This window comes from Amborella trichopoda, chromosome 8 (assembly GCF_054954075.1).
Source record: "Amborella trichopoda isolate Santa Cruz 75 chromosome 8, AtrichopodaSantaCruz75HAP2 v2.0, whole genome shotgun sequence".
Taxonomy (NCBI): Eukaryota; Viridiplantae; Streptophyta; class Magnoliopsida; order Amborellales; family Amborellaceae; genus Amborella; species Amborella trichopoda.
In genome coordinates, this window is record NC_142343.1 from 36,885,282 (window position 1) to 37,029,460 (window position 144,179).

At 36.1% G+C, this 144,179-nt stretch overlaps 7 protein-coding genes and 1 long non-coding RNA gene across 32 annotated transcripts in view; 5 read left to right on the plus strand and 3 right to left on the minus strand.

The window, feature by feature from the left end:
- The first annotated feature begins 3,927 nt into the window (after window positions 1-3,927).
- On the plus strand, window positions 3,928-23,105 carry LOC18437112 (protein MALE DISCOVERER 1). Of its 14 annotated transcripts, none has more exons than XM_088874314.1 (12): window positions 3,936-4,332; window positions 4,432-4,506; window positions 4,864-5,045; window positions 6,255-6,387; window positions 16,644-16,715; window positions 17,580-17,723; window positions 17,812-17,955; window positions 18,488-19,023; window positions 19,113-19,300; window positions 19,618-19,750; window positions 22,306-22,512; window positions 22,595-23,105. In XM_088874314.1, the coding sequence occupies exons 3-12, from the start codon at window positions 4,943-4,945 to the stop codon at window positions 22,663-22,665; spliced, it is 1,731 nt and encodes a 576-aa protein (XP_088730440.1). In that variant the 5' UTR covers window positions 3,936-4,332; window positions 4,432-4,506; window positions 4,864-4,942; the 3' UTR covers window positions 22,666-23,105. The 14 variants fall into 14 exon arrangements, 12 of the variants coding, with proteins under 12 accessions (XP_088730441.1, XP_011624460.2, XP_088730440.1 ...); XM_020669015.2 differs by having other exon boundaries at window positions 3,939-4,332; window positions 4,432-4,582; XM_088874316.1 differs by having other exon boundaries at window positions 4,058-4,332; window positions 4,432-4,450.
- A 1,297-nt stretch (window positions 23,106-24,402) lies between these two features.
- Window positions 24,403-29,790, minus strand: LOC110007535 (uncharacterized). 7 transcript variants are annotated; one of them, XR_016061145.1, is made up of 5 exons: window positions 29,507-29,766; window positions 26,031-26,104; window positions 25,796-25,936; window positions 25,099-25,220; window positions 24,403-25,006 (listed from the first exon to the last, which is right to left on the minus strand). It is a non-coding gene; the product is annotated as an uncharacterized LOC110007535 (long non-coding RNA). The 7 variants fall into 7 exon arrangements; XR_016061139.1 differs by having other exon boundaries at window positions 25,129-25,220; window positions 29,507-29,636; XR_016061142.1 differs by lacking the exon at window positions 25,796-25,936 and having other exon boundaries at window positions 25,129-25,220; window positions 29,507-29,745.
- A 1,567-nt stretch (window positions 29,791-31,357) lies between these two features.
- On the plus strand, window positions 31,358-46,475 carry MOP10 (Pollen Ole e 1 allergen and extensin family protein). The gene is made up of 2 exons (XM_006847328.4): window positions 31,358-31,922; window positions 46,190-46,475. The coding sequence occupies exons 1-2, from the start codon at window positions 31,484-31,486 to the stop codon at window positions 46,225-46,227; spliced, it is 477 nt and encodes a 158-aa protein (XP_006847391.2). The 5' UTR covers window positions 31,358-31,483; the 3' UTR covers window positions 46,228-46,475.
- Window positions 32,789-54,953, minus strand: LOC18437150 (Mad3/BUB1 homology region 1). The gene is made up of 7 exons (XM_020669010.2): window positions 54,562-54,953; window positions 54,215-54,359; window positions 53,700-53,857; window positions 35,211-35,295; window positions 35,026-35,122; window positions 34,012-34,688; window positions 32,789-33,439 (listed from the first exon to the last, which is right to left on the minus strand). The coding sequence occupies exons 1-7, from the start codon at window positions 54,651-54,653 to the stop codon at window positions 32,960-32,962; spliced, it is 1,734 nt and encodes a 577-aa protein (XP_020524669.1). The 5' UTR covers window positions 54,654-54,953; the 3' UTR covers window positions 32,789-32,959.
- Window positions 54,954-58,735: 3,782 nt separating this feature from the next.
- On the minus strand, window positions 58,736-74,725 carry LOC18437168 (Outer membrane OMP85 family protein). Its single transcript, XM_006847325.4, has 4 exons — window positions 74,024-74,725; window positions 72,152-72,643; window positions 60,195-60,710; window positions 58,736-59,137 (listed from the first exon to the last, which is right to left on the minus strand). The coding sequence occupies exons 1-4, from the start codon at window positions 74,549-74,551 to the stop codon at window positions 59,054-59,056; spliced, it is 1,620 nt and encodes a 539-aa protein (XP_006847388.1). The 5' UTR covers window positions 74,552-74,725; the 3' UTR covers window positions 58,736-59,053.
- Window positions 74,726-89,981: 15,256 nt separating this feature from the next.
- Window positions 89,982-94,343, plus strand: LOC18425382 (importin subunit beta-1). The gene is made up of 4 exons (XM_006829934.4): window positions 89,982-90,303; window positions 90,498-90,574; window positions 90,784-93,244; window positions 93,872-94,343. The coding sequence occupies exons 3-4, from the start codon at window positions 90,831-90,833 to the stop codon at window positions 94,068-94,070; spliced, it is 2,613 nt and encodes an 870-aa protein (XP_006829997.1). The 5' UTR covers window positions 89,982-90,303; window positions 90,498-90,574; window positions 90,784-90,830; the 3' UTR covers window positions 94,071-94,343.
- A 21,023-nt stretch (window positions 94,344-115,366) lies between these two features.
- On the plus strand, window positions 115,367-122,317 carry LOC18425380 (glycerophosphodiester phosphodiesterase GDPDL6). 4 transcript variants are annotated; one of them, XM_020662003.2, is made up of 10 exons: window positions 115,367-115,543; window positions 115,866-115,973; window positions 116,363-116,659; window positions 116,828-116,940; window positions 117,470-117,971; window positions 118,451-118,495; window positions 118,756-119,037; window positions 119,815-119,954; window positions 120,339-120,825; window positions 121,824-122,317. In XM_020662003.2, exons 2-10 carry the CDS (start codon window positions 115,874-115,876, stop codon window positions 122,126-122,128), a joined length of 2,271 nt encoding a protein of 756 aa, XP_020517662.1. In that variant the 5' UTR covers window positions 115,367-115,543; window positions 115,866-115,873; the 3' UTR covers window positions 122,129-122,317. The 4 variants fall into 4 exon arrangements, with proteins under 4 accessions (XP_020517662.1, XP_088730446.1, XP_020517661.1 ...); XM_088874320.1 differs by lacking the exon at window positions 115,367-115,543 and adding an exon at window positions 115,565-115,754; XM_020662002.2 differs by lacking the exon at window positions 115,367-115,543 and adding an exon at window positions 115,565-115,676.
- Window positions 122,318-140,049: 17,732 nt separating this feature from the next.
- Window positions 140,050-144,179, plus strand: part of LOC18425381 (ethylene-overproduction protein 1) — a 16,533-nt gene continuing 12,403 nt past the window's right edge. Inside the window, exons 1-3 of one of the 3 annotated variants that reach the window (XM_011631023.3) lie at window positions 140,050-140,892; window positions 141,857-142,084; window positions 142,811-144,179. The exon at window positions 142,811-144,179 is cut by the window's right edge and continues 380 nt beyond it. In XM_011631023.3, coding sequence (XP_011629325.1) covers window positions 141,906-142,084; window positions 142,811-144,179 — 1,548 coding nt within the window. In that variant the 5' untranslated portion in view covers window positions 140,050-140,892; window positions 141,857-141,905. Of the gene's footprint in view, window positions 140,893-141,738; window positions 142,085-142,810 lie in introns of those variants that run through there. The other 2 variants (XM_020662004.2, XM_006829936.4) reach the window with 2 other exon arrangements.

Sequence of the window (144,179 nt, forward strand, 5' to 3'; positions counted from 1 at the left end):
TAATGACAAAGGAGAATAAAATAAGGCGAATTTTCAAAATCTACTTAAATTTTTAAATGATATGAATCAACATAAAAATTCACTATTTTGTATGTAAAAAAAAGTTTCACATGCCTTTATATTTTACGCTCGTCATCTTTTTCATCAAAAACTTTTTACTTTCTGCACTTGGAGCGTCGACCAATTTTTTTTTTTCTTTTTTTGATAAATATTTAAGGATTTATTGATAGGAAAAATTACAAGGGAGCAATTACATCATCCGACCATAAGAAGAGAAGGCAAGGATACGCCAATTTCTTTTTTTCAAGTTCTGACATTTTAAGGAAACCCAAAATGGGTTCAGTAAATGAAGAGCAAGATCCATATTTCATTAAAAAAATTAAATATTATCCGCGTGTAATTTAGCTATTTTTTTACATATGAAATGATTTTGTGCTCCTCAGGGGGTGAACTGTGTATTTACTCCTTCACGCAAAACCAAAAGCTAGGGATATTTTTATGACCTTGCGTATGTATCCTCTTCAGCACATGACCAACTCAAAAAGGAAAAACGTCTGAAGGTACTTCCTAAAATCATAAACAAATAATGACCTAAAATTGACAGTAGACCTTCCAATATTTCGACAATTAGATCTAAGTGTCAATAAACTCAACATATTTTTTCCTTCAACATAATCATTTGATGATTATCACAAATTTTCAAGAAATCTCTATAAGTAGGTTTTCCACCAGAAACAAGTGGACGCTATGCTTCCCATACACATTAATGCTTTAGGGTCATGTATTAAACCTAAATCTTTTTAGTGAAAGACAGGTCGGACACTTTTTGATCTTCCAACGAATATGATCGATTTGGGCACTCAACCCCATCTTAACTTGGAAAAAAATAGAAGAAGATGAGTACTTAACTTTGTTTTGGATAAATGTTTTTGACACAAAAAAGGGAATTAGACATAAAATATAAATCATATCATCATCATCTGATCATTTTTCTAACTATTTGGGATCGGTTACACGAAAAAGCACTTACTCTAACCATATCCTTTTGACCAAATCCCTTAACTTTTTTTAGCTTTCTATTTGAACCAACTCGCACTTCTTGATAAGTGTTGTAATAGGTTTGTGCTGCTACTGTCTCTCATCTTATTACCTATTGGAACCAAACCTAAATTTTCTTTAATGTAATCATTTCGACTTCTATCATTTTTTATCTTACCACTCACCCATCTCAGCATACTTTGGGTATGTTGTTTCTTGACCACCAACATTTCGCCTCATAAAAGCAAAGCCAGTCTCACATCTGTCCTATAGAACTTCCCCTTCAGCTTCATTGGTATGCGACGATCACCTAAATTATGGTTGTACATCTCCACTTTGCCCACCCAGCTCTAATTCTATGAGCGATTATTCCTCAATCTCTCTATTTTTCTAGATTATTGACTCAAGATATCGAAAAAGCGATCTTTTCGGCATTTTTTGACCATCAATCTTAACTACTTCATTGTCTCTACTCTTATAATTACTAAAGTTGCATTTCATGTATTATGTTCTAGTCTAGCTATTTTTAAAACCTTTAAATTCTAGAGCATCCTTCCAAAGTTCTAACTTTTTGTTGACACCACTGCAAGTCTCATTAATCGAAACTATGTGTCTATGAACAACATACATGACAGTACCTCATATTGTAGGTGTCTAATTAAGTCATCCATAAAGACAAAGAGGTATAAACTCAACGTTGACTCGTGATGTAGACGTATTGTCACCAGAAACTTACTTGTCTCTCCACTAGTTGTTCACACGCTAGTTTGTGCTCCCTCATCATATCTCTCACCAAGTTGATAATAAGTATATGGAGACTTCTTCTTCTTTTTTTTTTCCAGCACCTTCATATAAAACTATTTTTTAATTCCCAATAATGGAATGGATCGTTTACATTAAATTTTAAAAAGATTTTTTTTTAAAATACATATAAAGTCAATAATTTAATACTTTATATTTTTCAACTATTTCAACTCACATTCGCGTATATTTGGATATTTTGATGGGTATTTTGGAAAACTTTCCCTTTGGTGAATAACAAGTGCACAATCCGAAAAACTTTCCAAATGAATCAAAATATATCTTAAGAATTCACATTTTAAACATAGTTTTTTGTTTTTAACATAAGCAAATGCTCAATATGATTGTATTCATGCCTAAGAGAGAGACTGGCAGAGAAGATACAAGCAGAGCATTTGTATCAGTTTAGAGAGAGAGAGGTGCGGGAGATAGGTAGGTGGCATTTGTATTATTATTAGTTTGGTGCGATTTACATAGAGCCAAGGCTCTAAACAATCAAAATAAATTGCACCTTCAAATAGTATCGAGGAATGTAATTTCGGTACTAGAAATCTTTGTAATAGTCTTAACTCTTAAGATATATTTTCATCTTTAATTATAAAATTTAAAGCTTAAAAAATAGTATAGATCGGGCAGATCTATGAACTTGAAAAGCCCAAAAATTAACGGTTCAAAAAATGTGTTACAAGATGCACTATTTTCAAAAATTGAAATCCATTTTTTCCTCATGTCTATGCATCTTGATGTCAAGATGATCAATTTGAAGGCATTTGGGCATCAAAACAACCTATTCTAGTGGAATTTTTGATGTGGGCTCTAATTTGATTGTTTAGAGCCTCAGCTCTATATCTAACTTTTTCCTTATTAGTTTACGTCTAAAAAAATGTGGAGTAATTGATTAGAGTTGTTGGTGGCTATTGGAAAAGACGTGCTCAAGTCACGCCCACGCTCAATATGTGGGTAAGAAGCAGTCGCCTTTTGAAAATATCAAAACCCTAAGACGTGATCAAAGACATTAAGTTATCCATTTTTGTATATTTAGTCAAGAGAGAGAGAGAGTTTGAGAGAGAGAGAGAAAGAGTTAGAGAGAGAGAGATTTGTTTGACTGTTTATTGGGATGACATTTTACATATCATGTGACAGATAGTAGCAAAATTAAACCGTTGACGAGCTCTCTTTGTTACTGAGGGAGCACACTACGTTTACTCCCTATAATATAAGGTTTATTTGAATTTTTTTTTTGATATAAAATTTTAAGAACCACCTAAGAATAGTTAGATGATTATTTTTTAAAAGAAAAATTTGGATGCTGAGTTGTCTAATACTTAGATCTCATCTTCCAAAAACTAGAGTCACTTTTCAATCTTGAGACTTTTTTTTTCCAAGCACAGGGAGAGTACAATATGAAGATTCTATTTTATTATTCTATAGGTTAAAATGGTTAAATCCAAAAAAATTAGCATCTTTGGAGAGAGTCATTGGGTTTTTATCCGAAGCAGTAAATAGACAGTATGCTTAAGCGCGAGCACAAAGTTTATTGGGTTGGTTAAAAGGGGCGGGAAACACTCATAAAATTAAGAAAAAAGAAGAAGTTTATATAGAGCCGAGGCCCTAAACAATCAAATTATATTCCACCTCAAAAACTTCACTAGAACAGGTTGTTTGATTCCCAAATATCCTAAAATTGATCATCTCGACATCAGGATGCATGGACATGAGAAAAAGATAGATTTCAAGTTTTCGAAATAGTACATCTTATAACTTATTTTTGGACCGTCAATTTTTAAAATTTTCACTTTTCTATAAATCTACTTGATCTACTCTTTAAATATAATAATTAAAGATGAAAATATATTTTAAAGTTATTACGAAGATTTTAAGTATTGAAACTATATTTCTCGACACTATTTGAAGGGGGCTCTACCTTGATTGTTTAGAGCCTCGGCTCTATACAACCTAAAAAATGATATTGGACGCGGTAATAAGGCGAAATTTCATCGCAGTTACATTCTTGGACGTGATGACGTGGTATCTTTGGGTCAATGTCAGGCTTTGAAGTTTGAAAAGAAGATAAAGTATTTCAAATTTGAAAAAACTACAACACGCAGGCGCAATGGAGGGAAAAACAGAGTAAAAAATTAAAAATAAAAAGGCGGTTCTGAAACTTTCTCCTCTCTCTCTCTCAAACCTTCTCTCCTGTCTCTCTCTATCTCTTTCTCTCTCTAAAGCACTTCTCTTAACCTCGTACCTGAATTCTCTCCTTGTTTGCTCTCTCTCTCTCTCTCTCTCTCTCCATAGGCTTAAGAGCTGTAATTGAGTAGTTTTTTTCGTATTCTCCCCCTTTCTCCTTGATTATTCTTATTCGTCTTCTACTCAATCTGTAACTTGAATTCCAATTTTTGAATTACTATTGACAAGCCCTTTCTTTGGTTTGGCATCAAATCTAGCTGGAATTACCAATTGGTTGTAGGCTTGAAGCAAGAGATTGAACAGGTGAGCCAGATTCTCTGCTAAAGGTGAAACCCTCTCTAAATTGTTTTAGTGAAACGAAGGGTTGCATATGTATTAATTTGGTTGTGATCTTGTTGCCAGAAAATCCTTCAGTGTTTCAGTACGCGGACTCGCAACTCAGCCCCTGCTGGAAATGATTAAAAGCACCTAATCTTTGTTAGAAAAAATATCTTAGCTAGATGATTTTAGAAATACATATTTGTTTCATTTATATGGTTTTTATGGTGATTTTGTAAGTTTTCCCTCAACATGATCCTATTTTTTATTTACTGTTCTGAATATTTCAGGGTATAAATCGCAATTTTCAATAATCCATCTTTTATGTACATTTTTAATTATTTTTAACAATTTTTTTACTTTTTTTTTTAAAAAAAAAGAAACTTTTTTTATCTTGTACACTACTCGGTCAAATCCAAGAGCCAGCCTCTTTTGAATTCAATCTGAACAGAGACCCTCATCTTCTGCAAAATTGAACAGGAAAAAATTGAGTTTGTGTTCATATTATTGTTGCAGAACTGAAACATTGGGCAAAATTGGTTCGATCTATTGCATAAATTTGAAGAAGGTCATTCTTAGTACAGTCGAGTTGGAAATGGAAAACCATTGGAAACTATTTCAATTCTGGTCCTATGGTGTCTTCTTTGTTGCACTATTTCAAATGAAGTTGGAGGTTTGCTGGTCCCTGAATCCTGAAGGTATGGTTGCCAAATGATTGTTTGAATCATTGTGAATTCTGTATGTTTGTTTCTTTCTTTAATTGTTTCTGTTTTCCTGGCCATACAATATGCATTTGGATTGCTTAATAAATGTCTAAATGTTGTAAGATGTATAAGGCTTTTTACCCACTTGAATACTACAAAATACAAATGAAAGTGTGATGCCATTTATAGCGATTTTGATCCATTCATTAAGATCCATGAAGCATTAATGCCTTTTATTTTTGCATGTTCATGAGACATTTTGTTCATGGGGATACAGTTAGGAAACTTTAGTTTTGTATGCAATTGTGTAATTTGTTTGGATTGGAGCGATGCAAGATAAGCCTTTGGGTTTTCACAGTCTCCATGCAAGAAATCATGTCCCATTATGGGATGGTACTAGTCAAGTCCCAAACAAAATTCACATAATGAACATTCTTTTTAACTAAAGATTTAACAATAGTATGTTGTGATACATGCGCTTAGAAGCATTCTCCCCAATGTTTATGGGCTTTCTTTTTTCTTGTAATATATATTTGTCAGTTACATATGCAATCCGATTGTTGCTTTCATAGTTGGAGTATAAATATCCTTTGCCTCCTTGATGGGTTGTACTTTATGCTTCGGTTTATTCAAATTCAGCCATTATTAGTGAAAAGCAGTCCTGGGAGTTCTTGAGTTTTTCAAGGTGATGGAAATATATTGAATCACGACTAAGATGAATAGGAGCATGGCAATCATATGGTTCACAGATGAGTCATATGTCACTGTCCTTTCTTTTGGTACACAATATATCGGTATTTTATATAGAGTATTCAATTACTACTGTAACATTTATATGCATCTCTTAAATAGATTATTTAATTATTAGTGCAACATAGCTTATTCAGTTATTAGTGCAACATATATTTTCATGCTACAATTTGTATATTGCAGTCAAGTTCAATGATGTCAGTTTTTCATTTAAAGTATTATGTTCCCACAACGTAATGCATTTCGTACTGGCACATTACCCTATGATTGAACTCTAGGCAATCAGTTTGTTTTTCTAACTCATTTCTGTGTAATTTAGCTAAGATTGTTTTGTTTACTTTTAAATATGGATACTTTTGTCATCAGTAAGCAATTGATTTGTTCTTCCTAAGTTCCTCTTAGTTATTATGAAGTCATGGAGTACTAGATAGTTATCTATTGATCCAAATACAGGATTCGCTTTGCTGAAATTTCATGAGAGAGTGGAGACAGATCCGTATAATATGTTACTTAGTTGGAACGGCAATGCTGATGATCCATGCACGTGGTTTGGAGTTCTGTGCTTGGATGGCAATATAGTCATGCTGTAAGTAATGCGTGCCCTCTAATTCCTTTAGCTTGCACTTTGAACATTTATATTTAGTTGTTCCATCAACTCAAAGTGAAAATTTCAAAGTACCTAGGTTAGATTTTCTAACGGTACAAATTCTTCCATCTGATCCCTTTCATAGAAGCATTTAAGCACTTACTTATGATGATTTGTTTTGATTAAAGCAAATGTGAACTAGCTAGTAAATTAGGAAATTAGTACTACCTCAGTGAAGAAGGGTCTACTTTTTATCAAAAACAAAAATTTTCATAAAATGTTATTGCTTTTCTTCTTCATTGAGAGATAGCATGATTTGACATTTTGATCAGTGAGGTTAGGTTTGATGTGGATACTTTGGATATTGTAAGTGTAGTACATGCGTCTGACAATTGTATGATATTGTTCTAGCTCTATATGTTATTGTTCAATTTTTGACATGCCATTGTATGCATGACCATTATAAATTCTTTGCCATGAAGTATTGTACTACAAAACAGTACACATTTAGTTCCAATATAATAATCTCTAATTTAGATTATTTCAACCAAGACTGAAGGCTAATCATCTCCTCAGTTCACTTCTTAACTTGTTAGGAAAAGATTCTCCAAACCATTCCAATTAGGATATTTTTCATTTTCCCATGCTCTGAACTTTTATTCTTTGCCTCCTCTCAAAACCATCGTTCTTTAGTCTGTTTATCAATAATTGTTTCTTTCCCCAAACTCTTAAACCAAATCCTGTTTATCCCAAATTCTGGCCCTCTCCTGAAATTGTCATACTAGTATCTTGACTAGGTTGAAACATTTTATTGGGAAGTTCGAATTGTGGAGAAATTGAAAAGTGGTTTTATTAATTTTCGTTTTCTTCTATATTTGTTATTTCATTATTTGAAACCACTTCACAATTGCAACCTTGCAAGTTATACATATGTGAATGGCATACCTGCTTCCAAAACTAATTTCCCCTTGGTGATTCCTAATGGAAAATCATGTTTTTTGTTTACTCTGGCTTCTGATCTCATGAGCATTTTTCAATCATTATGTTAACTATGTGATGTAGGAAAACTCTAAGAAACATAGAAAAATCAGCAAGAAGCACCTTGACACAAGCAATTTTGGAGAAATCCTAAGGCTTTCTCCCACCTAGGGCTCAAGCCTTAGGCTTCTTTTACAAGACAAAATTTTTCTTTTCTTAAAGAGGAGTACATGAATGACTTTCAGCCCATTCATGCTCTTATTTATATTGACAAATTATTGTTTTGAGCAATATTTATCCATACAATTAACCTTTGACTAAAATGTCTTAACTTAAATGTAATTTTCGTAGTGACGGTTTTACCCCTGTGAATAGTACCCATGAACAATACTTGTGAATAGTACTCATGAAACAAATAAAAAAAATCTATAAAAGCCTCATAATTTCTAAAAACTAAAAACTCTATAAATAAACCCTAAAACTAAAGTTATAACACACGACCTTTAAAGTTGAATAAAAATAAAGAATAGGAACAATTTTTTCCTCCATCATTCTCCTCTGGTTGGAGAAAACTCGTCCTCGAGTTTTGAAGTGTGTTAAGATAAAATTGGTGTTAACCCATCAACATTTTTCAACTCGAATATTGTAAACATGATCATAAGATTTGTGGGTTACAATTTTGATCAAAACACGAAGATTGTGCATTGGAACTGAGAAACCTTCGGGAAAAGGGTCATTGTATGTCGGTAGAATATTTTTAATCACATAAACTTATTGAAATTGCATCATGTTAGCCATGCAACGTTGCTGAATTTGCTCAGGCTTAGCTCTAGGACACACCACAAGTGTATCTTTGAGATCAGCGATTAAACCAACAACTTCATCCTCTTTCGAAATATCTTCACCATAATCATGATCCTTATCATCAGTGTTTCAAAAAGCGCTAGGCAGGTCCTAGGCGGCTTGGGGGGGTCTAGGCCGCTCAGTGCCTAGGTGGCCCAGTTGAAACAAAAAAGACTCTATAGTCTCTAACAGTATATATAGTGTATAAAATATAAGCATTAGGTATTTAGGGCACATTAAAATTCAAAAGTTTACTACATAGTAGCGGCCCAGTTGAAACAAAAAAGGACTCTATAGTCTCTAACAGTATATATAGTGTATAAAATATAAGCATTAGGTATTTAGGGCACATCAAAATTCAAAAGTATACTACATAGTAGCACACACTCCATAAGCATAACCATAAGTTGGTCCATATCCAATTAAAACTTAAAATTTACCAACCAAATTACCAAACCAAAGTTACTAAATACCAAACCAGTGGTACTACAAATCCACTATCCAGAATACATAACCAAGAGAAAGAAAACAAAAATAAAAGTAATACTTGAAGACTTAAAAGAATCTTCAATCAATGCTCAAAGTTTAATCATCATTCATCATCAGAAAAAGTAGGATCAGTTGTATTTGCATCATATGCATCAGAGTCGTCACCCTCCTCGACATATTGGTCCTCTTCCTTCGTTTCTTCTGAATCTACCTCTTCTTCCTCCTCTTACTCCACCGTCGTCCTCTATGCAGAAGATCTAGTAGCCTTAAGAGGGTCAGCTGATGTCCTTGAAGCATCCATTACCATGTCCCATGTCAATCCTTCATGCCCTTCAACCTCATCATCATCAACCAACCACTCCATAGCATTATCTATATTTTTTGATCTGAGGGGGTCTCTCTTATCTCTCTTAGCGAACCTGTCCTTCAAGAATCGACTATACTTGACATAGACTAGGTCATTGAGCCTCTTTGATTCAAGCTTGTTCATTTTCTTTGTATGAATCTAACAAAATCAAATGAAACTAATTAATATAAATTTTAAATAATTAAAATTATTAAATATATATTAGTAATACTACAAAACAATCAAAACTAATAAGTAATTAACTACTAGAGTACTAAATTACTAATAAAATTATACAAATTACCCTTACCTTTTCAAAAGTACTCCAATTATGCTCACAATCGGACGAGGAAGTGATTAGGTTTAAGATCTGAATGGCCAACTTTTATAAATTTGGAGAACTACACCCATGTTGGCTCCACCAATTGGCTGCAAAGATATAGAACAAAATCATAAATAAATAATAGAATAATAAAAATGAAACTTGATTAACTGAACTTGATGAACTTAAGCATATTATTACTACCTAGATCTACTTTGGTCTTTTGCCTTATCGTCATTGGACTTCTAAAAGACTTTAATGAGCACTTGTAATTTATCAGCTCATTAGCACATATAATATCTTCGATATTCGGTTCTCATCATCATCAAAATTTTGGGTTTTCTCTCTTTTGCATTTCTCCATAGCCTCATATATGTATTCCATAGAAGCCTTGTCACTATCAACCATTCGAAGGATTGACAAGAGGAGAAAATACCTTAAGAGCGCTCTTCACCCCTCGCCAAAAAGCTTTAAAGGGTAATATCTCTCACCTTCTTTCAAACTTGATCCTTGAACCACTTGCATGCTCTCCAGTCATCCGAGGTAAACATCTTCCCCAACTGCACTCTCCTCGAATGTATGCTATCTAGGCATAAGTATCAAGTCACAAATCTTGTGACCCCAGGCCTCACAATCTCTTTTTTTTTTTGTAAATCTACGCATCATGTTGAGGGTAAGATGATGGCTATAAATGAAATTCGTAACTAACTTTACCTTCTTTACTGCACCTGCTATCTCAGTTAAACTGGCAAGAGCCTCATGCATGAGGTCTATACAATGTGCGGCACATGGTATCCACAAGATTTTAGGATAAGCTATGTGCAACAAATTAGCAGCAGCAACATTAGGAGCAGCATTGTTTGTGACAACCTATACAAAAATATGCTCCCCAACCTCGTTGATTCCCTTCTCTATAACTTGGAATATGTAATGGGCATCATGGATATAATCAGATGCATCAATAGACCTCAAAGAAACAGTCCCTAAATGACAATTCACAAGCAAATTTATTTAACTTCTTATCTTCCTATCAATCCAAGCATCAGTCATAATAGAAATTCCATATTGAGCCTATGCATCCTTCTTAACTTCTACAGCATCCATTCATGATACTCACCACTTTTTTCAAAAAGAGGTTCTAAAAGTTCATATGGGGTTGGGGCTTTCATCTGAGGCCCAAATTGGCCAATTGCCTCTACCAAGGCATAGAAGCTGCTTAGGCGAGCGGTATTGACAGGAATGCTCGCCTCATAAAACCATGTAGCAATAAAAAAAGCAGCTCTATCTATCTCTTCCGTCTTCATTCTATTTTCAATAGTGGTTTGCTTCTTTGTTTTCTGTCTTGTGACCTCAGGATCAAGCTAGGGCAAAAAACTATCCACAAGGCCTCTAACCCGAGGCTTCTTACTCCCAGAACCAGAAGCAATTACAACTCCCTCTCGTTTCCCCCTAATAATGGATTGTTTTACTTCTTGACATCTCTCCTCATCCTCATCACTATCATCATCATCATAATCACCAAACCTAATCTCAGCTATGGAGGCAAATTTATCATCTTTTATCATTTTTACCATACTAAAAAAATTGGTAATTTCCTCTTTAATATCATCAAGAGTCTTTTTACATGGGGCAACATCCCCCCTGATACCGGCGATATGTTTCTTGAACCGTTTATGTCCCTTTTTGTATCATTCTCATAAAACTTGCATCTTATGCAATTTTTATCATTAAGATCTGTGTTGTAGCCATATTTCCAACCAGGATCACCACTCCTATTAGATCTCGAAGAAGACATCTCAAAATAATACGACTTATACAAGCAATAAAAAAAAAATCACTCATTTTGGTTGCTCAATCTCCAAACTTCTACCTCAAAGATGCTTCTAAGGACTCAAAATCTTCCAGTAGATTTATAAAACTTCACAAATTAAATCTAATATCAATGGGTGATGTTTTGATCAATTTCTCATAACTTTGAGAAACCCTTCGATCCTAAAAAAAATCACCAAACACTAGTTTGTTGGAGTTTTCTCTCTCTAAAATGGGTTCTACTGTGTTTTAGGTTTCAAATGAACCTAAAGCCCACATTTTTGGTCTCTTAGTATAAAAAATGACACAAAATTCTCCTAACGGGTAGCTTTTCTGCCTTTGGGCAGGGTGCAATCCTTGGGTGAGTCTGGGCACTGGGTGGCCACCTAGGCAGGTCTTGGGCACCTAGGCAGGCGCCCAGGGTTTTTCACCATTTTTTGATGCTGAGGCTTGGGCGATGCGCAGGCCTCTTGGACCACTTAGGGGCCGCTTAGGTGTTGGGCGGTATGCTTTTTGAAACACTGCCTATCATAGATTGGATCTCCTAAAAGATCTTGTTGTTCATCTGACTATATATCAAAAATTTGTGGTGACTCTCAATCTACAACTTGTTTACTTTCCATGCAATCTGTGTCAAAATAAAAAAGCTCATCCTTCAAATCTAAAATCCTAGAGTAATGTTCCCCACATCTAGGTCTTCTATCACTATCCTCATCACTCGACTCCACACAAGGAGCACAAAAGTGAAAAGGCTTGTACTCGAGAACCTCTTGGGCTGAAAGATCAGATCATGCCCATTATTGAGGGTTGTGAATTGCTACACCAGCTGCTGAACTTGCCTTTCAAGTTTATCAATTCTGTCATCTATGAGATCACGATGTGGATCTACGAAAATTCCCCTTCTATGGCCCCTGCTTGCTGCCATGGGTTCGTCGAAATCACAAACCCTAGGTAAATAATCAATAAAAATGCTGAAATCAACAAAATCTAAGTTGTTTTGGCAAACTTTGACAAAAATCAGTAAACCCCAGGCCCCACTATAACTTATCCTCTTTGTTGTCGACCTAGGGTACCAAAAGAAGTGATGTATGTGCTACAGTAACTTCAGTACTTGCTACAGTACCTTCTGTGTAGATCGTGGGCTCTGATACCAATTGATACGAGGAATTTGAGGGAATAGCACAATCATCAAGAAACAAAGCTAAACACAAGCATAATTCAAAGAAACTTAAGGTTTCTTCTCTATGTCCCAAGCTAGGGTTCCATAAGCCTAAGCTTTTCACTCTTGTTACCGTAATTTTTTGTACTTGCTATAGTAACTTCCTTGTAAATCATGGGCTCTGATACCACTTGATGCAGGAAAACTCGAAGAAACATAGAAAAATCAGCAAGAAGCACTTTGACACCCAAGGCTTTCTTCTACTTAGAGCTCAAGTCTTAGGCTTCTTTTACAAGGCAGTTTTTCTTTTCTTAAAGAGGAACATATGAATGACTTTCCAGCCCATCCATACCCCTTTTTTTATTGAATATTTGTTCATACAATTAACTTTTGACTAAAAGGTCCTAACTTAAGTAAAAAATTCGTAATGATAGTTTTACCATGTGAATAGTACCCATGAACAGTACTCTTTGAATAGTACTTGTGAATAGTACTCATGAAATAAATAAAAAATCTATAAAAGCCCTAGAATTTCTAAAAACTAAAAACCCTAGAAACAAACCCTAAAACTAAAACTATAACATATATCCTTTAAAGTTGAATAAAAATAAAGAAATGAGGACAAATTTTCTCTCCATTAGTATGTGTCAACTTATAAATTTTCATGTAATTTTTTCTTGGACCATGTTTCAACATTTTTTATTTTCCTTCTTTTTGAGGTTTTTCACGATCAATGAAACTGATTAGAGTGGGCAACTATTTGATCTTTCTCCATTTTGAGTTTTCAATAGGTAGATCCACTTTCCTAGTATACATGTTCAAATATAAAATATTGTTGAGTTCATCGTAGGTAACGTAAGGTCCATTGCTACTGATCTTACGTTTTGGAGCACATTTCAAGCGCACTCTATGCCCGGTATTTTAGATTGGCTCTAGGTTTAGTCAATGTTTCAAAACCCAGATCGTTGGGATGGATAGTTCACCCCACAAATCCGTGTTTGAATTGGGGATCCAGATCGTTTCGAATAGGTAATCCTGAAAATTAAAAATAAATAAAAATAAATAAAAAACAAAATATGTGTGGGGATTTAGCTGAACTGAAGAAAATATTAGATAAGCTTAATAAATAAATAAATAAATAAATAAATAAATAAATAAATAAAGATATATATAGGAAGATGTTAGAAGATGCTAGAGTGAGCCCACTAGCTCACAGGAAAAAATGAGCCCAACGGCCCAGATTGAATCTGGGTTGATCTGACGAACATGGATGTTCTGTAGTGTTTGAATTTTAATTTTTTTTTTCAAATCCAAATCACTTGAAATTTAGAGCGTATGTACATAAAAAATAGGTGAATCTTCAAAAAATATCAAAAAAATATTTTACATGAAATAAATTGACCAAAATACCCCTGAAAAGTTTCGGGGGTATTTTGGTCGTTTTTTTTTTGAATTATTTTTTTATATTTTTATTAGGTGCGGCTTGCAAAGAAGAACACGGCTTGCAAAGAAGAACACACGCCTAAAATTTCAAGTGATTTGTACTTGTAGAAAAAAATTAAAATTCAAACACTACCAGACATCCATGTTGGTCAGATCGACCTAGATTCAATCGATCTAGATTCAATTTGGGCCATTGGGCTTATATTATTCCATGAGCTAGTGGGCTCACCCAAGCTTTTTCTACATATATATATATATATATATATATATATATATATATATATATATATATATATATATATATATATAAAGAGGGGGCGAGAGGCATTTAGGGAGGAACCGGTCTAGGACCCATACCGTCCAAGAACTGGTTTGTTTCCGACCAATTCTCCATCTGGATTTGTGATCCAAATCTAAAATCATCGGGTTTTAAACATGGGTTTAGTATTTTTTTTTAACAGGCACAAGTTAGTTTATCGCAAATTGCAACTGATGTAATGTTACCTGTTATTTAAGGGTTGTACTGCATTTATCATTGTGTTGATGCTCCTTGTGGTTCTTCTTCCTTTATGCTGTAGAAGCCTTGTGGGGAGAGATGCTATGGCATTTATCATTGTGAGTTTCTAGATTCCTACGCATTCTCATTTACTATAATTGCCATCACTTAATGGGAAAGACTTAGTTAAGTTTTATGTTTTTGTGAAAGATATTTACAAGAACAAAGGAGACATACAGAAATGTATGAACTATTGAGGGATCAAGCTTATGAGCTATACTATGAAGCTCTGAGAGAGAGTGATTGAGCAATGACTAAGTCATGAAACGAGAGTATCCGAAAACCAATTTGGATTTGTACCAGGAAGGTCAACAACGGAACCTATTTTCCTACTTAGGCAACTGATTGAGATGTTTAAGGTGAAGGAAAAAGACCTCCACATGGTCTTTATTGATCTCGAGAAAACTTATGATAGAGTACCTCGAGATTTGATTTGGCCGGTGTTGGAAAAGAAATGAGTCTCCGAACACTACATCTACTTGGTGAAAGGTATGTACGATGGAGCGCTAACTAGTGTAAGAACATCTAGTGGAGAGACGAGTGAGTTTTCAGTGACAATAGGTCTATATAAAGGGTCAGCATTGAGCCTATACTCTTTGTCTTAGTTATGGACAACTTAATTAGGCACCTACAAGATGAGGTACCGTGGTGCATGTTGTTCGCAGATTACATAGTTTTGATCGATGAGATTCGAAATGGAGTCAACACAAAGTTAGAACTTTGGAGGGATGCTCTCGAATCCAAAGGTTTTAAAATTAGCTGGACTAAGATAGAGTATATAGAATGCAAGTTTAGTATTAATAGGAGTAGAGAGGAGGAAGTAATTAAGATTGACAGCCAGGAAGTACCAATAAGGCCGTACTTTCGATATCTTGGGTCGATAATCCAAGAAAATGAAGAAATTGAGGAAGATGTCGCACACAGAATTAGAGCTAGGTGGGCAGAGTAGAGATGTACAACTTGAATTATATGTGATCCACACATACCAATGAAGCTGAAGGAGAAGTTTTATAGGACAACTGTGAGACAACTTTGCTCTAAAAGGTGGAATATTAAGCAGACAAGAAACAATATACCCATAAATGAGTGTAGCAGAGATGAGGATATTGAGATGGATGAGTGGCAAGACAAGAAGGGATGGAATTTATAATGAATCCATTCGAGAAAATTTATTTGTGGCACCAATAAGCGATAAGAAGAGAGAGAGTAAACTTAGGTGGACTGGTTATGTGTGGTTCAAACCTAGTACATCACCTGTTAGGAGGTGCGAGTTAATTCAAGTGGTTTGAAAAGGCCAAGGGGTAGGCTTAAAAGGACGTGGTTGGAAGTAGTCGAAAGCGATATGGAGACTTATAGCCTCACTGAGGGTGTGACCTTAAATAGAGCAGAATGGAGGACCATGATTCGTGTAGTCGACCCCAATTAATTGGAAAAAGGCTATAATAATGATGATGATGATGATGCTTTTGTGAAAGATTTGTTTAATTGTCTGATAATGGGAGTATCTCCACTTATTCTACTTAGCTTTTGAAGTTTTCTCATACCATGTCTACATAGGTTTTGGAGTTTTCTCTTCTTCCATAGACTAGGAATCAGTGCTCTTACAGTATCTGAAAGATGGGATATGAAAGTCAGAAAATTGTGTCTAAATTGTGCATTCGCACTTGTCAAACACATTTTGAGCTAAAATAAATAATTTGAAAGGGGGATGTAATTCACAACATTTATTTTGTTTGTGGGAACTGGGAACTCGGGTTACATCTTTTTTGTTTCGTACTTTTTTGTTGTGTTTGGTAATGTAAAATAGTTTATTTCCATATTTGAGAAACTGTGGGCAAAATTTTTTGGGACAATATGAATTTGAATGTGTTTAATATGCACTTGAATTTTAGGTGTAGGGTCAGTCTAAGATATATTGAAATAATGCACAGTTAGGGGATTTCTTGAGGTCATAAATATAAATGTTTTAACTTTTCTTCATGCCAATTTGCATGTTCCCTTTTTCTCTTTAAGATGATGCCTTTATTTGTGAAAGGTTTTGATCGATATTTCCTTAGGATTTTTTTACTTTTATGTTCTTATGCAATTCTCATATCAAATGGCTCTGCTTACAATTCTCATTACCTCTATCACTAATTAGCTATATCACTATCATCATTTTCTAAACATCCATGCCATGTTCCATTCTAAAATAAGTCTGAACCTTCATTGTTTTGGTTTTATTTGTTTGTATCTTACTGAGAACAGGTGAATCTATGATCACCATTTGATGCATATAGGAACACCGAAGTCTACTGTTTTCATTTTTCAGGAACTTAAAAGGGCTTCATCTTAAAGGATTGCTTGCACCAGAACTTCGAGACCTTATTCACTTAAAATATCTGTAAGCTTCTACTCATATTTGTGAACAATTTGCAAGTAAAAGGAGGGAGTTCAATCTATGTAGAACATTGTTTTGGAGTTTGTCAGTCCTGCTCCTCTCCTCATGTTCTTTTCTGAGATGCACACACGCACACATAGATATGGAGTTATACGACTGACCTCCATGTGGTGAACTTGTTGAACTCTATATATATTATTATTATTATTTTTTTTGACGCTTCATTCTCATACCCCTTTGTGCAAACTGCAAACTATTCTTGTTGAGTGGCACATTATGTCATTTGTCACAGGTAGGAGGGAGATTTTGGTAAAGGACTAGGCCATTCATTAATTGTTGGAAAGCATTAAATCTCCCATGTGGAGGATGTCATGACCCATGTGGGAGATGTCATACCCCTCCAATAAGCAGCAAGTTCTTTGTCCTATGGACAGAAGTTACCCTTGGTTCTGATAAATGAATCATAAGGTGCCTCTCGAAAGAAAATACTTTGTACTAAGTGGGAAGGGCAATAAGATATTTTTAGTATCATGGTGCTAATTTAGTTCAAACTTGAATGTCAATGTTTGGTACCAGGCCTTTTGTGTTCAAGTTCATAAAATTGACGTCATGTTTGCCATTGTTCGCATCCAGATATTCAGCTTTGTTTTTTAATCTATATCCATATCTTCAACTTTGATACAGCATTCTTGTATATCCCCTTATTTATCTATTTATTTATTTTACTCTATCTCAGTTTATGAGTTCACTTAATAATTGTTAATATTTTGAAAAATATAAATTGGCCATTGGTTTCGTTTGTTGACTCATTTTATTTTGCAACAGTTTCCTGTGAAATGTGTAATTATTCCGCTGATTTCATGGCAGTATCCTAAATAACAATCATTTCTATGGAAATATTCCAAAAGAGCTTGGAGAATTGAAGGAGCTTGAGATCGTAGATTTAGGACACAATAAACTGAGTGGACATCTTCCATCTGAGCTTGGCAATATTTTGACATTGAAATGCCTGTGAGTTGATTCTATTGTAGTCTCCAAGTTCTCAGAACATTCTTGTGACTATGACCACCAATATAATTGTATATCCTGGCTTCTACAGTTTTCTACACAACAATATGCTCCATGGTGGCCTACCTTCAAAGATTCAAGAGCTTAAAATGCTTACAGAGCTTCTAGTTGATGATAATTTATTATCAGATTGTGCACAAGGACCACGCTACAGAAGTAAAAGTTCTGGAAGCAGGTAACAAAATGTGCCCAATTCAAGTGAAAATCAGTTTTCATCTGGGATATCAGAGCTTTCTAAAATTTTCCTTGTCTAGTGCTCTCGAAGTTTGATCATGTTTTGTAGATGGGATTTCTATTGCTAATGTTTCTGTTATATTGCTCTTCAAATAAGTTCTCCTCGTTAATGAGTAGGTTAAGGTTTACAATTATCTATTGTTGTATCCCTGCTTTTTTTCGTTTGTCATTTGTATACAAGAGTTTTGCTGATTCATTTTCGTTTTGCCTAATCCACGAATATGGGCATGTAGATGCAAGTTTTGACTTTCATTGTTCAATCATATAAATAGAGTCATCTTTCGCTTGAATACAAGTTAAATCATTTATTCTCAATGTGATTAATTTACAGCCACTCTTTTTCTGCATAAAATATCATCAACAAAACAGGGAAAACTCATTGTGATAAATCTGTGATATTTCTGTCCACTTTACATTATTTCATTGATGAATTACTTGATTTAATAACTGTCTTAAGCTTTATTCTTTCCTAGGAACATGGCCATAGCAGTAGACCCTGTACAACGCAGATTGCTCCAAAATTCCAGGAATGTTCTTGCCCCTCGTACAAATGATTCTTCACCGAAGGAAAACGAGAATCCTCCCACGGAGAGTGGTATTAGTCCACCTCAAAGAAATCCGCCCTTATCAGCTCCATCTCCATCCCCTGCACAATCGCCATCAGCATTACATTCTCCAAGAGGAAAGTTTGAATCATCCCACAATAATTCGTCTTCATCTAGTGAGCATTCAACTTCCGGTTCTACAGAAGCTGATTCTCCTATCAGGTCACCAACCTCTAACCCCACAGCTACCTTTGTTGACAGTCCACATAACTCGGAAAAAATGTCACCTCGATCAGACAAAACTTCATTTCCAAGAAAAATATACATCTCAGTGCTCTCTGTGGCAGCCTTCCTCTTGATCGTGTCCTACATCTTGTTTGTCTTTTGTCGTAACCATGGAGTAGTATCCATCAGACCATGGAGGACTGGATTGAGTGGTCAATTGCAAAAAGAGTTTCTCAAAGGTTCTTTTCCTTTCTACCTAGTTCCATTACTTTGCATTTCCCCCCCCTGTTCTTGCATTTGAAAGTGTTAAAGCCAGTTTGATTTGCAGGTATACCTAGATTGCAGTTCTCAGACATAGAATCTGCTTGTGAAGATTTCAGTAATGTTATTGGTTCTTCCATGGATAACATTGTCTTCAAAGGTACTCTGAATAAGGTTGAAATAGCAGTGATATCTACAACAGTAAACTCTGCCAAGGATTGGTCCGAAAACTCAGAAGGGTGTTTCAGGAAGAAGGTGATTCTAGTGGAAACTGAGAGTATTTCCTCTTGGGAAATTCTACCGTATTGCAATAGAATTCGAAACCATAGTGCCATTAACATGTAATGAAATAATGTACAGCAATCGGAAGAGAGTGGATGCACCATGAGGTCATGTCATATTTCGGGGGGTTCCACCCTCTCTCCATCATTATCAATCATTTCATTGCACAGTGTTAACACCATGGTTTTGTATACCACATTGTCTATTCTCTCCATCATCAGCGATCATTTCATTGGTTTATACTAACTATATGGTCCATTGGTCTCTAATAGTTAGTTTTATGATTGCAGATTGTTTTGTATTCACGGTTGAATCACAAGAATTTGTTAAATTTTCTTGGATATTGTGAGGAAGAGGAGCCTTTTGTAAGGATGTTGGTTTTTGAGTATGCTTCAAATGGGACTCTCTGTGAGAATCTACATGGTGAGAGCATTTTACAACTCCTTCCTCTTAAGTGCTCTAGTTTCCAGATCACATGAGAATGTAATGTTTTTGGAATTGCCATCCAGTAGTTCTTCGACAGAAGCATGCAAGCTCACACACGTGTGCAAACACATGCACATAAACACATGCAAACACATGGCAACTTTCAGATGATTGATCATCTATTTTTCTTTTTTCTTCTTTTTTTATTAGTTCTATTGACTTCTACATGGATTATTATGCTGAATAATAACAAAGTGGATATCTCCCATATGGTACTTGTGCCAATCCCGTGTTACGCATAGATTTGATGACAGATTAGTTTAGCTGAAACACTGATAAATACCTCCATATAGTTCAAATCACAAACAGACCCCTAGGTTGTCCATAATATTTGTTGTTAATACACCCATATATATTTTCATAGCCTAGCAGTTGATGTCGACATCTATGTTTTAAGGTTCTTGGTCAGTTTTGGATTGACTCTTTTGACTCAGCTCACCAGTCGGGTTGAAATGCTTCTGATGAGTGAGAGGAACCCGTGCTTTCTTCACTCTGGGAACTGACACACTTGGAAGTGGGTCTCAACCAATGGAGAATAAGGCATTTAACCATTTAGAACATTATTTCTGTAACAAAATTCTGTCTTTCCTACCATGGATCCACGGCTATTATGATAGTTTGATCGACTCTTATGTCATCCAAATATCACAGAAAACAAGGCTCAAAGCACAATTTTAAATGCCAAAAGATTCTATGCTCCACACGAGCATATCTTCCATTCACTCCATCAAGTAATGCCCTATTTATGAGTGTTTTTAGGACCGCAAATTTTGGGATATAACATTCTCAACCTGGTTCCCTACCCCCCAAAAAAAAAAAAATTGTATGTGCATGAAAGAAAGAAATGAAGTCTTAATATTGAATTGAGACTGTCTAACTTTTGAATGGTCAGATCCAAGTGTTTAAGAACTTAAAGTGCTTTCTTTTTTGTGTTAAATACTCATGTAATGGTTCTAAATTGGATTCTAGAATTTCAGATCCAACAATCTTCCTATGTATCTCTTTACTTGAAGGAGTAAGTGTACAGTGGTACAGTATATGCTCCCAAGCTAGCAATGCTATAACAATGTGGTCAAGAAATACCCGACATGCAAAGAAATAGCAATTTTCTTTGAGCCAATATAGGGTGTAAATAGAGTCCATATCCAGAAACAATTGAGGGGGTTGGGCTTCAGGGAGGTGCTATCAGGATAGTAGACTTTGAATTTGCAAAGGTGGAGACACAATGTCCAAGTGTGATCTTATCACCCTAGTTATTTCAATGGGAAAAATTCCAATAATCATATTGCATGCCTTCCTAGATAGCCATAGCAATGAGATCAGCTCAAGAAGTGAGAAGCTTTTGATATTTCTTGAGAACATCTAGAGGTTAATATTTCTTTTTCATACACCTGAAAGTCATTAAGTGCTTGAAATTTTTAGACATCATTTCTAAAGTCACATTCATTACTTAATCCATCTGATAATATGGCAACTTTGGGGAGTCTGTCGATAAACCAGAAAATTTAATAAATGTAACGGTGGATGGAAAAATAAGCTCCTTTTATCTGAGGTGAAAATTTTTTTTGTTTCAAATATGTCACTTGGTAGGTTTCTCAAGTATTTGTCTTGGTGATGAGATTCTGAATATCGAAATACCTACTGTGAGTCTGTAGTCATGATCTGCACAAGAACGTTGGTTTAGCCCAACACAGAAAAATGATTCATTGCCTCTGGAAATTTTTCGTAATCCCAGGATGTTGGTTTAGTCGAAATTTAAATTCATTATTATTATTTCTCATAACCCCCCCCTGCACCAAAAAATAAATAGAAAAACATTGATATATCAGAGGCTGTTTTTTGTAATCTCGTTTATATGGTGAGGAATTGATTTGTGGATAGTCAACTAATTTTTGAGAAGTCAAGAAATTGATGGTACTTTGGGCTTCCTATTGAAAGCAAGAGGATAGCCATTTGAACGTAATTTACATTGAGTCGACGCTGATGTGAATCTCAAATAGTATTTTACTAACTTGTTTTCGTTATTTCTAGGTCCGGCATCTTTTGATGAAGTGAACCACTTGACTTTCTTTTTTCTCATATTCTTTTGCAGATCTGTTAAGGATTTTGAATACTGATAGACCAAAAAAGTTCTCTTGTTTTATTGATCTTTGATTCTCCACTTAACCCATCTTTGGGACCTTCACAGAAAGCCAATTTTTCTTCTCACCTGACACCAGACATGCCGCTATATTCTTGAATATATCCACCCTTAGTTCTCAATAATGGACTGTGGAAATTAACATTATACAAGTGAATATCCATTACTGTTCAATACAGTTAATCTTCTCCGTCTATCATTGAGAATGGATGCCAGCTGTGTACCATTGACACTCTTGATTTTATTCTCTCATGTCCAAATAGTTATTATTTACTGTTATTCGCTTGGTTGGTACTAATAAAGTAGTTAACCACTAACCGTTCTTTGCTGAATTTTTGATTTGCGGTCACAGTTAAAGAAGAAGAAACTCTGGAATGGACTTCCAGGAGAAGAATCGTGATGGAGGTGGCATGTTGCCTCAAATACTTGCATGAGCTGAACCCACCCTTACTCCACACTAACCTCGACTGCAACTCCTTCTACTTAACAGACAACCAGATTCCCAAGCTCTCACTAGAACTCGTCCCAAGAGGGACTGAAGCTTCCATCAATATAGAATGTATGCATTTAGATTTTGAGGAAAATGTCTATAGTTTTGGCTTGATTTTGCTTGAGATGATAACTAGCAAGCACCCTTATAGGCCTTCAGGGAATGGGCTGGCGGAGTGGGCCATTGGTGTTCTTAAGGGAGATAGGCCACCACTTGATTTAACAGACTATGACATGAACCCAGAGATTGTTGTAGCTGAAGTTGATGGAGTATGCGAGGTTATGAGGTGCTGTATGGATAGCGATTGGAGTCGGAGGCCAACAATGAAGGAGGTGGTAAATAGGTTGAGAAGTGTCATAAATCTAACACGCGACCATTTGGGATCTTTGAGGGATCATATTAGGCTGGTGATGAATGAGGGTAATGAAGACTGATCAAGTTATTTGATTTTTCTTTGCTTTATCAGTTTTAATTTATGAGGTTTGGTTACTTCAAATCTCTGTGGCAATGTATATATTCTTCTTTCCCAAAATGGAGAATGTATAAAAAATTTCATTCTTTCTTTTTAGTGTTCTTGGTTAGCAAAATCAATTGCTAGATGTGTACAGTTTTTCTTTTCTTTGTATGAATCTAAAGAGACAATAGTAGGATTTTCTTTGAAATTCTTCTGGTCTTGGTATAATACTTTTTTTACCTGTAAATGAGAATCTATAATTTTCTTTCTTTAGGGAGTTATTTGCCAGGCAAATTAAAAAGGCTTTGGGATTTGTTTGTCTGCATTTAAAGCGATGACAAGAACTGGAGATTTGGATCTTTTGAATTAATGGTGCCGATTTTTTTTTGGAATCTTGAGCTTTTTTGCTATTGTTTATGGAGGACAGCTTTTTCCAATGGATCCGGTTTCTATGCGGCCAAGCCCGCATAAGTAGAAATGCGGGCCTATTAATAAATCTATTTTTGAGATGGATTTTTGGACGTAACTTTTAAGGACATGTAATCTCTAACATGATGAATATATTAAAATAGGTAAATTTAAAAAATTAGAAATAATAATTCTAATAAGACAACATTTAGATCATTAGTTTCTATTGTTTTTAAATGGAACACCGAGTTGCATCCATCTTTAAGATGGATGCTTTACACTTTTTGGATTGTATATGTAGTCATGTGGTCTAGCCTGAAACAATTTTCTTTTTCCAATTTCAAGAGTTACTTATGCTTGAAAAAATAAACTTATTATTTCTCAACATATGCACACAAAAAAGTTATGAGGGGAAAATTTGGAAGCAAGGTTTTAAAATCTGTTGAGATGGGTCATAAAGCGTTAAGGTGGTTTCATGGCGTCCATCATAATCAGAAAAAGGGGAGGACACTTCGGATAAACGTTTTAAAAAATAATAGAGAGAAAATGCTTTCTATCATAAAATAACAATCAACAACAGTTGTTGTAGATGTCATAACAGGCATTACACATTTTTATCAGGAAAATTTATGCTCTTGTTCACTATAAAAACCTCTCTAGTTTTTTGTTTTTTATGTTCATATTCATTTTGCACCCTTTTTCCATTTTTTTTCTTTCCGTGTGGGATTTGTATAAAGTGCTCTTATTATGCTACTCATGGTTGCTTGAAAATCTACTTTCATTTGTATTTATAAAATTTAAAATTTCAAAAATAGTACAGATCTTATCTATAAATATTTAAAAATCTTGAAAATAGAGGTTTAGATAGTTTGTTACGAGATATTTCATCTTTAAGACTTGAAGTTCTTTTTTTTCGTCACATCCATACATCTAGATTCCCTTCCAGGGGATTTTTTAAGTTAACTTCACTTCAATAGCTTAAGGTTGACAGCTTATATAAAAAAAATTTCTTTCATTAAATGCCTTAACTTTTAACCTTCAAGGTTTGAAATGGTCTTGGAGTTCTAGATAGCACTTTTGAGCTTCGATGGTCCAAGTTCACCTTGAATGCCTCCAACTTTTTTATTTTGTCATTTTGGACCTTCAAGGCCCAATGCCATGGTATAAAGTGGAAAATTACAAAAAAAAAAACTTCAAAATACACTATATGTGCAATTTACTCCCATCCAAACCGTTTTTTCTCTCTTTTTTCCCCACAATAACTTTCTATGGAAAACCCCCAAGGTAAATAGTTTTTTTTTAAGGCGAGCCTCCAGAGGGTTGTACATGAGATTGTGACTGCGACGGGAGGCAGAGGGGGCTTTTTCTAAATCTTTGTATAAACATGTTGTAGCAGGCCATGTACTCTTCTGTATGTACTCCACCAGATCTATCCAAGGCTGCCTTGACAACATTACATTCTCGTTGTTTCCAATCTTTTATCTGCCTACCCAATTTTTCAGTCCAATTTGTGGGGTATATACTGACCTTCTCCCTCCTATCCCACTTGGGTGGCATAACAGGATTACTTTACAACTTTCCAAATTGTCGCAACACGCGATCGGGCATATAATACTCAGCACTGTTGAAACTTATGAGGTATGATCGACACATGAACTACTTTGCAATTTTATGCGACTCCTCATACGGTTGCTAGATCACCTACAAAAATAAGCATCAGACATTAACAACAAGCCAAGGCATTCCTAGGTTGATTATCTACTAGATTATAAGCACACAAGCCAAACACTAACCATATCAAATGAGATGTTTTTGTGACATACTTGTTTCTTCCACATGCAAGCCTTAGGCATTCTTGGGTTGATGACCAATGTAGGCTTAGTGGCTAGAGCTAAAAAAGCTCATAGATCCAACACTGTAGGAAAAGCAAAAAGTAAGAAGCCAAAGAAATTACAATATTGTAAATATAAATAATAAAGATAGTGAAAAATACTTGTAGTAAAGTCGCTGACCCACTAAAATGATTATTTTTCCCACTCGCGACCTTAAACAAGGAATGATACAAGAAAGCAAGCACCGCAATACCCCATGCATAGTTCCATGCCTCATCAAAATCTCGAAAGAATTGCAGGTATATTGTAAGTGTTGATCCTTTAGATGAGTCGACAAATATAGTTGGGCCGACTAAATAAAGGACATATGCTCGTGTGTGTTGCGTGAGTTGTAATTTAGTGGGCCTTTTTAGTAGTTTGCCAAATCTACTCCTCAACCATGTATGATTGAGACGCATCGGGGAAACATCTTTAAGGAAATCTTCCAGATACTCTTTGACGAAAGCACATACTTTTCAGGCTTAATGCCAATTACAAGTTCACCCGTCACGGGTATCCTTAATATCTATCACACATCATATAGGGTTGGAGTCATTTCACCGATACTTAGAAATGCATTATTCGTGTTCTTGTACCATTTCCCTATAAATGCACTCACTAGATTGCAATCGATATGCAAGACCCTAACATCCATCAATGGGCTCAACCCAGTCTTTTGAATTAGAGGTACATGTCGTTGATCGAGCTTTCATTTTGCTAGGGCTTGAGTTGATTTATCAATACGAAGTATATTTCTCTCCTAAATGAAAATTAACAAGAAATGACAATAGTTAATAACATGAGAAATACCTAATTAATATAAATCATTAACTAAAACAAATAAATCATCGTACCTCTTGCCTTTGACCTGATGAAGTGGATGGCTCCCCTATGCCTCTTAGTTGTTCCGAGTCTTACATTGCTAATTCTATTTTCATACTTGGCATAAAAAAAACCGCAAGTAGCATATCCAATAAAAAAAGAGAGAGAAAAGTGGCGTATCCAATATATATACAAGAATATCGCGAAATGAACAAAAGTCATACAAACACTATAACAAACACCATTAATATATGTATTGAGAAAATTTCTCACAAGTAGGTGCTACAATTTTAAAAGACAGAATAAAGAAGATAGTACAAATATGGGCCTTCAAGTGGGTGCTTTACATATTGCCTTGTTGTGACTAGTTCCTTTTCACCTACTACAGTAAATAGGTTGCATTGGTACTTCCTGCGACTCGATGTGCTTTTTTTTAGGTTAACCAGTTTATTGTCTTGAGTGAGGTAGAAGTAGTCTGATTCCATATAAAGGAAGTTGTCAACGTTTATGCCCAGATAGATCGCTCAAGGCAACTGATACGATAGATTCAGAATATGTTTCACGAAAATTTGCAACCGTGAAATAGTCTTCACAATTGTCAACAGGGTCCCTATTCATCCATTGAAAGCTTTTACAAGCATGCTTGTAGGGCAAACCCTTTATTTGCTACCCCTGATATTCACATTCTCGTGCAATTATATTTACTTTATAATTCATATGATCACCCATTGCTTCAAACACTACTTCACTTGATACAGTGTAACAGAAAAGGGATTGGTTTATGGTCTTTCTCAGTTCATTTTGCTCGTGTGGGGTAACTGTTATAGTCTAGGTTTTGACTTCCAAGCTGTGGGTGGCCATTAGTTTAATGATTTGTCTTCTAATCAAGTCAACGCACTGGAGAATTGACATGTCTCGTACTTTTAGAATCCACTTGTTATATGACTCAATCACATTGGTTGATACTTGATTATCGTTTACCCCTGAAGAGTGATCTGACCCAATGGTCTGGCGATGCTTCCATGAACAACTTGAATGTGTCCTCAAAAATTAACCTAATTTCACTCATATTATCAAAATACTCTTGCATCCTGTACGTTCTATATGCTCCGACAAAATATTTTACAACTGCCTTCTTAATATTTCCTTCTTAAAATTCTCCACTAAATGACACTCACAGAAGGCATGATGGGCATTCTCAAAAACTTGACAGACAGTATCACCTAGGTCAGGGTATCTATCTGACAAAAAGTGATTTCAAGATTTGTCCCAATAGCAATCTTTAGAGATTCTATAAATCATAACTAGTTTTCGGTACTTTTGGCATCCACAATAGCAAATGCAACAGGAAACATTTGTTCTTCCCCATCGAATGAGTTGGCAGCAGGTAAAGTTTTGAGGTATCGTACCTTCAATGATGTCACATCGAGAAATAGAAGTGGATGACATCTACTTTTGAAACCATGTATTGAGCCATAAAAGCTTAAGAACATTCGACGAAATCTGTCATCTTGTCATACTTGTCCTATCGCATAACTATCAGGATTCGTCTCCATCACACAGTTATATATGCGGGTAACTGGTTGTATGTCTCCTCTTGCGAACCATGTATGTCTTTGATGGCCGTTTCTTTCCCTCGCCAAGCCTTGCAATAGGGTATTTCTCACCCATAATCTTGAGACAAATAATTCATGATTTCTTTAGCCTTGTAATGCGAAGTGTCACTTAATTTATCCTTGATTAATAATACAATAAATTTTTGTGACGCACTTCTCTGTACATCATTGCATGTCCCAATATTACATGAGTGTTCTCTTATTCATGTTTTGATGCTAAAAACATTCGTTCTGCCAAACTTCGAAGCATATATCTCCCATTTGCACCATCACCCTTGCATTTCGCTCTTATGCGATACCCCTCATTTTTAACAAGACAGTATGTGAAATGGTGTGCTATAGCAAACTTACTAAGGGCTTCTCGGAAGTCATCTAGAGCTTCAAATTGTTGCCCTATACCGGTAAGTGCATCCTCCCATGAACTAAGCAACCTTAGTGCATTGCTTTGTTCGGAACCAGAGGCCAAAACATAAGAGGATTGGGGGGATTTGACCTCTTCGATTGCCCTAGTATTACGTGAAGTACTTCCACCCCTTTGTTCACTCCCATCAAATATATAAACGAAGAGATTATTCTCGCCTTCATGTGCATTCAACATCTTCTCAATATCATCATCAATGAATAGATTCACAATAAATCTTCTATTTCTCAGGACAAAATACCTCAATGATATCAAGTGTCTGTCTAGCGAGAAACGCTCTGCTACATATTTTCGCAGGTCATCTAACCTAGTTCTAATTTCATTAATAAATGTAACTGTATCCCCACCAATATAATCCAAAGTCCCATAGACATTTGATTGGAGTTCTCCACAAAAAATACAATAAATCAATCTGCTATCACTCATTTTCTTTTCTCCTACACAAGATTTGTAATAATTTACACTCCACAGATAAACAAACCCAATGATTATTTGAATAATGCAATCTTAACGATTTTAGCCAATTTCTTATTTTGTATAGTTCTTAGTGACGATTTTATATAGCACTAACGTAAATCAATTAGGCCTAAACCACAAAATTATAGTTCAAGACAAAAGTCTCAATTACCCATAGTTATCAAGTGTCCAATTGCACCACCACCAATTTCTTTTTATACTCCTTGCAAAAATCTTCTATGCATATGTTTAAATAAAAGATTTATTCATAGGAAACATGTAGTTAGAATTTCACAAGTAACACAAGATAATCCTAGACACACACTTAAATATTGAAAAGGCGAATAAAATAACAATTTTCCTTTTATGTCATTCTTATTTTAATTATTATGAACCTTTTGAATTTATTCCTTTTTTCACCTAAAATTTTAAGAAATGCTTTTTAAATTTGAAAAAACCCAAACTATATAAATCCTCCCAAAAATTAACCCTACAAAGAATGTTTTTAAGGATGAAATTATATTCTTTCCAAACTATTGCTAAGATTAGTTTGAGATTTTGAGAGTCTTGTCGAGCATATGCACTTTGTCTAGTGCTTGCATTTGTTGCTTGTATTCAGTGAGTAGTGACACAATATTGACAAAAACTATTATTGCATCAAAGCTATCATAGCAAGAAGACAAATTGAGAAATTGAAGCTATCGTAACTACTATTAAAAAAAAATTAACAATAGCTAGGCATATTTTTCTTAATAACTAAATTTTAACAAATTTACTACCACCAAGTACATTTAAACCCTAAAATGACAATAGATAAAAAATGACAAACTCCATAAAAATTTAATAAGAAAAACTTCAATAAATCTTAATCCATGAGCAATCCATCCCTTCATTGTCAATAACAGATCAAATATACCAAAAATCGACGAACAATGACCCAACAACAGATTTGAGCAATTTTCTAAAATAAATGTGCTATATTTTTTTATGAAAATAAATAAAAAATCTTTCATACCTTTGATGGGGATGATTTGGGGCCGAAAGATAAGCTAAAAATCGAGCTCGGGCTTCCTGGGTTTGGGCTCGGGCCGCGCTATTTTTTGTAGAGAGAGAGAGAGGGAGAGACCTAGGGCCTTCATAGAGACAAAAAAGTTTTTGGGCCGAAGACAGAGCGTGGGAGGAGGAGGGAGCTCGGGCCGGAGAGAGAGCGACAGAGAGGGAGGGAGCTCGGGTCGTAGAGCAGAAGGGAGGAGAGAGGCGAGGGTAAAGTAAGATAAAAAAAAAGGTAAAGTGGAGAGCGGCGTGTACTAAAGCTCGGGGTTAGTTAATACCCCCAAGGGAAAAAGTTCGTTTTTTTAAACGGAAATGTTTTTTTCGTATACAAAAATCAATTTGGTCAAATTTGACGTTAACTTTCAGAGCTCATTGCCTGAGCGAATCATCATAGTGCCAAAGCACATGATACACTGCCGGAGTGCATATACATAGTGCCAGAGAGCTGTGACGCCAGATTACATTGTCGGAGCGCACTTACATAGTACCGGAGCGCATGATCCACTGCCGGAGCACACATAGACAGTGCCAAAGTATTGTTACTCTAGAGTGTTGCACTGCTAGAGCGCACTTACACAGAGCCGAAGCGCATCATCTACTGCTAGAGCGCACATACAAAGTGCCTGAGCGCTGTGAATCCAGATTTCATTGTCGAAGTGCACTTACACAGTGCTAGAGCGCATGATCCACTGCCGGAGTGCACATAGACAGTGCCGGAGTGCTGTGACTCTGGAGTGTTGCACTGTCGGAGCGCACTTACATAGTACCGGAGCGCATCATCTACTGCCGGAACACACATACACAGGGCCTAGGCGCTATGACTCCATATTCCACTGTCGGAGCACACTTACATAGTGTCGGAGCGCACGATCCACTACCGAAGTGCACATAGACAGTGTCGGAGCACTGTGACTCCATAGTGTTGCACTGTCGGAGCACTGTGACTCCAGAGTGTTGCACTGTCGGAGTGCACTTACACAGTGCCGAAGCGCACATATACAGTGCCGGAACGTTGTGACTCCAGATTCCACTGTTGAGCGCACTTACACAATGTCGGAGCGCATGATCCACTGCCGGAGCGCACATAGACAGTGTCGAAGCACTGTGACTCTAGAGTGTTGAATTGCAGGAGTGCACTTACATAGTGTCGGAGCGCACTTATACAGAGGAGAGAGAGGCGTGGGTAAGGTAAATGTAAGGGAGGGTAGTTTAGTCATTGTTTTTATTTGGTTGGAGGGTATTTGCATAGAAAATATATTTTTGAGAAAAAAAATGAAGGAAAACGTTAAATTGGAGGTAAGTTGCATTTAAAAAGTGTAGTCTCGAGTATTTTTGTAATTTTTCCAAAAAATTTAAAAAGAAGAGGTCTTCTGACCAGCGAACAGAGGGAAGTGTATGCCACGTTTACTTATTCTAATCTGATCCCCTATGACTCTTTTATTTAATTTTTAAAGATGGAATTGCACAAACCTTACTTCCTTACACGTTTTGAGCTAGCCATTGAAAACATACAACTCACCTATCTTTTGTGGGAATGACTATATCGTCCCCCATATTTCGTGAGTTGCCCAACCATTATGGTGAAGTATGCATAAAAGCCCTACACATGCATGTTCATTCAAAATTTACCTCTACTGTGGTTTAAGAGCCAAAGGGTCAACTTCCAAAAAAAAGAAAGGCATTCAGAATTTCAACCAACAATAGAGTGGGTGTCATGATCTCCCAATGCATTTAATTTTTTTCAATCTTCAGGCACCCTATGCCCACCTTCTCCACTATATATCCCATGCAACAGAATGCCCTTCCTCCAGGCAACAATTAGCATCCCATTGGTTCATAGAGAGAGGTGTGAGAGACAGAGGGTGTGTCAGAGAGAGAGAGAGGAGGTGTTCAAGAGGGGGAGACATAGAGAGACCAAACAACCTCCTGATCTTCAAGCATGGCGAGTTTTGCGATGAGGCCGTCTTACATAGCACTCACCCTTTGCCTCATCGTTTCCACACTATGTGGGCTTTCAGTATCTAGCCCTCTCTTAACCACCGAGAAGGTAAAGGCTGAGGAACCGGTGGTGGTGGTTGAGGGCATGGTCTACTGTCAAAGCTGCGAGCTTAAGGGAACCCATTCTCTTTCTGAAGCCAAGCCAATTGCCGGAGCAAAGGTAGGAGTGGCGTGCAAGGACGAGAAGGGAAGAGTGAAGTGGTACCAGGCCCACAAAACCGACTCTTATGGTTACTTCTATGCGTCTGTGATTGGTTTTGCTCCATCAATGGATGCGTTGAGCTCGTGCACTGCCTACCTTCTCTCTTCCCCTGACCCCGAATGCAACCTTCTCACTAACATCAATGGCGGTTTTGAAGGATCTCCACTTCGTTACAAAGGTAACCTGAAGGCAGGGAAGGTGCTTCTTTACGCAACTGGACCACTGGCCTTTCGCCCGGCCCGTTGCCACCCATTAACCCACTACTGAGTTTGGCATGAACTTGTTTTTGTGTTTGTGTGTTATTATTTTCTGTGTTCGGTACGTTTGGGATTGAGCCATGTATTTGAAAACTAAAGTTGGAAGAACTGATTTTTTTTAAACTCAATAAAAAATTTGAGAGAAGCAAAGCCTTCAACGTTAGTGGCCAGACCACTAAACCACCTCATCAATGTATCTGGTTTTGATTTGCTGCTTTAATAAATGGATCAATTTTTATCACATCCACTGAGAGTTCAGACATGTTCAGTTGGGTGGAATAAATTTATGGGGCCAAAACATGCAGGGGGGTTTGAGTGTGTGTGTGTGAGAGAGAGAGAGAGAGAGAAAGAGAGAGCGCTCTATATACATGGTAACTATTTTGTATGAATTTTCCAATGTTAATTCTATTTCAAGCATTTTCTAAATGATCAAGCTTTACATTATACCAAGCTCTAGTCCTAACCAGAACCAATACAGCAAGAAATCTGATCAGGTCACAACATGAAAAAAGTCTAATTCTCAGGAAATTCTTGTCAAAGTGGCCTATTGGAAAAACTTTTGGTTTTTGCAGAAGTCTTGTAAGAAATGAGAAGAAACATGGAAATTAACAAATAAAATTTAAAAATTAAATAAAATTTAAATAGGACGGAAAAAAAGGATCATTAATTATCTTAAATTCTATGAGAGAAAAATGTATCTTGAATTATACAAAAAATAGTTTCTATTAAATAAAACTAGCAGGAATCAACCAAGTATACTAAGAGTAACATGGTATTACAAGAAGTATGACTTCAAAAATCTTTCATGATTTTTCACAAAATTGGTATTATTTAACACCATGTAGTTTATAGCACAAGAAATCCGTACATTTGATGTTACAAAATAATGCAGCACACAGCTTGGGTTGATTAAGGTCTGCTAGAGCTCCAAGAAAGAGCATAAACTGCAGCTAAGTCATTAAAAATCCATCGGCTTAACAAACATGTTGTTTATCTCAGCCAGGGCTTCTTTAGTGAAAACAGTTGGCTCAAACAGGTCACATTGAGCACCAGACCTCTCACTCGAACTTGCATTTTGAGGTTCCAAATCCTCATCGGCCAAAATAGAAAACTCACAATTTGGTTGCTCTTTTGGGACTGATCTGCTTGGCCGGTGATTCTTTTTGCTTTTGGTAAAGTCTATAGGCCTACCAAACATGCTGTTTATGTCTTTAATGGCTTCCTTGAGGTTAACTGTTGGGTCCACCAATCCATGGTGGCAAACATTCTCGATTTCAGAATCCCCAAGTATTGTTGAACCTATATATTTGCAGACCACTGTGTTCTCACCATACTCGGGAGGTGGTGAGTTTTCCCTTTCGTTATATATGGCCAGTGGTATAGGAATTTTAGAGTCCTTTGTCGGATGAACTGATGGAACTTTGCCAACAGGACCCTCCTGTCAATTAAATAAATTCGATCAAGAAAAAAAGAGCAGTTTTTTTTTTGGCCAGAAATTTCCCCCTTCATTTTGCCTGAAGTTATTTCAAAACTACTAGTAAAATTAAACAGAAAATAAAACTCCATCCATTAGAGAACTTAAAACAGAAAGGTTTAGAGAAACTTTTTCCCTTTCTTTATCTATTTATTTTTCTTCTTTTATAAATGGGTGTGCTTTGTATAAGGCTGAGGCCCTAAACATTTGATAATCTTCAAAAATAGTGTAGATCTAACAGATCTATAAACATTTGATAATCTTGAAAATTGATAGTCTACAAAATGCATTACAAGATGCACCATTTCCAATACTTGAGATCCATTTTTTCTCATGTCATACATCTTGAGATCAAGATCAACAATTTGAGGATTTTTGGGCATTGAAATAACCTCTTCTAATGAATTTTTGAGGTGCGCCTTAATTTGACTGGTTAGGGCATCACCCTTATATAAACTTTTTCTTTTATAAATCCCCCTTTTACTGAGATTTTTTTTGAAGAAAACAAAAAATTAAAAAATAAATAAAGGAATTACCTCCCTGAGAAATTCCTGAGCATTGAATTTGCCAATAGGTTTGTGACCAACATCACAATTATCGACAAAAATCGTCAAGCTTCCAACTGAAGGTTTGCCTGCTTCAGTTCTGGTGCGTTCTTTCTTCGATTTGGGGTTCTCAAAATCAAGAGGCTCGCCAAACATTTGGTTAATCTCAGACAGGGCTTCTTTGGTGCAAATTGTAGGCTCAACTAATCCATGATGGCGAGCTCCCTCTGCATCATTAGATTCATCAACAATTACTGAGTCCGCAAATTTTCGAACCACCACTGTCACATCACTGCATTGAGAAGCCAATGACCCAATATTGGAGCACTCCTTTCTCTCATTCTCTATAGGGCAATCTCTCTGAAAGCCATCATCAACAAAAACCTCAAATCCAGTAGTTACTTTGTTCCTAGACTTGGATGGAGTATGATGTGTTCTCTTCCTGTTCTTGATTTGTATGTCCAAAGGCTTTTGGAACATGCTGTTTATGTCATCCATCGCTTCCTTAAGGTTGATTGTAGGGTCTACTAAGCCATGGTGGCAAGCATCTTCTACCTCCTCAGATTTGCCAACAATGGCAGAATCCACAAACTTAGACACTATAATTGTTGTATCGCTGCATATATATGAGTTCACAGCTTCCTCATTTCCAGATGTTCTGCATGTGACTGCAAATGCCAACCCATTTCTGGTTTTTATCAAACAATGAAATGCAGACTTCTAAAATAAGATTACTCATTTACAATTCAATAAACTTCCAGGGATAAGTATACCATAATAATGTACAAGTACTACAATGGAAACACCATGTAAACCCTGTCCATGGCGTCAACATCACAAGTTGATGTGATCGATAGTGATGAAAAGTGTGGGACCCACTAGGCTAAGACGACATCCATAGTGGTGACTCCACTCTTCATTACCATAGACCCTTTCAAGATGACCCAATGGACTATGGATTTTCCATAGTCTATTGGAGTGTGAGGTTGTTGTGTATCATTTCACCTTCAATAGGTTGCTGTGTATCATTTTCAACAAGGCTCATCCCCCTAGAACTGGACAGATGTTTCATAGCAGATGATGCTACTCTTGATCCTCGCAGCTAAATGCAACAAAGTCAAAAATCACTGAAGTACTCAAGCATTTATAACAAATACTAAAAGATTTTTGAAACACAACAGAACACGTACTCTGGCTTTTCTCACTTTTCGTTTCTCCATCCGTTGAAGGAATTGTTCATATGATTTCTGCAAGTTATCAGAAGGATCTGCCAGCCTGTTTGTTTATTGTTACATAAATCATTAAGGTTTATTGTATTTGCATCTTCAGGCACTTCTAATATTGTAAGATCATATAGAAGCATATCACTTACGATGTTATGGCTCAACAGCATAATAACAAGAATGACATGATTTATCAGTAAAGAGGAGCTGAAATTGCTCAGTTCACCTTCAGGCACTTAGAAGAACGTTACATTGCAAAGAAGTATAGCACTCATGCATGTTAAGGCCAATTTTATCAATAAATTAAACCATAATTAAGCTGCCATGCCAAATAAAATCCGGAAGAAATTGCTAAGCTCTCTTACCTCTACTTATTTCAGCATGTTTGCATGTAATCCCTAGTGCCGATTTACCATTTTGAGAATGTCAATGGAGATGCACATAAGCTGTCTATATAATTCCTCAGGATGCACAAGGTCATATCAGTGTTCAGAAAATTGACTTGGCCAAGGTACTCGAGACCTGGCCAAAGCGAGTTACTCGGGCAAGTCCGAGTAACTCGCCCGAGTCCAGCTCCTTTTTTTTTTTTTTGAAAATGAAGAAAAAATGGTTATATACAATATTAGCACCACCTTTATCAACAAAGTTATAAACCAGCATGTTGGTCTAATTGGATATTTGGCATTTATCATATGGGAAATGTTTTGGCCAAAATGAATGTTAATGATAAAAATTAAAACTATAAAACTTACTCTAGGATAGGTGTTCAATCAATCTTGTTCAATCAATCCTAAAGGCATAGTACAGATTGTTTTCTTTAATATAGTCATTGCGCCCACTCAGATATCTTTCGAATGAGAAGGGATTAGTGAATCCACCTCCAAGATACAATCAAAATGGTAAACACCATATTTACCTTCAACTTGCAGACCCATAGACAAACCTCACTACAGAATGATTTCACTTCCCCATGGTTCATACTCAAACTAAATTTTGTTTTGAAAAAAGAAAAGAGTATATAAGATAATTTACACAAGGGTGTGGTTTCTATAAGGTTGCAACGTTAAACGATCTAATTAAGGCACACCTCCAAATTTTACCATAACATGTAACTTTGGTTAAAAAATTCTTAGGATTATCTGAAAATCTATTTTCATATCTAGTTATACAATTTTGAACTCCAAAAACGGCTAAAATCAAGTATATCTATAAACATATGAAAATCTTGAAAATGGACGGTCTAAATAATATGTTGCAAGATGCATTATTTCTGGGACTCGAAATCTTTTTGTTTTTTCATATTCATACATCTCGATGTCGAGATGATCAATTAGAAGGTTTTTCAACATTAAAACAACATTTGCTGATGGATTTTTGAGGTTTTTTAAGGTTGCAACCTTATATAAACTTTTCCCTTTACACAAACTAGCTAGTTTCAAAAAGAGAAACTAGCACGCACTAGAACCACCATGCTGATTTTTAAAAGCAGCACAAATAAGAACCCACAATAAGCCCCCCCCCCAAGACCAGCACCCATCCTCTACAGCCTCTCATGGACCAACAACCATTAACTCATACAAAATCTCTCTAAAACCTATGTTACACAGACACCTTCATTTGGGTAGCATTTCACGTGTCAACACAGTAACACATGTCAACACGTGTCCATGCTCTTTTCGAAACATACCCTCAATGACTAGTAAAAAAAAAAGGAAAATTTACACTAATATCTCCTAATTTGTGAGGCAATGAAAACATGTCACTGGTGTCATACTTTATGCTTGTGTCGCCCTTTTCATATTTTTTAAATTTTTCTAAAGCAAATCCGTTTCGGAACTAATAGTTATAGAACACTCATTGTAAGGAATCAAAGCAGTTGGAACTATTAGAACCGGACTACTCATTGTTTTAAGGTCTTGTGGACTGTTTTGTTTCCCTTACTTATGGGGTATTTTTGTAATTGCACTTTTTAGTATTAATAAGAATACATAAGAGGGGTGTGTTACGAGAACATCATGTAACTCTCTCTTTTGTTCCCCTTTTCATCACATGATCTGTCTCATCTTTCTCTCTCTTCCCCCAACCTTCTTCTTCCTAATTATTGATCTCCCTTACACTTTCTTGATTCTCAACCAACTAGAGTGCTGTATTTGACATGGTATCAGAGCAGGGGGATGTGTGAGATGCTTTTGAGACCCTAAAATTGTAAAAATCAGGCATGGACAAAAAACCCTAACTACTACAGGTTATTTTTTCCTATGAATTTCCTTTGGATTGTGTGGATCAACAAAAACACAGATCTGAACATTTGAGATGGGAAGTCAAATCCTAATTTTCATGGACAGCATATCTGAAAATTAGTGAGCTGTGTCAAACACTAATTTATGGATATTTCTTATGTGGATCGAGTTGGTGATGTCAAACAAAAAACTCTACAAATGATTAGGCTTTTTGATGCGTCAAAAGTGGTTGTTGGACCTTTTTAATACATTGCAACTCTATTCTGAGTCATAATTTTATTGAGATCTCTTGTATGGATGGTCTCAAATCTTCAGGTGGAGTGCAATCATGTAGCTATTTGTGATAATCAATAGTTCTTTGTTGTTGTTTGTGGTAATCAGCGAGTGTTTTTGGGTGTTTTTTTTGCTGTTTAGTGGCTGGTATCTCAAATATGAGTGATTTGGAGTACTCTTCTACCACTATCAACACTTAAGGTGTAAACTCTCAAATGGGTATCCATGGAGAAAACCTTGGACTGCAGATTACTACTGTTATACCTGATCGAACCAATTATTTAGAATGGTCAAAGTTTGCTAAAATGATTATTAGTGGTAGAGGGAAGTTGAGATACGTAATAGGTAAAATTGTTGAACCTGAAGAAACAAGTCCTTCATATGAAAAGTTAAAGACTGAAAAATTATTTGTAATGTCTTGGTTATTGCACTCATTGCAACCTCAATTAGTAGGGGTTTTCTTTTTCTTCGGACTGTGAAAGAAATCTAGGACTCGGTACACAAAACATACTCCCAAAGCAAGAATGTGTCTCTAGTATACCAATTGAGACATGAGATATCCCATCATCAACAGGGGAAGCGGTCTCTAACTGCATATTTTGCAGTACTTTGTAATCTATGGTAGGAATTAAAACACGGATGTTTAAACCAGCCTGCAAGCAAGAAGGGAATGAATACAAAGAGTTTGTGGAACAAAATCGTGTTTTTTAGCTTTTGATTGGATTGAACCCATAGTTTGACTTACCTAGGGTTCAAATTCTTAGTCGGGATACTCTTCCATCTCTCAATGAAGTATACTCCTTTATCCATAGTGAAGAAATTAGATAAAGTATCATGTTGCCTACACAACCTCTAGATCGTTCTACTCTTGGCTCTGCTTCATGGCCTCATAAAAAGAATAAATGGAGCGGATCACAAAAATTTGGAAAAAGGGGATCCCAATCAAGGGGATAAAAGTAAGTTCAACTGTGATCATTGTGGTAGGATTGGTTACTATTGTAGAGTAATTTTTGACACTTTCATCCTCGGTGCGAATAAAGAAGAATCCAATCGCCACTTAGGCCTACAGTTACCAAAACGCATGTGGCCTACGAAAGCACTGATCGAATAAACCTTGATTTTTTAGTAAATTTTAAAAAGTGTCAGATTGGCCCCAAAAAGCATGTGAGGGTGACATTTGACGCCCTAAGGACGCCCGCCAAGTTTCGTCGCGATTTGACAAAGTTAAAGCAGATTAGACGAAAACTTAATTCTCAATTTCAATTCTAACATGCGAAAAAAATGCCTCATAACTACAACTCTATTATCGGGGTATCAGATGAATACCAGACTGCTTCTATTGGATTCAAATGATTTGTAACCCTAAGTTTTGAATGTTGGAAAGGTTGGAAGAGAATTAATGAATCATTGAGCTTGCCCTCTTTGGTTGTAATTTTTTATTCTATCTTACCTACCCCAAGGAGAGGAGAGAGAAAACTTTCACCCATTAAGGATTACCCCTATAACCCCTCACTTCCAACCTAGAACCCTTCATTCCCATCTTCCATAATCCTCATTGCCATACACCCTAGACTCATCTTCCATAGTCCTCATTTCCATTAAACCTAGACCCATCTTCCATAGTCCTCACTTCCATATTCCCTAGACACATCTTCCATAGTCTCTACTTCCATACATCCCAACATATTCCCCCTAATCCATAAGCTCTAATCCTACACCCTAGCTTTCTATACCAAGGACCCAACCCATCTTAAGGAGCTCAAGAAGGGTAAGATCAACCTAGCCCCAGGTCTGAAACCACGGTTCATACTAGATAACTAACCTTACCCCTTTCTCTCTATTCTCTCATTTTCTTTCTCTTCTTTCTCCTTCCCCTGTCTCTTTCTCTTTTCCCTCTCCTCTCTCTTTCTCTCTCTTCCCCCTTCTTTTCTCTTTCTCTCCCCGCGGTTTCTCTCTTTCTTCACCCCCTCGTATCGGGGGACTAAGCCCTTGATCCCTCTCTTTCTCTCTTCTCTCTCTCCTTTTCTCTATCCTATCCCCCTCTTCTCTCCCCCTTTTTATTTCTCTCTCCCCTCGATTCCTCTCTCACCCCTCGGACCAGGTGCTCCCTCTCTTTCTCTCTTTCTTCCTCTCACTCTCTCTCCCTCTCTCTCTCTCAGCTTCGAATCAGGGGGCTAAGCCTTCGGTCTCCTCCCTCTTCTCTCTATTTCTCTCTCTTTCTCTCTCCTCTCCCTCTCTCTCTCTCTCTCTCGGCCTCAGACCGCGGGCTTAGCCCCCAGTCCTTCCCTCATCTCTCTCTCTCTCTCTCAGGCTCGGACTGGGGGCTAAGCTCTCGGTCTGTCCCTCTTCTCTCTTTCTTACCCTCTCTCTCTCTCTCTCGGCCTCAAACCAAGGACCTCTCTCTTCTCTCGTTATTCTTCTCCCCCTCTCTCTCTCTCTCTCACCCTCTCGCTCGGCTTCAAACAAGGGGCCTCTGTCTTCTCTCGTTATTCTTCTCCCTCTCTCTCTCTCTCTCTCTCGGCCTCAAACCGGTGGCTATGGTCCCTTCCTCCTCTCTCTTTCTTCTTCTCCCTCTCTCTCTCTCTCTCTCTCTCTCTCTCGACCTCAAACTAGGGGCTAATCCCCGATCCTTCCATCTTCTTTCTTTCTTCCTCTCTCCTCTCTCGCCCACTCTCTCAGCCATAGACCGGGGGCTAAGCCCACAGTCCCTTCCTCTTCTCTCTTTCTTCTTATTTTCTCTCTCTCTCTCTCTCTCTCTCCCCCTCAGCCTCGGACAAGGGGCTAAGCCCCCGATCCCTCCCTCGTCTTTTCTCTCTCTCTCTCCTCTCTCTCTCGACCTCGGACCGAGGGCTAAGTCCCCCCGTCCCTTCCTCTTCTCTCTTTCTTCTTCTCCCTTTCTCTCCTTCTCTCTCTCTACCTCGGACCGGGGGCTAAGCCCCCGGTCCCTTCCTCTTCTCTCTTTCTATCTCTCTATCTTCTTGTCTCTCTCTCTTTCTTCTTCTCCCTTGCTTCACTTCTCTCTTTCTCTTCTTCTCTCTCTCGGCCTCGAACCGCGGGTTAAGCCCCTGGTCCCTCACTCTTCTCTCTCTTTCACGCTCTCCCTCTCTCTCCTTCTCTCCTTCACACTTTCTCTCTCTTCTTCTCTCTTTCCCTTTTTTTCTAATTCTCTCACCTCCTCTCTCTTTCTCTTTCTAACTCTCTCTCTCTCTAATTCGCTTCCATCTCTTTCTCTCTCCTCTTTCTTTCTCTCATTCTCTCTTTCCTCCTCCCTCTCATCTTAACTCTCTCGCCCAAATCCCTTTAAACTCCCTCTCCTCTCTCTCTCATCTCCTCTCTCCTTTTCTCTCCCTTCTCTCTAATCTTCTTCTCTCTCATCTCTATCTCAGTTCTTCTACTTTTCTCCCCCCATATCCCTCGTCATGCTCTCTTGTTACGTTATCCTTTCTTCTTTACATCTCTTTCTGTCCCTCTCTATTTATGCATATCATTTTCTTACCACCCTTTGCATTCTTTCTACAAAACTCTTACTCCCTTCATATTATTATTATTATTATTGCTATTATTATTATTATTATTATTATTATTACTACTACTATTACTACTACTATTATCAGGCTACCTATCAGGGTGACGCCGGAAGGCTGTCTGACTAACAAGTGATCCTCATTATCCTCTCTTCAACTTCTTAATCTACTTCATCTCCCCCTCCCCCCACAGTTATATTCTCAATAAATCATCTCTCTAACGACAAGTCGGGATCTTTCGACCCACTTGTCCGACCATCTTACGTATGTGTGTTTACGAGGCGCTGGGTACAGCAAGGGAGCCAAAGCCAGACCATCCACAGGCTAGGGGGCTTTCCACAGTGATCTAAAGGGCGTCCCGCATGCCTGGGAGTGTCACGAACCCACCGTGAGGTAGGTCCCGCCTCACACCCCTAATTCTCTCTCCTTAGTTGGTACCTACCCACATGTACACTACGGGGCCGTTTGGGTACCTGAAAATCTAGATTACAAGGAAATATGGCATTTCCACTTTTTGGGTACACTTAATAATAAGAAAATAGAAAGAGATTACACGAGATTTCTCCAAAAATCAGGAAATCCATTACACGCGGTGATAGGTGAAAAATCTCTTACGAGAGTGACGGGTAATTTTGAGAAATCTTTCGCATTGCCTATCCTATCCCTCATTAAAAAGATCTTCTAAGCCCTCTCTCTTCATAATAACTAGGTAATCCTTCCCTTTTTAAGCTCGTCCCCTTATCTGAAGGCATCAGTTGTCATATAAAGACAAAATTAATAAAAATAAAAATCAATAATCAATAATAAATTACACAACACAGTCATAATAAAAAATTTCACACAACATAATGTGATCCCTCCCTTTTTAAGCTCGTCCCCTCATCTGAAGGCATCCGTGTCATATAAAAACAAAATAAATAAAAATAAAAATCAGTAATCAATGATAAATTACACAACACAATCATAATAAAAAATTTCACACAACATAATCCTCATAAGAGATTACTAAAATCTCAATTGAAATAACATAACTCTTTAGTCTCCTCCAATACCTCAAAATTGTATACTGCAATTACCAAACATACTAGTTTACTAATCAAACTTCTTCCCATTTTTTAACTCGTACTCTACCGATTTTGAATTTAGTATCATAAATTTATTGGTTTATTTGAAATTATATAGAGATACATTTGAAAGACTTCTATAAAAAATAAATAAAAATAAGGCTTATCATAATAAAATCATCTTATTCCAATCATATTGTTCCAATGACTTATCATGTTGAAACCAATGTCATATTAGAAAACATGTGATTGCATATAAGTGCCAAAGGTACTTAAAATAAGTAGAAAATAGTGTCATGACTGTAAAATGGTACAAGTTATTATTAGAAAATCTTTTTGGAATGGTGATAATGTTATTATTAGAAATCTTTTTGGAATGGTGTGATGATGATTTTATATTTTAGTGGAATTTTGTAACAAAAAAGAAGGAAATTATAATTCTGCATTTTAGTGGAATTTTGTGACAAAAAAGAAAGAAATGATAGTTTATAGGCACGTGCTGGTAAAATGTTGGTAATGCATTTCTTATATTTCTTCTAAACATAGCCAAACAATAACAATGCATTTCTCAGGTTGCATCTAAATACTACCCAAACAGTAACAATCCATTTACAGGTAATGTATTACGCAGTAATATATTACGCCACTAATATATTTCACAGACAATATATTTTCAGGTACCCAAACGGCCCCTATGGGTACCGCAGTTTTCGAGAGAGCATTCTCGAACCAACCCCATTTCTGGGTCCCCACTCACGGACTAACCCGACGAGATCGAGGCCCAACTAACTTGGCGACTCCACTGGGGACCTTGCTACCCCATCGTTAGCCTAGTTTGCTTGCTAAGCATTCTGCCCACTACACACACATGGCTCCGGCGTTGTTGAACCCCATGTCCGAGTTAGGGATTTCATAATCCCCACACTTGCGAGCTTGTCCTTCGGGGATGGGGTTTCACGAACCTCGCTTCCCACTTTCCTCCTGAGCATTGAACATGCTTCACGCCCTCGGTTTTCGACTCGACTTGAGGCAAGAAGGGATTCCCAAGAGCCTTGCTCCCCATCTTCCGGCATCAATGGCCCAGCCGTTGGTGTCACTTGCATTGGTGGCCCGAAAACCACCACCCATTGCATTCACCCAATTACTGGCAAGTCACTTGCCGGTCTTGCTACTCGAGGCCACCAAAAGGCCACCCCTCGCCCTTCTGCAATTGGTAACCTACCTGTCATTGCCTCTGTGGGTCGCCATAGGGCCACTCGTCACTCTCAATCACTCTAAACCGCCAGTTTTCCCGGCAGTTCGACACAAAGAGGAGAAACTCCCTCTCACCCACTTACGAGGACTAGCAATTCATCCATTGGTTCTACATCTCGGGGCAGCCTTAAGGCTACCCTGGTCCACCATCACATGCCAGGTCTCCTAGAACGTGGTCTCACAAACAAGAGCGACTCGAAGGTCGCTGCACCTAGCATGATGCACCTTCAACACTCTGCTCCAGACGGCTCAAAAGCTACACCCTGGCAAACACACAGGTGACGGCCTTCTCGTCAACCCCATTTGCACGTGCCTGCACACCCCATGGGTAATGGTCACAAGGACACTTCATCACGTGCACTAGCTCGTAAGGTCAGCATTCCTGAAGCCGAGCCTTCTATCCGAGCTCGGGTCGACCCCCAAGTCACCCCTAGTCCCCTGACTGCCCTGAGCTCTAAGGGCAAAGGCTGGTGGTGTGCACCTTCTCCCCCCTTCAATCTAGGGTATACAAAAGTGAGGACTATGGAAGATAGGTCTAGGGTGTATGGAAATTAGGACTATGGAAGATGAGTCTAGGGTATATGGGAATGAGGACTATGGAAGATGGAAGTGAAGGGTTCTAGGTTGAAAGGAGGGATTCTAGGTTGGAAATGAGGGGTTCTAAGAGTAATCCTTAATGGGTAAAAGTTTTCTCTCTCCTCTCTTTAAGGTAGGGAAGATAGAATCAAAAATCAAAACCAAAACGGACAAGCTCAATGATTTTCATTAATTCTCTCTCAACCTTTTCAGCATTCAAAACTCAGGATTACAAATGCCTTAATGCTTATATATCATCCCCTTGAAACAAGGGTGGATGACTAAAAGCAAAGAAAATTGTCACATATTAAATTTTTCTTGAATTAAGAGTGAATCCCGTTTTTGGGGCTAAATGACAGTTTTGCCCCTAGCCAGAATCATGAAAATGACCAAAAGGTCCGCAAAAAGGCTCCATAGGCCATATTCATGGTTCGGGGTCGTTTTCGAGCACTTCCGGCGACCTTTTGATGAAAATAATATCGTAGAAATGACGGGCTTGACGAGACGATCATTTTGACATATAATTTTAATCTTGACTTCAAAGTTTCAAACCCTCCTTGAAAATCTAGCAAAAGATGATAAACTTGAAATCTTCAACGCTCGATCTTGTTTGTTGCTTGATGTTTCAGGTCGATCCTTTCATCATATATTGACAGGGATGCCGCCACGGTCATTTTGTGACAAGAATCACTCGATTTGGTTGTTGTAACGTCAGTTTCCTAATTGGGGAAGTCGCCGAAAAATGGGATTATTCACTGAAAAATATACCCTTTTGTAACTTCAAAATATAGTGTCTTTTGGTCTTGCATCATGTACGATCTTTACCTCAAATAGAAGCCTCCGATGTCGTGGTCCCAACGGAACCATTTCGAGACGATCCGAGGTCGAGGCTTCATGACACGGCCACTTGATCAAGGGGCCTCTCTCTTTCAAAAATTCTGCAATACATGAGTGTTTTTTAATGCAACTACTCTCTAGGATTTCTCTCATCTTGGGCCTCGTCATGGGCCTCTCCGCATATCAAAACGTGTGCAATGACGAGACGAAGAACCCTCTGAAATTTGGGTTTGATCGGGCTTAAAACGGAGAAGTTATGACCTTTAGAGGATAATCCCGAGCTCACATAGCATAGCTTCCAGAAATGGAAACTGGTTCATCGAGGCTGCACCAGAATAGTGTAAAAGCTACCCTTTTTTGGTAAGTTGGCTCTAGAATGGTCCAGAAGCGTCCAAATAAACTAAAATTTGATATCTGGGGAAGCGGTCTGGTATTCATCTAAGACCCCGATAATAGGGCTGCAGCTATGAAGCACATTTTCAGCATGTTAGAAACTAGAATTGAGAATTAAGTTTTCGTCTGATCTGCTTTAACTTTGTCGGATCACAAAGAAACTTGGCGGGCGTCCTTAGGGCGCCAAATGCCATCTTCACATACTTTTTGGGACCAATCTTATACCTTTCAAAATTCACTCAAAAATCAAGATTTATTCAATCAGTGCTTCCGTAGTCCACAGGCATTTTGGTACATGTAGGCCTAGGTTGCAACTGGCATCTTCTTTATTTGCACCGGCGATGCAAGTGTCGAAAAATACCCTACAGCAGTTACATTAAGGAGAATTACTGGGATTTAGTTGGTCGACCTGCAAAATTCAATTGCCCCGGGCAATTCAATGCACATAATGCTTCATCGACTTCAAGTATTCATGCTTTTGCTAACCATGTTTCCTTTTATCCTTCTGGACAGTCCTAGATTATTGATTATGACGCTTCATATCATATTACTAGTATGTCTCCTTTGTTTTTCTCTTATTCTCTTTGTTCTAGTAGAGACAAAAGTTATAATTGTTGATGGTTCTTTCTCGTCCATTGCTGGTAATGGAAATATAAATATTTCACTGCAATTGTCTCTATCATCAATTTTTCATGTTCCCAGCTTTAACACAAACCTGATGTCTATTAGTAGTATTACCAAGAGTCTATTGTAGTGTAACCTTTCTTTCCTGTTGTATTTTTCAGGACCTGGATATGAAGAAGACAATTGGCAGGGGTCATGAAGTTGGTGGTCTCTACATTCTTGACCTGCATATTACTACTCCACACGCTCTATAGTTCCATAGTATTGTTAATAAAGATTGGATTTGGCAATGGCATCTCCGACTTGGTCATTTGTCTTTTTAATCGTTTCTTTTTCCTAAGTTGCTTACTTCTACAAGTGTGCAAAGCTTCAATGTGAAGTTTGTGAACTTTCAAAACATTGTAGAAACATTTTTTTTTTACCAGTAATAATTAAAGTATTGTTCCTTTTGTTGTTGTTCATTCTGATGTATGGGCTCCATCTCTTATGACTTCTATTTTTTGTTATTGCTATTTTGTTTCTTTTGTAGATGATTACTCTCGGTGTGTAGTAAGAGGAGTAGTTATGAACCCTGTAGACCATCCCCATGGGGGTGGTGAAGGGAGGGCCCCCAATTGGTAGAAAAAACCCACAACCCCTTGAGCATGCTCTTCTCTTAAGTATGAACATACCCAAGAAGTACTAATCTGAAGTTGTGCTTATTGCATCCTATCTCATCAATTAAATACCCTCCCGTGTTCTAAATATAAATCGCCCTATAAACTTCTCCATCCTGATCGTCCACACTTTAGTGTTCCTCTTAAGGTCTTTAGTTGTACTTGTTTCATGTATGTTCTTGGTCCAAGTCATACAAAGTTAGACCCTAAGTCCATAAAATGTATTTTCCTCGATTATCCTTCATCTCAAAAAGGGTACAAATGCTATGATTTAGTATCAATGAAGAAATTTGTTTCCATGGTTGTAACCTTTTTTGAATCTACTCCTATCTTCCCTACCTCTCTTCAAGGGAGCACAGTGTGGAAGAGAGCTCTCATGCTCCCCTTCATGTTCCTCCCTACCTCTCTTCAAGGGAGCACAGTGTGGAAGAGAGCTCTCATGCTCCCCTTCATGTTCCTCCCTACCTCTCTTCAAGGGAGCACAGTGTGGAAGAGAGCTCTCATGCTCCCCTTCATGTTCCTGTTTTTTCTTACTCAAGGACATAGGAGGGTAGTGGAGAGCATTCTTGTGACGTCAAAGCTGAAAAAGGGCAATTAAAGGCTTGTACTCAGCAGAAACAAAAAGAAATGGAGACCATCGTAGCTTACATGTCTCAGAGCCAGTCTCATACCTATGATCCAAATAATCCTGATTTTGTTTTCATCAATTCTTAGTGTGAACAATTGGATTTGCCCATTGCTGTAGGGAAAAATAAACGTAGTTGTACTGCTTACCCAATTAGCAATTTTGTGTCTTATGAGTCCTTGTATCCTCCCAACCATGCTTTTGTGCCCTCTTTGCCTTTTGTCTCCATCCCTTCCTGTGCTACAAAGCCTAACTCATCCTAAGTGGAAGGAGGCTGTGTGAGGAGATTAGAGCTTTACTTAAGAGTGGTACCTGGGAGATAGTGAACCTTCCCGAAGGAAAGAAGTTAGTTGGCTGCAAATGGATTTACACTATAACAGTGTTTCAAAAAGCAGTCTGCCCAATGCCTAGGCGGTCCAGAAGGCCTAAGCGCATCACCCTAGGTGGTGGTCCCTGGACGGCTACCTAAGCAGTACGGCACCCGCCTAGGCGGCTGCCCAGGGGTAGAAATGACTTTTTTTTTTTTATTCTATTGAGTTTTTGTGAAACATAAAAGCCTTTAAAGGTGGGTTTTAAGTTCATTTGAAGCCTAAACCCACAAGAACCCATTTTAGAGATAGAGAAACCTCAAAAAAACTTGATTTTGTGATTTTCATTGGATCGAAGTGTTTTCAAAGTTACGAAAAATAGATCCAAACATCACCCAGGTAGATTAGATTTAGTTTTGAAGTTTTTTAATCATATTAGATGGTGTTTTTGAATATTTTAGCACCAAAAAAATATCAGAGGTGGAAGTTTGGAGTTCGAGCAATCAAAGTAAGTGCAAAACTTTATTTTTTAGATTGCTTGTTTTATTTTGAGATGTCTTCTTCAGGATCTAGTCGAAGTGGAGATCCGGATTGAAAATATGGATATAACACAGATAACAAAATTGCATTAGATGCAAAAAATACAAAAGGGGGCATAAACCAGTTTAAGAAACATCTTCCCGGTATTAAGGGGGATGTTGCTCCTTGTAAAATGACCCTGAAGCTATCAAAGAGGAGATTAAGCAATATATGAGTTACGTAAAACAAAAACAGAAAAAAAATCCTTGTCATTTGAATAGATCTATTTCTGGTCCTACTAGAAGAAGTGATCTAGGTTGGAAGTATGGTCATAACCCAAAACCAAACGATAAAAATTGTATAAGGTATAATTTTTGTGAAAAAGATACCAATGGGGGTATTAACCAATTCAAGAAACACCTTCCCGGTATTAAAGGGAATATTGAGCAGCCAAGACTCCTAGGGCCTCATCTGCACATAGTAAGAGGGAGGTCAAAGAAGAAGAGGAGGAAGATGCAGATTCAGAAGAAACAGAGGAGGACGAACGTTATATTGAAGAGGGAGATGACTCTGATAATGATGGCCTCAAATCTGATGCATATGATGAGGCTTACCCTGCTCCTTCCGATGATGATGATAATGATGATTATGACTGGAGAATGAAGAGTTGAAGATGCTTGAGTGCTTGACTCTTGGTGTTGACTGTTAAGTGTTGAGTGTTGACTATTGTGTCCTAGACTGTATATTTTTTGAATTTCTATATATTTTTTTTTTCTTATTTTTAGTTTATATTATCTAAGTTTTGTGTGTATCAGACTATCAGTGTATGCTTATATGGTTTTATTGCTTTAGCATTGTATGACAATGTGGATTATAATCTTATGGATTATCAAAATTCTCTTCTCGACTTCTCCGCAATTCCTCATTCATGGAAATATTAAATATGAATTATGGATAGAATATCAAAATTATAATATTTTGTGGTTAGAATATCAAAACTCTCCACATTTGTATCAAACTTCTATCTTTCTTTCAACTGGGCCGCCTATGTTCTGGGTACTTGCCTAGACCTCCACGGCCGCTTGGGTGCCACCTAGCGCTTTTTAAAACACTGACTATAAAACACAAAGCTGATGGTACCATTGACAAGTACAAAGCGAGATTAGTTGTCAAGGGGTTTACTCAGACAAGAAATAAACTACCAGGAAACGTTTGCTCCTATAGCTAAAATGAATTCCATTCAAGTACTTTTGTCTATCGCAGCAAACTTTAAGTGGCCCTTGCCTTAGTTGGATGTCAAGAATGCATTCCTTCATGGGGAATTACAAGAAGAAGTGTAGATGGTACCTCCACCAGGGTTTCATTCACCTGGATGTGAAAGGAAAGTGTGTCTCGTGAGAAAGGCCATCTATGGACTAAAACAATCTCATCAGGCTTGGTTTGAGATGTTCAATGGGACTGTCCAAAGAATTGGGTATATTCAAAGTCATGCTGACTGTACATTATTTATTAAACAAACCATGAGCACCATGGTTCTAATTGAATATGTCAATGATTTTTTTACCTTAAGGAAATTCAGAAACTTAATGTTCATTTTACAAGAGAATTTGAAATCAAACCTAGGCCCACTGAAGTTCTTTCTTGAAAGGAAGTATATATTGGATCTCCTTAAGGTAACTGGAAAGCTTGGGGTGAAACCAGTAAAAACACCCATATAACAAAACCACAAGCTTGATGACAAAAGGGGAGACGCTCTCAAGGATGTAGGTATGTTTCAAAGATTAGTAGGTCAACTAATATACCTTTTGCTTAGACATCCATACATTGCATATCTTGTTAGCATTGATTCAAAATGTGGACCGCCTAGAAGGCCAGGGCGCATCGCCCAGGCCTAAGCGACGGCCCTTGGGCCCGCCTAGGAGGTACGGCACCTGCCCAGTACTGAGCGGCCACTCAGGGCTGCGCCCCACCCAGGGGCAAAAATGACTTTTTTTTTTGGTTCTATTGACCTTTTTTAAAAAATAAAAGCTTTTAAGGGCGGGTTTTAGGTTCATTTGAAACCTAAACCCACAATAACCCATTTTAGAGAGAGAGAAACCTCAAAAATACTAGATTTTGAGATTTTTATTGGATCGAAGTGTTTCTCAAAGTTATGAAAAATGGATCCAAACATCATCCAGGTAGATTAAATTTAGTTTTGAAGTTTTTTAATATTATAGCACTAGAAAACATCTCAGAGGTGGAAGTTTGGAGTTCGAACAATCAAAGTAAGTGCAAAACTTTATTTTTTAGATTGCTAGTTTTATTTTAAGATGTCTGCTTTAGGATCTAGTCGATGTGGAAATCCGGGTTGGAAATATGGTTATAACCCGAATCCGAATGACAAAAATTGCATAAGATACAATTATTATGAAAAAGATACAAAAGGGGCATAAACGGGTTTAAAAAACATCATGCCGATGTTGAGAATGATGTTGCCCATTGTAAAAATGTTCTTGAAGCAATCAGAGAGGAGATTAAGCAATATATTAGTTATGTAAAACAAAAACAAGAACGAAATCGTTGTCATTTGAATAGGTCTATTTCTGGTTCTATTAGAAGAAGTGATCCGGGTTGGAAGTATGGTCATAACCCGAAACCAAATAATAAAAATTGTATAAGGTGTAACTTTTGTGAAAAAGATACCAATTGAGGTATTAACCGATTCAAGAAACACCTTGCCGGTATTAAAAGGAATGTTGCTTCTTGTAAAAAGGTTCTTAAAGCTATTCGAGATGAGATTAGACAATTTCTGAATTTAGAAGAACCAGAAAAGGATAAAAATGAGCCTTGTTCTATGGAAATATCTTCTCCAGATTCATCCAGAAGTGGTGATCCGGGTTGAAAGTATAGTTATAACCCGAATCCGAATGACAAAAATCGTATTAAATGTAATTATTGTGGAAATGATACTAATGGGGGTATTTACCGGTTCAAAAAACACCTTGTCAGTATTAAGGGGGATATTGCCCCGTGTAAAAATGTTCCTAAGGCTACCAGAGGGAGATATTTGAGCTCAAGGAAGCACAAAAAAATAGAAAAGGGTAGAGCAGCCAAGACTCCTAGGGCCTCATCTGCACATAGTAAGAGGGAGGTAGAAAAAGAGGAGGAAGAGGCAGATTCAGAAGAAACAGAGGAGGACGAGTGTTATGTTGAAGAAAAAGATGACTCTGATGATGATGGCGTCGAATCTGATACATATGATGAGGCTTACCCTACACCTTCTGATGATAATGATGATGACTAAAGAATGAAGCATTGATGATAATGATGATGACTAAAGAATGAAGCGTTGAAGACGCTTGAGTACTTAACTCTTGGTGTTGAGTGTTGACTATTGTGTCCTAGACTGTATATTTTTTGAATTTCTGTATTTTTTTTTTTTTTAGTTTCTACTATCTAACTTTTGTATGTATTAGACAATCAGTGTATGCTTGTATGGTTTTACTATTTTAGCATTGCATGAAAATATGGATTATGATCTTATGGATTATCAAAATTCTCTTCTCAATTTCTCCTCAATTCCTCATTCATGGAAATATTAAATATGGATTATGGATAGATTATAAAACATCAAAATTCTCCAAAAAAAATTCTTTTTTCTTTCAACTGGGACATTCAAATTTTGGGCGCCCGCCTAAGCGCTGGGCGGCCTGGAGCCCAACGGCCGCCTAGCGCTTTTTGAAACATTGCTTGTTAGTGTGATTAATCAGTTTACGCATTCCCCACAGACTATCCACCTTGAGACTGCTACTCGAATATTCAGGTATCTAAAATCATCACCCAAGAGAGGACTGTTGTTTGCTAATCATGGGAATTTACAAGTTGAAGCCTATACATATGCAAACTGGGCTAGTTCTATTATAGATCGAAGTTCGACATTAGGGTATTGTACTTCTGTGAGATGGAACCTTGTGACTTGGAGAAGTAAAAAGCAGCCAATAGTAGCAAGATCAAGTTCAGAAGCTGAGTATAGATCTATGGCTTGTGGTGCATGTGAATTTACTCTGGCTAGAAATTCTCTTACGAGAACTTGGTTTACCCATAAAAGGGTCAATGTCTTCATATTGTGACAACCAGGCAGCCATCAATATAGCTCATTATCCGGTCGAGCATGATAGAACAAAGTATATAAAAGTGCATCTTCATTTCATTCGAGAAAGGGTTGCTACCAATGAAATTTGTCTTCCATATGTTAAAACTGTAGACCAACTAGTAGACATTCTTATCAGAGTTGTGGGGAAAACTCAACTAAAAATGATTTAAGCAAGCTTGGCATGAGAGATCTATGCACCAGCTGGGGGGGGGAGTGTTGTGAATAATTATGTTTTTCCTCTATGCATTTTGTTTTAAGGCCTTATGGACTGTTTTTCATTTCCCATACCTAAGGGTTTTGTAATTACACTTTTTAATATTAATAAGAGCACATAAGAGAGGAAAGTGGGGGTCAAGAAAATGTCATTCTCTACTTTGTTCGCCTCTTCATCACATGATCTCTCTCATCTCTATCTCTCTCCAACCCCTCTTCTTCTTCCAAATTCTTGATCTCTCTTACACTTTCTTGATTCACAACCAACTAAAGTGTTCTATTTTAACACGAGGAATCAAGTTGTTCCGAACTATAGTTCCAAGTTGCTTTGATTTTTTACAAAAAATATAGATCAAATAGGTCCCAAACTAATAGTTCGAAACCACATTGATTCCTCGCAATAAATTATAGATCAAAGCGGGCCGAAACTATTAGTTCTGAATCACTCACCATAAGGAATCGAAGCAGTTTGGAACTTGTAGTTCCAAAACTGCTTTGATTCCTTACAAAAAAATATAGGTCAAAGAGGTCTGGAACCAATAGTTATGGACCGCTTTGATTCCTTACAAAAAGTATAGATCAAAGGGGTTTCAAACCATAGTTACAAGAATCTCCCTGACGAGGTAGCAGTTCTGGTGTGGAACCCCAATTCGGCGATTCCAACAAGAAATCTTCAGGGAACCCATTTCCTAGAACTTAGGAACTTCGATTCCTTAATTTAAGAATATTATTTCAAACCTTTTCAGAATCTTGATCCCATTATTTATGAAATCTGAGTCCCAACTTGTTTGAATCTTGATTCCAACATTTATCGAATCTTTTGATTCAACAACTGTTGATTCCTGATTCCTCATGTAATAAATCTCGAATTGTTTTGGTTTTGAATCCACAGCCCAATGCATCGAGTATCTCGATTTGTATCACATAAGGAAGTTCACGTGCATGAATAATTGTAATTAATATAAGGAACTTCTCTATCTGTTTGGTGCAAATTACATTTCAAATATTTATCCAAGAAAGAAATTCTTCTTTGGACCACATATCCTAGGACTAAAAAAAATCAAGTCTTGCTAATTTTCAGGAATAAAAGAATCCATCCATACCAGGAGAACCCCAATTTTAAGTTTCTTACAAACAAAGTTCATATCACCTTTACAACAAGTTCTATAAAGATCTGAAACTCAAAGAAAGAAAAGGGAAAGCAAAAGAGATTACCTCTGCACACCGAGCTGATAAATCTTTTCGGCCTCAGCAAATCTATTTAGCCTCTCATAGTACAAGGCAAAAGCCTGGTAATACAAAGCATGTTTTGCCCCAATCTTCTTTTTCTCCAGCAAGTGAAGTAACTCCCCAGGGTTGTCCACAAAATCCATCTGAGATGACACAGAAGGGAGGGAAAACTCCATTGTTAAGGCACAGAAAAGAAAATAAAGGGGGGCAAGCACCATTTTTAGGGCACAGAGAAGCAAACAAATAATAATTAAAAAAAAATCCATAGCCATTGCAGAGATAAGCCAATAAAGAACCAACACTCCATTATTAGGGAACAAATAAAAGAGGAAAACTCCATTTTCAGGACACAAAAACCAGAGGAGAAAGGATAACTGCATTTCTAGGGCACAGAGAAGCAAATCAATAGGGAAACGTCATTTTTAGAGCACATAGAAGTAAAAAAAATAGGCTAAACGCCATTTTTAGGAAATAGAGAAGGAATTTGGGTTAGGGATTACCAGTTGGATCCAGACTTGGAGGTATCGGAGGTCGTCGCGATAACGCCTGTCGGATTGGAAGGTCTGCACGCATTTTTGGAGGAAGCGAGGGAGCTTCTGGTTCAGGAGATGGGGTGGAATGGATTTTCTTAACCGTCGTATACCTCTGAGAAAAATGAAGAGAAAGAAAAAAAGAGAAGAGATCAATAGGCGGAGAAGTAAATTCTGATAAAACATAGAGAGAGAAGCACATTAAAAAAAATAGACAGAGAGAAGTAATTTACAGAGAAAAACGAAAAATTCGAATAGAGAAAGAGAGAGAGAGAGAGAGCGAGAGCGAGAGAGAGAGAGAGCGAGAGAGGAATAACTGGAGCCATGGACGGAGGGGATCGGTGCCTGTGTAAGCATTGATGGTTGCTACAATGGAAGCAAATAGCTCTTTCTCACACTCAACTTCCATTAATCTATTTCTCTCTACCGCGATGCCTATCTCGCATTTGAATTCAAAATAGGTGTGTCGCCAGTCATCTCTAACGTTCTCCTCTTTCTCTCTCTAAAATGAGTGTCTCTCTCTGAAGCTCTTTTTCTCGCTCTTCGAGCCGTCCTTTTACCGTATGGTCCCGCGGGAGCAAACTATAGACACTCAATTTTCCATATGTTTCAGGCTCGCTCTAATGCGGACGATGGAGTCCATCAGACGGTTGCTTCACTTGCTGAATATACTCTGTTTCTTCTCTCTGTAATGTAGTCCACATGATCTGGCCACGAAATCCTCAACGTCCAATCAATACGTGGAATGATGATAAAGATATATAAGTCAGGAATAATAATAGGGAAAAGTTTATATAAGGTTGCAACCTAAAAATGTAGAACTACGGATACACCTCTAAAATCCATCGGTAAAGGTTGTTTTAATGTTGAAAAACCCTCTAATTGATCATCTCGACGTTGAGATGTATGACTATGGAAAAAAAAAAAAAAGATTTTGAGTCCCAAAAATGGTGCATCTTATAACACATTATTTAGACGGTATATTTTCAAGATTTTCATATGTTTATAGATCTACTTGATTTTAATTATTTTTTTAGTTCAAATTTTATAATTAGATTTGAAAATATATTTTGAGACAATCTTAAAAATATTTTACATCGAAATTATATGTTATGATAAAATTTGAAAGTGCACTTTAAATGGATTATTTAATATTGCAACCTTATAGAAACCACACCAATAATAATATACTGCCGAGCAGTCTGAGACCCATCTCTTATCTTGGTATCCCCATATTGGATTCTAGACTTAATAGAGCCATCTGAGACCCTCTGAAGAGAGGTCATACTAAACTGGATCTTTGGAAGTCCAAATTCCTTTCCCTGGAGGCCGAGTGACCGTGATTAAATCGACTCTCTCAAATATGCCAATTTACTTGTGATCTTGGCTACATTTGCTTGCAAATGTGGTCAAAGAAATAGTATGTCTTATGTGGAATTTTTTTTGGGGTTCTCTCGATGGTGATCGAAAAAATCACTTAGTAAGTTCGGATAAAGTATGAACCCCGAAGTTGGAAAGGGGGGCTGGGAATTCGTAAGGTCAAACTGGTGAATCAAGCTTTACTTGCGAAGTAGTGGTGGAGGTCTTTGATGGGAGATGATCAGCAATGGAAAGAGGTGGTGGCTAAATATGGAGTAAAGCGGTCTGGGTTTATTAGAAGAGGTGGAGGAAGAAACACAAGGTCCCAAATTTGAAAAGGTATCTATGCGCAAAAGGAAGTGGTGGTGAGAAATGTGAGGTAGGAGGTTAGTTGGGTTCCTCGGTGGAGTTATGAAATCACAAATGGCTGGGGTGGAACCGAACCTATTAAACCACAAATGGCTGGGTGGAACCGAACCTATTAAACGTTCAATATAGAGAACTGTTTGGAAAAGCAGCTAACTTGTCCTTGAAAGTGGTACATGCCAATGATATGGGTGCTGATAAAGTTATGGTACATTCGTTTCATGTATAATAGTGTGCCTGACAATATTTTGGTGTAGTTCTGTGATCTTATGAGGGACTTATCCATAACCAATATTTGATGGGAATTTGATGATGAGGTGATTTGGGAGCTTTCGAATGATGATACCTTTTCGGTAAGGTCTATCTATCTTTTGTTATATCAAGATAGAGTTAGATGGAACTGCTTAATCTAAAATCCATTTGGAAGTATGGCACATGCCATATAAGATTCAGATTTTCCTTTGGACCCTATCCCAAAATAAAGTACTTACTGTGGATAATTTGTGGAAGAGGGAAAAAATAATTGTTAATTGATGCATTTTATGCAAAGAGGATGAAAAGACTGGTCACCGTCTATTTCTAGATTGTAAACACATATGAAATATGGAAGTGGGCTCTTTTTTTTCATAGGTATTTCATTACCTTTGCATGGTCAACGTACCCATATAATTGATTATTTACCTATTCCGTTTTCTTTTCTTTTCTTTTTTTTTTGCCAAAGGTAGGCATTACGATTTGGCGACTACTTCGAGCGTCAATTTTATGGGAGATTTGGCCTAAAATGAAGGGACGGATATTTGAGGGTAGCTGGCTCGAGTTGTCTATGATCAATGAGAGGATCTTACAAAATATTTGGTTGTGGCTATCTGTCACTAAAGAAGATTTGGGGATCTCTACGACTGATATGTTTCTAAATCTTATATCTTTGATGGTTTTTAGGAAACATCGACTAGAGATCCGAAGGGTGTGGATCAAACTTAGATCTTTGATGGTTTTTTTGGATCAAACTTAGATCTTTGATGGTTTTTAGGAAACATCGACTAGTGATCCGAAGGGTGTGGATCCCACCTAGTAGGGGCTGCATCAAACTCAATTTTGACGGGAGCTCTTATGGGAATCTTGGGCCTGATGGTTTGGGAGGTATTGTTTATGACTCTTCGGGTAGGGAAATCTTATCTTTTTATGGTCCTTGTGGGATTGCTACCGCTAACAATGTTGAGTTTATGGTTGTTCTTCAGGGGATTAAAATTCTAAAATACAAGTATCCTCTAATAGGGTGAGTGGTTAAAGGGGACTCATTTAATGTTGTTAATTGGTTCGGGTTTGAGTAAGCCTCCATGAAGTTATAGGAAGCAGTGGATGCAGGTTATGGATTGCTGTAGAAATCAGGTGGCTAGTTTTAACCATGTTTATAGGGAAGCTAATGGGAGAGCTGAATCTCTTGCTAATGATGGTGTTCATGCTAATCATTTGATTGTTTCAGCTTTATCATTGTAACCGTGCTAGTTTATCTTGAATAAAAATCTTGTGCGTTTGTCAAAAAAAATTTTAATTCTAATTTTTTGAGAATATATGCTCTTTAACATGAAGATCATGAATATGGAAAAATAAATAAATTTTAAAAATTAAAAATAATAATTTTATTAAGAAAACATTTGGACCGTTAGGTACAATTGTTTTCAAATGGACCACCTATTTACATCCATCTTTGAGATGGATGGTTTATACCTCTGGACCACATTTCTATAAATCCCCTCTTAAAAATCCATTTTTTGAGATGCATTTTAATCCTCACTTTTCAAGTACATATAATCTCTAAGATGGAGATCCTGAATATATATAACAAATAAAACAATTAAAAACCGAAAATGATAGTTTTACAAAGAAAATAATTAGACCATTGGTCATAGCTTTTTTTAGGGACTACCCATTTGTGTCCATCTTTAAAATGGATGTTTTACGCCACGGGGGATGCAAATGTGGGTAAAATGGATGGTTTACGCTGTGGGGATGCAATGTGTGAATGCATCCCCCAACACATAAAACAGTTTCCCCCCTTTGTTGTATGGGTGCGGTTTGTATAAAGCCGAAGCTCTAAACAATCAAAGTGCACCTTCAAATAGTGTCGAGAAATGTGATTTCAATATTGAAAATTTTTGTTATAGATTTAAAATATATTTTCATCTTTAATTATAAAATTTAAAGCTTCAAAAATAGTATAAAACGAATAGATCTATAAAAACTTAAAAATCTTGAAATTGACGGTCCAAAAATTACATTACCGAAATATGCGATTTCCAAAACTTGAAATCCATTTTTTCTCATGTCCATGCATCTTGATGTCAAGATGATCAAATTGAAGATATTTGGTCATCAAAACAACCTCTTCTAGTGAAATTTTTGAGGTGGGCTCTAATTTGATTGTTTAGAGCCTCAACTCGATATAAACTTTTTCGTTCTCGTATTACATTACACCTAATCCATTTTCTTTGCTCCTAGAATGTGGCACAATATTATAACAAGAAGAAGAACGGGGCTTGTGGCTTTTCATTTTCCAAATAATTGATCAGTTTCATAGATATTCTGCACAAGGTCAACAATGTCATGGAATAGATGGAGTGGGTGCAATGTCACTATGATAACAGCAACATGTTTAATGGAACTCCCTTTCAGATACATGGTGGGCACTTCTGCGTTTCTAATGCGAGATTCTAATGAATTTCTGATGAGAGAGAGAGAGAGAGAAAGAGAGAGAGCACTGATGAGTTTCTAAAGTGAGATTCCTGATTTTGAATTTCTGATATCAAAACACATACATCAATTTTCTTATCTTTTACAAAAAAAGTAGACAAAGAAAATATGACAAAAGCAAAGCAGAAACTCAAGTTTCAATAAGCACACCTTCGGTGACAAACAAAAATATCAGCCGGACCGATGTGAGTATCCTTGTCTATTTCTCTCTGAAATTACTCAAAAGTTCTCAGATAAGAAATTGCTGCAAATTCACTTATTTGCACACGGCCAAAAAGTGTGGGAAAAAATGGTCGCATTCAATAATCATCCTTCAAATAAAAACAGTTCTATCTATGATGGGGAAGAGAAGCTGAACTGTATGCCAGTTTTCCCCCGGTCATGTTCAAGTTGCTTCAATATGTAACAGTAATTTATCTGCACAAAACCACACATACAACTCTCAGCGGCAGCACCAATCATCCAATATAACCACACATATAACTCTCAGAGGTAGCTCTAATCATCCAATATACCTAAAGAAAATGTTAATTCACATAAATATACCATTCACGAATGTAGGCTATATGACACACAACAGGGGCATCCTGCATTGGTTCTTGGTACGCAGTGGTAATCAACCACTCCCATAGAAGTGCCTGACATCAGGAAAGATGCTTAGAATCCACCATCCATGGACACAGTTGGATTGTTCATGCCCCTTTTTGTGAATCGTATAGAACACCGCATTGAGATATGGTATACTTCCTAAAAATTCAGCTTGTTCAGAATGTATGATAAGGTGAAATCATAGAGACAAATCTCATCCTCAGGAAGGAAGTTTACTCTGAGAGTTTCCAAATTGTTTTCTCAATATATTGTGAGGACAACGTTTATTTAAGAAAATTTAAAAAAAGAAAAAAAGAAAAAAAAAGGAATTCAAAGAAAACTCCCTTATAATTTGGGAAATTTCCTTATATTTTAAAAAAGGAGACTCCCTTTGAATTGATTTTTCTTCAAATTCCTAACTTCTTGTATAATTATATTTCACATTTAAGCATAATACTTTTTTTCCAAAATATGCAAAAAAGGGAAACAACTTCCATTACAAAGCAAAAATTTCTTCTTTTAAGTGCATCACAATATTTTCACAAGCTCTTTGAACAAGGTATAAAATCAAAACAATGATTGAAACACCTGCATAAATTGTGCAGGTGACCTAGAAAATTAGAAGCTCAAACCAGTGCTGGGCCCCTTATTCTATTTCCGACATAACTCTTTTATCCCAGCTCCTTAAGGACAAGGAAGGGCATTTTAGTAAAATGGCCTACAGAAATAGTCACTTAAACAACTATAAAATAAACAAGATGGATCCAGTCACTGTTCCAAGCCTCCAAGTTTCTTGCACACCTGCACAAATATGCAGGTTTTCCAGGCATCATTTTGATAGTTTCCCTCCAAAAATTTAGAAGATGGATCAATATGAATGAAATACCTCCATGCGGAACAACTTTGTCGGGATGATAATACCACCACCAGCAGAGCTTCGAAATGTTTCTCCAAACTTTTGGAGTGAAAACTTTTGAAATTCATTCTCTGTTAGTTTCACAAGGTTCCCTGCCGATGCAAACACATGGCCATGGATCCCCATGTCCTTAAGGATCTTAACTGGTAAATCAAAGGAGATGTCTGCGAAGGCAGTAACAGCAAGGTCACCTCCAACTACATCCCTTCCAACTTCATTTGCTGGCTCTTCCCTATTGGATGCGTTGGTGATTAGCCTTCGGGGCTCAGTGGGACCCAACCCTCTTGTCTTAAATCCTAGCAAAGAGGTAGGCCCATTTAGGGTGCCCATTGGAGAGGAGTGGCCCCCTATGAAGAATCTCTCGAACAAAGGGGAGGGTCGTTGCAAGAACCCATTTCCCCAAGGTGTGACAACTCCAGTCGAGATGCCCAAGTTTAAAGCTGCATTGAAGAATTGGAGGGGGATAGCATAGCGAAGATCGAACTCCTGTTAGATATTAAGAAATCAAATAAATGAGTCAGTGGGCTATTCTTATGTGCATAAAATACATGTGATATGATCAAGATGGTTTCCTATATAATGATAATGATTTTTTGATAATGACGATGATGATGATGACGACGATGGATAAAAGTGCAAATTAGAGCTGCAAGCACAAGAGGAATGAGTCCCTCGTATGTTGGAACTTTTAGCGGTGTCTAAATTTATTGGAAGCAGACATAAATTCTATAAAGAACGATTGTATCAAAATTATACACACTTTTGTTTGGCTTCCACACAAACATAGTTAGCCTGTCTTTCATTCATATTCATTTTAGAGCAATTTACACACGTCCCCCCAAATTCCCAAAATTAAAAAATTCCCCTTAAATTTCTGTTTTAAAGTCCATACCGTTTTTTCGATTTTTATTTTTGACCAAATTGCCCCTACTTCAGACCTTGAAGGTCCGAAGTTTTATCTTCTTCTTTTTTTCTCAAAACTTACTCCGGATCTTGAAGGTCCGAAGTTGTTCCAAAGATTAACTTCGGACCTACAAAGTCTGATATTGGTTTTGGTTCACACAAATCTATCTCAAATCAACTTCGGAAGCTTATTTGATCTTCTTACTATATGGTATGAACATCATACAATGCATGCATTGCATGATCCATGTATTTTACAATTTAGGTGAACAAAAATCCTTTGATCTTCTTACTATATGGTATGAACATCATACAATGCATGTATTGCATGATCCGAGTATTTTTTATGATGTATTGCATGATCCGAGTATTTTACTATTTATGTGAACAAAAATCCATGCATTATATGATCTTCTTACTATATGACATGATCCTCTTAATATATGATTTTGAATATCCTACAATGCTTAGTATGATATTAAACATTCTATCAATAATCTATAACAACTTCGGACTTGAAGGTCAGAAGTTGATTTTTTTTGGGGGGATAAATTTCCCTTCATTTCTATGCCATAGCTGTCTCCACTCTGAGCCAAAGTAACTCTTCCCTCCATTTCAAAATAAATGTCCGAGTTATCTCAAATTTTATCATCGCTGCCAATAGAATCTGAACTAGTGATAGGACATTGTATGAGCAAGCAAGAGGGCGATACTCCCCAATAAAAGCAGTAGCATACAAGTCCAAGCATCCAAAGGATATTCACACCTCTGAATAACGGCATTGTGTAAAAGAATCTCAATGTACCACTTGATAATGCTACGATGATAATGCAGGTATGCAGAAGGCAGCTGGAATGAATGAATAGGTGCTAACCCTCAACATGAAGAAGGCAGCTGGTCCATTCATAAAACGTGAGATGAAATCTCTAACCATATCACTTAGTTGAAGAAATTTTGCAACTATGGCAGAATTGCCACTCCAAAAACATGAACCCTCATTTGGAAACCAAAACTAGGAGCGCATCCATAAAGATGAATACATGTTTTGACTCAAAATCTATCATCATCTACTTGACCATAATCAAATGGTGAATGAACCATGATTCTGCGAAAAGAAACTTTGTTTTCACTTCATGAATTACCACAAATTAACTGAAACTGCAGTGCAAGAGAGATGAAATTATGTCAGAATAAAGCTAATAAAGCACAGCTGCTTTTGTTCATTAGAGGTCGTCAGTTGAGGTTGCATGTACATCTAAGGCCCAAGTAATGCCAGCCATTATACGTTTGGAGCTTTGTGAGCCAAAGGTAGTAATTAGAGCCATAAGGATCATGGGCAAGTCTACAATTTCTTGACTCTATCTAAATTGGAAACGTGCAGAGTTGCATGCAGGAACTTGCTACAACATAGAATGTGCAACAACGAAGGGATTAAAGAAAAATATTGCAATGATTATTTTGAACATTTAAGGACAACTTTTTAAATATGGAGAATGAAGACAATATGGGAAGGCTCATGCTCATCAAAGCTACTTTAGCCAATACACCAGTATTCCAGGATGTCTTTATTTTGTATCCCCGCCTCTATGGCTGCTAGACTAGAGCGAATGTTGAGGGATTCCTTTTGGTCTGGAGAGCACGGGCATGAGTTCCACCTTATAGCCTGGCCCAAACTGTGTTTGCCCAAGGCACGGGGGGGCTGGTTATTGGCAATCTTAGGGGCCATAATAAAGCCCTCTTGGGCAAGTGGTGGTGGAGGTATGCGACCCACCCAGGTCACCTTTGGAGAGACGTAATCAAGCACAAGTATTGCCATGGCAATGATACCTAGATGCCTTTATGCAGAATCAGCAGGCTTACTTCTGGTTTCTGGAAGACTATTCTAAGGTGTCGTGACCTGTTCTTACGCTTCATTCGGTTTCGCCCAAGAGAGGGGACTAGGGTGCGAAGCAGTTCTGGAATGATACCCCTGGGTCGGCAGCAGGCCTCTTAGAGATCAGTTCCCTAACCTATTTTCTATAGCACATGATGCCGAGTCAACTGTGACAGAAAATTTTGGCCTCTCGGATCATCACAAATCTTGGTCGCATAATTTCAGGAGACCTCTTAACAATTATGTGGACTTCGCGGCATTGGCAGAAATCCTCCACCCAGTGGTCCTCCCAATTTCAGGTGCCGACAAGATAATTTGGGAACCTTTACCCTCGGGGATCTTTACGGTTTCCTCTTTCTTTCATACACTCGCACCCTCACCTCCAACCCCATTAGTGCTGATCCCAGCCCTTCTCTGCTAGCAAAGGCTTGGAACCCCATCCTAACCCCTAGGATTCAGGTTTTTTTCTGGATTGCAATTCATGAGAGGCTGTTGACAGTAGATATGCTTCAAAGAAGAGAACTGCTATGCCCCAATAGATATTCTAAGTGTTTGGAGGCTGAGGAATCCAATGCACACTTATTTCTCCATTATGAGTTCGCTAGAGCCCTATGGTAGTATCTTCTGAGCCTTTTCCAGTGGACATGGGTCACTCCTAGATCAATTCTGCACTTGTTCCAGGCCTTTTTCTATACCCCCTGGCTCAAGGCAGGTAGGGAACTATAAAAAGCCTCTTTCAACCACAACGTGGGTTCTGTGGATTGAAGGGACCACAGAATATTCAGAGGAGAGAGATCTTCGGTTGTCTTTGGCTGACAAAGTTAGGAACTTAGTGGCTTTCTGGACCACGAACCATAGCTTGTTCAAGAATTTCCCCTATTCTGATTTCTTTAGGAACTGGAACAACTTATTTCAGGTGGCCAGGCCCAAGATCTCGCGAGCTTCTTTTTGGAGGCCACCCAAACCAGTTTCAACCAATGTTGTCAGATTCGCTTCAGAATCTTCTTCGGTTTGATGAGAAAAATGAAGCAATTCGGTGTTTCGGCTGATTCGGGGGAAGACTTCAGACTTTTTTTTTTTCATTTAGTATAAATAAATTAGATTTTTATATGTAAAATATATACAAATAATGGAAAAATAAAAAATATATGAAAATATATAAAAAATTTAAAAAATATATATTTATATAGCTATTTCTTTGCTAGCCGAAGCAGACCCGAAGCATACCCGAAGCAAACCCGAAGCAGTCCAAATTTGACCGAAGCAGCCCGTAGCGGTCCGAATTTAACTAGAGAGGCAGCACCAGGCTTCGCTTCTCTTCGGTTTATGCCTAAAATGTGAAGGACTTGGCCCCTTCGGCCGAAGCGAAGCTAAGCGAATTTGATAACATTGGGTTCAACCAAGCTAATTTTTGGCAAGTGTTCCCTTGGTAGCCCTGGACCTTCTGAAGTATGAGGTCTCTTTCGTTCCTCTGATGATCTCAACTTACAAGATTACTCTTGGCCCATAGGCATTGCGGATTCAACTCTAGTTGAAGCCCGTGCACTACTAAAAGGCCTACGTAGATTTCACACCACATGGGGTCTCACCCTGATAGTGGAAGGGGATTCTAAAAATGTCGTCACTTGAGCATCAAGACTCTTCTCTTGCCCGTGGCGTCTTTGACGACATCTTTGATGAGATAGCCCACTTGTCTTAGGGTATCTCAATCTCTTGGCATCATGTATTTCGGGAAATAAACTCTGATGCTGATCATCTTGCTCGAGAAGGAGCAAATTCTAACATCCCGGTGGAGCAGTAGATTTTTGCAGTTCTTTCTCCCACCTCCTTGGAATTGTAATATCGTTTTGATCCTTTTTTTAACCCTTTGGGGCTGTATGCGGTGCCCTCTACGGGCCCAATCCTATCTATATTTTTACCAAGTAATACAAGTTAACATTTCTCCCAAAAAAAAAAAAATTGAAGACTATGTAAGAAGAATTTTTAAACTAGCCCAAAGTATTCTGGGAAAGCCAAATATTTTTCTCATTAAAGTAATTTTAAGACGACAGGAATATTTTAGTATCTATTAAAAAACAGCAACAAAGGATAGTTTGAAAAGACTGAATTTGTTTCTTTGAAGGACCCACTAGGCACTGCTTTGGGCATCTAAAAGTTCAAATGGAAGAGAAAAAGCAAAGGGTCTCAGAGTGATTTATATTTATGAACACACCGGGGAAGGTGGCCCTAGATTCAGTTGTCAATTAAAAAGAAACTAATAGAGACCTAGTGATCAGCAAGCAAAACTAATAGAAACCTGATTTTGGTATTATTTTAGAGGTCTAGAGAAAAAGAAAGAGACCTGCAATTTGAGTTGTAAAAATAATACAAAAGGATCACAACCGTTGTGGTGTGACTCACATAATATAAAAAGATGTCATCAACAACTAGTTTAAGTCATCATTTTCTCGCAATTGTCTTATGTCATTTCTAAATCAAGCAGAAGAAACTTTTCAGCATATATGGCATATTTTCTGGTTTGATTAAAAATCTGAATTGAAGAAATGGAAGTTACCACACTGTAACTATAGAAACCCTAGTCAACCGTGTCATCCATGATGGACTCCAATGGACAGAGAGTATAATCTACCATTGATGACCAGATACACAATGATTTTTTCCATAGTCAATTGGATTACAGTGTAACTGTTTTATATAGTTAATTGGGTGTTATACTTTCCTAATGCAAAAAAAAAATGTGCAGAATAACACAATATATAGCAAAACAGAAGCATTCCATATGTTTGTGCCAATTTCCCCACAAACTACAGTGTTCTACCAAGACAAGTACAGTTTTTGAGAGGGATGTTACGGAGATTCTATTAATTCAGAAAAGGCAGTTCCTACAATAACCTCCATCATCATGTAAATAACCATTTTCTCCTACTCATGCTTTATAGAACAAAGTGAACTGATCATTTTAACAAAGGAAATGGTACAATTGCATGATATTTTACATGTAAATGAGGTGCCATTGTATTTTGAATGAACATTCCTTAGGCATTAAACTCAAAACAGTGTTTGCCATGCCACTTCAATGTGCTCACTCTGTTTGCAACTAGGGACTGTTGTCAAACGCTTGTGCACTAACATTCCTTTGGGAATGAAGGCATTAGATGGCAGTGACCTACACTTCTGCCTTCATTCTGCCAAGAAGTAAAATGCATTCTTGATAAGAGGCCACGGATAATGAAGGGCATTTTCTCCATCACTGGATACATTGCGCTCATACACCACCTGTCTTCTCCCTTCTGCCCTGAAATGCAACCTTTTCACTAGCATCAAAGGAAATTCTCACCCAAACAAAAAATTTCAGTAATATGCCCATCAGCGGAGCATTTATCTAAAGAGTCTAAGTATCACCTCACATGAATGGAAATTTGTGATGTCTCATGCATTTGATGATTGGATGATCCCAAGAATACAAAAGTGAGTAGTGAGACAAGGACAGTGCATGGAGGAGCAGTCTGGTCTAAAGAAAAGAGTAAGAAGTTTGAGATTGTAGTAAGCAAGGGTGTGAAAAGGTGAACGAAGCTCAAGAAAGAGGGGCAACACAGATGGGACACAAATGAACCAAAACAGCAAGCAGCATTGGAATGGGTGACACAGGGTGGGCATCTCAATGGATAGGATGGAATCTGAGGAAATTCCAAATATCTCTCGGAGGTTAGTGGTATCTATGCAGTGAACCCAGACAATGGACTAGAAGCAGATGGGATGATTGACAAGGAGGCAAGTATTTCATCCAAATAAGTTTGGCAGCTTGACCTCGTGACAGATCATGTGTAGCATCTCTCTAACTTAAAGGAGGGTGACTAAAGGGCGGCAATTATTCGTACTGGGGGCATCTCAGACTCATATTGGGAATGGGACAGCAACAAGACAATGTAATTACAACCTCAAAACATGTCACACTTACTTGAATCAGTTGGTGGTGATGGCAGGATGGGAACATTTGATGTCCACCCAAGTTTGTCTGATAGCATTGTTGCATATCAAATGGAGCAAATGGAATCGGCAGAGAAACTGGATCGTCTCTATCAAATCAAGAAATAGTGTGCATTTTTTTTCCTTTTTTGAATCTGTTCTTAAGTAAAAGTGTGCAATTATATTGAGTAATAGGATCACCGCATTTTGTGAAACACCAGAGGACTAGATTAACCCTCAGATCTTATTTTATGCGATCTTGCATTGGCAGATTGCCACATGCTCAAACTGAAAGGTCCTTTACTGCAGGTTGAATATTCCTATCCTCTGTTGTCAACTACCAATTCAACAAAAGAATAGTTGATGTCACTATAAGTTAAACTAATGGCCTTATTCTGGACAGTCACATAATTTCACCTCAAGCTCTATGTTTGTTCATGAAATGCAATTAAGGGCAAGCTTTCTAGTATGGATATTGAGAGGATATCTACAGTGTTCCCACCCATGCCCCCTTGTAGAATGGTAGCTGTATATATCTACAGAGAATCAATTGATCAAATATATTTCACACAAACACAACCAGGACAAGCATGCACAAGCGTGAACATCCTCAGGTTACTATGTTATGTAATAGAATGAATACACCGAAATTATGGGGATATTAATAGTATTGTCAAGGGAGCAACAAAGAAGGGATCAACTTCAATGGTCCTGGCTCACAATTTCACATGGAGTTGACAGGATAAAAACTTCTTCATTAAAATGGTGGAACACGAAAGTGAGAATTTCACATGTAGTTGACAGGATAAACACTTCATTAAAATGGTGGAACAAGAAATCCTCTGCAGCTTCTTTAAGCCATAATTTTCAGCAGGTTCCGGTAAGGGATAGGAGTATATTCCAAAATCCAGACGCTGACGGTGCAAGAAAGAACATAGGTTATGATGAGCTCAAGGAGAGTGGCATTCATTTCTTTTACTTATTGATGAGAAATGGGTAATGATGAGCTCAAGGAGATTGACATCAATACGATCCCTTTAGTTATGAAAATGCATGTCACAAATTTGTATGGGTTAGCCAGCTAGTTTGAGCTCAGACACCGAAGTTTTTTTACCTTGCTAGAGCTCTGCACAAGGTCTATTCCGTAGTTCATCCTCAACATAAGGGGTTCTGACACTCATGTTCATGCATCATGTGTAGGATGATGAAGATTGTTGATCACTTCATCTACCACAACTTTAGTAAATCAGATTGGAGCTACTTTCAAACCAATGGGTTTCTTAATAGGTTATGCCTAAAGAGATAAAATCACTCCTAAAAGGTTGACAGAGGTAATTCTTTTGGAAGATTACCCAGATTGCAATCTTTTAGGAGTTTTGGAGTAAAGAATGATCATTTGAGCGAATACGGCAATATTGTGTCAATCAAAGAGAGGATTCAAGACTTGATCATCTCTTCGAAATTAGCAAGAAGCAAGTTACAGGGTAGTAAGAAAAGGAAATTGGAGGAAAATCACTCTACATGAGCACCAGATACCAAGATGTGATGCTGTAAAAAGATGTGATGCTGTAAACCATTGTCGAGGAAGTCAGATTTTTATGGTAGCTCTAGAGTCGGGGGGAATCCAAAACAGCGCGGGTGCATCGCTTAACCCTATTTCTACAACACTTGGTTGTCTAAGATTCCTCAAAGGCAAAGCCAAAGGCTTTGCTAACAGGGATTGAAGTCTGCTAGTAATACTCCCCTTTATTAGAGAAAGGCAATTCACTAAACATGATCAACAAGCAAATGCAACATGCAGTTCCCTACCACCAAAAGAATGACAGATATTTAGGAAGAGATTTTTTAGTTTTACTGTCATAAATCACCACCTTCAATTTCACCATGAACTTAGAGAGGATGAACACCGACCCTTGGGCAAGATCATTAAAATGGAATAAATGGAATCTCAGCCCACTCCCACAAAAGGTATCACTTACATACACAATATTCCTATCTCGCACACTTGCAATGTAGCTTGATGTATGTCTTCTTCATGTCAACTGCAACTCTGCAAGTATTGATTACCCATCAAAAAGAAAAAAGTAACGAGGGTACATAACCTTCTAAATCCTATCTTGCAATAATGCAATACGGAACCAATCAACAAGACAAGGTTTCATCTAAATTTGGTTTTGAAATGCAGTCTTTATCTAAATTCACCTTCACAAAATGCCATTCTGCTTAAATAGTATATCCAATGCTCCCAATTCTAATATTCGCAAAAGAATATTAATAATTGCATTACCTGTTCCTTTCTGAAGAACAAGACTTAACTATCACAAGTGCAATATTCCCAGTGCAGTTTTCCAATAAGTTGATTGATATATAGACTTAACTATCATAAAAGATTCTCTCTTTGGTAATTTCAGGAAGGTTGCCTAATTTCTAATCCTTATTCTAGTTATTCATAAGGAAAATAAGAAAACCTTCAAAAGATTGTTCCCATTACCTCCATCCAGCAATCATGCTATTAGAAACTCATCTAGCCCCAGCAACTCTGCTCTCAAACCAACAAATCTCACATTCTGTTTTTCCTTTTTTAGTAAGGAAGCCTATGGGTGTAGGGGTGGCAATTGGGTCACATCGACCTATAGGGCTGGGTCCCGGTCTGGGTCCAGGTACATGTTTTGGACTCAGCAGGTCGGGTGTGGTTCCAAATGACTTGGACCTAACCCGGGGGCTCCAGGTTCAGGCCCGGCATGGAACCTATCAGGTCAGGTCTTAAGTTGACCGGTATAATAAAACATATTAAAAATGTACATAATTTATACTATAATTTTTTTCTAATTTCTAGACCTGGGTTCGAGTCGGGTACAGGTCAAAATGACTTGAACTCAACCCGGGTCCACGTCCAAGTCACTCGGACCCGTACCCGGCTCTAGGTCGGGTGTTGGTCCATGCAAAACTTAGTCGCATTAGGTCCGGGTCGACCCAGACCTGATCGATCCATTGCCACCCCGATATGGGTGCAAGCCATCCTTGTATTAGTGACGAGGCATGCTAAGTTGATACGTAAATTCCACAAAGTCCATATGACGAGATGAGAAGGAAATCATGAAATCAATGCACCCTACTCCAATTACAAGATCGTTTGAAAGAAGTATCACTGTAGTACCTTTTTTTCAAAGTTCAAACTATATTTAAAATGCTACATAACAAAGTAGGTGATGCAACTCCAAATGATAACCTTGAATGGGGTCAAAAAATTGATGACAAGCACACCTATCGAAAATTTGAAGTTCCTTGGATGGGGTTGCCCCAAAGAGCAATAGGCTACCATGTCTATAAATGATCTTAACCCAAGTCATCTAAAATCCATAAATAAAGCTCTAAGACCCTTAAATGGAGAGTGTAAAATAAAAGAATGCCCTGCTTGTAACTGCATGTCAACAGGAGGCCAGCAGCGGGGACCAAGGCAATAGAGAAAAAATTGTTCTACTTCTCTTGTGCAAAACCTGAATATGAATACCATTACAAGTAATAACTTGGGGTAGTTGTAGCATTTCATTAAATCAACTAGCATGAGGAAATTAGGTCAGGGAATTATTCATAATTCCCCATATCCATGATATTTGCTAAGAATTTTAGGTATCTTTAAAGGTAGACTGGGGGTAATCCTACAACAGTGTTGTTGCTCAGGTCACTTGGCCTCAGAGATAATCATGTGCACTCTGGTTATTATCACACACAACTTTTGCATGGTATATGGCGCAGAGACAGGGCACCCAACATCTGTTCTCAACAACGTAAGATGACCTATAGCTCCAAATGAACATTTATCAAGGTACAATAGGCTCCAAATGAACATTTATCAAGGTACAATAGCTCACAATCCATCGGAAAGGAAGGTAGCTACACCAGCTGCATACCATAGACAATCCACAGGTTAGCCATGATATAGTTTGCCTTTCTAAAATGAATGTATGGTATCACATGTAGTCCGAGCTAGCCATTTTCCTTCCTTTAAGTAACATTCAGTTAAACAGTGCTGCTTCAGCAGGCCTACTCACATCTTATCGAGGCATACTTGGTGAGACACCAACACAGTAGCTGACACCCTCGCTGAAGCCCTCGCTAACCAGGAACTACGCAAGACGAGACTCAAGGAACCCTTTTGCACTTTTATGAGCTTCTGGTGCCTTGTGTTTTTTTGTTTTAAGGTTTATCTTGTGACATGGATGAATAGATTTATTGAGAAATGGATCACACTAATGTATAGAGCAACTTTCCAAAAGGTTTTTGTATAGCGCACCCAAGCTGTGGGCCGCATATTTCTTGTACTCTATATACTTCTCTGTCTCAACAAAGTTAACAGTTTAAAAAAAAAAAAAATTGGAGATTTTTAGTAATATCAAACTTTTTGGGCTAGCAATATTTTACATAAAATTACAATAGAAGGTCTATAAAACCAAACAGTGAACAAAAAAACCTTCATCAAGTCCACAAAACATCATCATCATCAAAGCCTCTTTCCCAACTATTTGAGGTCGGCTACAAGAATCCCAGTCCGCTATTCTACTCTATCAAAGGTCATACCCTCAAGAGACCATAAGTCTCCATATCTTTTTTCACTACTTCCAAACATGTTCTTTTGGGCCTACCCCTTGCCATTTTTTAACGTTCCACTTGAACTAACTCGCACCTCCTAACAGATGTTGTACTGGGTTTGCACGGCCATCCCACTTAAATCTACTTTCTGCCACTTAAATCTACTTTCTCTCATCTTATCACTTATTGAAGTCACACCTATGTTCTCCCGAATGCATTCATTTTGAATTCTATTCATTCTTGTCTTGTCACTCATCCATTTCAACATCCTCATCTCAACTACACTCATCCGATGGGTATGTTGTTTCTTGACCACCCAACAATCCGCCCAATATTTTTTTGATCAAGTCCGCAAAACACTTGATCAAAAAAATAAGTAAATATTCTTGCTGCATCTTGTAAAAGAAGAACAAAAATGAAGTCCTTTTCCATATCCATAACAAGATCAACTAGTCCTTAAAGAGAATGTGACTAAATCAAGTCAATCAAATATAGACTATGTACTGGCCAAAAAAAAGATTCAAAAACAGAAAGAAATAAAAAAATAAAAATTATCATACACAAAAATCATGGCACAGGACCAACAAAAATGCACCTGGCGTATATATCGAAGGATCCGGCTATCAGGCGCAAGACCACCAATATGAGATGTGGAAACAAAAGCAAATCCACGATTTGGCCTCAATGAAGAGTCCCTCCTGTCAATCTTGAATGTGTACTTCAAAGATGAGAGAAGACTATGCCCTAGATGCCTCCTTATTGATTTGGAGGATATATGAGAAGGATCAGTTAGTGTGCGCCATGTAAGATTGTAGGACAAATCATGGTTTCTTGTTGAAACCAAACCAATCGAAAGACCCATGAGCTGTTCTTTGTAAGAAGAAAATTTCAACCAATCTTGAGAAAGCACTGATAATCTGGCCACTACAGGGGCTGCCCATCCTTTGAATTGAGGCAAAAGTAGGCCTGTGCTTATCTCTGCAGTTTGACTCTGATCCCAACCATAAGCAATAGAAGTATCCCAAATGTCACCAAACCCAAGAACGTTCTTCAACTTCAATGATCCTTCCAAGGACCAAGATCGAGCCTGCAGAAAAGGAAAAAAAGAAATGATACACTAGATATCAATTTAGCAAAAATATATATTATATTTTTGGACAAAAAAAAAAATTTGATGAGTCATTTCCAAAAAAATTAAAAAATGAAAAAAAAAAAAAAAAAGAACAAACCAGTACTATTATACACATCAACAGTCACCAAGTTAGGCTAAAGAAACAAGAGTATTTCAAGATACTAAAAACAAGGAACAAGTTTTAGTATAATTAAATCACATGCTGAAGAGCCACCATTTTCTATAAAAGTAACGAAGTCATGCACTAAAGCATCGGTTGTGGGAACTGAGGAAATTCCAACATTCCCAAATAACACTATAATGTCAAAAGGTGATAGCACATAGAAGACAAAGACTTGAGGAAATTACTCCCTATACTTTGGGGGTTTGTACCCAAGCACCATTGTTTCAAATCAATAGACACAAGAAAAAGTCTAAGAAAAACAATGACAACCCGCATTCCACAGTAAGAGGAATGAGGATCAAGGAGGGAGATCAAAAGTTGAGATATTCAAATTGGTGTCAGTAAATCCGCACCCAATCTGACAGGAGCGCAGAAGTGCAATAAAAAGCAAATTAAACAAGAGGAAAAAATAATTTCATTTTTGGAAAAAAAAAAGAAGGAGATTATCAAGGAACAACACAATGGGTGAGTCAAATCAGGTCTACCAGAAAACCCAATGAAAATAACAGACACTGCAAGAAGAAAATGCACATCTAGAAAAACCCCAAGAAAGAAAATACAATTGCAATAAGAAAGGACTACATTTCAACGAAAAGGGATGATCATCAAATAGGAAGGAATAGTTAAATCAGATACAAAACACGTTCGCCATTATGCTACAGAGAGAGAGAGGGGTATGGAATGGCTGATTTGAGTTCCCCCAATCACCCCAAACCAAAAATAGGGCACAGAGAGAGAAACAGAGACAGAGAGAAGATGCATGGCCTAAATTCATAACCCAGGAAACCCAATTACCACTGAAAAGAACCAAAACCCCAAAAAAAATAGAGGGAGAGGGGGTATAGAGATATAGAGAAAGAGAGAGAGAGAGAGACGGATGATCAATGAGGCATGAGAGATGACAAATATTCAGGACCCCATTAAAACCGAATCGCCACAAAACCAAACCAAAAACCTCAAAAAAAAAAGGCCTCGAAGAGAAAACACGAATGAGAGAGAGAGAGAGAGAGAGATAATCAATAAAGAATGCCTAGAATGACCGAATTAAGGTCGCCATGAGAACCCAATCAACACTGAGGCAAATCAAAAAGCATAACAAAAAAAAAACAAAAAAAACAAAAGGCAGCGAGAGAAATAGATAGAAAGAGAGAAATCATAATGCAATCAAATACCTCCGGTCTTGAGTATATACCCAAATCACCAGAGAGGGGTCGGCTCTCCTTAACCTCTATGATCACATTTGTGGTTCCAGGTAGCTCAGGAGGCCCACTGTCTAGGGTTATCAACACAGAGTCGAAAATATCAAGCCTCTGCAATTTCGCATTCGCTAAACCAGCAGCTTGAAGAAGCTCCTGAACACTACCTGCCTTTCTCAAAGCCTCCTCAACCTCTCTCTCTATCAACCAATCCTTAGTCTTCTCATTCCCTTTGATGACTATGTCATGGACTCTAATGGCGACTTTCCCCCTTTGTAGCCTTTGCACAAGCTCCTGCAACTTCCGCTCTTCTCCTCCCATACCCCTTCCATTTAATGTCTCTCTACTTTCTCTCTCTTCCCCTTCTTCTTCATAATCCTCTTCCTCCTCTTCTTCATCCTCGCTTTCTTCCTCTTCTTCCTCCTCTTCTTCTTCTTCTTCTGAGATTTCTGGTTCAGTGGCCTTTGTGGGTTTCTTTTCTTCCTTCTCGTCTTTTTTAGCCATGGGAGCAAAAAAATGAGGTAAACGGAAATGGGGTTTTAGTTTTCAGAGTAGAGAGAACAACTATGCTGGTTTTGCATAATGTGAATCAGCGGCTCTGTTTTTGCGCTCTTTCTGTCTCTTCGGCAGCTCACATTCCCTCTCTTCATGAGTTTCTCTCAAAATTTAGTCAGTTCCTTTTTCTCTCTCTTAAAATACATTCAAGGGCGTTTGAGTACCTGAAAATAACACAATTCCTTTTTCTCTCGCTTAAAATACATTTGGGGGCGTTTGAGTACCTGAAAATGACAATAAATTATAAGAAAATATGGCATTTCCACAATTTGAATACACTTCATCATAAAGACATGAAAATAGATTATATTAGACTTTTCAAAAATCAAAAATTTCATTACGCTCAATGATAAGTGAAAAATTTATTACGAGAGTGACGAATAATTTTGAAAAATCTTTTGTATGCGTTTTTGTCTACCCTGATTAAAAAAATTATCTCTGCTAAGCCCTCATTTCATAATAACTAGCATAGATGATCTCTCCATTTTTAAACTCATCCCTTTATCTGAAGGCATCAGTTATCATATAAAAACAAATATAATAAAAATAAAAATTAATAATCAATTATAAATTACACAACACAGTCATAATAAAAAATTTCACACAACATCATTTTCATAAGAGATTACTAAAATCTCAATTGAAATAACATATATTTTTAGTCTCCTCCAATACCTCAAAAGTTTATACTGCAATTACCAAACCTTCTAAGTTACTAATCAAACTTCTTCCCATTTTTTAACTCATACCATAGAGATTTTGAATTTAGTATCATAAATTTATTGTTGATGTGAAATTATATAGAGAGACATTTGAAAGACTTTTATAATAAATAAATAAAAATAAGGCTTATCATAATAAAATCATGTTATTTCAATCATATTGTTCCAATGACTTATCATATTGAAATCAATGTCATGTTAAAAGACATGTGATTCCATGTAAGTGCCAAAGGCACATAAAATAAATAGGAAATAGTGTCATGATGACTGTAAAATAGTACAAGTTATTATTAGAAAATCTTTTTGGAATGGTGCTAATGTTATTATTAGAAATATTTTTGGATTGGTATGATGATAATTTTAATTCCGTATTTTAGTGAAATTTTGTGACAAAAAAGAAAAAATGATAATTCTGCATTTTAGTGGAATTTTGTGACCAAAAAGAAATAAATGATAATTCTGCATTTTAGTGGAATTTTGTGACAAAGAAAGAAATGATAATTCTATATTTTAGTGGAATTTTGTGACAAAAAAGAAAGAAATTATAGTTTATATGCACGTACTAGTAAAATGTTAGTAATACATTTCCTATATTTCTTCCAGACATAGCCAAACAATAACAATATATTTCCCAGGTTGCATCTAAATACTACCCAAGCAGTAACAATCTATTTACAAGTAATGTATTACACAATAATGTATTACGTCAGTAATATATTTCACAAACAATATATTTCTGGGTATCCAAACGGCCCTAAATGTTTTTTTAATAAAATTATTATTTATAACTTTTAAAATCATTTATTTTTTCATATTCGTGATCTTTATGTTGGATATTACATGTTTTTAAATAAAGTCCAAAATCCAGTGGTCGTATTTCTACATGTGCCCACATACTATTCGCGTCTCTTAGAAAATCCCTTTTATGTCTAATTATATATACAATCGCGCGTGTGTGTTGAATACACTTGAATTGAGTCGATGGATTCAACTTCATTGGAAGGTATATATACAATCCCTTACTTTTCTCTTGCCTTCTCATCGCTCTATATTTTTTTTTTTTCTTTTATTCTCTCTTCCCTCCCAAATAGGTAATCTCTCTCTCAAAGCTTTGCTTCTTTTCTACTACCTCCATCAAACCTACTGCACTCCAACTTCCTTTTGAAAAATGGTAGACTTTCCCACCCACCAATTGCAATTGAAAATTCATCATACCCATGAAAAACCCCCTCCTACCGGCACCAAAACCAAGTTTTTAGAGGTATTCCTCTCTCTCTCTCTCTCCATTTTTTTGTGTGACGATTTGGATTTTGGGATTCAAAGCTGGGTTATGGCTTGGAAGGTGTACGTCTCATACATGTGATATTTGGATTGAAGCAGAATTCTCCAAACACTGAGCCTATTACTCGCCGATTGTCTCAATATTGCAGTAAGAAAGATCCACCTTCTCAGTGCTTGCTTTCTCTTGACTCTAGTTGAAAATTGTTGATATGGGTTGCTCCTCTTTTAACTGAACTTTGGATTCATCTAATTGATTTTAAAATTCTGTTGTGTAGGTGTTCTAGCTCTACACTGCTTCTACTTAAATTTGTAAAGACATACTTATTTTGAATTGATATGGCCATTGTAGGCTATTTGCTTATGATACTTGGGTGATCTCTCTCTGTCTCTTCTCTTGTCTTCTTTTTTAAAAAAAATAAAAAATTTGTATCTACTTGTTAGCCGACAATGTTTTATAGCCTTTGATGACTCACTCAAATCCGTATATTCATGATGATGATGAAGAAGGTGAATAGGGGAATTTTCCCTTCAAAATGACGAGCCACCTCTCAAGTGTTCCCTCATTTATGAGGCAAAGAGATTGCTTCTTTCTGCTTGCTTTGTCATATGTTATAAATGAAAGTTATTCACTCTCCACCCTGTTATGTACTATGAACCTAAGTTTTTTTTTAATTATTTGGAGTGAGAATTTGCAATTTCTTATGATTGTTGGATATTTTAAAAAGGTAAGAGTGTATGAGGCTTCGATTGTTTAGAAGATGCAAGTTTGTTCTTGAATGGAAGTGGTTAAATTATTGCTCCGCTCCTTTAAGACAACGAGTTCAGTCGTGTTGCAAAACGAGGTATTCTTAAAGGTTTAGTAAACTCCTCACGTTGTTTAGTTATTAAGTTAAGAGTAACAAGTCTCAATAGCTTACCTCCAGCAGCTGGCTTTCTTTATCCAGTGCATATTAGCTTAGCTGCGCTCAATGGGCCCAGGTTTGGCTTGATGAAAATAGTTCTCAATTGATGACTCCCTCCAACAACCACTCTTCCGTTGGAGAAGATTGAAAATAACCTTCAGTGAGAAATGAAATAAACATATGTTATTAAACATTAAAATGAGAGAACATTACAACCAGTAAACACTGGAGAATAGAAGTTAATCGATTTTACTTTACTTACTCAAATATGAGCATTAGAGGACATTCCCAGATTTGCATAAATGCCTATTTAATCATGCCATTGCTCGAGAGCTTTTGTACATCAAATTGAGACCTTCAATAGTGTTTATACATCTAAATAAGACCATTGAAGAACCTCAAATGAGAAAATGACATGCCATCAAGAGCCTTTATACATCGAAATAAGATCACTAAAGACCCTCAAAATGCCAAAAAAAATATGCCTGTCAAGAGCCTTTATACACAAAAATAATACCATTTTAGAGCCTCAAAATGCAAAACAAGCATGCCCATCAAGAAGTTTTGAACATCAAAATTAGATGATTCAATCATTATATTTATAAACCTACCATAAGTCAAAATCGGCCGAACTTATTGCATCAAAAAAATTCTATCCATAAAGAAAAATAAAAGTTGAATTTTGTAATTGGGTAAACCATGAGTTGATCCTAACCCACGCCATACGACGATAGTGAGTAGCCTCGTAAAATACTCCATGTCTCAAAGGAACTGCAACATCTGAGCCACATACACATACAATCAGGATATACCAACATCGATGAATACCAATTATACAAACCAAGTTGAAATTGTCAAGGGTACTAGAAAACACATAAAATTGTTGTAACTATGAGCTTCTGAGCATGTTCACCTTCACATCTGACCAACTTCCTTTGCAAACAAAATATTACTCAATCTACATGCACCTTTACTCATCTGTCAACCATTATTAGTAGCACATTTGACATATCAAAAACACAAGCAGTAAAAAATCTACCAAATATCAAGGTTTAAAACTACGTGTTAGTCATTGACCCACATTTGTATGTTCTTTCTAATGCCATGTGCACTTGTTTTGACAAACTTACCTAAATTGTAGAGCGAGAGACTTGGATCTTTGAAGTCACATGAGCATATAGCTTCTTTAGTGGGGTCCTAGCAATAAGCAAGTATTTTAAGAACCACAAAAAATAGCCTTGAAATAGTAAGATTTGAAGAAAAAGAAGGATAATAATATGTATCATACCATATTGTTGCCAAGGGAGTTGTTTAAACATTTAATGTTCATTATCAAACAAGTACACATATTGTGGCCTTCTTGATTACACATATTGCACCTTGTCTTCTTTCTCGAAGGCTTCTCCCATGGAGCTTTATAACTTTCAACTGAAGGGCGGCCATTTGTCTTTGATCGTTGGGGATCATGCAAAACAAAATCACACTCCGAGCTATATACGTTTCTCCTTTGACTCCCATTCTCAAGTCCTTCCTTGTTACTCCCACTACTCTTGTCTATTGTTTTAAGATGTATTGAGTTGGGATAACATGAACTTGTTCTCAAGTGAATACTGTCAAAATGTGCCTACAAAGGATTCCAAAAAATTCAAATATTTTGCAGCTACATTTTGCTTCAAGTTTTGATGCATTGAACTTTACTATAAATTCTCTGCAATTGTTATCCTATGTTGTTAACTTGTATGTATTGATTTCTCCATGGTCTACCTTTCTTGCGATAATTGAGATAACTTCATTGAGCTTCTTTTCAAGTACCTTGAAGATATTCCTAGTATATGCATCCAGAGCTTGCTTCTCCATGGGCAATTCTGTATTTAATGTTCGAGTGGAGTAACTAGTCATATGATCCTCCTAGGTTTCGAAGTGATACCGCCTATTAAGCGCCTCATCATGTTTCATCGAATTTTCAAAAGTGGTACATGATTGTACATACCGTTTAAAATAAGAATTAATAATATTACTTCAGTAGGTGGTGCACTTATCTATAAAGAACGTGTCCTAAAGGAATATTGGGACCCATTGCTTCCGTATCTCATACAATAAGTTAAGCTATCCATGGGTCTTTAGGTTATACTTATCAATAAGAGGCCCCCATGAGATGACTAAAACTCATCAATTGTTTCAACCATATTAACACATTTGTATAACTCCCATGAAAAAGAAGGATATTTAAGGCAAACGTATCTCAATTTTTCTTTCAATTTTCTCAAAATATGCCACTTACAAAATCTATGAACGGTCTCCGAGAATATTTTCTTAATTGTTGCTCACATAGCCTTGTTTTGATAAGTTATTATTGCCATTGGAGGCTTTCCAACAATTGTTGTGAGCCATGTTCTAAACGACCAAGCAAATGACTCTTGTGACTCATCTGCAACCAGTGCACAACCAAATAACATTGTATGTCCATGATAGTTGACCCCTAGTGAATGGAAGAAATGACATCTCAAACTGAATAGATTTATAAGTATTATCAAGTATGACCACATATCCAAAACATTCGTAAGCATTCCTTGACCTTGAATTAGCGTAAAAAACATTTATTAGATGATTGTCCCCGTCAAATTCTAGAGCATAAAGGAAAGCAGGATTCTGAGATCCATCCTCTTGAGATAATCTAGGAGATTAGAAGCATCTCCTTGAAGGGGCTTCCTTTGAAGGGTCTTAAGCAAGTTTTTACAATCTCTTTCCATGAGTCCTATATTGCTTTCACCACCAGATTCTACTATGAGCAAATTCATGATATCATTAGTACGAATTCCAACTTTTTTGAATGTATCAATCAAGCTCCTTTTAGTCCCATAAACTTTTCGATGTGATCCGAGATAATATACCTTGCTTGGGGATATAAGAGGGTGGTTAGGGTCATTATGAAATTGTGTTACAATGCATTTTTTGGGGGTTCTTTTGTGCACTTTCATCATTGCCTTACATTTCACTCTAGCATCTGGAATTATACGTGTTGATTTTGCACTTTCATCATTTTTCTTTACACGAAAACATTCCTTTGAACACATGAATTTATGAACAGTTATGGGTCATTTTATGCAATAACTCCTCATAGGCTCCAATGCGAATGTAATTCCGATACACCGTGCATATTCAAATTACTTCTTCTTCTAATAGAAACTCCATGCCCACACATAGATCTATAATACTACTTCTTTATCTATCACCGTTATCCATAAATCTACTAATTATGTCACTAACAATGCCATCCCCTCCCAAATCTTTTTCATTATCATTGTCTATGACACTGCAAATTTTTGCACTACCCTTTGTAATCCCACTGTGAATTTTCTCCATTAATGTTATCCATATACCCACTAATCTCTGTACTATTATTTTTATCTCCGTCCAAATCCATGCATGAGTCCATTGTTCTAGTTATGTTTAATGAGATTGCCGCCTCCATTCAAGAAACATAAAATAAATAGAAAGCCTATACAATAAAAAAGAAAATAATAATGAAAACTACTCATAGGAATTAATAAACTACCAACAAATCTACAAGCCCATATCACATATAGCAATTATCTAAGACATTCACATAAATGGGGAAGATAACATAATCATGTGGAATATGGTAAAATGCATTCCATCGGGCATGCACCATGTGTTCCTACTCCCAGGATTAAAAGTGGACATACAAAGTATATATGTCTTTACAAATTCAAGTAGGACCAGTGCAGAGCTAGGATACCCACACGACAAAATTCTAAAATCAATTAGAGGAATTCATATTTATGTTAAAAGTGGAGCTTCCCATACCCAAAATCCAAATCGTTACACAAGAAAACAAAGAGAGAGAGAGAAAGAGGAATACCTCTAAAAACTCATTTTTGAAGATGGTAGGAGAGGGTTTTTCATGGGTACGACAAGGTCGAGTCGATTGTGTAGAGATCAAGACGATTGAGGGTAGTTTTAGTTTATTTTAATTTATCTTGTATTTGATGTAGATATCTCTCTTGATAAGACTAGATTAGTTAGTCATTATTAATAATTGTTTAGCAGTATCTTTATACGAGACTTTGTATTTTCTTGATAATTAATCAATATAGAGAGTTCTCTATAGTATTCAAGGTTGTTGGTTTTTAACATGGTATCAGAGCCTCGTCTCTCTTGATCGTGGTACGGAGAAAGGGAGCGGGCTCCATTAACGTGCATATTTGTGCAAAGACAGTTTGTGAGCCATTGGTATTACCACGCACTCCATGAAAGGATAGAAGCTCCCTTAATCCCCAACTCAACCGCAATTTATATCGAGAGTTCCCTATTTTTTTTTCATCTTAGAGAGATATTGATGTCCCACTTCTTTGACGGTATCTTCTTCCCTAAGTTTTCATCTTTTTTCAACTCTTCACCTCAAAACTGGCCAACTTATCTGATGATAAACAAGTGGATACACCAATGGAGGTAAATGTAAAATATAGAAAGAATGATGGAGACAAACTTCTGGATCCCATTCTTTATAGATAACTGGTTGTGGGAGTCTACTATATCTCACTATGACTCGTCCGGATATTTCTCATCCAGTTCAAGTCGTTAGCCAATTTGTTGTTGATCCTCATAGCATTCACTTCCCATTGTCCACCGTATCATTTGTTATTTACGGGGTACACATCATAAGAGGTCTATTATTCTCTTCTAACTCTTCTCTCTAGTTACGAGCCTATGCTGATGCAGATTGGACAAGATGCCCCAATACTAGGCTCTCAAGCACTGGGTGATGTATTTTTCTTGGAGATTCTCTTTTATCATGGAAATGTAAGAAACAACAAACTGTGTCTAAATCTTCTGTAGAAACCAAGAGAAGGAATTGAAAATTAGTTGAAAGGAAGGAGGACTGATTTCTGAAGGATTTTTTAAATAAAAAAACAAAATAACGTGAAAAAAAACAAAAAAATGGAGAAAATACCTTGAAGCATGACCCTCAGGTCCATCACCCAGAGTTGAGATTTGGATTAGACGGCGATCTGAGTCCTTTCTCCTTTCACCTTTTAGATTTACATATCCAAAATTTGTTTAATTCCAGGTAAGGAATGTATTTGGAATTTACATATAAGGCTTAAAGAGCTTAAGAGGGATGTTCTTCTCCTAAGGGTTTATTGAGATTAGGGTTTAATGGCTACTAGAATTAGGGTCCTATATCTAGGGTTTGCATGCCTAAGTCTAGGGTTTTAGATTTGCCGGACTAGGGTTACAATTTTGCATCATCAAGAAGAGCCCAAAAATTGACACAAGTAAAAACATCCAAATCAGGAAGGAGGCAGTTTGGATTTAATTTGGGCCATCTGTACAACATTGACGCATGGTGCATCGCTGCACCCATTGAGCTACGGTGCAATATGTGTTGTCCTCTTTTAGGTTCCAATCAACGCAATTATTTCTGGGGTTGCTTGATTTATGAAAATTTGGTGTCAAATAATGTATTGCACATGTCTATTATGACAATTTTGGATATATTCTTTCTTTTGAGCTCAAGAACTGCCTATTTTTGGGAATATTCTCCTAAATAGGATGTCTGAGTGTATTTTGAGAATATTTTGAGGTTGGAAAATGGTCTGATATAGATTATAATTCAATGTCTCCTAGGGTTCACTAGACTAATGTGCTCTAGGGTTTAGAGACCTAGAAATAGTACTAAATTTAAATGGGGATATTTATAGTTGCCCTTCTTTGGCATAGCATGTTCTTCAAGGAATAGCTAGACAACAAAAAAGTAGCACATGCGATGGATGAAAACATGAACCCCTACAGTCAAGGGATCAGAGGACAATCATCCACCAAATCTGACGGCACATTAATGGTCATCCTACTCAGTCAATCAAGATAACTTTGAGGCTGTCCATGGTGTTTTGTGACTTGAGCATTTTTAGGATTTGACACTTGAAGACATATTGGTCTTTTGCATGCTCGACGTCATGCCATTGCTTCTAGATTTAAAAGTTGAATTGAAGATGAAACCCACTTTAGTTTTATCTCGAAGTTCCTCATCCTTTTGGTGTCTAAGACTTTCTAGAGTTATAGGGTTTTCTAACATGTTGTTTGGGTTTTGCTTTAGGATTTCTAAAGATTTTGATGGTGAGTTGGAAAAGTATGCTCTAAATTGGAAAGGTTTTAGGAGAAGTTTTATCGAGGTTTTCTTCCTTGATTCATTTTTTATCAACCTCTGGTTCAAGAATCCTCTTAGATCTTGGATTTAGACTTCTATTGGGATGATGTCTTCACTTGTAGGGTTTGATTCAAATCCTTAATTTGAAAAGATTGAAAAAGGGAAAGAGTTTTTTAGAAAATTAACGTTTTTCTAAAGACAATTAACGTTTTAGAAAACACTTGTCTTAAAGTTTGAAAATCCAAATCAGGGTAAAACCTGATATGGTTTTTTTTTTAAAATGTCAAGTGATTTGGATTTATAGAAAAAAATTTAAAATTCAAATAGAAAATACAATTGTGGCCATTAGATTACCCAGATTCAATCTAGGCCAGTGGGCACTTACTATAGCTACCAACTTGGGGGTTAACCTCAGATTCTCCCATATATATAGTTAGCAAGTCTTCGTTTAAAGAGTAGTGATGTCATGCAACAGTTGTATTATAGTATCACTATTTGTTTGATCCAAATTTTGAAATTTATACTCTTTTAATTCTAATGAACAATAAAAAAAAAAAAAAAAAATTGAAAATGCAACCTAGAAGGTATTTTTTTAGCTCAATTAACATAGGTCGTCTATTTTGGTGAGATGCTTAGATCTAGGCCTTATAAGGTTTTTTTATTTCTCAGTTTTTTTAGATGGCTTTATTATCATTAGATAAACAATGTTAAAAAAAAAAAAAAAAAATTTGAGTTTGTAAAGGCTAAAGATCTTGAAATTCATCAAATAAATGGTCTAGATTTGTTGTTGGAGGAGACTCATTTTGACCATATCTAGGGTTCAAATTGAACTTTTTTTTTTTGGGATTGATTATTAAGATGAAGAGAGTGTGTGTGCAAAATTTTGGGTCATACAAATACCACAAACATGTATTTTTAGAAGTGTGGTTAGATTATACTATGATACTACCGTTGCATGAAATCATTGCCCCCATTTAAAACATGATTTTTTCAAAAAATCTCCAAGCTTTTGATATTTGTTAAGAACCCCATGTTTTTCAAAAGACCTTTAAAAAATCACGCTTTTTTAATAGAACCAATATAAATCCTTATTTTATCTTTTTTCAAAAAAACTTATTCGTTATAACTTTATCTCTTCATTAACTTAATATTATTGAATATTAGTTTAAAGATAAGCACATTAAACAATGTGATTAAATTAAGAATTAGATTTAACAAAAAATTCCATCAAAAATATCACCAATGAGTTCCCAAAAAACATATATGAAAAAATACAAGAAGTAATATATTCCCTAAAAAAAGTAATCAAAACAATAAGTAGAATTAGAAGAAGAGTAACCAGATAAAAAAGATTTTATTTTCTTTTTGTTTAAACCCATAGCATCCTTATAAAGAGCAAGAGAGAGATTAAATGATACTGAAGACTTAGGTAGCCAAGAATTCAGTGCAAGATTTGACATTGCTTAAGCATTTTGTTGTTGTTTTATGCATAAAGAAGTTTGATTGATTTCATTTTTTATTTTTATTCCATTGGTGTATACAACATAGCCTGTTGAGTGGATCATTATTTTACATATTTAGGTATTTGTGTTGTCTTTTAATTAATCACAATCGTATATTGAGGGCATTTTTTATTTTCTATTTAAAAGATAATCATAAACCTTGGTTCATCTTTCTTGTTATTTGCTAATTAGTTCTTATGTTTAATATAAAAATATTGTTGCTGTTTCACTCTATGCTTCCAATAAATCTACGCTATGTTTACTCTGTTGTCACAACACAGAGTAAACATTGTTGCTGGATTTATGGAAAGTGTCAACAAAAAGTTGTAAAGTATTACTCTAATGACACTAGTAAGGCTATAAAATTATTATTTAATAAATTTAATATATCTATATAATAGTTGCAAATCATATCCTATATCGTATCATCTTTACACATTTGATTTTTTCACTACTTTTTTTAAACGAAATAGAAAATATTCATGATTGGATTATCAATTAATGCTAAACAATTGATGGTTCATTTGGAATTTGATTTGTGCCGCCTTGGTTTGAGCCATGATGTAAGTACCACTTATTCTCTTTTAGAAGGGAAAAGTTTATATAGAGCCAAGGCTCTAGAAGTGTGGTTAGATTATACTATGATACCACCGTTGCATGAAATCATTGCCCCCATTTAAAACATGATTTTTTAAAAAAATCTCCAAGTTTTTGATATTCGTTAAAACCCCATGTTTTTCAAAAGACCTTTAAAAAATCACGTTTTTTTAATAGAACCAATATAAATCCTTATTTTATCTTTTTTCAAAAAAACTTATTCGTTATAACTTTATTTCTTCATTAACTTAATATTATTGAATATTAGTTTAAAGATAAGCACATTAAACAATGTGATTAAATTAAGAATTAGATTTAACAAAAAATTCCATCAAAAATATCACCAATGAGTTCCCAAAAAAAATATATGAAAAAATACAAGAAGTAATATATTCCCTAAAAAAAGTAATCAAAACAATAAGTAGAACTAGAAGAAGAGTAACCAGATAAAAAATATTTTATTTTCTTTTTTGTTTAAACCCATAGCATCCTTATAAAGAGCAAGAGAGAGATTAAATGATATTGAAGACTTAGGTAGCTAGGAATTCAGTGCAAGATTTGACATTGCTTAAGCATTTTGTTGTTGTTTTATGCATAAAGAAGTTTGATTGATTTCATTTTTTATTTTTATTCCATTGGTGTATACAACATAGCATGTTGAGTGGATCATTATTTTACATATTTAGGTATTTGTGTTGTCTTTTAATTAATCGCAGTCGTATATTGAGGGCATTTTTTATTTTTATTTAAAAGATAATCATAAACCTTGGTTCATCTTTCTTGTTATTTGCTAATTAGTTCTTATGTCTAATATAAAAATATTGTTGCTGTTTCATTCTATGCTCCCAATAAATCTACGCTATATTTACTCTGTTGTCACAACACAGAGTAAACATTGTTGCTGGATTTATGGAAAGTGTCAACAAAAAATTGTAAAGTATTACTCTAATGACACTAGTAAGGCTATAAAATTATTATTTAATAAATTTAATATATCTATATAATAGTTGCAAATCATATCCTATATAGTATCATCTTTACACATTTGATTTTTTCACTACTTTTTTTTAACGAAATAGGAAATATTCATGATTGGATTATCAATTAATCCTAAACAATTGATGGTTAATTAGGAATTTGATTCGTGTCGCCTTAGTTTGAGCCTTGATGTAAGTACCACTTATTCCATTTTAGAAGGGAAAAGTTTATATAGGGCCAAGGCTCTAAACAATCAAATTGAAGCCTACCAAAAAAATTTCACTACAAGAGGTTATTTTGATGCCCAAATATCCTCAAATTGATCATCTTGACATCAAGATGTATGCAGATGAGGAAAAATGGATTTTAAGTTTTGAAAATAGTGTATTTTGTAGCGCATTTTTTGACCGTCAATTTTTAAGATTTTCGAGTTTCATAGATCGGTTGATCTACAATATTTTTGAAGTTTTATACTTTATAAATAAAGATGAAAATATATTTTAAAGCTATTATAAAGATTTATAGTATTGAAACCACATGTCTTGACACTATTTGAAGGTAGGTTCTAATTTGATTGTTGAAAGGGTGCACCATCAATTGAAATTGACTAAGGTCTAAGGTTCAACCAAGGTCTAGGTTTATCTTCTCACCTCGTGCATTAAAAAACCACTAAAAATTTAAAAAACGGGTAGGGGCTCGTCATCCCCACTGAATTACCAAAAAAAACAATTGAAATTGACTAAGGCCATATCGAACGACCACAAAATTATTTATTTTAAAATTACGATCATCTAAAATTTAGGGTGTAAATGTATATTTATATGGCATAATAAATAAAAATAGTTTTGAGAAAAACTAACTAGGATAACCTTGGAACATTTACGGGTATCCTGGTTAATTTTTTGTTCAAAATATGTTTTGTTGTTTTTATTTGATGTACCATATGCAAATGCATCTCTTTGTTTTTTGAAATGACTGCATCTTACCATTATCATCATCATCATACAAGCTTTATCTTTATTATTTGGGGTTAGTTACACGAATCTTGTTCTTCCACTCTGCTTTATCAAGGTCCATACTCTTAGTCAGACTATAAGTCCAAATCGCCTCTCCTAACCAGCATTATTCTACGTCAACGACGCACACCACTATATTACATCACTTCAATGGAATACCCTAGCATGAACATATAATATTAGATCAAAATTAATGAAATAGATTTGGCAAAGCTGGTTGCCAACGTAATCCAACCCTCATATTTTCTCCGTGCTTGGGATTGATCATGACGGAGTGACCATATATTAATGCATCTTTGCGCCAAATTCAAGACAAATATAAACTTTTAAGGGAAAATTATGTAAATATGTATTTTATTTTCTATTATTATAAAAATGCCTAAAACTTTCCATTATTACCCATATGTCTGTTTTTTTAACTTCATAACAGTTTTTTATTTAAAAAAGACAAAACTACTCATTTTCGATTTTTGAAAAACCGAAATTATTAAAATTTTGGTTTTTCATCGAATTTATTTGTTTTTCCTAATAAAAATTTTGCCATAGATATAGTACCAGTCCTGCTGGAGTATGATACCTTTGGATTTTCTTTTATGGTGTCGTTACCTTTGTTCAATCGACCACCCGCATGGGGACGACAATATAGAGAAAAAGTGGAACCATCCTTCCCTCCTCTCTCTAACCTTAGTTTCTCTCTCTAGAGCACCTCAAACACACCTGTGCAGGAATCGACTGCAGAGAGAGAAAGTGGAACCACTCTCCCCTCCTCTTTCTGACCCTGTAAGAGAGAGAAAGTCACCCTTCCCTCCTCTCTCTGACCCAGTTGCTCTCTCTAAAGCACCTCAAAGTGGAAACCACTATTTCCTTCGCTCTTCCCACAGCTACCTTTCTCTCTTTATGTATAACATCTCTCTCTGTACAGAACCCTCTCTCCTTTCTCTGTTATTCTTCACCCACTCTCTAAGCCTGACCCCTCTCTCTCTAGAACCCCAACAACGATCTCTCTCTCAACCCTGAGGGCCTCTCTTCTCTCTTTGATCCACCTGAAACAGTGCCCCTTTTCTCTCTCTACCCCTACAACGTAGGCTCCTCTGTCTCGCATCCTTTCTCTCTAACAAACTTCTCTCTATTCCCTCCTATCACAGAAAACACCCGGCATTTGTGTCGGTCCCCTCCTTTCTTGTAAGTTAAAAACTTTTCCCTTATTTACTCGCTCTCTCTCTCTCTCTTTTAAAACGAATAAATTCGGTTATTGAGAAACCAAAATTTTTTTAAATTTTGGTTTTTGAGGAATCCAAAATGAGTAGTTTCATTTTTTTTTTTTTTTTAATGATATGAAGTTCAAAAAACGGATATATGTGATAATTAAATAAAGTTTTAGGTATTTTCATAAGGGAAATGGCCTTGTGAGACCCTCCCATAGTTATGTATGTACGACCTCAAAGAAACATCATTAAATTTAACAAAGATATCTAGAAAAGTTAAGTTCTACGTTCATGTGATACTTTTTATAGAGATCTGTGTCAAATCTAATGCGAATCATTTAAAGTTTTTCACATAAAACGTAATTTTTTTAATTTTTAAATAAAAACTAAAAAATAAAAAACCAAAAATGCTTTTGTGGTTGGTGGATGATGCTAGGTTTTCTTTTAAGCGTCTAGATTAGACATTGTGCCATTCTTTATTTAAAATGCCTTTGCTTGTTTATGGTTTTAAATCTTGGACATCAACAATCTAAACATTTTCCAACAATTTTTTAAAGTGGTATTTGAGTGAAATGAGTCCCGCAAATTAAGCACTCCAATGTCAAATATGATGATTTTACCACTTCAATAATTTTTTAAAGTCAATGATATTTTATTAGCATTTTATAAGAATGTAAAGCTGAAATTCAGTATGGACAAACTTCGAAACGGCAAAAATAGATCATGACAAATGCCTATATACTGGCGTCCAAAAAGCGCCTATATACTGGCCTCCAAAAATCGCATCCACCGTACATTCCCATCGATAAATGATTAGAGATCAACTAGACCAGTGCCCAAAGAGCCATTCCCCGTGTAAACTCACTTGTGGCCATCCGTTAGGACAGATGGACGGTAGCCAGCAGGGAGGAGTACCATATAGGTCTACTGGACTGTGGTTTACTCAGCGCCACGCTGTTAAGCAACCACGAAATAGAAAAAACGCCGAAACTTGGTGATATTTTTGGATTGTCGCAGCGCGATGGACGGCTCACATTTCCCAAAGCATTTCGAAAATTAGGGTTCCTCTCTCTCATCATCTTACGGTCGGACAGATCCGTCATGCGGCCGTAGCGTTTCTCCCGCTCCTCAAAACTTTCAAATGAAACTCTGTCTCATATATCGTCTCTAAAGTCTTTCTCTCTCTACATTCAAATACTCCACCGAATTCCTGTCTCTCTCTTTCCATTCAAATACTGCACTCCATTTCTCTCCCTCTGGAGCTTAAGCACCGGATATCGGTCTCTGCATCTTGCGATCTCCTCTTGTTTGAATCTTTGGTAAAAGGTATGGATTTTTGTCTCTCTTCTGATGCTCAGTGTCTAGGGTTTTACCTATCAAGACTTTATTCTCTCTATGAATAGTTCATGGTGATTTAAGTGGCATTTTTATTCGTGGTGTCAATGGTTCATGGTGATTAGGAGCATTTTTTTTTTCATGTTATGCCTTTCTAATGGTGGATCTTCGATTTCTTAATGCAGGCTTGGCCTCTCTGGTTAGGGGGATTGCTCCTCTTCCGACCGGTGTTAGGTTTTATTTGTCATTTAAGTATTCCAAGGTTAGGGCTTTTCACCATCAGACTTCAATTCACCATCTAGGGTTTGGGTTTTCTGGTTTTTCTTCATCTTATTGCTTTTAACTTTAGGGTTTTCTCCTTTCTTTTCCGGTCAAGTGCTAGGGTTATTTTTCGTATACCGTATCAGGCCCGACTTTCTTTGTATGCATATAGATAAAAGGTTTTCTCCATCCTTTTCTGGCTTGTGTTAGGGTTTCCTTCGCTTTGGGCCCTCTAGGGATAGGGGTTTTCACAGAAGATGGCCATGGAGATCACACAGATTCTTCTCAATGCTCAGTCTCCCGATGGCAACACCCGAAAAGTTGCAGAGGAAAACTTGAAGCAGTTTCAGTTGCAGAATCCACCTGCTTTTCTCCTCTCTCTATCTAGGGAGCTCTCTAATGAGGAGAAACCCACTGATTCTCGTCGGCTAGCTGGTATAATCCTAAAAAACTCTCTGGATGCAAAGGAAGCTTCGAAAAAGGAGGAGCTTGTTAAGTCATGGGTTGGCCTAGATCACAACCTCAAGTCTCAGATCAAAGACCTCCTAACCCTAACCCTAACTTCCTCTGTGCAAGAAGCTCGCCATACTTCCTCTCAGGTCATAGCCAAAATTGCAGGGATTGAGATTCCTCGCAAAGAATGGCCTGGATTGATCGCTCGCCTTCTTGGAAATGCGACTCATGAAACATCTGATAAGTCTTCTGCTTTGAAGATTGCTACCCTTGAAACCCTAGGCTACGTTTGTGAAGAGGTTTCACCTCAGGACCTTGAGCAAGACCAGGTTAATGCAGTTTTGACGGCCGTGGTTCAGGGGATGATGAGCCCCTCTGACCCCTCTGGTTCGATTAGGCTCTCTGCTACTCGAGCTCTTTACAATGCCCTTGATTTTGCGCAAACCAACTTTGAGAATGACATGGAAAGGGATTTCATTATGAAGGTGGTATGCGCAACTGCTCAATCGAAAGAGATAGAGATAAGGCAAGCAGCTTTTGAATGCTTGGTTTCTATCTCTTCAATTTATTATGAAATCCTCTCTCCTTATATTGAGAATTTGTACACATTGACTGCTAAAGCAATCCGAAAGGATGAGGAGCCGGTTGCTCTTCAGGCTATTGAGTTTTGGAGCTCAATATGCGACGAAGAGATAGAACTTCAGGAAGAGGAAGGTGAGAATTTCAATGGGTTTATAAAGCAGGCATTGCCTGCTCTCGTGCCCCTTCTTCTTGAGACCTTGACAAAGCAAGAGGAAGACCAAGACCAGGATGAAGGAGCGTGGAACTTGTCAATGGCTGGTGGGACATGCCTAGGGCTTGTTGCTAAAACAGTGGGGGATGACATACTTGGACCTGTTATGCCATTTGTTCAGGAGAACATTGTTAAACTTGATTGGCGTTGCAGAGAAGCTGCCACCTTTGCTTTTGGGTCCATTCTTGAAGGGCCGTCCTCTGAGAAGCTTGCACCTGTGGTGAATACGGCTCTCCAGTTCTTACTCAATTCTCTCAAGGAAGAGAAGAATAACCATGCTAAGGATACAACTGCATGGACACTTAGCAGGATCTTTGAATTTTTGCATTTTCAGGGTAATGAATTCTCAGTTGTGACCCCTGAAAATCTAGGGCACATTGTAACTGTGCTTTTGCAAAGTATTAAGGATGCTCCAAATGTTGCCGAGAAAGTTTGTGGGGCTATATACTTCCTTGCTCAAGGGTATGAGCAGGTGGCAAATGTTAGCTCGGTTCTCTCTCCTTACATTGGCGATATGATTTCTGCGCTTCTCATTACTGCTGATCGTTCAGACGCAGGGGAATCTAGACTGAGGGCTTCGGCCTACGAGACAATTAATGAGATTGTTCGATGTTCAAATGCTTTGGAAAGTGGGAGCATTATTGCTCAACTCCTACCTGCTATATTGAATAGGTTGGGTCAAACAATGGAGATTCAAGTGATTTCTTTAGAGGATAGAGAAAAGCAAGGGGATCTCCAAGCCCTACTTTGTGGGGTTCTTCAGGTGATTATACAAAAGCTTAGCTCCTCTGAGGCCACGAAACCTAGCATAACCCAGTTTTCCGATCAATTAATGACACTGTTTTTGAGGGTTTTTGCCTGTCGCAGCTCCACTGTTCATGAAGAGGCAATGCTTGCCATTGGCGCTCTGGCTTATGCTACTGGTCCCGAGTTCTCGAGGTATATGCCTGAGTTTTACAAGTATTTAGAGATGGGGTTGCAAAATTTTGAGGAGTATCAGGTCTGTGCCATATCTGTTGGGGTTGTGGGTGATATTTGTAGGGCTTTAGATGAGAGAGTGCTTCCTTATTGTGATGGTATCATGACCCATCTTCTCAAAGACCTCTCGAGTAGCATGCTTCATCGCTCTGTGAAGCCCCCGATATTCTCTTGCTTTGGTGATGTTGCCTTAGCTATTGGTGAGCACTTTGAGAAGTACCTGCCTTATGCCATGCCTATGCTACAAGGGGCCTCGGAGATATGTGCTCACGCTGGGGTGAACCAGGACGAGGAGATGGCTGAGTATGCTAACCAGCTGAGGCATGGGATATTTGAGGCTTATTCTGGAATCCTTCAGGGCTTCAAGAATTCAAAGGCCGAGCTGATGATGCCCTATGCAAGTCACCTATTGCAGTTCATTGAGGCAGTCTTCCAAGACAAGGAGAGGTAATCTTCTTCCATCTTTTATTTGTTGTTTGTGTTCCTTATCATCCATCTATTTATACTTTAGTTTTGCAGTTCTGTGTATTACTTTTGTTGTCTTATATTCTAGATTTTAAATCTCCTGCTATTTCGTGCTTTATGTCCATACCTGGACAATGTGTGTTTGTATTTGTGGTCAATCTTCATGACTATTTGTTCTTCACTCTTTTTGTAATCCTCACCGCGGTGCATCCATCCTTTCTTTGTTGGGGTTTTTTAAGCAATAAATGTTTTCTGCTTTTGTCTGTTATTTTTCTATGAGGGCGCAACCTATTCAATCTGATTGAGTAGGCTGTAGTAACTTGTAGGTTTATAACTTTACTTTTTTATTTCTGTTTAGTACATTCCTGTGGTGCGATTTTTTCCCCCATCTTAGTTGATAAAATACCTACGATCAATTATGATTTTGTTGTTGTTTCCTCAAGGAAAACCCGTCTCTTTTGCCCTTCCTTTCTTTGGTTTCTCAGGGACAATCGAGCTCCAACATTTTTTTTTTTGTAAAAAAGAAAAGAAAAGATAATCTAGTTCTGTTGTCTCTGTTGGTGTTCTATCGACGAATTGATATTTACAGTCAAATTCAATTTTTTTTAGGGATGAAGGTGTAACAAAAGCTGCAGTTGGTGTTATGGGGGATCTTGCAGATACTCTTGGTGCAAACACTTCAATCTTGTTCAGGGGTTCTTCCTTCTACCAAGAGTTCCTTGGGGAGTGCATGCAATCAGAGGATGTGCAGCTGAAGGAGACCGCATCTTGGGCACAAGGGACTATCAACCGTGTTTTGGTTTCATGAGGTGAAACCATTATGTCTCTTTTCCTCTTCGAGGTTATTTCTACTCTCTTCTTTGTTTCAAATTTTTTTTTGGATTTATCTTTCCTCCCTTAAGTATGGGATTTATGCATGACTGCCGATTAGAAGGGTATTTGTATCATATGATACAGTTTAGTGAGGTAGTTTAATTGTTTTGCCTTTGATAGAGGAGAGATTTGTTGGTTCTGGAATGCTGTTATATTGGTCCTTTTAATGTTCAATGCAGCCACGAAAGGGTGGTAGATTGAATGGCTCTCTCTCTCTCTCACATATACACACATTTTATGTTTATGTGCTGTTGCTTTTGATTTAATTTTTTTATTTAAAAGAACTCCAAGTCAAGAATTTTGTTGCTACATACTTGTATCATTAAACCCGAAATTTTGTTCTTCCCTGGTTTTCTTTTTTGTAAATTGTGGTTTCTATGTTGTAGAGTTTTTTCCGTACATGGATTGCTTTATGCTTTTGTAGATGCTTCTTTAATAATTATCCGATGAATATGTAGAAATGGGGAAGCTTAAACGTTTGGAAAAATTACATATGGACTATTATGTAACCTTAAGCTTAAACTGTTTGGAAAAATTAACCTTTCGTACGGGTTATTATGGCATAGGTCACTGTTTTTGCGAAAATTATGTGGAGACCACGCCCACCTTTGCTTTTTTCTAAAAAAAAATTGCTGTCATTTCCAACAGGGGACAAATAGGAAATCCCACAAGTCTATTACTAAGGGCCTGTCCGGTACTAGTAACAACAACCTGATGTCCGATGTTTCTAATACGTAACAACTCGACTTATAAAAGATTTCTCTTACTAGGTTGTCGGGTGTTTCTAATACCCAACAACTCAACTTATAAAATACTTCTCTGACTTAAGGCATTTGATATATACAAAACCTATATTATTTATTTAAATCTTTAAAAAAGTAAGATCAACTAAAAGATAAAGGAAAATTTGTTGAAAAATAAAATACATTCAAGTAATAATAAATAAAATTAATTACATTACATAAATTCTATAATGCTAATTTAATAATAAGAATTTAAATAATAATAATTGCTTATAACTAGTCGGCTTTTCCTAATGCTGGACAACTTAGTAAGTTGATCTGTCCGTTATTAAAAAACACAGGAAGCATGCATGTTCAAAGTTGGTGGTATTGGATAGGCCCTTACTAAAAGTAGTTGTTGAGAACTTGCATGATTTCCCACTTATTAGGTGTTGGAAATGGTGGATAAGTGGGCAATTTTATAAAAAAAGAGGCGTGGAGTTGGGGTGGTCTTTGCATAATTTTTATAAAAATATGACTCATATCATCATTACCACGTTGAAAAGGTGTCTACAGGTAATCCTCCCTCAAACTTTTGATCATCTTGGAACATGGTATATTTCCACTGGGTTCAAGGCATAATTATGTAGTAGTTGAAAGGAATCTAAAATTCAATTCAAATTTAGCTTTGATTAGAAAGGAAGTTATGTCCCTTATGAAAGACTTGAGAAATAGCTCTTACAGTTGCAATCCTGGCTCATTCAGAGTACATTTTGGTAAAACTTTGGAGCTGAAAAACTAAACAAAGTAACCATCTGATTTAAGTAAGTAAGATTAACAAGTGGTTTGACTCTCCTACCCAATGCTTTGGAGTTGCTTTTGGGTACATTCTATTTTCATGCCTTCACATTTTCATTGTGATAATTTTAGTGAGGTGAACTTTGCTAACGGGACAATGTTCTAGGGCTTGGCGGTAGTATTGTGAACTCTATGATTAAGTTTTGAACTCCATTTTCATCAAAAGATAGGGGGCCCAAATCCCCATTGACTTACCCTTCTTTTTGCACTGACTTACCCAAAAAAACATACGGTCTTATAAGACATGGCTGCCTACTGAGTGGGTAATAAGTGGGTTGGATGGGTGGAGGGAATTGAAATTTATTTAGGGTGTGATTGACAATTGGATGTTGGAATTATGAAACGGTAGAAGTTCAAGGGCCTAGAATCTATAAATTTAATGTCTGGAACTGGCTAATATTGTGTTTGATGGCATATCTGAAAGTTCTAAGTAGTTTAGGAACATGTGTTTCATTGAATCTAGAATTTAGAACTCTAGTGTGTAAAATTTAGCTAGTTTTAACTATTCACTTGCGTTTTCATTGATGAGGGGGGTGGTATTTGTTAAATGAATGATTTCAAAATTATATCTCATCCATGATGGGTGTGACAAATTGCATGACCTTTATAAATTAACCCCTCATAAAGTTTTTAGTCGTGTCATACTTCAGTATTTTTAAACCACATCACTAACCCAATAAAATTTATTTTTACACCCTTCTCTCAAGTAAAAAAAGTAGATTTTTTAGAAAAAATTGCCCCATAGAATATACATAAAAAATCCCTTAATGGGACATGAAGCTAATCCAACGCATGTTTTGCTAGACTAGCTCCTTTTTTTTAAATGAATTGCACAATGTGTGCCATATTGGCTTCAATATGGACTAAAATGGTTTCATTGGAATAAAAAATGAGGGGGGATGAGAAAAACATGGTTATAAGAGGGTATTTTTGTCTTGAAAAATAGTATTTTTACTTGGAGGTGGGTGCAAAAATGAATACTATTGAAAATAGTGTTGCAGTTTTTAAAAATATTTGGGGTAGGCATGCCTAGAAGTTGGTTCAACGGGGCCATCCATAATTTTCCATTATTTGTATCTTTTATAGATGCATGAAAATTATTTAATTATCGGTGTTGTTTGTATAAGATTGCAACCTTAAACAATTCAAATAAGGTGCACCTCCAAATTTTACCATAAGATAGAATTTTGGTGTAAAAAATTATTGGGATGGCCTTATTGTCGATTAAAGGGGCGTTCCAAAATTCCTTTTGTAGCACAATTTTTGAAATTCAGAGAACTGAAAAACAACTCATAAGGAAAACCTGTAGGCATGAGATAGTTCTTGTTTTATTTGAAGTGTTAACGCTGCTGACTCGATACAATTTTTAGATGCAATCGATCCTGATGCATACATCTTTAAGATACAACCGGATTTAATATTTCATTTTCAATTTACTGAGTTGCACTCTTAGTGACTTGTCCAAAACCACAACTTAATTATTGATTTTCTTTCCAATTGGTAAGAAAAACAATCACAAATATTGATTGGAAATAACTATGTAATTATAATTTTAATTTTATGTTCTAGACAGATAAATTCTAAAATAATCTTCCTGTAAAACTAAGAAATAAACATGAAGTTACCTCATATTGCTTGTCGAGAGTAGAAGTATTCTCAAGGTACTTGTCTGGAACTCTTTCGGAAAGAGAGGATTTTTACACACCTTATACACTCAATTTTATTTTATGAACTCTTTCTCTTTTTCAGGAAGAAACCACCAATATTTATAAAGGAAAAAATTAACGTGTGTGAAAATTGTTTCACATACATTGTTCTGTGTTACAACCATAATTCGTAAACGATTAACATGCAATTTCGCTTTTTATATTTTAAAAGAGCACGGTGATACCACTTGTAAAAAACTGTTCGCAACTCTTTTTTATATTTTAGTGTCACTAAGGTAACATATTTGTTCAAATTCACATGAAGTAGCACTGTTGCAAAACTTGTGAAAAGTGGTGTGGTTCTCCCAGACCATTCTATTCACTGTAGTCTAGCATACGCTATAATCTCGTGACTATATATAGTTGTAGTCCTCTTGAACACAAACTCATATAGCCCACAATACTATTGTTTTGAAACATTAATAACTGACATTCTCCCGCCTTTTTCAAAACGGTTAGATTTACACAAAATAATTAGAAAAGACAATGGATAAATAAATGTGTTTTTAGGTACTTGAACCTCTACAAAGTGTTAGGGCAGAACACTTATTAGGACAATGAATGGATGAATTTTGAATTATATTCTTTATTAATAAGCCTCGCATATACCGCACATCTTTCAAAAGTTGTGGTTTTCTAAAAAGATTTTGCACATTAAAAGCCTGTACTAATCTTGGTTTTCATGACCATTCAAGAGAATGCTTATTTATCATAGGAAGTGATCTCTATTTTCACATCTATATAGGTGAATCCATGGAAGATGTCATGCCATGTGACACCCTAGCATAAGCCTAAGCCTATATCATCTATGCAAATGAAATCATTAGCAACGAAGCTCAAACTTTCCTTTCATTGCAACAAAATATACCATAGAGCTATAGATGGGGTCAAAATATAAATTTCTATTAAATAAAGATTTTTGGTACATACATGCATCATACAACACACAAATACGTTGTTTTTCCCTTTGAACCTTGGCCTTGGGGTGTCCTTATCTTCAAGTAGGGGTTTCATCACTTCGTGGCAAAAAACATATGGCCTTCAATCCCATCCCTCTAGCCATCTTCCAAGACTTGATCCTTTGTAAGGCTTATAGTTAGTGGATCTGCCAAGTTCTAGTTAGAACTAACATGGAGTGTTGATATGACTCCATCTTCAAGTAATAGTCTCAATTGATTGTGCCTCAAGCGAATATATCTAGATTTTTAGGGAAAAATCTTGATGTTTGCTTGGTATATTGGTGCTTTACAATCACAATTAATAAGAATAGCAGTCATAGGTTATTGAATAATTGGTATGTCTACCAATAAATTTGTTTGTCACTCTGCCTTCTATCTCCGATTCCATGTGGATTTCGAAAGACATGTCTGCTTTTTAGAACCCCGAGCAACAACACCCCCACCACAACTGAATATCCATCTGCTAGTAGACCTAGATTCATCAGAATCTATTATCCAATTTGCATCGTTGTACCCTTCCAGTATAGCGGACTCACCCACATAGTATAGGCAATAATCTATGGTTGCCTTGAGTATAGGCCATAATCAGGGTTACTGGTATATCTATCCAGTTTACCTATAACAAAGTCTACATCAGGTTTAGTACAAGATATTGCATATGTATACATCTAGAATAGTCTAATTGAGAAACATGACTACCTTCTTTCTTGCTAAGTTTAATATGAGTATCATAAGGGGTCAAAACTGGTTTACAATAAAAAAAATCAAATCTTTTGAGTACTTTCTCAATATATTCGTTTTTGGGTTAAAACATACCAGTCGATTTTCTCACTATCTTGATTCCAAGTATTACGTCGGCTTGACACATCGCTTTCATATTAAATTAATAAGATAAGAGTTTCTTTACATTTTCAATGCATGTAGTATTATTGCCTAGTATGAGCATATCATCTACATATAGATAAATTATAACAATATTACCGTTAACAGCTCTAACGTATATAAACACATGTTGGCATCACTAATTTGAAATCCATATGATAAAACACTTCCATTGAATTTGCCATTGTTTAGGTACTTGTTGTTGTCAATACATGGATTTCACAAGTCTACAAACTTTGTGTTCCTGTAATTGAAGGACAAATCATTTAAGTCATTCAATGTAAATTTCTTCATTTAGTTCACCATGGAGAAAAGTAGCTTTGACATCGATGGCAAAATAATTAGTATTCAAATGAGTAAGTGTCAAAGAAATCAACATCTTCTTTTGTTTGTAACCTTTTGCAACCAGTCGAGTTTTATATTTTTCAATAGCACTGTCTGCCTTAATTTTCTTTTTAAATATCCATTACTTCCTAAAGGCGTAGCACCAAGAGGTAAATCTGCAAGTATCCAAGTGTCATTTTCTAATATAGATTTCATCTCATCGTTGACTGCCTCCCTCCAAAAGGAGCTTCACCTGAGTTCATGGCATCTGGATACTTGTGAATACATCTGAAAATCATCTTCTTCTAATAAATACATCTGAAAATCAAAGCAAAGTTCATTGGTTTTCAGATTCTCTTACTTCTCTAGGGTTCTAAGCTTTTAGAGTTCTCATGCTCATCAATTTTACGCTAACCAAGAGGTTCTTTATATTCATTTTTTTGTTCACAATTAAAATTGTGTTAAAAAAATTCTACATCCCCGGATTCAATTACATTAGACTCCGGGTTCATAAATATAGGCCTTATTATTTTCAAAATACCCCACAAATATACTTTTAATTGATTTATATCCAAGTTGGATCTCTTAAGTCAGGGAGCCTAACTAAGGCTATACAATCCCAAACTTTGAGAAATCCCAAGTAAGGTTTCCTTCCTTTCTAGAGCTCATATGATATAGCATTAGATTTTGAATATCGTATACAATCCAAAATATATCAGGCAGACATTAAAGCCTCTCTTCACAAATTAGTAGTAAGGTTAGAACTTATGAGCATGCATTCACCATATTCACTTGTGCAATTCTTTAATTTGGCAAACTGGTTTGTTGTGATGTATATGGGATTGTAACTTGGTTAGTAATTTCACTTTCTTCACAAAATATAGAAAATTCAATGAAATTATATTCATCGTCTCTATCACTTCGTAAAACTTTAACTTTCAAATTTAATTAGTTTTCAATCTCTTTTTTGCAAATTTTAAATTTTTTAAATACTTTATCTTTGTTTCAAATTAAATAAACATAAACGTACCCTAAAAACTCATCATTGAAAGTGAAAAAATATCTCTTCCTATCACGAGTTTGTACATCTCTCAGATCACAAACAACTATTATTAATTCCAGTAACCTGGAACTTCTTTTTACTTTCGGAAAGGATTTTTTTGTAATATTGGATTGTACACAATTATACATACATAACACATAGTATTTTTCAAATTTACACACTTGGGAATAAGGTGTATAGTATTCATTTCTCTCAAAATATGATAATTAGCAAGACCTAATGTACCATGCCACAAAGAGAGAGAAGCAAGCATATACAGAGAGGAAAAGGTACCTGTTTCATTAATTATATCGAGCTTAAACACGCCTTAGGCATATTTCATGCCGACAATGACTCCATTTTTCGATAAGATAAACTTGTTGCAGAAACAAGTTTAGAACCCTTCTTATTCAACATGTATGCAAATACTAAGTTTTTTCCAGACTTTAGGGTCATAACATACATCCAGAACAGTGAGAACTTTACCTGATGTAAATTTCAATTATACCATCCCTTTGTCAACCACTTTGGAGGAAGAAGAATTGCCAATGTAAAGGACAATATCCTCTCCCATGATTTCGTAAATCCTAAGCAAGTTCCTATTATCAGAAACATGTATAATGGCTATAGAGTCTACCCACCATTCTGTCACGCTCCCTGCAACATTAATTTCGGACATCATGACAACAAATTTTTTCTCAGTTACAATGGCTTGAGCTAGTTGCTTATTTCAAAGTTTGCAGAATTTTGCACATGACTAGCTTTACCGCAAAAATAGCATACCATGTGTTTCTTACCTCTTGTGTTGCCTTTGGTTTAATTTTTTTTTTCTTCTCTCTTCTCTTCTTTCTTTTCATCGATCTGGACTCCTTTCTCAATTTTGTGCTCTTTTCTTCTTTGTCCGTCAATAGCATGTACTTTGGCAATTACCCGGGACTTATGTTCATGTATATGTCGGAATTTAGTTTCTTCAATATGTAAATAAGTCATTAATTGCTTGTCTCAAATCTTCAGATTTTAAAGCATTTCTGCAGTCTTTCCAAGATGGTGACAATTTATGAACAATAGTACGCATATGGAATGACTCATAAAATTTGACGTCCTTTGCTGCAAGTTCATTTGCTATAATTTGAAGATCAAGAATGTGAGCTAAGAATGTGAGCTATAATTGGTTTTTTTTTTTTATAACTTTAAAATTCAAGTATTTAGTAATGAGATATTTCTTTCTCCCAACATCTTCTTCTTTATATTTGATTTCCAAAACTTCCTAAAGGTCTTTTGGAGTTAGCATTTCAGAATAAAGATCAAATAAAGGATCGATGAGAGCATTTGGGATATGCCCTTTACAAGTATAATCATCATCTTCCCATTGTTGTTTTTCTTTTAACAATCGATCATATTGTATTTATGTTGTCTTATCAATTGTTGAATCATTGTTTTGATAATTACCAGTCTAAGCAGGTGCCGGACAAGTAGAGGGACAATGCTTCTTTAACGTATAATCAACTCTTAAAGTTCTTAACAAAAACTAAACTTTTGATTGCCATCTCTTGAAAATTGCACCATCAAAACATTCCAGCCTAATAAAATCTGGGGAAACAACTTTTAGCGAGTTTATAGAAGCTATAAATGATTTAACACTTAAAAAGCAACTCATATGGTACACCTAGAGGCACGAGATGGTTCTCGCTTTCTTCAAAATTTTAAATGCTCCAAACTCGAGAAAATTTTGAGATGCAATCTGTCCCGATGAGTACATTCATATGATACAACGAGTTTTTTTTTTTTTTTGATAATGTAGGATACAACCATGTTTAGTATTTCACTATTAAATTACTAAGTTGCACTCTCAGTAACTTGTCAAAAACCACAACTCAATTACTGATTATTTACCAATTGGCAAGAAAAGCAACCACATGCATCAATTGAAAATAACTCTAAAATTATAATTTTTGTTCCAAAAAAATAAATTATGGGAAAAAGTTCCTGTAAAACTAAGAAATAAACAGGAAGTTACTTCAGATTTGTCTTCGAAAGTAGAAGTACTCGACTGAAACTTCTTCGGATATTCTCTTTTTAGAGAGAGAGTTTTTATACACCTTATGCACTCAATTTCTATTCAATTTTTTTTCATAAATTCTAAGGGAAAAGTACAAAACCCCCCAAGACGACACTTTCTATGTAACTTACCCCCAACCTAAATTTTTCTCTCAAATTTTCCCCCAAGACAAACTTTCTATGCAAATAACCCGAAGTTAATATATTTTTTTTTTAGACAGAAATGCTCTTCCCTCCTCGAACACAAAAATCATTTGGCCATATTTGACGTTGACTTTTGGGCCCCGGTAGTATATTGCTGGAGCGCACCATCACATTGACGGAGCGCACAAGTGTCGGACTGCCTTAAAACAACTGCCGAACCGAAACTGAGTACCGCCAGACCCCTTTTACATAGAATCCAATAACAACTGAGTACTGCTAGACCCCCTTTACATAGTGCAGGAGTCCTGGAATCCAGTACTAACTGAGTACTGCCGGACCCCCTTTACATAGTGCATGAGTTATGGAATCCAGTAACATCTATTGTCGGACCAGCAACAGTTTTGGAATCCAGTAATACTGTCAGACCCCCTTTACATAGTGCAGGAGTTTTGGAATCAAGTAACAACTGAGTACTGCCAGATCCCCTTTTACATAGTGCAGGAGTCCTGGAATCCAGTAACATCTACTCTCGGACCAGCAACAGTCCTGGAATCTAGTAATACTGTCAGACCCCCATTACATAGTACAGGAGTTCTGGAATCCAGTAACAATTGAGTACTGCCAGACCCCCTTTTATATAGTGCAGGAGTTCTGGAATCCAGTAACAACTAAGTACTGCCAGACCCCCTTTTACATAGTCCAGGAGTCCTAGAATCCAGTAAAGTTTACTGTCGGACCATCCTTTGCAACTGCCAGACCGCTTTTATATAGTGCAGTAGTCCTGGAATCCAATAACATCTACTGTTGGACCATTCGTTGCAACTGCTTTGCAATTGCTGGATCGCACTTTACATAGTGCCGGAGCTCTACTGTCGGACCGCACTTTATACAGTGCCAGAGCCCTACTGCCGGACCACACTTTACACAGTGCCAGAACCCTACAACCGGACCGTACTTACACAGTGCCGGAGCCCCTATTTTGGTGGGATAGAGAAGAGAGAGGCATGGGTACGGTAAAAGTAAGGAAGGGTAGTTTAGGCATTTTTTTTTAAAAAAATTTGTTTTGGGGGTATTTGCATAAAAAATGTATTTTGAGGAAAAAGTGAGAGAAGATTTAGATCGGGGTAAGTTGCATAGAAAGTGTAGTTGTGGGGTTTTTTTGTAAGTTTCCCTAAATTCTATCATTTTCAGGAAGAAACCACTGGTATTTATTAAGGAAAAATTAATAACGTGTGTGAAAATTATTTCACATACGATGTCCCACGTTACGGCCATAAACAGTAAAAGCTTAATAGATAATTTCATTTTTTAAAATAGCATGGTGATGCCATGTGTAAAAAACCGTTCGTAACTCATTTTTCCTGTGCGTTTTATTTTAGTCACTAAGGTAACATAGTTCGAAATTCACATGAGGAAAAGCAATTAATCGTTGCAGAATTTGTGAAAAGTGAGTGTGGTCTTCCAGACCATACTATTCACTGTAGTCTAGCATGCACTATAATCACGTGAATACTCGATGCCAAGATGATCAATTAGAGGACTTTCCAATATCAAAACAACTTTTTCCAATAAATTTTTGAGGCTTAGTTCTACATTTTAAGCTTACGAAGCTATATAAAGTTTTTGTTTTAATTATTTAACTTTTTTGTGATTTTTATCTATTTTTTTGTTATTTTTTACATGGTATTTTAAGCAAATAAATTTTAATAAAAAAATGCTTTTCAGAAAGATAAATATATAGTTTTTAAACTGCATAAATTGCAATAAGTTTAGGGAAAATTGTAGATACTCCCCAACTTGGTCTTTCTAGACAAACTCCCCCCAACCAAATTTTTTTTACAATTTTTACCCCGAGACATACTTTTCTAGCAAATACCCCTCCAAGGAAATAAAAAATAATAAAAACCAAAATGCCCTCTATGTAATTAAAACACCACTCTCTTCGGCAATGAGGTTCTGAAAAAAAAATGGCTCTAGTACTTTATAAAGGTAGTCTGGTACTAATTGTTTATGGAAAACTAAGGGGTCCGTCAATTCTTAAAGGCAGTCCGGCAATAGGGGTTCTGGAAAAATATTGGGTTTGGCATATTATACATGCAGTCTGGCACATTTCGATTCTCGCATATTTCGGGTCCGACAAATGTTGAAGGCGGGCCGGCATGTATTATATTAGTCCGGCATCTCCTTTTCTCAGTCCATCAGTTCGACTTGATTTACCTGCGGTCCAACAATATGTTCATGTAGTCCGGCATAACCATGTCCGGGTCCGGCAATATTGGCCTAAGGTTGTCTTCACGTGGGTCCGGCACTATGTTTGTAAGTCCACGCCATGTGTAGCCCTTTTGTAGGGGAAATGACATTTTCGTCAAAAAAAATATGCCTCTTTTGATTTGGGGGGTGAGGGAGGTATTTGCTATAAAAGTTAATTTTGGCGAAAAAAATTGTTAAAAAAACTTAAGGGGTGATTGTCTAAAAAGTCTACTTTTGTAAGGGGTTTTTTTAATTTTCCTATAAGTTTATCTCAAGTAGTTTTATTTGGGATACTCCCAAACAACACATGATTCATTATGAGGATTAATTTTATTGAAGCAATGAATTATGGTGATAACAAGTATAACCAATCAGGCTCTTAAGGGTTCGAGGTTATATGGTTTCTATAAGGGTCTCTGATTTCGGACGTACCACTTATGACTTAATGCTGTCTTGCACTTCTAGTGGTAGATGGCTGTTTAAAGTCCTTGGAGTGCTACTTTCTTCTATATTGATGGTGTGGTTCCATACATTCGATTGTTACTAATAATTCATTGTTTAATAAAATTAATAATGATAATTAATTAAGTTTCCCTCATAAATTTGATAGTTTCTATCATAGAACTATTTGAGATAAACTTGTAGGAGATTTTACATATAAGTTTATCTTTTTGAAAAGTTGTTTGTAAACTTGCAGGCATATATTTTGTTGGCTTTTTTGCTTTTTGCCAAAAGCAATTAAAAATAATTGAAAATCACCAAAAAATTTAAAATAATATCATATATAATACAAAATATCTACTAAATAATTAACAAAATAATATTATGCAGACTACATTAACTCAAAGAAAAGCAACAAATTATAATAAAAAAAATGCGTTGGTCTGGCATCCACATCATGTGGATGCTAAAATGGTGCACAAGCACCCCTGGACACTTCATTTTAGAAGGGGTGAAAATGGACATATGCATCCGAAAAATATAAAAAATATAAAAAAGTCAATTGATTAAAATATCATAAATATTTTCAAGGTAACTCTATCAATTTATTTTATTGTTTATATTTATTTTAAGTACCATCCATTGAAAAGCGTGAACACCTAAAATTTTAAGTTAAACACAATTTATATAAAAAATAAAATTGAAATCTACATGCAAATGGAGTGGGTACTTCTACACCATTCAAATGCCTAGATGATCTGAGTCCTGGGATTTTCCCAAATTGGAAACCACCTTGATCGTAATTGAGGACTGTGCTACTTACAAAATCAAACTCCCCTTGGTAGATCTGTATAGAAGAGGTGGAGAGAAATCAGACACCAAATCTACATGAAATATAGGTGCAATACTCCCACATTATGGTGCCTATCTTTTAAAAGATGAATTAATAATGCATGATTTGAAAATTTTAATAGGAACAATTTCATAAATATAAACCATCTCATTTTATGGGCAATGTTTCACTTTCTAGTCTATCGTTCGTTCAAAACTGGCATGTGGCGAGGTAGGGGAAGAAAGGAAGGAGTCATAGTAAGTTTTATTTCTATCCACGATTCAATCACTTTCTACCATCAATGTAGTTTTTTGTATTTGGAGAACAATTCATTACTGTGTTGGGTTTATATACTATAAGACCATTTACTTTTGGTATAAAAAGACCACAATTACCATTGAACATCGTATGTAAAATTTGATAATTATTGTTGACCATTAAATATAAAATTGGATACCTTAAAATATCTCGAAAATTTTACTTTGGACTTTATGCTCTTTTACGCTCGGTCTACGTCACACCTCCAGCCACTTGATTTTATATCTAAATGTCGATAATGATCTTAACTTCCTTATACCAAAAGCAATTGGTCTTATCAAGTATATTTCTTTACAAAATAATTCAACCTAGTAAGCCATTAATATTTGGCATGAGTTTTTAAGTATGGACAATACATAAAGCAAATACATCCCAACACAGTCATCGTGGTCTTATACAAAAATAAATGGTTTTATAGTATATATTCCCCAAGGCTTGTGCCCTTTTTCTCTATATCATTTCTCTTGTTAAACTTTTGTACCCTCCAGGGAAATCTCTCTGTATCGATTAATTGTCAAGAATATACAAAATCATGTATACATATACGGCTAATCAGTTATCGATAATGACAAACTAATCTAGTCTTATCAAGAGAAATATCTACATCAAGTACAAGATAACTTAAAATTAAAAACTATCCTCAACTATCCCTATCTCTACACTCCCCCTCAAACTGAGGTTGGTAAAGATATCTGCAAGTTGTTGTTGGGAGGTAATGTATGGGAGTGTAACTTCTCCGGCCAGAAAATTTTCACAAATGAAATGACAATTAACTTCTATATGTTTTGTGCGATCATGAAACACTGGATTTGACACAATACATCTGACGCTCATATTATCAGCATACAATAGTGTAGGAGTTCGATGACGAATATTGCGGTCTTGTAAAAGGCCTCTCAACCAAGTAATTTCACTGCAAGCTAAGGACATTGCTCAGTATTCGGCTTCTGCAGAAGATTTAGACACAGTTTATTGTTTCTCACATTTCGATGATATGAGATAATCTCCAAGAAAAATACACTATCCAGTGGTTGAGCGTCTAGTATCGGGGCATCCTGCCCAATCCGCATCAGGATAGGCTCGTAACTGGAGAGAAGAGTTAGAATAAAATAATAGACCTCTATGGTATGTACCCTGTATATAAAGAATACGATGGACAGCCGAGAGATGGATGCGACGAGGTTCAGCAACAAATTGGCTAACGACTTGAATTGCATGAGAAATATCTAGAGGAGTCATAATGAGATAAAGTAGAATCCCAACCAGTTGTCTATAAAGAGTAGGATTCGAAAGTTTGTCTCCATCATCTTTTCTATATTTTACATTTACCTCCCTTGGTGTATCTACTCGTTTCTCATTAGCTAAGTTGGCCAGTTTGATCAAGTCTTTGGTGTACTTCTTCTAGTTAACTATGTATCCATTAGGGGAATAATGAATCTCTAGCCCAAAAAAATAAGTTAACAGACCTAAATCCTTCATTTTGAATGATTGACTGATAAGCTATTTCAAGTGTTTGATATTATCAAGGTTGTCTCCTGTGATGAGAATATCCTCAACATATAGGAGAATAATTGTTATTCCTGAAGAACAATGATGAGTAAATAGCGAATAGTCATGAGCACTTTATTTCAACCCAACATGCAGAACGATCTGTCGAAATCGTTCAAATCAAGCTCTTGGAGCTTGTTTTAAAGCATACAAAGATTTTTTCAAATGACATACTATAGATTTATCATTGCAATAACCAGTAGGAGGTCGCATATATACTGTCTCTTTCAAATGTCCATGGAGAAATGCATTTTTCACATCCATTTGAGATATAGTCCACTAACGAATAGTTGAGAGGGTAATTACGGTTCGTATAGTAGTCATTTTAGCAACAGGAACAAGCGTTTCATCATAGTCTATGTCATACTCTTGTTTGTAACATTGAGCAACTAATCGTGCTTTATACCGCTCGATCCTTCCATTAGATTTAAGCTTAACAGAAAAGACCCATTTACTGCCAATAATATATGTGTGAGGAGGACATAGAACAAAATCCTAAGTATCATTTTCCAATAAGACGTTGATTTCTGAATCCATTGTCTTTTTCCAACAAGGCATAGTCAAGGCTTGCTGGTAGGAAGAAGGAATATCCACTGAATCTAAAGAGACAAATAATGATTTAGGGAGTAAACATAGATCCAGGTCTTTGAAAAGAATCTCAATAGTATCAAGAGAAGTAAACAAAGCTCTAGGCTGTAGTGAAAGGTTAAAATCATCAAGGGAGAAGCCATATCGATCAGAAGGGTGAGGCACATGTGAAGAACGTCGTAATTAAGTAGACCTATCAATAGGAGTAGGGAAAGAATCACTTACAAGAGGGAAAGAATCACTTACAGGTAGGGTGGAGGTTTGACCTTGCTCTGGTTGGTGAGATAGAGTGTGCGTGGATTAGTGTTGTTGGCCTTGCCGTTGAGGTGCTAAAAGGTGTGATAGTGTATAAGTGGAAAAATCTGGAAAGAAAGTAGCCGACCCTGATGATTTTATAATTGAAGAGTAATAAAAGATACTTTAAAAAAAGACGACGTTGCAAGAAATACGTACCTGACAAGCTGTTAGATCATAACATAGAAACCCTTTTGGTTGGGACAATAACCTACAAAAATACAAGTGACTGCTTAAACAGAAAATTATGTCCATTCATGTTGAGGAAGATGAACGAAACATACATACCTAAAAACATGCAAGAGAGAATAATAAGGACGAACATGCAATAATGAATAATATGGAGATTGTTTATGCAAAACCAAGGATGGGAGGCAATTTATAAAATAAACAGATATTGATGCAGCTTTAACCCAAAAACTATGATGAATGCGAAAGTCATGCATAAGGGTCCTCACAACTTCTAAGATATGACGGTTTTTCCTTTCAGCAATGCTATTCTATTGTGGAGTATATGAACAAGTTTTCTGTGATTGAATATCCTGTGTTTTAAAAAAGTTTTGAAAATCATTTGATAAGTATTTCCCTCCGGAGTCTGACTATAAAATTTTTACTTTGGCATTAAATTGAGTTGCAATCATGGATAAAAACGTTTTAAAATAGGAGAACACTTCTTATTTATGACGCATATACATTCATCAATGAATAAAACAACATACTTATATAAAGTTGGAGCAGGACCCCACACATCATTATGAATGAGATGGAAATATGCGGTTGTTTTATCTACTCGAGTCGGAAAAGGCAAAGTGGTGTTTTTATTCAAAAAACAACTAATACAAGATTTATTGATAGAATTCAAATCAAGTGCTTTATTGAGCAATGAACTAGAACGAAAAAAAGTATCTAATTTATTTGCATTCGTATGGCCAAGTCTCTGATGCTATATATGCCATTGTTTATTGGAAATAAAAAAATCAGAATTCGATGGAGAAAAGAAAGAAACATCATGGTTTTGTTAAAGAAACATCATGGTTTTGTTTCTCAAACTCCAAAGCAAATAAATGACCAATTCTATGCCCCTTCCTTGTCACTCTCCTAGTGCGTTGGTCCTGTATTAAACAACCATCACGAGAAAATTGAACGTTGTAATTATCATTAACTAGTTGGCCCACAGAGATTAGATTAACAGTTAATTTAGGAACGAAGAGGACATTACGTAAATGAAAAGGTATACTAAGGGAGATAGAAAATAAAAGATTATCAGTACCACTAATATTCGGTTTCTCCCCATTAGCGGTAAGAATCTGACTATTACCTTGGTATAGTTTAATAGATGTTGGACTTGTGTGCACTCCAGATATATGATTAGAGGCACCAGAGTCAATAAACCAAAAGGGATTTACACTAGGGGATAGGTGAGAGTTCATACCAGATAAGCCCATAACAGATAAAGCAAAAGAGATAGCCGTAGATACTTTTTCAGAAGCCATGTTCAAATCGTGGATTTCAAAAACAACTAGTCCAATATCAAAATATGGACTTGATAAGTACCAACTAAGATACACCAACTACACCAATCAGCTAAACCCAATACTTGACCCAATTAAAGAACCACAAACAAATCAAAAAATCAATGCGTGTGAGGCGCCCGCGATATGTGAACAACAAGCACGTGGTTAACATGTGGTAAGGGGCATGACCCACAACTTGCGGCCACGAGGTTAGAGAGAGAGAGAGAGATTTTCTTTGTTATGGGGTGAGAAGAATGGGTGGTATAAATAGGAGAGAGAGAGAAAGATAAGAGAGAGAAATATTTAATGGTGGGCTCATAGAATCAGTAGATGGTTTAGAGAGAGAGAGGACATATGGTGGGCTGAGAGAACCAGTTATGAGTTTAAAGAGAGGTTTTTAACTTTTTATTATGGGATGAGAGAAACAGTGAGCGGTTTGTGGTTTTGAGAAACCGGGATTTTGGCGGTTTTGTGAGGACTTGACTCATTAAGTAAAAATGAAATAGAGGTTATACCTTCTCAGAATGGGTTCTTGGAGAATAGTTTGTATGGCTCTGAATTAGGCGAGGAACGAATCTAAGGTTGAAGAAGAAATTTCTAGGTTTGAGGGAATATAGACTAACCTGTATTTGGTTTCTCTCTCTACATCAAGATGCAGACCTTTGTAAAGACCCTCAGCTAAGATCCAAGATAAGGAGGGAATACCACCTGACCAGCAGCACTTGATATTTATCGGCAAGCAGCTCGAGGATGGTTGTACCTTGGCCGATCCAAAAGGAGTCGACTTCACCTTGTCCTCTGATTGAAGATCTGATTGAGGGGAGGCATGCAACCTTGCTTGGATACTATATTAAACTTCTGAACCCTCCAGGGAAATCTCTCTGTATCAATTAATTGTCAAGAATATACAAAGTCCCATATACATGTACGGCTAATTAGTTATTGATAATGACAAACTAATCTAGTCTTATCAAGAGAGATATCTACATCAAGTACAAGATAACTTAAAATTTAAAACTATCCTCAACTATCTCTATCTCTACATCTCTTTCATCAAATTGTATTCTCTCTCATGCCACCCTCACTCGCTTTCCTTGTCCTTGGTAATCCTAATTCATCAATGTATTCTCTCTCTTCTTTTTTTTTCTCTCTCTCTCTCTCTCTCCTTGCCCTCTCCTAACAAAACTGGCTTCCATTCCACTCTTTCTTGCGTATGTAATAAATATTGAAAACGTATATAATGAGACTATTTATCTTTGGTACAAAGTGGTCACAATTAATCTTGGCCATTAGATGTGAAATTGAGTGGCTACATTTATTGTATTGATCAAGCTAAAAAATTAAAAGAAATTTTCTCGAATTTTATGACACATCCAAGCTATCAAATGATTATAAGTAATTGTGACATCCTTACATCAAAGATAAATGGTCTGGCTGTATATGGTCTGGTAGTACATGTCCTGGAGTCACATCGCTTCAGCAGTTGCAAAGCACAGTCTGGCAGTACATGTTCTAGGTGCTTCGGCAGTTGCAAAGAGCCGTCTAGTAGTACATGTTCTGGAGTCATTGTGCTCCAGCAGTTGTAAAGCGCGGTCCGACACTACATGTTTTGGAGTCACAACGCTTCGGCAGTTGCAAAGCGCCGTCTAGAAGTACATGTTTTGGGTGCTCCAGTAATTGTAAAGGGCAGTCCGACAGTACATGTTCTGGAGTTACTGCGCTACAGCGGTTGCAAAGCGCAGTCCGGCAGTACATGTTCTGGGCGCTTCGGCAGTTACAAAGGCCTGTCCGGCAGTACATGTTCTAGAGTCACATTGCTATGGCAGTACATGTTTTGGAGTCACAACTCTCCGGCAGTTGCAAAATGCAGTCTGGTAGTACATGTCTTGGAGTCACAATGCTTTGGCAGTTTCTAAAGGTGGTTCGGCAATACATATCCTGTAGTCACAGCGCTCTGGCAGTTTCAAGGGAGTTCCGACAGTAGAACTTCTGAGGCACTGGGCTCCGACAGTTGTAAAGGGCGGTCAGGCAATATTCAATTTTGGTCCGGCAATGAGATCGTCTGTTCTAGCAATGTGCTACTGGTTTCCGATAGTCAACGTCAAATTTGGCCCAATTGATTTTTTTGTACGAGAAGGCATTTCCATAAAAAAAAAAAAAAATGAACTTTTTTCCTTGGGTATTTGCATAGAAAATGCGTTTTGGGGAAAAAAGTGAGAATAAATTAGGTTTGGATAAATTGCATAAAAAATCTAGTCTTGAAAGTTTTTTTGTAATTTTCCCTAAAATTTTTCTTTTTTTTTTTAAGGAGGTGGTCCACCCCTCTCCATGCAGTTCTGCAGCAGTCAACCAATGCCCCCGAAACCTTATTTATAAGCTTCAATCCCCATCCCATTCAATTTAGGGAAATGTTTCTATGTCCTCCCAGCGTAGGACTAATAAAAACACTTCATAACTACCAAGCCAGCTGTGTCTCAAGTTTGCATATACCATGTATTCCACCCATACAGAAACAAATTCCTTTTGGAAAAAGACCATCATAATATCAAAAACAATTATAGGCGCGTACAAATGTATGTTATCCATTATAATTGCTATCTCTAATAAATATATTTTATTATTTTTTAACATTTTCTTTCTTTCTTTTTTGTGTAAAAGTGTTGGTTATGAAAATTGGATTGGCTTTCTCTCTCTTGGATTAGGTTTTTTTTCTCTCTTGGTGATTTCTTTTTCTACTCTCACGATCTCTTCCTTTCTTTCTTGAGTATTGGATTTAGTTTTTCTATTTTCACTCTCTCTTTTTGATGGTTTTTTTTTTTGTTTTTTTCATTCTCTTTTGGATTGGGTTATTATTATTATTATTATTATTATTAGTATTATTATTATTATTATTATTATTATTATCCCCACCCTCTCTCGTCTCTCTCAATTAGCCACACAATTATGGTTAACTCTAGAGATAAATTAAATACGACATTTCTAAAGAGATAACATATTAACAAAATGCTAAAAATAAATAAATAATTCAATTAATTCAAATGAAAAGGGAAAATTTGAAATGAGTGGGGAAGTCGTTAGAGAGATCTATTTTATTGCAACAAGTTTTATTCTAAACGTCATATTTGACTTGAAAATTAATGTAATGAACACTAAACACTTGGATGTTAGGTAGATTTTTAGTAATTACGTTTTTTTGGTAAAATACTAAAAATCATAATACAATGCTACTAGTTTTTTGAAAACCTAAAAAACAGCATTTTGATTAAATTTTAGTAAACTTCTTTTCTTTTTTCTTTTTTTTTTCCCTTTTTTTTTTTTTTTTAAGGCTGGATGACCATGCATTCAGAGGACCTTATTAGATTGACGATTCAAAAACCTTCTCATGGTTTTTGAGTGGTTTGGGCGCTTGATTTTCAGATTGAGCACTCAATTAGGGTTTATGGGAGTTCTTATATAGAGAATGTTAAAATTAGTGGTGTGGTTTGGGATAAAGAACCTAGAGAGCCAGTCGAGCATGTAATTGGTTGCTGAAATATAGGAGCCAAGAGCTTCTTATCAATGTTATCATGTTAGCTCTACTTCCGCTGAGGAGGTTGAAGTCTTTGGATTTTCTGCCTAAAGCCAAGTGAAACTTGGTGCAATCGCTACGGCCATTATTTATTTATTTATTATTATTATTATTATTTATATATATTCTTATATATAAATATACATTTTATTTATATTAAACTTTTTTAGAAAATCCAAATGTTTTTTCCCAAATTGACCGGACCGATGAAGGCTTCAACCATTACCCTTCTTCATAAGAACCCCGTTACTTCATGCTCTCTCTTGAATAAATTCATTTTTTTAGGAAAAATTACAAATAACCTCCAAAACATAGACTGCAACTTACCTCCAACCAATCTTTGTTTCCTACTTTTTACCCCAAAATATACTTTCCTAATAAATACCCCCAACCAAAAAAAAAGAAAGACGAAACTACCATTCATTGACATTTACTCACGCCTCTACAAAAGTGCAGTCCGGCAGATATATGTAGCAGTCTGACACTATTCCTTTTGGACAAACATGCGGTCCGACACTTTTTTTTTTGGACAAAATGCGGTCTGGCAGATCTCTATAGCGGTCTGGCATGCGGTCCGACGGATCTATATGGCGGTCAAACACTTATATATATGCGGTCCAACAATCTACATATTCGGGGTCGGACAGATCTATGTGCGATTTGATAGATAATGAAGGTAGTCCGAAACTTTTTTTAGTTTAATGGGGTTCAGAAACTAATGTAGCTTTTGGTACTGTCTGTAAGCTTGTGTGAATATTAGATTAAAATTAATTTTTTATATAAGAAAAAGGGTATTTTTGTTAATAAAATGTAAATTTTTTTTTTATTGGGGGTATTTGCTAAAAAAGTATCTTTTGGATAAAAAGCGAAAAAAATAGATTGATTGAGGATAACTTGCATTGGAAGTCCAAAGGAGTTTTTGTAATTTTTCCTTTTCTCAGGGAAATTCTCTTAAATAAATTGTTGAAAGAGATGCAAGCGATTATGTTCCGGTCAACAAATTCATCTGCAAAAGCCGGAAACATTTGTTTGGAACTCCTTCATTTAAGGCTTTGTGCAACTAATCTTTATGAGCTAAGTGATTTTCATATTTGTTCCAATATCATATTTGGTGTTTTTTTTAACCATGCATGGGTTAAAAGGTTTTTTCAGTTATTAATCCATAATTAGTCCTCTTAAAAACAGGAGCTCAAATCACCATGGCCCACTCATTAGAGTGGATCGGTTAAAATGGGTCCCACACTCTAGGCACATAGATAAAAATCCATATTGTACCACGTGTACGACTGGAGTTGCTCATCTGGCACATGTGGGTCCCACCCCAACCGTTACGAAGGCGGGACGTGTTTAAGACTCGCAGGTTCATAACAGCCCTGGTTTTGAACCGGAAGCTTCAACGGCTTCTGGTGATGAAAATTAGCTCATTTTATTAACTGTTTAATTCCTTGCAATTAAGGTGAATAAAGGATTCCAGGCTTTTTCTTGGTTTCTAGGTGGGAAGGGACTTTTTTTTCTTTGATTTTTTTTCTCTGTTTTGAGGATTTTAAGGATTCAGAGAGAAGATTGAATTTGTAAAGTCTACTCTCGTTTTTTTTGTGCTGTTTTTAATTATGGGTTATATTTTTTTTGCTTGTTTCGTGGGTTTTTTTAAATAAGTGATGGAAAGATTTGGAATTTTGCAGAGAGAAAAATGGGGCAAAATGTGTTGTTGATTCTGTTTCTTCTGCAAGGGTGCTGGTTCAGCTCATTGTCTGGGCAGAAATCTTCATCGAAATGGGCGACTCTAAGCGGTCCCTCTCTCTTCTCTTCAATCTAAATATAAACATTTTCTTTGCCTTATTATTATTATTATTATAAAAAAATTTCTGCGAGATTATTGCCAGAAGGCACACACACACTCTAAATCAAAAGGAAGAAGAAAGAAAAAAGAACTGGTACAAAATCTCTGTTTTAAGCAAAAAAGGAAAAGTTATAGAATCCATCAATCCAGAATGAAGGGAAATATATAAAACACATCAATTAACCAAACAATTTCAGGAAAAGTAAGAAAAAAAAGAGCTAGAGAGCACATCAATTAAAAAAAAAAACAAAAAAAAAAGAACAAAATCTATACAAGCACGTCAAATATGGAAAAAGAAGATGTAAAACTCATCAATTTATTATTGATTTCTTTGTTCAGGCAACGCACCAGAAGTCATAGCACGGGGTGGATTTTCGGGCCTTTTTCCTGAATCAAGCGATTTCGCCAACAGTTTTGCATTATCGGTTAGCCTCAGTAATGTGGTATTACTATGTGAATTGCAACTCACAAAGGATGGCAGAGGCATTTGCCGATCAGACCTTAGGCTCGATAACTCGACAAACATTGCCGATGTTTATCCCCATAATAAAAAAACTTACATTGTTAATGGTAAGCCGCTTCAAGGATGGTTCGCAATCGACTTTTTGGAAAGGCAACTCTTCAACAAAGTCACCTGTAAGTTTGAATCTTTAACATATTTATTTATGAGTTTTATTTTTAAGTACATTAGTTTTAAGTCATACTCGATGCAATATGTTATGAGGTAAGAGATTAAAGAGGAGATGGCCTATATGAAAAATCATAAACTCGTGAGACTCAGACCAGCTTTCATGTCTTGCACAGTGATTCAAAATATATTTTCACGTCCGAGTATATTCGACAATGTCTTGCCAATAGCTGCAGTTGAGGATGTTCAACGTATGCGTCCACCACCTCGGTTTTGGCTCAGTGTTCAGGTACCTAGAATTCAGTGTAATTGAATTTCATATTATATGTTTTGTGGGATCTATTGATGTTTACTAGTTAATTCTAGTTACATATTTTATTCAATGGATTCTTTGGGCCACTGTATCCAACAATGATACACGTTTCAAAATCTTTGATTCATTTATAATTACTTCTCTAACTTTCTTGATGATTTCTGAATGTGTTAACAGTGGTCGAGTAAGGTCCATATTGTTAGTGGTTATACATATGCCTATATATTCAATTTGTAAGTCTTTTATGAGTCAGATTTGGAGACAAGTTTTAATTGATGTGTAGCTTAAAGAGTGATTCATTTCAAAAGAAAAAATTCAAAATTTCAGAAAAGGGAAGAAATGTTCTTTGAGTGTTCAAAAAATGTAAAAATAGCTAGGAACCTATCTCTCTCATCGACCAACTTGGGCAAATGACTTGACTTGGATTGATTTTTATTCACTTTTCAAGCCTATAAGTCGTTTTTATATTAATTTCTACTGATTTTTATTTTAAAATGCATTGCAGTATGATACATTCTATACACAGAACAAGCTGGACATGGCATCATATGTGATCTCTCTCTCGAAAACCTCTATTCTGGAGTTTGTCTCTTCACCAGAAGTCGGTCTTTTGAAGAATATCAATGGCAAGCTCAAAGGAGGAAAAACCAAACTCATCTTCCAATTCTTAAAACCAGAGGACATTGAACCTTCAACTAAGAAGACATATGCTTCTTTACTTGAAAATTTATCATCTATCAAGGCATTTGCATCTGGAGTTCTTGTTCCCAAGAATTACATTTGGGCTGTGAATTCAGATTTATATCTTAAATCTCCTACTACTCTTGTTAAGGATGCTCATAAAGTAGGATTAGAAGTTTATGCATCCGGTTTTGCAAATGATTTCCCAGCAAGTTACAACTATAGTTATGATCCTGTAGCTGAGTATTTGCAGTTCATTGATAAGTCTGACTTCTCTGTTGATGGGGTGCTTACTGACTTTCCTTCGACTGCGTCAGAGGCAGTAGGTGAGAGACTCTTTTTTCCTCTCTTTATGAATTCATTGCTAGATGAAATTATACTTTTTTTGCCAGTTAAATAATGAAAATTTTACTCCACTAATGTGAATCTTTAAAGTAATGTCGGAGTAACAAATGGGTATGCTTTCCTTTTAATTTATTGTCGACTTCACTGTGAAAAACACATGAATCTATGTGGGGGAATTGATCATGTTACGTTAAACTAGGGATGTCAATAAAGAAGATAATACACTTCTTAGAGTTTAAAAACCATAGTCCAATTTGAATTAGCTGATAGGTTTGAATTCATGAATTCTCATGGTTGATCCATATCGCCTCTTGTTTCCTTAGCCTATAATTATCCCTTCCATTTTTCATATTTATGTAGAATTGTTTAGGAAGTTTACATGGAAGATATTTTAGGACCATATATCACATTGATTTGAAACCTAGACCATGTCTTATGAGCCTTTATTTTGTGATTCTAGGTTGCTTGGCACGTAGTGAAAAGAGTGCTACTCCTTCTGCCCTTGGTAAGTTATTGTGTCCATTCCATCTCTACCCTTTGTTCTTAAATTGACATATGGAAAAAAGTACCCCATAACCCAGTGGAGAGGGTTTACTTTGCTCCAAATGAGTATCCGCCGTGGTTATTGTCCAGTCTTGGACATCAAGAACAGATAGTGGATGCCCTTTGGAGCACCGTGTTGCGGTCTCACTTCTCCTTATGTTTTCCATTTTGGATTAGAGAAATACATTTATGTTCATGCCTAACTGTTCTATCATTTTGCAGAGAAACCTTTGATTATCACACACAATGGGGCAAGTGGTGTTTATGCTGGTTGCACTGACTTGGCTTACAAGCAAGCAGTGAAGGATGGGGCTGATATTATTGATTGTTCTGTTCAAATGACCAAAGATGGGTTCCCCATATGCATGACCATTGCAGATCTTACTGGAGACACAACAGCAATGCCTTCATTTATGTCCCGTGCTATTGTAATCCAGGAAATTCAAGAGAATAGTGGAATTTTCTCTTTCGATCTTACTTGGGAAGAGATTCAGACCTTGAAGCGTAAGTATATAATGGATATTTTAATTATGGTTGCAAAATTATGATCCTAGTATATATTTTAGTCTTTCAAATGAAAACAAATTTATATTTCATAACCAAAAAACAAATCCATCAGATTGATCAAATTGGAGTAGTGTTGATGTTGCACGAAAGCCAACTAATGTCTATATTTGTCGAATAAATAAAAACTCCATGGCATACTACCTGAATTTAAGATACTCCATGCTTCCTAAGATTTCTATTTTCTATGCTAGATAACTCTTTCTTGAATGCTTATACGTGCCCTTTCTGTAGAGCAATCATAAAGTATATAGGAAAAACCCATGTTTCTAATTCCTAGTTCACCATCCTTTTTCATTGTGAATCTGGACTAGCTGTACCTTCTTCTTGGATGGATGCTTTTCATGATGTTCTTGAACAAGTCCAGTTTCCGTGTTTTTGCACAATTCTAATTTGTATGCATTTAGGTAGTATTGTATATGTAGTCTTCAACTTATGCTTGTGACTTTTATGTGATGCATATTCTCAGTTGGCATGTCTTCATAGTTCATGGTAATATGCCATCTTATGAATAATTAGTGGTTGGCCATGTAGTTCCTTTGGTTCAGTAAAAAAGTCTTAACAGTGTGTTAAAAGAGCGTTACAAGTGAATTATTGTTCATAAGTCTTTGAGGTTATTATAATATGATAACAATGATGTCTATAGCCATGGCTAACTCTTTGTTTGAAGTTACATGTAAGAGTTATTACTGATTTTGAAGTAAATGGGTATTGCAGCTGTACTAAACAGCCCCTTGGGACCTGCAGCCATGCCACGAAACCCAGCAGTCAAAAATGAAGGGAAATTTATGGCACTCCATGATTTCTTGGTTCTTGCAAAGGATATGAATGTTACTGGGGTTTTGATCAATGTAGAGGTACATATATAAATTTCTCCATGCATCTAAATTTAATCTGGTGATTTTAGTAAAGAAGATAATGGATGGAGTTAATGGTCCGGATTTCTTATAACCTCGTGCCTTATCTTGGCTGTCCTCCTCCTTGTTCCAGCATTTGTTACTGCAAGAAAAGAAAGATCAAACTAAGAGTTCAATTTCCAAGTCATCAAACCAAATCCTTCTTTTATTTATTTATTTTTGCATGGTTGAGTATTATTTGAACTCTGTAGGGCTTACCCCCTCACTACTATATACCAAGAGGCCAACCCAAACTACATGTTCCTTCATTGACGGTTTTTCTCTGCTTCTTTTTCCAATTCTTAACCATAATCCATGCTCTCCATTTTTCTTGTTGCTCTTCAGAATGCATTTTACCTGGCATCAAAGAAGGGCCTCAGCATAACCGACTCGGTCCTCGACACTTTACGCAATGCAAGCTATGATAAAGAGAATTCTCCTCAAGTAATGATCCAATCTGGAGATAGTGCAGTGCTCTCTAAGATTAAGAAAGTGGCACCAAGCTATAAGAGAGTTTACTTGATTGATGAGATAATTAGTGATGCTAATAAACTCACAGTTGAAGAGATCAAGCAATTTTCTGATGCAGTGAACCTTCCTAGAGCCTCTATAATGACAAATTCAGGGTCATTTTTGGTGAGCTTAACCGATGTGGTAGATAAGATGCATTCTGCAAACATCTCTGTTTTTATTTCGGTTCTAAGGAATGAGTTTGTTACGATTGCATTCGACTTCTTCGCGGATCCAACCATGGAGATCAATACGTATGTCAAAGCAGTTGGAGTTGATGGGATTGTAACTGAATACCCTGCAACTGCAAGCGCATATATGGGTAAGAATACCACTACACTTTTATGGCTGAAGAATTATGTTTTGGGAATGAGAGTGAGAGAGAATTATGTAATGGGAATGAGAGAGAGAGAGAGAGAGAGAGAGAGAAAGAGAGAGTACTAGGGGAAGGAAAGGTCTGCCATTTTCACAATGGGGTGAGAGTACTAGGGGAAGGGAAGGTCTGCCATTTTCACTATGGGGTGTGGTGTATGGCACTCCAAGGGCATCCACAGTAGGCCCAGAATGACACAGGTCTTTGATGAACAAGAGTGGGGCATATGGGGACACAATTAGTTTCAACTCTCAACCATGTACCATAAAGAATGAGTGGTGGATTCGACCTTAGAATAACATATACCATACTTCACTAGCGATAGAACAGTTTTGCTACAGTACACTTTCCCTTTCAAACAAAAAAAAATGGCATTTCTTTTTTCTTTTTTTTTTTAAGCAAAGAAGACTAGGTTAGATCCCTTAGGCTTTTTGAAAGGTTCAAACTTTTGACCTCCCTTACCCAACCATTATGTCTACCTCGAATGTGAAGCTAATAGACAACTTCGACCATTTCTCGATACGGACTCTAGCTTTTCAGTTATTTGAAGTCGAAGGTAGTTCAAACTTGGGAAATTTGTCAAACTACCTATAAGAACTGTAATACTTGACATTTATATATTTGTAACTATTCCAACTCATAATCATGTATCTTTTAATAGGTACTTTGAAATTAAATCAAACTATAAGAGTAAAATGTTAAATAGTTCATATCTCATGGATATTTTGATAAATTTCCCTTGAAACTTTCAATATCATTCACAACAAAATTGCTACTCGCACCCAAAAAAAAATTTCAGGTTCTTACTGAAACTTTATGCTGGCTAGTGAAAGCAAGGGTGCCATTGGCAACCCCCTGTTCTTGATTTCTTGCCATTTTCCCGCCTCAAAGGCTAACTTCTCGTATGTTTTAACCCCGATATGACCTTCATTTGTAAATCCATGTAGGGAGTCCATGTTTCAGTCAAAATGAAGATGCAGCATATACCATACTTCCAGTTGAAGCAGGTGCTCTACTGGGTTTAGTTAACGAGGATGCCTTGCCGCCAGCTGAGGCGCCAGCCCCGGTCTTGACTGTAGCCGATGTGGAGGAGCCACCATTGCCATCGCTTGCTGATGCATCTAAGAACACGCAAAGCCCAGCCCCAACCGCCACCCCTTCGCCTAGTGGTGTGCCAACTGGTGCTACCATTAGTGTGGCCTTGTGTTTGGTCACTATGGTGCTCGGTCTTCTCTCCCTGGGCCACCATTAACATGTAAGTTTGAGATCTTTAACTGTGGATATCAGATTGTATGTTAGTGTGTGTTGCTTTCTAATGATTTGTGAGACATTGTTGGTTGTTTTATTTGTTTACTTGGAGCTTTCCAAGGACATTAAGGGAGAAATGTACAAACTCAATTGTTTGGTTGTATAATTTTGAAACTTGGAACTCTTGAACAAATTTGGCCAATGTTTGTGATTTTGTGGGTTTGCTCTTGAGTCTTGACCATACAAGTCCCAATCAGAGAGAGCAGAAGACAAACTAGTTGAGTGACTATGCAAACTAGTCGAGTTAGCAACTTATACTGTAGAAGTAAGGTGCATCTCAAAAATTCAATGAAATAGTGTTTCGCAGTTAGAAGGCCTTCTAATTAATAATCTTGACATCGAGATATATGGATATAAAGGAAAAATAATTTCAAGTCCTAAACATAGTGTATCTTGTGACAAGTTATTTGGATAAGCTATTTTCAATATTTTCAGGTGTTTATAGATGTGCTAGATCTGCAATTTTTAAAAAATTTTAAATTTCATAGAAAGTGTTGAACATTAATTTTAAGCCATCATAAGTTTTCGACACTGGAACTACTTCTTCCTGTAAAATTTAAAGATGAACCTTGTATAGTAAAAGGTGGGCACTTTATACAAACCTCACCCGAGTATAAAAAGAGCAGGAGACAAACTAGTTGGGTTTCTAAACACTTTAAAATTTATCTCAAAGATGGATTTTAGATCTAATTTTTTTTAAGAGATTACTGATCTAAGGTGTGGTTCTTGAATATGAAAAAATAAAATAGAATTTTAAACCTTAAAAGGATTTTTTTAAGATTTTTTTTTTTTGCACAGTTCATTTTGGTGCCCTCTTTTATTTCTTGAAAGTCCATATTAAGATGGACAGTGAATGGGCCAGAACTTAGCAACAGCACCGCATCACCAGCCAATGTCAACAAAATTTCTCAAACAATTTTGAATTATGGAGAAAGGCTTTGACTTGTTTTTCATATTTTGGACAATTTTGCCAATTGCCTTTGCAAACACAGGTAAGCTTTTCTTTTATTCGTTGTTTCAAACCTGACAATAATACAATAATTTCTTTAGACACCTAAGACAAATATGTAATTTAATTTGTAAAATTAGGCGTGGCAATGGGCCGTGTAGCCCGGCCCTAAAATTCTAGGGCCTTGGCCACAAGATGTGGCCCAAGGGAAGGGGCAGGCTAGGCCTTGGCCACGGTTGGTCCAATTCTTCCAGGCCCAACCCTTTCTTTCTTAAGTTTATTTTATTGGACTTTAATAATAATAATAATAATAATGATAATTATTATTATTATTATTATTATTTGTATTGTTTTTGGCCCAGTTTGCCCTTGACAAAGCCAAGGCCGGGCTAGGTTGGGCTAGGGCCCAACTCGGTCTGAGCCAAATTGGGCTCCGAGAACTCATTTTGACAATTTGAAATTTTTGGGTTATTTTATAAAGAACTTAAAATTTAAACAAGTTCTCCTGGACTTGGCCAAGTTAATTGGCTCAGCACCCTGTTGGGGGTGCCCATAATCGGGGAATATTACATTAGTCGCTTTGAAATCTATAGTAAACATGATTTTTATTCATTCCTACAAGTTGTAAATATTGATTATCAGTAGTTGTAAGGTACGAAAGGGGCTAGGTCGTGGTGGTAGCACATCTATGTTTAGTTATCTCATTGTGGTTTTCATCCCTATTGACATCACCCATTGACACTTTAAAAAAAACTAACCCCTTAATCTATATAAAAATACAGGTAGGACGTGTCTTTCCCGCTAAATGACCAAAAATAAATAAAAAATTGTAGAGTAAAACTATTGAATTCACCAAGTGTATCCCAATGTAGCTATCGGGTAGAAATTATATACTTTTTTCAAATGTGATTTTCGTTCAAGTTGAGAGTTCGATACATACAACCTTAAGTAAGAGTTTTTTTTTAGGTTTTTCAGAGAGAGAAACTATGTAGAGGTAAGAGAGGGAGCTTTTGTAGCGAGAGAAGCTCTTTTTTGATACACAGTTGAGTGCCAATTTACTAATAAAAGGAATAACTTTTTCTCTCTCTAGTTTACCCGATTTTCATATTTTGATAATATTTCAGCTAGCCAATTTGAAACCTTTATCACAAATTTCTTTTCTTTTTTCCCTATATTGAACAAATCCAGTGGTACCATAGATGTCATTCCCTTTATTAACTATTTATACAGGGATATTTATCAAAATACCTACAAGAGATGGATTATTTAACAATTTACCTTGTTAGAACCTTTCCAACTCAAGATCATATGTTATTTTATAGGTCTTTTGAAATTAAATAAAAAAATATGGGTAAAGTGTTAAATTATTAATCTTTAATAAGTAATTTAACATATTTACCTTGAAATATCAGAATTGCTATTGAGGTCCTTACACCCGGAAGGGGTGGACACCAAATCCAACAAAATCTCCCTAGCAATTAATGCTCGAAAGGAGTTTCTTGAAAATTACGACATGTCAGAGTTCTATGTCAATTAATTTATATTTTTATTAAAAAAATGTATTTTGCTCTAAATTTTTCTCTAAATAGTATCAAAAAATGCTTCTTTAGTAGAAAAATCGTTGTGATGACCTGAAAATTTATGTTTATCTCTAATTATAAAATTCACAGCTTAAAAAATACCATAGATCAAGTAAATTTATAAGCACTTGAAAATATTGAAAATTGACAGCTTGGATAAGCACTTGAAAATATTGAAAATTGAAAGTTTGGATAATGTATTAGAAGATGCACTATTTTTTGGACTCGAATCTTTTTTTCTTTATGTCTATATATCTTGAGGTTGAAACGATCGATTTGAAAGTTTTTCAATATCCAAACAACCTCTTCTAATAAACTTTTGAGGTATGCCTTAATTTGATTATTTAGAGCCTCAGCTTTATATTAACTTCTTCCTTTACTTAAACCTATATTATTATCACAAAAGGTGTGAATGTATGGGTGTATTTCTTGCCCCAAGCAATAGTTTTTCTACCGCACTGCATCACTGGTTTCAATTAATAGCATATGTTCATGGTAAATTTTTTCTATTAAACTTACATAATACGCAACTAAACAATAAAAAATGAGTGCGGTTTCTATAAGGATGCAACTTTAAACAATCTAATTTTATCATAATATGTAATTTTGTTATAAAAAATTTTTAGCATTATTTTAAGAGTAATGATCTTATGAGACCTTCCTATACCCATGTGTGTAGGACTCCAAAAGATCACCATTAAATATGGTACAGTTCTCTAGAAAAGTTATCACATGGGTGTAGGATTTGACTTTTCTAGATATCTGTGCCATATTTAATGGTGATTATTTGAGGTCCTACACACATGGGTGTGGGAGGGTCTCATAGGATCAATACTCTTATCTTAAAATCTATTTTCATATCTAATTAGAAAATTTTAAATTCCAAAAATGGTTAAAATCAAGTAGATCTATAAATATATGAAAATCTTGAAAATAGACGGTCTAGATAATGTGTTGCAAGATGCACTATTTTCGGACTCAAAAACCTTTTTTTTTTTTTTTTATATTCATACATCTCAATGTCGAGATGATCAATTAGAGCGTTTATTCAACAATAAAACGACATTTCCAATAGATTTTTTAGCTGCATTCGTGATTCTACATTTTAAGGTTGCAACCTTATATAAACTTTTCCCTGAAAAAATTGACCCAAAGAGCTTTGCATGTTTTCTTAATTTCTGGAAAACTAGCATTTTTCTTTTCTTGGGTTGGAACAAGTAAAGCACTATGGTATTATATTTCATCCCTTCTAATATGATGTATATAAGTTACCATCTTTTCAAACCTCAATTGTCCAACTTCTTTTTTTTTCTCTTAGAGCTTTTTAATTTAATAAAGGAAAAAGTTTATATAAGTTGTCAATCTTATTATGTAGAAGTAAGGTGCACTTCAAAAATCCATTGACCTAAGTTGTTTTGTAATTAAAAAATTCTCTAATTGATCATCTTGACATCAATATAATTGATCATCTTATAAAACATTATCTAGACCGTTAATTTTCAAGATTTTCAAGTGCTCATAGATTTGCTAGATTTGCATCATTTTCGGAGCTTTTAATTTTATTATAGAAGTGAAAAATTGGCTTTTAGGCCATGATAAGAGTTTTGGCACCAAAAATACATCTTTCAATAAGATTTTGAGGTGCACATTACCATGATTGTTTAAGTTTGACACCTTATACAAACCTCACCCTCTAAAAAAAGTACAAAAATAAAATAAAAAAGCAACTTTTTGGACATGAAGAAAAAAAATACACACTTCCCCCAAATTAGCCGAAGCACTGAGTAGCTTCATTTTTCTTACCAAATCGAAGAAAAAGCGAGCATGACAATATTGGGCTATTATGCTATATAAAGGTATTAGCCAATACAATGGATAGGATACGAGGGTAAAATAACATTTATGTTCTAAATATAATGGTATATCGGATGTATTTTTTAAAAAATAAGGCATAAAAGGATTTTTTATTAATATAAAAAGGAACATTATCATAAATATACCTTAATTTTAGTCTATTTAAAAAAAAAACCCTCAACTGTTATAAACCTCGACATTTTAAGTACCGTAAACCCAAACCGTACTTAAACCCAAACCCATGATATACAGCATTTTAAGTACGGTAAGTCCACCCATGTTATACTGCATTTTAAGTACCCTAAAAACTAACCTATATTATACGGCACTCCAAATGGCATAAACCCTTTTCTCTTTCTGTTTATCTTTATCTCTTTCATCTATCTAATTATGTTTATCTCTTCTTTATTTCTCTAATTCTTTTTAATATTTCTCTAATTTTTTTTAATATTTATCTCTTCTTTCTCTCTTTAATTCTTTTTTTTTTTTTTTCTTTTCTTCTCCCACTATCTCTTTTTCTCTCTCCAAAGAGATTTGTATTACAATTTGTGCGCATCATACAGTCCCCTATAAAAACTCCCTTCAACTTTATCTCCTATGAAAATTAAAGGCAGTCAGATTTGTATCGTATTAGAGTTGCGTTTGTTGAGTCGATGAAGTAGAGAGAGAAAGAGAGTTAAAGAGAGAAAAGATTTAGAGAGAGAAAAAAGAGAAACAAAATTAGAGAGAGAAAGAAGAGATAAATATTAAAAAGAATTAGAGAGAGAAAGAAGAGATAAATATTAAAAAGATTAGAGAGAGAAATAAGAGATACACATAAAAAGAATTAGGGAGATGAAAAAAATAAATATTAAAAAGAATTAGAGAGAGAAATAAACAATAAACATAAAAAAAATTAGAGAGATGAAACACCAAAAATGGTTTAGGGCATTTCTAAGGCCGTATAACATGGATGGGTCTTACGGTATTTAAAATGCCGTATAACATGGGTGGGTTTTACGGTACTTAAAATGCCGTATAACATGGGTGGATTTTTACAGTACTTAAAATGCCCTATAACATGGGTGGGTTTACCGTACTTAAAATGTCGTATAACATGGTTTAGTTTGTTGTGCTTCATGGTTTTTTGTGCTTCACGGTAATATGATTACCGTGAATGTTATTTTGCTAAAAAAAACACTCAAAATTGAACAGCAAGGGTGTAGATGAGATTTATGAAAGTTAAAAGTTTTTTTTTTCTAAATAAATGACAAATTAAAGTATATTTGTGATAACTTCCTATATAAAAATAATATTTAAATCGAAAAATATAGCTTGGACGTCATGTGGGTGCTTGAATGTTGCTACCCTCCTAGAGGTTTAGATGAGCAGGAAGAAAATATGACCACGATTGGATATTATGGTATCTCCAAGTTTTTATATTAGATTGACTTTAAATTTCCAAACTTTTAAACCAGACACACCGAAATAAAAAACATAAAAAAATAGGTTGAGAAAAATAAAATTGACCAAATATCCTTACTATATTTAAAGGCATTTTGATCAATATATTTTTTTTAATAAATTATCTTTGGAAAAATGTTATATGCATTGGGGGGCGTATACCTATATTTACATCCCCAAGGCATAAAACATCCATCCAAAGATTGGTGTAAATGATGGCCCCTCCCAAAAAAAAAAAGAAGTAAAATCAATAGTTTAAACATTGGGATTGTATATTATAAGTTACAATCACTTTTAGCTATTGGATATGAAATATAAAAAGTGAGAGTGTTTCACATTCAAGATATTATATTTTAGACTTTGCGCCCAAACAATAATACATCCCCAGTCACTCGATTTCAAATCTAACGGTCAATAATGATTGTGACCAACTTATGTCAAAAGTAAATGGTCTTATTGTATATATTTTCTTAAATATTTTTTTCAAAAAATATTTTTTTTCAGTTTTTAAATTTATTTATTTATTTACGATAATGACCTCCATGTTAGGAATTATATATTCCTTTAAAATTAGGTCAAAATCTATTTTTGAAATAGATTTTTCAAGGGGGACACATTTTTCTGCATGCGAGTCTGCGGACTCGTAGAAACGATGTCTATCATCTTTTGGTATTTTTAATTGCACCTGGATGTGGCAAACACACCTGCAAATTTTGTAATTAGAAAAATAAATACAAAATCTAAACACAATTGTAGAAATATATTTTCTTTTATTTCTAATATGAATTGTTGAAGCGTGTTTGTGCACCATTTGAGCATCTATATGACATGGTGCTATACCATCCTTTTTTAAAAAACATAAAATATGGTGAGATTTATATTGTCCTTGTTATTTTCAATTTAACAATTGATAAATCAGTGTCAAAATCGGTGTTTTAAAACCTATAAATCTAGATTGGGAATTGGTCAGGAACAAGCTAGTTATGGGATGGTACTAATACCACCCCAATCCCCTTAAAACCTCCAATTTTTTAATATTTTTCTTGTTCTTTTTAAGCTTCTCCGGTGCGTTTTTAGGTCCTCCACAATGCCCCCATAAACACCCATTTTATTTTATTTTATTTTTATAATTTTTTAGGTCGCGGATTTGGACCAATCCAAATTAACAATCCAATTATCTAAGTTTTGAAACACTGATCATAGTAATACATAATATGTAATGGTTGTTTTCAAAAACATTTGAGACATCTGACCATATTGGGCAACTATACATCACCATATATTGATATATTGTGTTGGGTGGGCCCGGAATGAAGAATATGCATGTAGGCATGTACACATTCAATTCATCGATCATTACGGTGCCTATAGCGTACTTTTATGGCAACAACTAGTTATAAGGATTTGTTTGACATAGAATTTTGGGAATCATATTCAAATCAACACATGAATAACTTCTAAGTAAAAGAATATATGATTTTGAATTCCTAGACACCTATATCTTACCATCCATTTACTCTCTTGGGTAAAAATACCCCACCTATAATTAATTTTAGGACCTTAAATTTTGGGGATTTAACAGCTTTAACCCATAAATTAACCCCAATAAAAAATATTTCCTAATTGTATCGTCTATGCATTTGAGATAAAATAATGCCTTGTTTCCTAATTGTACCATCTATGTATTTGAGATAAATAATGCCTTTAGATTGAATAGAGGCCATCCAATGTTTAGATGGTGTGACCTAAGTGTTAGAAAACTTAAATTTCAATTTTTTTAAGAACAATTATCTAATATTTCTTGAATTTTTCCAACCTTTCAAATTGAAAAAATCCTCTTAAGTAGGTCTTTTGAACGATGAAGTAGCAGTAAGCATAGTAGTATACTTGATCTTATGAATTTGAAGATGGTTTCTAGGAATAATAGATTACCTCCCCAAAGTTTGATGTTAAAAGATAAAAAAAAAAAAAAACAACCCTGATGGATGAAGTTTACATTTTGCTCCTTTCGGAGCATGTAGGCATCTCTCTCTCTCTCTCTCCCCAGTGCTTTCTCTCTCTCTCTCTTTCTCTCTCTCTCTCTCCAGTGATGGTGGTTGAGGACGGATTAGAGCCCTTTGTGGGGGTTTTGGTGTGTTAAATTTCTATTAAGGGTGTTTAATGAGTACTTATAGTAAATAAATGGGAGGCTAATTAGACTGGGACCATCTTGAGTAGGGCTAAGGTCAATTTAAGGAGTTTTTTAAGGTGGACTTAGCCTCATTAGCAAGGTTTCTAGCCTACTTTGGAAGGTTTTGCCGAATGGTTAGCGACTTTAAAAGGTTAGGGCTGGGCAAGGGTGTTTATGTGTACTTAATTATGTTAATGTAGTGATGGGGCTCCTATGTCATTCTTAGGTTGTTGCTAAGGGTGCATGGACCGTGGAATTAAATGGCGCCTAGACTATCTAGGCCAATATGGACCCTAGTGTAGGATTGGGGGACCTAGGAAGGACAAAAGCTGGGATTTTGGTCCAGAGGATCTTTGGAAAGGCGGCTTGTCCATAATTGCAGTAAAAACCTATTAGGGGTATTTTGAAGGGTTTCCCAAACTCATAAATAGAAAAGTTGATCCAAACAATCATATATGTTGTTATTCATTGATCAGATGTATGATAATCCATGAATCTACTTCCTACCTAAACGCTAAAAACTCTTCTTATGTTGGATTAAAAATACTAAATAATCAAATTTTAAAACCTTTAATAGAGTTGGATTAAAATACTAAATAATCCAGTTTTAAAATCTTTAATAGCTAACAAATAACAATGGGAGCATCATTTATTTAGACCACGACCCCTTTCTCTAAGGATGTATTTGTTTTGTGGAAGAGGGACCTGCCAAAGTCCCCTCTTCCACAATTCATGAAAGCCACTGTTTCTATTATTTAGCATGGAAAGGGGCCTATTAAATAATTGAAGGAGTGTGGAACGGCACACTTTCATATTGTGGTTCTACGGCTGCGTAACACATGTGGGAGTGCTACGTTGGTGGAACTTGAGGTTTCTGCAACTCAAAAGTTCCACCAAACAAACATGCCTAACTGATTAATAAGAGAAGCTTTGCTGAAATCCCCAATAGATATTCCCGCTCTATTCCAAATGGGGCTTTTATGGCATATACCAAAATATTCTTGGTTGTATTTCCTATGGTGCTCATCACATGGTAGAAGATGTGAGTGGCTCAACGAATATTCGATTTATTATTGTAAAGCTTGGAAGAAAGATTGTCTACATGATTCTAATGGGCTTTGTCCTCTCTAAATCATATGGGCTCCATTGAGCCGACTAAAACGAACTTTGTGTCCACTATGACTAATAATTAATCTTAGGGCACCCAATTTTTTAAAAAATGCAACAAGTCCCAAGCTTTTTTATTCTTTAGTTGACTGAGTATCCAGCTTTTCTTTATTTTCAAGATAATTGTTCTCAAAATGGTTTTTTTGTTAGTTCAGAGTGATATTTTTACTAATATGGGCATTTTCATTGAGCTTTTAATAAAGCAGAATGTCGGACTCAGATTCATGTAGCCGATCCAATTAGTTGGAAAAAGGCTTTGACGATGATGATGATGATAAACATTTTCCTCGTGAAATCCAATCAAATCCACCCCTAAGGGTGAATTGTGAATAATTCAACGAAAGGAGGCTTTGTGGATGTGGAAAGATGTGAGTAGTTACTCTTTAAATATATTCCATCTTTAAATTTATCTCTAGAATGAAACAAGCTTCAACTCTTTAACCGGATTCCCCTAAAAATTCATGAGATTTTCTTGGATGGATCTAAATCCAATATATCCGTGTCAACATAAAGAAATACAAAAAATTTCGAAGCAAGGTATGGTCTTCCTTTAAAATAAAGTGAAGGCAATGCCTGGCCTCATCTTATACAAACGAACTTTAAATTAAGCGCTTTAAAAAAGGGAACATACATGGTGGTCCCGTGGGACCAAATGGTTTATTTGGTTCAACGGGCAAACCAATCTAGATAGGTGACTTTTATCACATGCAAGTTTTCCAATAGATTTGATTTACTTTTAATGAGTTAAAAAAAAGTATGCTCTTAAAACCCCAAATCTAGGAATGGGATCAAGGCATAGGTGGTCGGTTACGTGACCGGTGCCACAACATGAGGTCTTGAATTCCATTCCTACCACGAGTAGATGACACTTTCTCCACTGAACTAAAAAAGAAAAAAAAATAATAGTTGATTGAATTAAGATTTTAAAATTTGTTGTTCCGGTACAGAATCGGCCGATCTGGATTGGAAATCAGTTAGGCCAATCTGAATCCCACTAAATGTCGACAAGCAGTTGGTTCAACCCATGAACAAAAACCGACTTATTTCTGTCAGAGAACCGGTCCCACTTTAATATTTAAATATATTGTTGTGTTTTCAAAAAAAAATTCCCTAAGTTTTTTAGTTTTTTATTTACTTGTTCACTAGGCCAGATCCCGATCCAGACTGGATTGATTTTTTGAACGGGCAATCCTGGTCATTGAACTGTGTTTTTAAACAATGGATTGACTGGGTGGTCTAGAGTCAATCGTGGATTTAAGCTCCAAATCAACTTTTACATAAATTAATCTTAGAGGTTTGAGAGTTTTAGTGGTTTCGTTGTGGGACCAAATGAACAATTTGATCTCGGAGGATCTCAAAAATGTTTATCCTTTTTATTTACAAGAAATAATATTTTACTTCTAGAGGTTTCTAACCTAATCCTACAGGCTATAAAAAAGGGAGGCAGTTGGTCAGGTAGGCCGGCTTCCAAATCCTAGTGTTGGTTTGTCTTTCTATTTGTAATATATTCTCTTTGCCTTTCAGTTAACAATGAGATAAACACATTGAAGTCTTACTTTAATTTTGACTGAAGTCTTTTCTTGTTCTGGATTTTTCTTTATGTGGGGCTCTGAAATTTGGACCTTTTTTGTGGCCTTTATGCCCTAACCACTGAACCAAGAGTTTGAACCTCTAGTGTAGGATTTGTTGATTCTTTTGATACCCTTTTCCACACATTAAAAACCAAATAAAGAAAAAATAATTCTAACTTGGTAGGTATTGATGGGATATTTTTTATTGGGTAAGTGTATCCCAACCTTGTGTTGCATGCTTTGTATTGATAATGGCTAGTTTGGTTTTTTCTTCTTTCACAACCCTTTTTACCCTCTTGCCATTTTTACCTACACCATTTTTCATTCTAGCATTTTACTCTACCATTTTTACCCTCATTCGATTTTTTTTTTTTTTTTTTTTTTGTTTAAGGATTTTGACTCACTTTGCAGTCTTTTGGGAAAGTATATTATACTCCTGAGGACTGTAGAAAACATCGTTAGGGCCTCCATCACCATCCATTGAATATGATATAGAGATATCATGAGTGACATGTATAGAAGATGGTGGCGACATCGGATTCCACTCATACAACAATAGCACTAGGAGTTTAAATTATTAATTAAGGAAAAAAATACAAGTCCATGGCTATATGAAAAAGAAATTAAAGTTGCAACTTCAAACCCTTCAAAAAGAAAAATTCACAAAAAAAATAAAATAAAAAAATCCTCAAATTAAATGTCGCAACCACCATGGTAAGTATGGATTTAGAAGAAAATAGATTTCAAGCCCTCAAGATAATATATCTTATAACATACTCAGTTCGTTTATTCAAGTCGGTATTCAAGTCGGTGTCTTGAGTTCTATACCCATCATAGTTAGGGGAACCCTTCCTTAATGAACTAACCCAAAACAATAGATCTTTTATTTCAAATGTTTACAAATATGCTACAACTGTACCAAATTTGAAGCTTCAAATTTCAAAGGTGAAAATATATTTTCAAGCCATTGAAAGGGTTTCAGTGATGAAAATGCATTATTATTTTTTTAAGGCAAAGTTAAAAGTGTAGTTTTGTTTTCTTTATGTAAAGCAAAAAAATGATGTGTGACATCACTTTCATAGAGCATTAATTATTTTTGAACCACAAATAAAATCTATTGATTTTTTGTAGAATGTCCATTCTACCACTTTTAAATCAAGGGTATTAAGTGTCCAAAAATATTGAGTACATACTCTTTGTGTAGGAGTAAGCTAACAACACTTGTTATATATAGGGGCGAGTTTCTCAATTTCGATCAAGATCCGGGACAATCTATAATCCTAAACTAATTCATGATCCGAATGGATAGTTCCCAATCCAAAACAAGTTCTTTTAAATCACTGGTGAAAAAATTGTCTTAATCTGATTCAGTGTAGGAAAAATCGGGCGTTTCAAATTGTAACTGTCCTATTAGACCCGGTTAGATCGGAACCGACCACTAACCAGTTTCAGTTTCAGAGGATTTTGATGAACCGATTGGGTATTCTAAAAAAATTTAAAAACAATTATATAAAATCCAAAAAAATAAGGGATTTTGTCTGTGATGCATTTTTTTTATGTTTTTCCTCATTTTGGAAAATATTAAAACTTATTTTGGCCATTAATATTATTTTTACATTTTCACGTTGTTTAAAAAATTTCAAAAATACCTCTGGGCACAAATTGTTTCTTTAAAATCCATTTTTTTTTAATTAATTTTCAACTTTATTTGGATGTATTTTGTTTAATCATGCTTTAAATTTATATTTGTTTTATATTATTTTTTTATTTTTTAACACTTTTTTGACCGTCGGATTAGACCGGTTGAATCGATTGATTTATCGATTAGGCCGGTTGAACTACTTCCGGCCCCATATCCGGTTGACCAATGCGGTTCGATTTTTCCTACATTGATCTACAAGTTCACGATGGATGCATGCTGAGAGTCGACATGTTTTTCTTGAAGTTTAAGTGAGTCTACAGACTCAACTATTATTGTGAGTCCTCTCTCCCTATTCATCTTAGAGATAGATTTCGGATCTAAATTTTTAAAGGTTGGTAAGCTAGATCATGAGAATTATGAATATAATAAATAAATAAATTTTAAAATTTAAAATGAACTTAAAATGCCTCTCCCGACGTACCAAATTTGCTAATATCATGGGAGAAGTAGAACATTAGTTAGGGGATGCAATTCTACAATAGCGTACCTTCACGCACTCAACATCTAACGTGTAGATCGATGTTAATGGATGGTATCGCCACCTATTTAAGGATCTTAAAATGATTTTAAAAAATATTTTTTGTAATTTTTAAAGATATATACTAATCATAATTTAGATATTCAACCTTTAAAATTTTAGATCCAAAATACATTCAAAATCTCCAAATTCCATTTAGAATGGATTTTGGAGAGAGGATTCATTTAAATAGGTGAGGGCTTGGACTCATCAAACCTTATCCATACAAGGTGCAGACCTTATACCATACAAGTGTGACACACCTCTATATTTTGCTGGAAGATGTAGTTCTCGTGTCGAAACTCTTATTGTAGCTTGAAAATCAATGTTCAATCTTAATTATGAAATTTAAAATTTTAAAAATAGTGCAGATTGAGTAGATCGATAAACACTTGAAAATCATAAAAATAGATGGCCTAGATAACTTATTACAAGATGCACTACTTTTAAAACTTAAGTTTTATTTATTTTTATATATCTATATATCTCAAGGTTGAGGTGATTACTTGGAAGGTTTTCCAATTTTGAAACACTCTTTTCTACTGGATTTGTGAGGTGCACATTACTTCTATCGTATAAGGTATCAACCTTCTATAAATTTTTCCATCAAATTATTTATCTCATACTACACAAGTGTGGCACACATCTATATTTTTCTACTGGAATTGTGAGATGCACCTTATGTGTATCGTATAAGGTAGCAACTTTCTATAAATTTTTCCATAAAATTATTTATTTTATACTATACAAGTGCGGCACATCGCACACCTTTATATTTTACAGGAGATGCAATTTTGATGTGGGAAGTCTTATGATAGCTTGAAAATCAATGCTCAATCATAATTATGAAATTTAAAATTTCAAATGCAGATTGAGAAGATTATAAACACTTGAAATCTTGAAAATAGACAATCCATATAACTTGTTACAAGAAGCACTACTTTTAAGACTTACAATTATTTTTTCTTTATATCACATACATCTCGAGGTCGAGATGATCAAATGGAACGTTTTTCAACTTTGGAACACTCTTTTCTATGGGATTTTTGAGGTGCACCTTACCTTCTATAAAAAAAAATTATAAAATTATTATAAAATAATTTTTTTTTATAATGAAAATATTATAATTACTTTTAGCTGTTGGATGTAAAATTGAGCAATTAAGAGTATATATCATACTTTTTACAAAAATTAAAATAAAAGAAATATTTAATGGAAAAATATCATTGGGTTGAAACCCTTTACAAATTCATTAATAAAGGGATTTAATGGTCCCAATTAACATTTGAGTGGGTTAGTTTTTTCATTTAAATAATTTTAAAAGACCCTTGAATTGCCCTTGATCTGTATTGAGAAGGAATAACAATAAGGGGCATTGAAATGATTTGATACCCCAAGACAACTGAATAATGAAAATGCACATGCGTTACAAATAAGTAAAACAGTATTTACGATTACTAAAGATGGAAAACTAAGCATTTTTATCATTTGACATACAAACGCCATATATGTATCAAATACAAAGTTAGCCGTAGTTGTTCCCCTTGGCATACCAAATTATTAAAATGCTATTTATTGTTCCTCCTTCCGAATAAAGTACTTTGATATTTTTTTTTATTTTTTGATGAGGAATCTAAGTGAAAAAAAAAATTTACTTTGAATAATTGTTTGAATAATTTTGCAAGGGGTTTTCGGGCCTTGAATGATATTTTCCCTTTTAAACTTTGTGACACACCTGAAGCAATTTCGCTTCCAATATTTAAGGATAATTGCAACCTCATTTTCCACAAATCTCTTGTATTTAAGCATGAAGTTTCTATAAAGCCTATGCTTTATGAAAACAAAATAAAACCTTACCTCAAATCCTCACCTAGAAAACAATTTCGACGACGAAAATCGTCAGGATGGCTTTAAAATTAATTTTCAACACTGACAGTAAAAGTTAATACTAAAAAAGGTACAGATCGTGCAGATCTATTAACACTTTTTTTTTAAGACAAAATAGACGGTCAAGTTATAATATACTAACAACTATAATGTTCAAGCCGAGATGGTTGATGTAAAGGTTTTCTGACACTTGAATTATAATTTTTGATGAGTTATGAGGTGAGGCGTTACTTATTATGATGGGGCTACTGTCCTATCAAACTATTTTCCTTTAATTAGAGAGGAAGATCACAAAAAACAAAAAAAACAAAAAAAAAGGTAACATTTTGAAGAAAATTTTTCGTATCCTTATTTGCTAAGAACAAAATTTCCCTATATTTGCTCCGGACTACCCTGTCCCTTTATATCGAGCTAACCTGTCCCTTTTATTTGGTGTAATGGACAAAAGTTCTGAGAGAATTTTTCGTATCCTTCCATTTTATTACATGAGACATGCAAATATAATCCCTGCCCTTTATTTTTTTGGGTGAGGTGTGTATAACGCGCCAATCTTATACTATACTAAGACGCACCTTGAAATTGTTCGGAAGAAATAGTTCGGATGTGTGAAATATCATGATGATCTAAAAAGTTATGTTCCACTTTAATTATGAAATTTAAAATTTTAAAAAGTGTAAATGAATCATATCTATAAATACTAAAAAAAAATCTTGAAAATAATGGTCTTGATAATTTATTACAAAATACACTATTTTTAAGGTTTGCGATTTTTTTTCCTTGTGTCCACACTTGTGGTTGAAAAAATCAACTAGAAGGTTTTCCAACTTGGGAACATTTTTTTCTATTAGATTTTTGAGCTGCACCTTACTTCTTATATTTTGCCAAAAGATTTCATGCTCTTGAGGGATCGTACTGTCCATTACGTCCTCAGACAAATATAGTGTAGGGCATTCTTACGACTCAAAATTTTTGGAGATATAATAAATTTTTTTGAGAAAATATCTCCATACCCCATATTTTTAAGTTTCATTTCATTATAGACCCAATGTTTTAAAAGATATCTTGGAGAATTACAATTGTAAAATTTATTTCGTTTAAAATTTATATCCTCTAACCTCTGAGTTAATTTAAACTTGTTTTTTTAAGCCAAACAAATCTAAAAAGACATGTATTTTCTAAAAGCCATCCTCACAAATTTTTAGATAGAGAGAATGGTTTCATGGAGGTGAGAAGTTACTGAGAGGAGAGAGAGAGGTGTTTGGAAAAATATGGGAGGAGAGAGAGAGTGAGAGAGACGTAGGAAGAGAGAAAAAAAGAAGTTTAGAGTATATAAGTGAAGAGAGAGAAAGGATTGAGTTTAGAATCAACATGTCTTTTCGCATTTGTTTAGGTTAAAAAATATGTTTAAAATGCTTAGAGGTTTAGAAGATATATTTTGAAATTTTAAGTTTATCAAGAAATGAAACTTAAAAATAGAGGATATGAAAATAATTTCATTTTTTTTAAATTGCATTATCTGTGAGCTTTAAAAAAAATAATATCTCAAGATTGAGTAAAAAACCTCAAAGTTTTAAGGATAAGATTTGAGTCTTAGAAAACTCAAAACTTAGAATTTCCTTTAAATGTAATCATTTAATAATTTATAGGTGGTTTCCAAAATTTTGCATAAAAAAATTGTCCCAAGTTAATCCTTTAAAAAAAGATAAGTAAAATAGTATGAACAAAAGAAAACAAAAAAAGTATGAAAAACAAAGATAAGTAAAATAGTATATATAAAAAAAAAGATAAATAAAATAGTAAATCAATAGGGATTTGGGCACACCTTTTGATGATGAAGAAGTTAGAGACCTCCTAATAAAGCTCGGCAATACAACCACCAAGCCCTCAAGCTATTCTCTAAAGTTAATCCTCTACCACAGGAGTAATGCACAGTATGCTCTGGCAGAAGAATGGTATATTTTAAACTAAACAAACAAAGGAAAGTAGGATGTCATGTCCACGCAACCAGAGGGAGACAAACATACTCATTTATACATCTTATCATCTCAGAAGGAACAAGAGGCAATTGAAGGTAGCGTAAGATCTCCACACTACCCAAAATAAACTTAACCTTGGTAATATTTTTTCTTCATTTTTATATGTATCTTCAGACATTTGTTGTCACAACCATGCTTCTTGTTAGCAACACAACCTAACATTTGATTTCCACATTAGCCAAGTATCCAACATACCCCCCAGGGGGCTCTCTCTCTCTCTCTCTAATTTTTACGTCTCCCATCTAGTCTCTAGTAGGGCTGACAATGGACTGCCGGCCCGGCCCGGCCCGGTCATATTTATTCGCTTATTTATTTTTAGCTTGGTTCTATTGGGCCGAGGGCTGGGCTGGGCCACGGCCAAGGGTGGCCTACCAGTATTCAAAAAATCGGCCGAGTTGTTAAGTCTAATTACTCGAGCTCGAGTTGTCCAACTTGGGGATCTTAGAAAAATAACAAATAAGAAATATATTTATAACATTTTTATTCATTTATGTTTTCGATGATTTTGGTCGCGATTGAAAAGTATTTTGGCTATGAATATTTATTTTTATTTTCTTTTAATTTTTAAAAATTAAAAAAATACCCCCGACCACAAACTAATTTTTTAAAATCTATTTCTTTCCTGCTTTTTTATCCATAATTAATTGCATTTTAATAAAGTTTACTTTGAATATATTTTTCTTATTTTTTGGTATTTTTATAAATTTGTAATAGTTTCCAACGGCTAGAATACTCGATCCTACTCGGATTGAATTACTCATAATAGAGCGAGTACTCAAACAAGGCATGGGCCGAGCAGTCGGCCCGAGTCAACAATCGGAACATTGGTCTCTACAAACCCTTCTCTCTCTACCCACTCTCCCTTCCATTATTTTCCCACTAAATTTGTCCTCTCTCCCACTCTCTCTCCCCTATTCGACTTCATCGTCACATCTCCTATTCGACTTCATTTTCACATCTCATAAAAAGGGAGACAACATCAACCTAACATATGCTTTCCTATTTTCGCCCATGCCCAAAATCTTCACACCCTCTCTCTCTCTCTCTACCCCCTTCTCTCTCTCTCTTCATTCATCTCTCGACCCCCTTCTCTCTCTCTCTCTCACATCTCTTGAAAAGGAGAACAATTCCAACCCACCATAAGATTTCCTATTTTTCATATTAACCGAGTGCAAAAAAACATTCCCCAACCCCTCTCTCTCTCTAGCTTCTCTCTCTAACCCCCTCTCTCTCATCTCTCTGTTTCTGTCTCTACCCCTCACAGCAGCCAAGGACCCAAATTCAAACCTGTCTCTCTCTCTAGCATCTCTCTCTCTCTCTTAGTGGGTGTGGGATTATTCACACATGGCTCTCTCTCTCTAGAATCTATCTAACCTCCTCTCTCTTATTTCTCTCTCTAGATTCTCTCTAACCCCCTTGTCTCTCTCTCTTATTGGGATTATTCACACATGGCGCTCTCTCTCTAGAATCTCTCTGTTTCTCTCTGGGAGTGGGTTTATTCCACCTGGCTCTCTCTAGCCCTCTCTCTCTTGTTGGGAGTGGGTTGCGGCGGGTAGGCGTGTCCGAAGGCAAAGAGGGCCTGGCATGAGCTCGAAATCCCCTGTTTTCGGTTCCAACCGCTGCCTCATTCCATCTGGTTGGCCACCCATGACCGTTCTCTTAGGAGCAAAAACGCCATCCCTTTTCTTTGTTTTGCTTTTTGTGTGAAAAAAAAGACAAAATTTTCAAAAAAAAGGGGGAAAAAAAAAAAAAAGCAGCAGCCTGCATCATCTGCCTCTGGCTCTGGTGGTGCAGGCTTCCCCTTTAATTCTCTCTCTGGAATCAAGACAAAGGTAAACTCACACACTCTTTTTGTCTCTAACCCAATTTCCCCATTTCCTCATTTGGGTGATTGTTTGCTTTCCTTTTAAATGAGTTCTCTCAATGTTGTTGTCCCCTCTCTCTCTCTCTCTCTCTCTCTCTCTATCTCGTATCCTCATTGGGTCTTTATTTTTGGTTTAAATGATTTCTTTTGATATTGCTGGATTGCTTTGGTTTAAATTTTTGAAATTTTTATGTTGGGTTTTGTAAAGGTTATATTTCCCTTTCCTGAAGGTTGTGATTAGTTGATGGGCATTTTCAGGTCTACATGAATGTGTATTTCATGGGTCTCGCACCATTGAAACCTCCCCTCTATTTATTTTCTCTCTCTAGCGAGGCAATTGTGTTCTCTCTCCACCCCACTGGCCCCATTCCTCATTTGGGGCACCCCCATTTCTCATTTAATTTTTTTTTACTGATGATGATTGATGCCTGCCTCCACAATTTTAATGCTTCTTTATTTTTTATGGCGTAGGACCATGTATTATTGTATTCAATCTGTCTTTATTTGGGTCTCCCACCTTTTAAGCAGATAGCTTTGTATACGTCCCGTTATTCTCATCTGGTTTGGGTTTTACATAACAATTGACATCGTTGACCCCCTGGTTTTATCGACCCCAATTTAACGTTTTCATTGAGGATCACATTTCAATAGAGATTAAATATTCTTTTGTCTAGCTGGATTTCTCCTTATTGAGCTCGAAAATACCATTTTTCCCCTTATTTATTTTCTGTTTTTGGTGAATTAAGAAGTTTTCATGAATTCGTATACACTTGCGAAGAATTGGGTTTTGGAGAAATAATCGAAAATAACTTTAGGGGGGAAAATATGGGGTTTCTCCTCATCAAAATGAACTGCGTTATAAATAAACTATCCAGAGATGCATTGGTGTTGAAGAGTTTATCCATTGAATATTGGTTTTGAAGAATTTGCAGATCGGAGAGGCGAGATCGGAGGGGATGGTTTAGGTGAATTGGAGGCAGCATGATGCAGCACGCTTTCCTTTCAACAATGAGGAGCCTGAAACTGGTCGATGGATGCAAAGGGATTCAGGTTTATGCAGTCACTCCAAATGATAAGGTTCAGGAATCGAAATCGAATTTTCATCGCTGCAAGTCCCTTCACATCAACTCTAACCAGGGGGATTCTCTTCTCCCCTTTGGGTAAATTTCTCTATGTTGACCTTTGCCTTTACAAATTTTTCTTTTCCTTATGTCTTGTGGCTTCTCTATATCGGTTAGAATTGATGGGTTTCATTCATAGGAAATTCATCTTGATTGTACAAGGTCTATCTCATCTCATGTAAAGTTTCATCCTTATTAATACAATGGGTGGGTAGACACAAACCTCTCGCTTGAGTAGCAAAAAAGGAAAAAAGGAATAAAATAACAGAAAATTCCTGTTGATTGTGGGTTGTGATGCTTGTGAATGTTTGGATAATGTTTTTCCCCTCTTCTATCGTTTTAGGTTTTCATTCTTTGGAAGGTTTGCATTGTATATTTTTCTCTTAATTTATATTTGTTTTCTAATGATTGGGGAAATTGATACTATCCTCCAGGATCAGGCTCATTTCAAAATGGGCAATTGATATCATCTATGCATAAGCGACATAGTGTTTTACTCGCAGAAAATGGAATTTTCTTTAAGCAATTTGCCTTTTCCTGATTGCATAATTTGGGCTATCGATGAGAAGTTAAGCATTATAAGTGGTGGCTTTTATTCTCTGAAAAACAAGTCTTTTGCTTCTTTGTTTTTTTATTTTTTATTTGTGATTGGCATTGTTGAGATATCTGAGCGAAAGGTGATCAATTTTTTCAATTCATTATCTTTGTTACAATGTTTATAACAATTGAGGAGTTTCTATTATGATGATAGCATTATTATTGCAGCTTACCAGTTGCGGACCTCATTGAACCTGCTATCGAACCCCATTTGAAGTTTGTGGATTTTGTAGAAACTCTCGCCTCCATCCATCGAGAGCTTGAGAAGGCCCCTGACCATGAAAAGGCAAACCTCTATCTCGAGCAATCCTCTGTCTTTCGAGGCCTGAAAGAACCCAAACTTCTTCGTCGTAGCCTACGCTCTGCTCGTCAACATGCTCATGATGTGCACCACAAGGTGGTTCTTTCAGCTTGGCTAAGGTTTGAGAGGAGAGAAGATGAGCTCGAAGGCTCAAAGCCCATGAGTTGTAGTGGGAGGATGATGGAGTGTCCAAAAGCCTCTCTTTCTCATGGCTATGACCCGAATTCCATTTTCGACCCTTGCCCTTGTCGCCAACCCCCTGTGGATGTCAGACAAAGAGCATCAGAAGAGTGCTCAACCTCAGTGGCTGAAGGGGATATGGCTTTTTGCATTGGAGATGAGGAGGTTGTCTGTGTTCGCCAAAACATGGCTACCCTATCGACTCCCTTTCACACCATGCTCTATGGTGGCTTTTTGGAGTCGATAAGAGAGAAAATAAATTTCTCCGACAATGGCATTTCAGCTCGGAGCATGAGAGCTGTTGAGGAGTATAGTAGGAGGCGTAGCTTGGACAATTTCCCCCCTGATGTGGTCCTTGACCTTCTCTCTTTTGCTAATAAGTTTTGCTGTGAGGAAATGAAGATGGCTTGCGATAGGCATCTTGCTTCTTTAGTCTGCAACATTGATCACGCATTGCTCTTTGTGGAGTATGGCTTGGAGGAAACAGCTCATATTCTCGTAGCCTCTTGCTTGCAGGTCTTTCTAAGACAGCTACCAAACTCTCTTCATAATCCAGGGGTAACAAGGCTTTTGTGTAATCCAGAGGGAAGGAAAAGGTTAGCCAAGGTGGGGCATGCTTCTTTCTCTCTCTATTATCTCTTGAGTCAGGTGGCTATGGAGGAGGACCCAAAATCAAACACAACTGTGATGCTTTTAGAGAGGTTGGGGGAGTCTGCCACGAGCCGGTGGCAAAAAGAACTCGCTTTGCACCAACTGGGTTGTGTAATGTTAGAGAGAAAAGAATACAAGGATGCTCAAAGTTGGTTCCAAGCCTCTGTGGAGGAGGGGCACATCTACTCTGTAGCAGGTGTTGCAAGGGCCAAGTTCAAGAGGGGGCACAAATACTCTGCATATAAGCAAATGAACAGCCTGATATCCTCATATAAACCAGTTGGATGGATGTTTCAAGAGAGATCTCTATATGGCATCGGGAATGAGAAGATGATGGACTTGAATACAGCAACTGAGTTGGACCCAACTTTATCATATCCCTACAAATACAGAGCCGTCGATTTG

Excerpts from the sequence above, each read along its gene's own strand:
- LOC18437168 (XM_006847325.4), bottom strand. The coding sequence starts at position 74,551 with ATGGCTAAAAAAGACGAGAAGGAAGAAAAGAAACCCACAAAGGCCACT. Across the intron at positions 72,644-74,023 it reads GTATATACTCAAGACCGGAG|GCTCGATCTTGGTCCTTGGA; the intron begins GTATTTGATTGC and ends CCTTTTCTGCAG. Across the intron at positions 60,711-72,151 it reads TCCTTCGATATATACGCCAG|GAGTTCGATCTTCGCTATGC; the intron begins GTGCATTTTTGT and ends AATATCTAACAG.
- LOC18437112 (XM_020669012.2), top strand. The coding sequence starts at position 4,530 with ATGATTTTAGAAATACATATTTGTTTCATTTATATGGTTTTTATGGTG. Across the intron at positions 6,388-16,643 it reads GATGGCAATATAGTCATGCT|GAACTTAAAAGGGCTTCATC; the intron begins GTAAGTAATGCG and ends TTCATTTTTCAG. Across the intron at positions 19,024-19,112 it reads GCAAAAAGAGTTTCTCAAAG|GTATACCTAGATTGCAGTTC; the intron begins GTTCTTTTCCTT and ends TTTGATTTGCAG.
- MOP10 (XM_006847328.4), top strand. The coding sequence starts at position 31,484 with ATGGCGAGTTTTGCGATGAGGCCGTCTTACATAGCACTCACCCTTTGC. Across the intron at positions 31,923-46,189 it reads ATCTCCACTTCGTTACAAAG|GACCTGGATATGAAGAAGAC; the intron begins GTAACCTGAAGG and ends TGTATTTTTCAG.
- LOC18425380 (XM_020662003.2), top strand. The coding sequence starts at position 115,874 with ATGGGGCAAAATGTGTTGTTGATTCTGTTTCTTCTGCAAGGGTGCTGG. Across the intron at positions 116,660-116,827 it reads ACTCTTCAACAAAGTCACCT|TGATTCAAAATATATTTTCA; the intron begins GTAAGTTTGAAT and ends TGTCTTGCACAG. Across the intron at positions 120,826-121,823 it reads AACTGCAAGCGCATATATGG|GGAGTCCATGTTTCAGTCAA; the intron begins GTAAGAATACCA and ends AAATCCATGTAG.
- LOC18425382 (XM_006829934.4), top strand. The coding sequence starts at position 90,831 with ATGGCCATGGAGATCACACAGATTCTTCTCAATGCTCAGTCTCCCGAT. Across the intron at positions 93,245-93,871 it reads GTCTTCCAAGACAAGGAGAG|GGATGAAGGTGTAACAAAAG; the intron begins GTAATCTTCTTC and ends AATTTTTTTTAG.
- LOC18437150 (XM_020669010.2), bottom strand. The coding sequence starts at position 54,653 with ATGGAAGTTGAGTGTGAGAAAGAGCTATTTGCTTCCATTGTAGCAACC. Across the intron at positions 35,123-35,210 it reads GAAAAGTGAGAAAAGCCAGA|CTGCGAGGATCAAGAGTAGC; the intron begins GTACGTGTTCTG and ends TGTTGCATTTAG. Across the intron at positions 34,689-35,025 it reads TACACAGCAACCTATTGAAG|TCACATGCAGAACATCTGGA; the intron begins GTGAAATGATAC and ends TGGCATTTGCAG.